The sequence below is a fragment of the Gymnoscopelus microlampas genome, assembly GCF_963454915.1.
Source record: "Gymnoscopelus microlampas genome assembly, chromosome: 17".
Lineage (NCBI taxonomy): Eukaryota > Metazoa > Chordata > Actinopteri > Myctophiformes > Myctophidae > Gymnoscopelus > Gymnoscopelus microlampas.
This window is the reverse complement of record NC_139954.1, coordinates 21,288,278-21,404,870: the sequence shown is the minus strand read 5'-3', so window position 1 is coordinate 21,404,870 and position 116,593 is coordinate 21,288,278. Positions and strand designations below refer to the sequence as shown.

At 41.4% G+C, this 116,593-nt stretch overlaps 9 protein-coding genes across 13 annotated transcripts; 6 read left to right on the top strand and 3 right to left on the bottom strand.

Annotated features, from left to right (window-relative positions):
* Nucleotides 1–26,863: 26,863 nt before the first annotated feature.
* On the top strand, nt 26,864–29,315 carry txndc9 (thioredoxin domain containing 9; the record flags this gene model as incomplete). The annotated part of the gene is made up of 4 exons (XM_084083844.1): nt 26,864–27,028; nt 27,638–27,756; nt 28,040–28,294; nt 28,576–29,315. 4 exons carry the CDS (start codon nt 26,864–26,866, stop codon nt 28,694–28,696), a joined length of 660 nt encoding a protein of 219 aa, XP_083939970.1. The 3' UTR covers nt 28,697–29,315.
* A 53-nt stretch (nt 29,316–29,368) lies between these two features.
* Nucleotides 29,369–31,707, bottom strand: mrpl30 (mitochondrial ribosomal protein L30). Of its 2 annotated transcripts, XM_084083707.1 has the most exons (6): nt 31,672–31,707; nt 31,424–31,515; nt 31,077–31,151; nt 30,443–30,589; nt 30,023–30,096; nt 29,369–29,775 (listed from the first exon to the last, which is right to left on the bottom strand). In XM_084083707.1, exons 2-6 carry the CDS (start codon nt 31,472–31,474, stop codon nt 29,643–29,645), a joined length of 480 nt encoding a protein of 159 aa, XP_083939833.1. In that variant the 5' UTR covers nt 31,475–31,515; nt 31,672–31,707; the 3' UTR covers nt 29,369–29,642. The 2 variants fall into 2 exon arrangements, with proteins under 2 accessions (XP_083939833.1, XP_083939832.1); XM_084083706.1 differs by lacking the exon at nt 31,672–31,707 and having other exon boundaries at nt 31,424–31,665.
* A 498-nt stretch (nt 31,708–32,205) lies between these two features.
* Nucleotides 32,206–37,492, top strand: mitd1 (MIT, microtubule interacting and transport, domain containing 1). 3 transcript variants are annotated; one of them, XM_084084747.1, is made up of 7 exons: nt 32,206–32,491; nt 33,430–33,528; nt 33,659–33,795; nt 35,583–35,669; nt 35,835–35,950; nt 36,439–36,499; nt 36,598–37,492. In XM_084084747.1, the coding sequence occupies exons 1-7, from the start codon at nt 32,347–32,349 to the stop codon at nt 36,691–36,693; spliced, it is 741 nt and encodes a 246-aa protein (XP_083940873.1). In that variant the 5' UTR covers nt 32,206–32,346; the 3' UTR covers nt 36,694–37,492. The 3 variants fall into 3 exon arrangements, with proteins under 3 accessions (XP_083940873.1, XP_083940872.1, XP_083940871.1); XM_084084746.1 differs by having other exon boundaries at nt 33,427–33,528; nt 35,838–35,950; nt 36,598–37,491; XM_084084745.1 differs by having other exon boundaries at nt 33,427–33,528; nt 36,598–37,491.
* Nucleotides 37,493–41,582: 4,090 nt separating this feature from the next.
* Nucleotides 41,583–46,837, top strand: cracdla (cracd like a). Its single transcript, XM_084084451.1, has 9 exons — nt 41,583–41,638; nt 41,956–42,100; nt 42,390–42,525; nt 42,611–42,772; nt 43,497–43,754; nt 43,859–45,047; nt 45,503–46,170; nt 46,277–46,376; nt 46,482–46,837. The coding sequence occupies exons 1-9, from the start codon at nt 41,590–41,592 to the stop codon at nt 46,682–46,684; spliced, it is 2,910 nt and encodes a 969-aa protein (XP_083940577.1). The 5' UTR covers nt 41,583–41,589; the 3' UTR covers nt 46,685–46,837.
* Nucleotides 46,838–49,315: 2,478 nt separating this feature from the next.
* Nucleotides 49,316–53,668, top strand: creg2 (cellular repressor of E1A-stimulated genes 2). The gene is made up of 4 exons (XM_084084748.1): nt 49,316–49,842; nt 51,074–51,243; nt 52,217–52,330; nt 52,449–53,668. Exons 1-4 carry the CDS (start codon nt 49,405–49,407, stop codon nt 52,588–52,590), a joined length of 864 nt encoding a protein of 287 aa, XP_083940874.1. The 5' UTR covers nt 49,316–49,404; the 3' UTR covers nt 52,591–53,668.
* A 556-nt stretch (nt 53,669–54,224) lies between these two features.
* On the top strand, nt 54,225–85,327 carry mgat4a (alpha-1,3-mannosyl-glycoprotein 4-beta-N-acetylglucosaminyltransferase A). Its single transcript, XM_084085284.1, has 16 exons — nt 54,225–55,316; nt 69,604–69,771; nt 70,537–70,677; nt 74,922–75,055; nt 75,170–75,216; nt 75,449–75,562; nt 77,614–77,689; nt 78,457–78,571; nt 78,999–79,129; nt 79,217–79,324; nt 79,467–79,541; nt 80,089–80,207; nt 81,673–81,751; nt 81,982–82,042; nt 82,439–82,551; nt 82,681–85,327. Exons 1-16 carry the CDS (start codon nt 55,223–55,225, stop codon nt 82,705–82,707), a joined length of 1,602 nt encoding a protein of 533 aa, XP_083941410.1. The 5' UTR covers nt 54,225–55,222; the 3' UTR covers nt 82,708–85,327.
* Nucleotides 85,328–85,652: 325 nt separating this feature from the next.
* Nucleotides 85,653–88,293, top strand: coa5 (cytochrome C oxidase assembly factor 5). The gene is made up of 3 exons (XM_084084346.1): nt 85,653–85,865; nt 87,179–87,262; nt 88,010–88,293. The coding sequence occupies exons 1-3, from the start codon at nt 85,764–85,766 to the stop codon at nt 88,049–88,051; spliced, it is 228 nt and encodes a 75-aa protein (XP_083940472.1). The 5' UTR covers nt 85,653–85,763; the 3' UTR covers nt 88,052–88,293.
* Nucleotides 88,294–88,431: 138 nt separating this feature from the next.
* On the bottom strand, nt 88,432–94,276 carry LOC311064501 (inosine-uridine preferring nucleoside hydrolase). Its single transcript, XM_084084345.1, has 7 exons — nt 94,021–94,276; nt 93,212–93,312; nt 92,723–92,910; nt 91,664–91,843; nt 91,069–91,180; nt 90,630–90,766; nt 88,432–90,184 (listed from the first exon to the last, which is right to left on the bottom strand). The coding sequence occupies exons 1-7, from the start codon at nt 94,083–94,085 to the stop codon at nt 89,837–89,839; spliced, it is 1,131 nt and encodes a 376-aa protein (XP_083940471.1). The 5' UTR covers nt 94,086–94,276; the 3' UTR covers nt 88,432–89,836.
* Nucleotides 94,277–94,541: 265 nt separating this feature from the next.
* Nucleotides 94,542–113,956, bottom strand: inpp4aa (inositol polyphosphate-4-phosphatase type I Aa). 2 transcript variants are annotated; one of them, XM_084084556.1, is made up of 24 exons: nt 113,871–113,956; nt 108,886–109,154; nt 108,714–108,758; nt 108,371–108,489; nt 108,130–108,246; nt 107,419–107,498; nt 106,283–106,400; nt 105,477–105,561; nt 105,153–105,300; nt 104,101–104,231; nt 103,877–103,981; nt 103,680–103,788; nt 102,297–102,480; nt 101,187–101,486; nt 100,943–101,093; nt 100,553–100,747; nt 100,003–100,032; nt 99,736–99,908; nt 99,472–99,595; nt 99,082–99,349; nt 97,106–97,203; nt 96,848–96,960; nt 96,600–96,754; nt 94,542–96,450 (listed from the first exon to the last, which is right to left on the bottom strand). In XM_084084556.1, exons 2-24 carry the CDS (start codon nt 108,983–108,985, stop codon nt 96,318–96,320), a joined length of 3,081 nt encoding a protein of 1,026 aa, XP_083940682.1. In that variant the 5' UTR covers nt 108,986–109,154; nt 113,871–113,956; the 3' UTR covers nt 94,542–96,317. The 2 variants fall into 2 exon arrangements, with proteins under 2 accessions (XP_083940682.1, XP_083940681.1); XM_084084555.1 differs by lacking the exon at nt 113,871–113,956 and adding an exon at nt 110,139–110,264.
* Nucleotides 113,957–116,593: the final 2,637 nt, after the last annotated feature.

Below are 116,593 nucleotides of genomic sequence, written 5' to 3'. Positions count from 1 at the left end.
TATTCCGTTTCTATCTCTCTCTCTCTCTCTCTCCAGTTTCCATGTCTCTCTCTCTCCAGTATCCATGTCTCTCTCTCTCTCTCTCTCTCCAGTTTCCATGTCTGTCTCTCTCTCTCTCCAGTTTCCATGTCTCTCTCCCTCTCTCTCTCTCTCTCTCTCTCTCTCTCCAGTTTCCATTACTCTCTCTCTCTCTCTCCAGTTTCCATGTCTGGCCCTGTATTATCGCTAATATATTTATTATTATTATTATTATTATTATTACCCTTATTATTATTATTATTACTATTATTATTATTATTATAGCTATACAGCACAATGTTGAAATTACTCTGTTAAAAAAGTCCTGCATTCACAATGTTACTTGAGTATTGGCTTCAAAATATTCTGTTCTTATTTCCTTTCCTGGATGATGGGAGCTTACAGTTGAGTTGAAGTTACAGTAGTTACCAAAGTAGCCTACTCTTATGTAGAATGGTTCATTTCACAATCATATTATTGGATTGTATATAGGCTATATTCACGTGTTCATCACTTTAATGTTGCAGCTTGTAAAGGTGGGGGTAGTTTTAATTACTTATTATTGAACCCCTTCAAGGAGGGACCCACCAGGGGAGTGGGTCCTCGCTGTCAAGCAGTGGTTCTCAAAGTGGGGTCAGAGGAGTCCTCGGACCCCACTTTGAGAACCACTGCTTGACAAGAGCGTTAATCTAAATGTTATTGCATACTTTTAACAAGCAACTCTTGCATACAAATGTGCTCTGTGGCACAGACTGACAGTAGCTGTAGCTAGTAATATGCATTGAAAATGAGCTGGTACGACGGTCTCAGAATTATTAACATACACTCCTGTTTAAATAAAATATTAACCTTAATGTCATGTATACTACTCATTATAATACTCACTTCAAGTGAGTACACAAAGTGAGAATCATGCATCCCGTCAATTTTCTTATGTCTGTAAGTTAAGTTAAGTGTGACGTGGGGGAAAAAAAGACTACATCAAACTTGTTGTGGGTGAGCATTTGAACAAACAAATCTAAATACTGTACTCTGCAATACACACTGCCCTCTGGTGTTTCAAAGTTATTGTTGCAATGGGTTTCCTCAGTGGAGTGCTAGACCCAAAGTCCAGTATACACATCAAAAGAAGGAATTAAAAAAAAGGTAGCACATCCAAAATATCAATTAAATGGAGGACAAAGTACTCACTACTCACATTTCCACTTTTTTTATTGGCACACACACACACACACACCAATAAATGAACGCTTACGTGTTTCGGCTATGAGCCTTCCTCAGAGCATTCATATCACATAGATTCAACTCACTTTATACAAAAGGTCAGAGTTCACCTACAGCTGAAATCTCAAGACAATGACCATGGTCCAATCACTTGTACGCAAGAACACAGGCAATTACAGGCAATATGAGGCATATATCATAAAGTAACAAAGTAACACATCAAATAAACAAGTGCAGGGGCATCAAAGAAAATAGCATTTAAAGCTATAATCGTCATTAAGTCCATTGGGTGTCATAGTGTTGAGTGTGTATATCTTTATTTGTTACATTGTTACTTTGTTATCTTTATTACTTTATTTTTCATATACACATACTTAAACATGTATATGCAGTGATTGAAATGTTCGTGCGGCAGACTGTGCTACAACAAGTAATGTACAAGTTTTAACATAGTACAAGATAATACTTTGAAAGATGCATGAACAGTGTAGTTTGTATATGCTACCATCTGATAGAGGTGACAGCACTACTGAAATGTTAGAAAATGGTTCTAAATCTGTTGCTTCAAGAGTGTGTTGGAACTACTCTGTATATACTATCAGTAAATTGTGTGCTCTTAATTATTTTTCAATACAGAGGAAAATGCTATACCACTGTCACAGGGCAGCCCGTGCCCTACACACACACACACACACACACACACACACACACACACACACACACACACACACACACACACACACACACACACACACACACACACACACACGCACACACACACACACACACACACACTGATTGAGGACATTGCACACACCTAACTACCCAGCTGCTTCCATTTGACTAACTTTGCAGGCAGTCTTGGAGGACTGTGTGAATGAACATAATAGTGTTACATGTTGATGTTGTTCATATTGTATCATTTGTACCTCACATCAACACAAGTACTAAACATGGGTTTTAACAGCATTTCTGTTTATTGTCAATCGGTCAACCTTTACACCCACCCTAAAACATTTGTTATAGTACTCAGAGTATCCTACAACATTGTCAAGCTGTCACAGCAATATAAATGACTTACGAACAGTATAAGAGCAATAAGCAGTACATTATTTACAATCAAGTGAGTTAAACAAAGGCATGGTATGGCATGAGCCCAGTACAAAGGGTATGTGAATGAGGTTATTAAACACTAGTACAGAGGACAACTATGGCTCTTTTCGACTACAAGAACTAAGTGTACCGTATTGTGCCATGTAACGTGGTGCTCCTTCCATTCCGACATCTCGCCACTCCGACTAGTGGCTTCCGCGTGCGGTTAGGGTTAGGGTTAGGTATAGGGTTGGGTACCGAAATACGGTTCCAAGTAGGAACCGATAAAGAAATGGTCGGTACCGGGTACCCATAACAAATATGTAATTTCGGTTCTGCATATCGGTTCCTAGACGCGCTAAAAGCCGTTCAAACAAAGGCGTTTAGAAGTCCTACACAAACAGCACAATCTGATCAAAAATCCGGTAAAACACCGCTGTATGGAGAAGTATACATCAGTTGCGTCTCTCTGTATGGAGGAGTAGAGCTGCTGCTTCTCTCCAAGCGCACTCAGCCCAGCCACATTCCTCCTCCTCGCACCGTCCTCCCCCCCCCCCAGAGCTGTGAGAATCACAGCTCTAGCAGTGATTCTCAACCATTTTAATTTCAAGGACCCCCAGTTTGACATGCATTAGCCTACGGACCCCCATTTAATGGCATTTCTATCTCTGTTACCCCGATTCATATTGTAAAATCAATGTTAATTTAACTCTGAGAGCGTACAAATGGAACCAAATGGACCCGGGTCCATTTGGTTCCATTTGTACGCTCTCAGAGTTAGAGACCCATAAAGGTCCACTTGGTCCCTAACTATCAATCATTTAGCTGGGGACCCCCTGGAACTCCCTCAAGGACCCCTGGGGGTCCCCGGACCCCACTTTGAGAACCAATGACTTAAAGTATGAAAAGAAGAATGTACTCATTATGCAGAATGTCTCGTTTCACAAGTTTTCAATTGTATAAAATGTATACAAATCTTTTGAAAATAGCCGATCTACAAGTTCACAATGCGACGCATTGTGAGCTTGTAGATCGGCTATTTTCAAATGGCCGAAATGTATATAGGGTTGAAGTGGGTAATCAAAATCTATCTAAGTAAATAGTAACTAAAGTTTTCAAATAAATGTAGTTGAGTAAAAGTATAATATGTTCCTCTGAGATGTAATGGAGTAGAAGTACAAGTACTGAAAATTGGAAATACTCCAGTAAAGTAAAAAATACCTCAAAATTCTACTTAAGTACAGTACTTTAGTAAATGTACTTAGTTACTTTACACCACTGAAGACCGGAAACGCATCTGTGTCATTTTCAGACTTCTTTGGCTATTCAAAAAATAACAGATCTACTAGAGCTTGTAGATATGCTATTTTTTTTGAAAAATCATCAAAATGTGTGGAAATCTTTGAATATATATATTTGTAAGTGAACATTTGTACAATGTTTTGTTCCAGGGACCGCCCCAAAAGCAAAGATTTGAGTTATAAATGTTCACTTTTATTTTTTCCAGATAGATTAGATTGTGTCCAGGTAGCTCAGTCGGTAGAGCTCTCGGTTCGATCCCGGGCATCCTCAACTCAGCGCATGAGTAGCACGTCTTGGGTGCGATAAGTTGTGCGTTAAGTACTGGGAGCTGAGGTTACACGGCTGATACCGACAATAAGCCACCTACCGACCTACTTACATTAACATACATGAATATAGCCATATAATATCAAACAGGGGTTTATCACTGCAATTTCTATTCATGTATTTTAGTTCTCATCCTTATTTATTAGAATCTAGAGCAATAAATGAATGGTATGCCATTTGGTAATGTTCCATTACTTTTTAAACGTATACAGTGAATACTAAACTGATGCTTAACTTAAAAAAATATATATCACAAACTCGGTCAGAAAAATCACAATTAGATTTTTTCTAAAATCGTTCAGCCCTACTATACACTAGTGATGGGTGGGTCAGGTTTTCTTTCATAACCCGCCCGCCTGCCCCACCACAGAGCCCAACCCGCCCAGCAAAAAATATATAAATCAACAACCAGGCCACTCCCGCAAAAACAAAAGTAGCCTACCGACCGGCTTTTCAATACGCTAGCAACGTCAAGTCCGTCCATTCAATCGCTTTAGAGAGAGAGAGAGAGAGAGAGAGAGAGAGAGAGAGAGAGAGAGAGAGAGAGAGAGAGAGAGAGAGAGAGAGAGAGAGAGAGAGAGAGAGAGAGAGAGACGGCGGCGAACCATGTGACCAAATTTGACTGGGAGACAGTCATCTAACATATTGGTTCTCAAAGTGGGGTCCGGGGGGGTCCCCAGCAAAATGTGCTAATATAGCGTCACAACAATTTTATCCTTTTATACTTTGGCTATTCAAAAATAGCAGAATGTTTACGATTTTTTTTTAAATTGTGAACATTTGTGCAAACCTTGGAATATATATATTTTTTAAGACAACATTTTTAACTAATTTAACTAATATTTGCCTCTGGGGGTCCCTGGAACAAAATATTTGAGATGGGGCTCCACGTCCAAATACATATCATTTTGGGGGACCTTGACATGAAAAGGTTTGAGAACCACTGATCTAACATTTTTTCATGTCAAATGAAATCAGAGAATCATAGCAAAATAATGATATATTGGTGATATATTGGTTAATAAGAGTGAGTGAATAGTTTTGAAACTAGAGCTTATAGAACTGAAGTCAAGTTAAAAGTCTTCAGCAGAGAAAAGACCAGTTGAATGGATCTCATTCAGAGATAGTATACTAACAGAGAGAGTGCTATAGTTCTCCACACAACGGTGTCTAACCGAGAGAATCACAGCTGACAAAAGAAAATATTATATATTATCGGAGCTATTATCGGGATGAAGTCATAATTCAAGCAATCGGCCAGATACTCATCAAGCATGACTAATACAAATTATATCACAATATACTAAAGGTCATTTGTACAACGTTTTTTCCAATGTAGGGCACTCAGTTTTTGGAAGCAGAGTTTAAAGAGTGGTTCTCAAACCTTTTCATGGCAAAGACCCCCAAATTGATATATATTTGGCCACTGACACCCCCCTCCCCCCATCTGATTTTTGTTTGTGCCAGGGACCCCCCCAGAAGTGTTAAAAAGCTCCACATTTTTCGATATCTAATCTAAAATCAAAATGACACAGATGCACAGATGCTTTCCCGGTTTTAATGGGTTAAATGGCCTGTCTTGGTTTAAAGCCCACTCACCACGTCAAGGTGCAGGCCGAGAGTGGGGGGGACACCCCCACCACCCCTTTCTGGGGGGGTGGGGATGGAGGGATGGGGGTTGGGGTGGGGGGGGGGGGGGTTGGCATATCAACAATTGGGAAAGGAAAAACATACTCTGGTGAGACAACATGAAACATAAATTACAACCTAGAAGGAAACAGATATCACGTTATATTACAACCTAGAAGCAAACAGATATCACGTTATATTACAACATAGAAGCAAACAGATATCACGTTATATTACAACATAGAAGCAAACAGATATCAGATAGATATCTGTGTGTTCCAGAATGACCCACAACGTTGCAATCTGGTCCGTGCTGATGGAACTTCCTTTCTCTCCCAGATGTCTCAAAATAGAGGGTATAGCGTTCCAAAGCTTGTCTCATCATCAGCTCTCAGTGCTTCTGCCGGAATGTTGTGCTGCAGCTGCAGCCTTCCCATTTCTCAGTAGTTTAAAGGCCTTGTGGAGCTCCTCCTTGGAAGGGACATCACAGGCTATCTGCAGGTCACTTTAAGCTGGCTGGATGTCCGCTGGATTGAGTGGAGCTGGTCTGTTCAACAGCTCCTCAAAATGCTCCACCCATTTAAGTCTCTGTCCTTCCACATCTGGAATTTTCTTCCCTTCTTTATCCTTCACTGGTCTCTCAGGTTTACTGAACTTTCCAGACAGCTTCGTAATAGTGTCATACATACTTCATGTTCCCATGCTGTGCTGCTCCCACTGCCAGAGCCATCCAGAGCCTCTATATAGCTCCTTATCTGCCCTTATACTTCTCCTGACTGTTCGCTTCCGAGTACTCTACTTGGGATTTTGCTTTTCCGGCCTGTGTGTGACTGTTGTTCCTAGCTGCCTTCCTCTGTTTCCTCTCATCTAGCCTTTTCAGGGTCTCTGCTGTCATCCATTCCTTGTGGCTATACTTTGTCACAGCCCCTGTAGCCTGGCCTACCAGGGCCTGTGTTGTGTCTTGTGTACTCTTGTCTGTGTCCGTCACAGGGCCTGTAGGTTGGGGAATTGGGGTGCAATCAGGTGCATTGGGAACAGTGATCAGGTGCTCCCAATGCACCTGATTGCACCCCACTTCCCCAACCTACAGGCCCTGTGGGGGACATAGACAAGAGTACACAAGACACAACACACAACACAGGCCCTGCATGGTAGGCCAGGCTACAGGGGCTGTGACAAAGCATAGCCACAAGGAATGGATGACAGCAGAGACCCTGACAAGGATAGAGGAGAGGAAACAGAGGAAGGCAGCTAGGAATAACAGTCACACACGGGCCAGAAAAGCAAAAGCCCAAGTAGAGTACTCGGAAGCATACAGAGCAGTCAGGAGAAGTATAAGGGCAGATAAGAGGAGCTATATAGAGGCGCTGGATGGCTCTGGCAGTGGGAGCAGCACAGCATGGGAACATGAAGACCCTGTATGACACTATTAGGAAGCTATCTGTGTCCAAGGTGTCCACTGGATGCCATTTCTTTTGAGATGTAGTTGTCTTCATGACCCAGTCAATGGCCAGCAGGAACAGAACACGTGACAATAGGCAGCCTTGCCTAACTCCTGTCCTCACATGGAGGGCATTGGCGAGTTGCTGTCCGTGTACCACCTTGCAGGTCATTCCTTCATAGGAGTTCCTGATGATGTCTGTGATCTTCTCAGGTACCCCTACTGAGTGCCTCAGTAGTTGTCAGATGGTCTACATATCCACACTGCCAAACGCCTTTTCATATAAGATTAAATATATAATAAAATTGACATAGGTGAGTTCCACTCCAACGACTGTTCCAGAATGACCCACAACGTTGCAATCTGGTCTGTGCAGGATCTATTCTTAAGGAAACCAGCTTGATGGCCTTGAGGTGTGGGTCAACAGCATCTTTCAACCCAAATAAAAGCAATCTGTTGAAGGTCTTCCCTGGTATAGACAGCAGTGTTATTTCCCTGTAGTTGAAACAGGAAGCTAGATCTCTCCACCTTCTCATGACTCTTCTCAACACCAACGTGGCTCTTGAAGCAGACCGGGTACTCACCACCCATCTCTTGAAGCAGAGGCAGGTGCACACGCACCCATCTCTTCCAAAACAAGTCAGCAAGATACTGCACTTGCTTCCACCTTCGGTTTGCACATAGGAGTATAATAACATTGACATGGGTGAGTTCCACGTGGCTCTTGAAGCAGACCGGGTACTCACTACCCATCTCTTGAAGCAGAGGCAGGTGCACACGCACCCATCTCTTCCAAAACAAGTCAGCAAGATACTGCACTTGCTTCCACCTTCGGCGTGCACATAGGAGTCTTCTTTTATGTCAACAGTCCAAGTGGCATGATTGGCTGTTTCTTCATTAGCAACAGTGGTTGGGAGTCAACTGCTCAAGATCTGTAGGATCATCTGTTGATGTGGTAAGTGGTCTGTCATTTAATATCGATTCCACTTCACAAAACAATATTTGTAAACATTCATCGTTGACGTTTGCTGCTCCAGACCCATTTTCCTCAGGAACCAAATTTGTTTCTTTCAACCCAATTAAAAGCACTCTGTTGAAGGTCTTCCCTGGTATAGACAGCAGTGTTATTCCCCTGTAGTTGAAACAGGAAGCTAGATCTCTCCACCTTCTCATGACTCTTCTCAACACCGACGTGGCTCTTGAAGCAGACCGGGTACTCACCTCTCATCTCTTGAAGCAGAGGCAGGTGCACACTCACCCATCTCTTCCAAAACAAGTCAGCAAGATACTGCACTTGCTTCCACCTTCGGCGTGCACATAGGAGTATAATAAAATTGACATGGGTGAGTTCCACACCAACGACTGTTCCAGAATGACCCACAATGTTGCAATCTGGTCCATGCAGGATCTATTCTTAAGGAAACGAGCTTGATGGCCTTGAGGTGTGGGTCAACAGCATCTTTCAACCCAATTAAAAGCACTCTGTTGAAGGTCTTCCCTGCTATAGACAGCAGTGTTATTCCCCTGTAGTTGAAACAGGAAAATAGATCTCTCCACCTTCTCTAGTACTTCACCTTCTTGTGTGATGGGGTAACGCTGTCTGTGTTTATTTCGAGGACCTTGCTCTTTCCTCTGTGAATGGTGAGGCCAAGGCGTGTTGAGATGGCTGAGACTATGTTTGTCTTCTCCTGCATTTGATGTTGGGTGTGGGAAATAAGGGCCAGGTCATCAGCGAAGTCATGGTCATCTAACTGTGTTCCCTTCTTTATCCTTCACTGGTCTCTCAGGTTTACTGAACTTTCCAGACAGCTTAATAGTGTCATACATACTTCATGTTCCCATGCTTTGCTGCTCCCACTGCCAGAGCCATCCAGAGCCTCTATGTAGCTCCTCTTATCTGCCCTTATACTTCTCCTGACAGTTCTGTTTGCTTCCGAGTACTCTACTTGGGCTTTTGCTTTTCCGGCCCGTGTGTGACTGTTGTTCCTAGCTGCCTTCCTCTGTTTCCTCTCCTCTAGCCTTTTCAGGGTCTCTGCTATCATCCATTCCTTGTGGCTATACTTTGTCACAGCCCCTGTAGCCTGGCCTACCAGGGCCTGTGTTGTGTCTTGTGTACTCTTGTCTGTGTCCGTCACAGGGCCTGTAGTTTGGGGAATTGGGGTGCAATCAGGTGCATTGGGAACAGTGGCCAGGTGCTCCCAATGCACCTGATTGCACCCCAATTCCCCAACCTACAGGCCCTGTGGGGGACACAGACAAGAGTACACAAGACACAACACACAACACAGGCCCTGCATGGTAGGCCAGGCTACAGGGGCTGTGACAAAGCATAGCCACAAGGAATGGATGACAGCAGAGACCCTGAAAAGGCTAGAGGAGAGGAAACAGAGGAAGGCAGCTAGGAATAACAGTCACACACAGGCCAGAAAAGAAAAAGCCCAAGTAGAGTACTCGGAAGCAAACAGAGCAGTCAGGAGAAGTATAAGGGCAGATAAGAGGAGCTATATAGAGGCGCTGGATGGCTCTGGCAGTGGGAGCAACACAACATGGGAACATGAAGACCCTGTGTGACACTATTAAGAAGCTATCTGTGTCCAAGGTGTCCACTGGATGCCATTTCTTTTGAGATGTAGTTGTCTTCATGACCCAGTCAATGGCCAGCAGGAACAGAAAACGTGACAATAGGCAGCCTTGCCTCACTCCTGTCCTCACATGGAGGGCATTGGCGAGTTGCTGCCCCTGTACCACCCTGCAGGTCATCCCTTCATCGCATTTCCTGATGATGTCAGTGATCTTCTCAGGCACCCCTACTGAGTGTCTCAGTAGTTTTCAGATGGTCTGCCTATCCACACTGTCAAACGCCTTTTCATATAAAATTAAATATAATAAAATTGACAGGTGAGTTCCACTCCAACGACTGTTCCAGAATGACCCACAACGTTGCAATCTGGTCTGTGCAGGATCTATTCTTAAGGAAACCAGCTTGATGGCCTTGAGGTGTGGGTCAACAGCATCTTTCAACCCAAATAAAAGCAATCTGTTGAAGGTCTTCCCTGGTATAGACAGCAGTGTTATTCCCCTGTAGTTGAAACAGGAAGCTAGATCTCCTTTCTTCGGGAGCTTGATGAGGCAACCCTCCTTCCACTCTGATGGAACTTCCTCTCTCTCCCAGATGTCTCAAAATAGAGGGTATAGCGTTCCAAAACTTGTCTCATCATCAGCTCTCAGTGCTTCTGCCGGAATGTTGTCTGGCCCTGCAGCCTTCCCATTTCTCAGTGGTTTAATGGCCTTGTGGAGCTCCTCCTTGGAAGGGACATCACAGGCAATCTGCAGGTCACTTTAAGCTGGCTGGATGTCCGCTGGATTCTTTCTTTCTTTTTCCTTTATTTATTCAGGGAAACCCATTGAGAGCAAGCTCTCTTTTTCAAGGACGCCCTGATAACAAACATTTGAATCACATTACAATGTCACAACTAATTTAACAATAAAGCAAAAAGAAGAAGCATGAAACAACATTAAAATAATCGCAAAAGGCGGTGAATCAGACAATACAGTGAGGACATGGATAACAACACAGAGATTTAAAAATCAGATGCAAATAAACAGTTTTACATGAAACAGGTGCAGTCACTATGTAGTGTGTCCTCAAGAAGCACCCTGATTGTCTCTATTGAGACCAATCGCACCAGTTTCAGAGTGGAGTGGAGCTGGTCTGTTCAAGTGGAGTGGAGCTGGTCTGTTGATTGAGTGGAGCTGGTCTGTTCAACAGCTCCTCAAAATGCATCTAAGTCTCTGTCCTTCCGCATCTGGAATTTTGAGAATTGGGGTGCACCTGATTGCACCCCAATTCCCCAAGGGTTAGGGTTAGGGTTAGAACTCCTCATTGCTCTCATTTGTTGGGGCATAGCACTGGATGTAGTTGTCATCATGTGGTGTGTCTTGGGCAATTAAACCTGATGGCGCCCACCCCTCTCCAGGTTGGAGGCAGTTTAACGTCGTACCCAGGGCGTAATCATGGACCCAGTCACTCATCATCACACTTCCGAAAAAAGGCAATCTCCAACTGTGCCAAAACTACCGTACTATCGGTCTTATTAGCCATCCCAGCAAAGTTCTACTGAAAATAATACTAAATAGGTCAAAACCTCAAGCTGAACTGATAGCTGAAGAACAGGCTGGATTTAGGGCAGGCCGGAGCACCACAGAACAAATATTCAACTTAAGAATCCTCCCGAGCCTATGGAATGGAAATCCACGCTGAAAAAAAAAAATGATGACCAACAACAACAATGGCATCTGCTCAGACATCAAAGTCAATGGACAGCCACTGGACACGGTGTCTAGCTTCAAATACCTCGGCGCAATCCTGTCCGATGAAGGATCCAAACGGGAAGTCCTTGCCAGAATTGCCTAAACAACTGCTGCCCTGGCAAAACTCAAGCCTATGTGGAAAGACAAAAACATCAGTCTGGCATCAAAGGTGAGACTACTGCGCTCACTTGTGATCTCAATCTTTCTATATGCTTGCGAAACTTGGACCCTTACAGCAGAGCTACAGAAGAGAATACAGAACACGGAGATGAGATGCTACAGAAGACTCAAGGGTATCTCCTACACCCAACATGTCACTAACAAGGAAGTCCGGCAAAGGATCAGCCAAGCCATCGGCCCACATGATGACCTGCTTACCACTGTCAAAGCGAAAACTGAGGTGGTACGGACACATCACCAGATCCTCAGGCCTCGCGAAAACAGGCTGTGATGATCCGTGGGCCATGAGCCTCCCATCCAATGAGAGCCCTCTGTGCAGACTTGGCCAACATCAGGGCCACTCCCTGGCTGTGTACGTTGTCTCCCTCGTGGCCCGAGAACAACAACAACAACATCTCCCCTGTGGCTAACCTTTTCTGACCGGAACCGGTCCAACTTGCCTCACTGATTCCCAGGAGTTCCAGATTGTACCTTCTCATCTCGGCTGCCACTTGTGTTGTTTTTTTCGAGCTGGGCGTAAAAGATGTCCTTGTCTTCCTCTGGGGCTACTTCGATAAGGGCATAGACATGCACAATGGTCACTTTGGCATGTCTGGTGTACAACATTGCCGTGATGATGCGTTCGTTCATCGGTGTAGGGAACCAGTAGGGAACCACAAAAGGCAGGTGTATATCGGTAAAGGGGGTTAATTTATGGAATAACTTAGATAAAGAACTAAAAATGTGCAAAACAGCCACTACATTTAAAAAGATCAAACATCAAAAATAAGTTAAATTAAAAATAAAATTAAACAAATATAAAACATTATGATAAAGTATTCCAACAGTTAGTAAAAAGAAAAAACTCCAATGTACAGTAGCCAAAGTTGACTTAACACAGGGATTAATGCATTATTATTGAGGAGTAATGGGTGCATTCATTTGTATACTTACCGAACTTGGCACCAGCGTTGGACATGAATCGTATGTATATGGACAGAATATTAGTAATGTGTATGTGTAATGTGCTTTTTTGACATGGATACGTGTGAGTGTATGTATGTGTATAAGTGTGTAGCCATGATATGGGTGTATTTGCTTTGGTGTGTATGTGTGTGTATGAAAATATGTGTGTGGAGCTAGAACCATATTCTGTGACCAATTAGCCACAGAGTATGGTATGGTGAAGCATCGAAGGTGCATCGGTGTGTAAATATGGACCCATATTCTGTGGTCAAATAGCCATATAGTATGGTGAAACATAGAAACAAATTCTATTAAGTGAAACCTGACATGTTTCCTGTATCTGTTCTTGGACAGTCTCTCCTTTTGAATTATCCAATGCATTCAGTTTCGTTACATCAGTGTTTTAAAACTGATATTTCGTTTTTGTATTGAAACTTTTGTTACTTTTGTTATCTTTGTTACTCTTTGAATAGTGTATGTAAAAGCCAAGTCTTTTGCTTAGATGTTGCTCTGGTGTTGGCCTTGGTGTTGAAGATCGGGGTCAAGAAAGAAAGAAAAGAAAAATGCTCATTAGATTGTTCATAAAATAATAGGATCATAAGTACCACATTCTGATTTTGGATTGTATAGTTACCTTGCCATGATGTAACTCCAACAGTGGGCGAGAAATCAAAAATAGTTGCTCCATTGGTTAGAAATTAGTCCCCCCACCCCCCCTCCCAAAGCGTCCCGTCGCGTCCCGTCCTTTCAAAAGACCTTTTGGACCTTTTGAAATGACCAGGTCCAGGCCTGGATTTACAGAGGCTTATGTCTAAAAACACATTGACTGCAAATTCTCTCTCTCACACACACAAACACACACACACACACACACACACACACACACACACACACACACACACACACACACACACACACACACACACACACACACACACACACACACACACACACACACACACACACACACACACACACACACACACACACACACACACACAAAATAACAGCCACAACACTACCAACATAGTCGTACTACAACCTGAAAAGAACTACTTCGTAGATTCAACATGTAAACAATAACTACACCAACCAACATAGTCATAGATTCAACGTCGGCGTTCCATTTCCACAACCTGAAAAAAAAAAGCTGCATAGCAACATCTTTAACCACATCAGCACACATACGACACAATCACACATACGCCACCAGCAGCGTCCAACAGCATACGCCACATCCAACAAACTGCAGCATGAGCTGCAGCATCCAGCAAAGGTAAAGGAAAAATGATTTCCTACTTTGAGGTGTCTTCAGAGGAAAGCCCCGGCGGACCCAGGTCTTTGGCGGAGACCACCAGTGGAGACCGCCGTGAGGTGACCAGAATACTGATCACTCAGCGATCAACCACAGTGGAGGTCCACCGAAGACCAGGGTCAACAGCGCGGACGAATCCCCCCCATGCGGGCGAATCCATGTATAGAGCGAGATCTCCATCTCTAATCTCGTCTTAGGGCAAAAGAACAGTCTCAGCACAGTCTGTGTCTCCACTCTGAGAAAGAAAGAAACAAAGAAACAAAGAAACAAATATTAATTCAAGTGACCGAGAGCCAGATATACGTGTAGTGTATACACAGCCTAATGCAGGTGTCTTCAACGTTTTCAGGCCAAGGACCCCCTAGCTGAGAGAGAGATGAAGCAGGGACCCCCTCTATATCGTATAAAATTGTGTTTCAGATTCAACATTTTTTGTTTACGGTCTGCTTTTTTCCCTCAACAATTATACCTCTTTGCCAAAAATAGCCGATCTACAAGCTTGTGCAAGCTTGTAGATCTGCTATTTTTGGCCAAAGTTCTCCTCAGAAAAGGGATACTAGGGTTCAAGTGTTGTGAGCTTGTAGATCTGCTGACATTTGTTCAGTCAAACTGAACATGTCAAACTAAAAAGCAAAATTCAAATATGATTATGTTGGAGGGTCCCCAGTTCAAATATGATTGTTTTGGGGGGGTCCCCCGTTCAAATATTATTTTGGGGGTCCCCAGTTCAAATATTATTATTTGGGGGGGTTCCCGGCTCAAATATGATTGGGGGGTGGTCCCCAGTTCAAATATGATTATTTGGGGGGGTCCCCAGTGGGGGGTCCCCAGTTCAAATATGATTATTTTGGGGGGGTCCCCAGTTCAAATATGATTTTGGGGGGTCCTCAGTTCAAATATGATTATTTTGGGGGGCGGTCCCAAATAACATAACATAATAACATTATTCTCTCCGCCAGGAGAGTTTGTTTTCACTTTCTGAAACTGGGACTAACATCGGTCAAGCCTCACGTGACACGTGACAATACGGTGAAATAGTGTGATCCGATTGGCTAGTGACGTATAGCGGCCTATAAAATACATTTGTCACTTTGAAAGAGTCTGTGCCTCTTTCAAAGTGAGGTAAGACAGTTCCAACAATCCTGCATGCAAAGCAGATACTTTAATTAAGCTAAAGCCTCTCTAGATGGGAAGGCCTCGATCCTACAAATGCTTAGTTAACAGCTAAGCGCCCAAGCCAGCGAGCATGATTTCGAGTTGACATGGCTGAGAAATGGACAGATAGGACACTTACACAGACAGGAGGGATAGGACACTTACATAGACAGGACGGATAGGACACTTATACAGACAAGACGGATAGGACACTGATACAGACAGGACGGATCTGACACTTATACAGACAGGATGGATAGGACAGTTAGAACATAAGAATTAGAACATTCCCAACATTCCCAACACAAGTCTGCTGGCGGAGACTTGTGCTCCGAGGAGGTCCGAGGAGCACAAGTCACTTTTTCCGCCAAGAGAGTTTGTTTTCACTTTCCGTCAACCAAGCAAACATTGGTCGAGCCTCACGTGACACTTGACAATACGGTGAAATAGTGCGATCTGATTGGCTAGTGACGTATAGCTAGGTAAGACAGGAATAATCACTAAATGGCTGAGAAATGGCGGAGCATTACAACATGTAGACACACTGGTGTCATCACCTTTAATGCACACTTTTTGTTTTTTTAACTACGAAATATTTTATTTAAATACATATAGGTAATACATAGATACTCTTCTATTTTCTTAATCTTTTATTTCAAGATCTTTTTTATACATTTTAGCATTTTGATAAATGTTTAACAACTTTAACCTTCACGTTTTTTTTAAAAACCATTTTAACCATTTATAACAGGCTATAAATACATGTGTCACTTTGAAAGAGTCTTTGCCTCTTTCAAAGTGAGGTAAGACAAGAATAATCACTAAATGGCTGAAAAATGGCGGATACTGTAACAATTGGATAGGACACTTACACAGACAGGACAGATAAGGGCACTTACACAGACAGGACGGATAGGACACTTACATAGACAGGACGGATAGGACACTTATACAAACAGGACGAATAGGACACTTATACAGACAGGACGGATAGGACACTTATACAGACAGGACGGATCGGACACTTATACAGACAGGACGGATAGGACAGTTAGAACATAAGAATTAGAACATTCCCAACATTCCCAACACAAGTCTTCTGGCGGAGAGTTGTGCTCCGAGAAGCACTTTTTCTAGTATTATACTATTATCATAGGTATACCATTGTAAACTAATTGTACGATTATTGGATTATTATTACATACTAGGTCATTATATATCATATATTATACATTATCTATAGTTTACAACATAACATGCACACGACACTTTTGTACACTTATGGCCCAACACAGAAGACCAAGCCCTGATAGACCGTAAACTGTGGGCTCAGGCCTGTGTCCACAAAGTCAGTAACAGACAACAGTGGGTTCATTTTAGTTCAATGTCTTAATCCTTCCTTGAGTCCAAGTCCTGTACCCTTTTACAATGAGACTGTGGATGAGTGTGGGTAAGTGGTCCAACTAAGGTGGGACTCAGGGTGGTTGGACGCCCCTGCCATGCACAGCCCCCAGTGAACATGGCTCACAAAGTTCACTGGTAAGTGTATTCCATTATAGTTCACAAACCCCTGAGATGATCACAATTTAGGAGGACCCCCTCTGGTGGTCAAAATAAATCATTACACATCTCTCCAGTTGGAACAGTTTTTGGGAAGTGATAGATAGGCCAGTGCACAAGAGCATTTAATTTGCCTTTTTAAACCATCAATAACAATACCTAACCCTAACCTAACCTAACCCTGTTCATTTTCAGAAATGAACACTTGAAAGCTACACTTAAGAGAAAACAACATATCAGGAACACAGGACACTGTCAACCCATTCAATCCGGGAACGTGTCTCTGTCATTTTAGATTGTTTTGGCTATTCAAAAATAGCAGATCTACAAGCTCATCTACAAGCACTATGAGCTTGTAGATGTGCCGTTTAAAAAAATCTTGAACATTTTTGCAAATGCTTCTGGGGATCCGCGGCCAAACACATATCATTTTGTGGTCCTTGACATGAAAACCACTATTATAGCAACATGTTTTTTTTTTAGGATTTATGGAGAATTTCGTAGAATCCCCCAGAAGCAAAGATTTGAGTTAAAAATGTTTGCTTTAAATATAGGGTTAGGGTTATATATATTCAAAGATTTGCAACAATTTCCCATGATTTTTCAAAAGAATATCAGATCTACAAGCTCATAGCACGGCACTTTTGCAAAAATGCAAATCTTTGAATATAATATACGTTTTAAGACTAACATTTTTAACTCCGATCTGTGCTTCTGGGGGTCCCTGGAACAAAATATTTTCAGATGGGGGTCTGCGGCCAAATACATGCATAGCAAAATATGTATTTTTTCAACAAACAAAAAGATATATGTATTCAAAGATTTGCACAGATTTTCACGATTTTTCAAAAACATTGCAGGTAGCGTGGCACTCTGTGCTGCGCTATGAGCTTGTAGACCTGTTATTTTTGAATAGCCAAAGAAATGTAAAAATGACACAGATGCGTTCCCGGTCTTAATGTGTTAACTACAAAAGACCATGTGAGGGTACATTTTTACGCTCATGCACATCAAACTGGGGGTCCTTGAATTTAAAAATAGGTTATAAACCCACTGGTCTATAGCATTGGTTCTCAAAGTGGGGTCCGGGGACCCCCAGGGGTCCTTGAGGGAGTTCCAGGGCGGTCCCCAGCTAAATGATGGATAGTTAGGAACCAAATGGACCCTTATGGTTCTATAACTCTCAGAGTTAAATCAACATCGATTTTACAATATAATTTGGGATCCCGGAGTACTATACTTAAATACAATTCTGAGGCGATGCGACGCGTTGTAAGCTTGTAGATCTGCTATTTTCAAACATTTTAGTTCTTTTACTTTTGGTACTTTAAGTACATTTTGATACCAATACTATACATTGTCTTTATTACAAGCTGCTAGAGCATGCTGTTGAGAATTTATCTGCATTTCTTTTTAATCTGTTTCAGACTTTTCACCAATGGCCTGATGCGGAAATATAATATGTCCGGTGGTGGGCAGCAAAACAAGAGGGCGTTCAAGAATACGAACTTCTTTTCCCTCATCCAGGGTAAATAGAACAATTGGCTGTGCTAGTTCTTTGTTGATGCTTCTTTGTGTTATAAATGTGTGACTAACATGATGACATATATTAACAAAAGATATTATACAAGAGGCCAAGGACAAGGACCCCAAAATGACTTTATCAATTACTCACCCCATGGAAACTTGAAGTCATTGATTATTATTTTTGTCTCATTCATAAGCCAATAATTTGATGAACATTCAATATACCAGAGCTGTTTCGCCAATACACAAGCAGCAAGTTTGACCATTATTAATATTATGTATCAGTCACTCTATCTACCTGATTTGTATGTAAATACACAGAGACAGAGCCTCACCTCGGCAGAAGGGGCCCACGTTGTCCACGCTCTGGCGACACACGCTGCACTGACGTTTCTTCTTGAACGTCTTCTCCTTGAAGACGTGAGGCTCCCCCTTCCCCGCCTGCAACGCACAAACACACACACAAATGTACACTGTTACAACTACAGTACATGATGAGAAGTGCTGAATAAGTCTGTTGTGGCCAAGAATCCATGTTGGACCTGTTTCCAAGAGTTTGACTTGGCAAATGTACAATCTGTGCTGACAGCACTCTCATGGTTTCTACACAGCATCTTAGTTTTTCTTTGACAAGGTGACAAAAAAACGCATGATGTGGACTGACCTAATCTCCTCTCATCAAAAGAGGAATAGAACAAAAAGGGAAAGAAAGGCTCTACAGAAACATAAGGAGAAGTATGCTATTATTATTGTCCTGTGACAGCAGCTCTATGTCTGAGGTGGAACAAGGTGTGCGTGCGCGCTCTTTCTACCTGCCTGCTGTACCTCTGTTCTGGTTGTGTAACTGTCTTCTAGTACTAATCCTTGTGGTTCCCGTCCAGACCACCATAATCCTGCATATTTGTGTGTGTGTGTGTGTGTGTGTGTGTGTGTGTGTGTGCGCGTGCGTGCGTGCGTGCGTGCGTGCGTGCGTGTGTGTGTGTGTATAATAAACTGAGTGTGTGTGTGGGGAGGGATCAGAATGTGTATGATAGTCAAATAAATATGTGTGTGTGCTTGTCTATAGCAAAGTGTACCCACAAGTATAGTAAAGTTCAACAAATTGTTATATCTTGGTTTGGTTCTTGACTCTTACCTGCACCTCTCCATTGTTTCACTCAATATGAGGTGAAAAATAAGTTAAGGAATAAAAAAAAGATAAAAGATAGTTCTGTTCAAAGTAGATCAATTTTAACAAAAATACATGTATTTATATCCTGTTGTACAGTATAAATAATTATGACATTAGTGTTACACTCAAAGCTATTTAAAATATCCAGAAAGATAACAAACATAATGTAAATAAATTGTCAGAACATCATGGGACTACATTACCACATTTATCAAGGTAAGCATAACAGGCTAAATTTGGTCCCTTTAGTATTTTTTTAAAATAGAGAAGCTGGATCTGCATTAAATATTGAGGCTGTTAAATGAATATATGTCTTGTAAAGGTAGTAAAGGTTTTTAAAAAAAGGTTATAAACCCACTGGTCTATAGCATTGGTTCTCAAAGTGGGGTCCGGGGACAGTTAGGAACCAAATGGTTCTGTAACTCTGAGTGTACAAATGGAACCAAATGGACCCATAAGGGTCCATTTGGTTCCATTTGTACACTCTCAGAGTTAAATCAACATTGATTTTACAATATAATTTGGGATCCCGGAGATAGAAATGCTGTTAAATGGGGGTCCGTAGCCTATAATGCATGTCAAACTGGGGGGTCCTTGTAATTAAAATGGTTGAGAATCACTGCTAGAGCCCTAAAAATCTTCTCTTATGGAGGTCCCTGGCATATCTTTTCAAATGGGGGTCTGTGGGCCAATAAGTGTCAATTTGGGGGTCCTTGACATGAAAAGGTTTAAGAACCACTGGTTCATTTAGACACTTCAGCTCAGAAATAACCAGACTGTTAATGAACCATTTACCATTTATTAACCATTCCCATATTAACCATTATCATATATGCAATGATATTGCATTCAAGTTTGGCGGTGTGACTCTGCTCATGTGATATTAAAAGATTCCCTGTGCAAAATGTCACAGATCTTCAATCACAAACCCCCCCAGAGCAGAGCATTACATAACATTGAACCTTCAATGCATAATTAAACTACCACAATCATAGTACAATCCATAGAACACAGTACAATACACAGAATCATAGAACCACAGTACAAACACAGAATCAACCTATAACAATATGAACTAAAAGCCACGGGGAGGAGGCCGGGGAGGTGGAGTGAATTTGAAAACAAACAGCTGTACACCCAGCTTAGACAGCGAAGCACATAGACTGAACAGAGAACAGAGGCTGCTTAAATGAACTGCCAGAGTTGCACTGTGGGTATCAGGGCGTGAGTAATTAGCTTGTAGCGAATGAGAATGACTAGAGGTTGAACGTACTGACTTAAAGGAGTACGACTGTATAACTTGTTAGCGAATGGGGGGGGTCCGGGGAGTGTGAATGAAGTATATCAACATTCTGCCTTCCGTGTCTACATGAACTATCGTTACACTGAATTATATAGAGTCAGACTATAGTGTTGGACCTGGGACTGACCTGTGAGCGGCACAGGAACCATGCTTTCGTAGCGCCATCGGTAGCAGGGTTTGACGGGACAGGGTTTCTGCACTGCTCCATCTGGGAGGAGGGGCACGGCCTGCCGTCCCCCCTGAGGGGCCTGGTCCTGGACCGCCAACCTCCGGCGCCACAGCTTGCCTGGAGGACAGAGAGACATGAAGACACACGTGGAGACAATGAGAGACTGATCAGTACTGTGGTGGACAGTAACGGATAAAAGCGTCTGCTAAATGACTGTAATGTAATGTCATGTAAATGCACTTGAGTGTATTCAAAGATTTGCACACATTTTCTCGATTTTTCAAAAGCACTCTGTGCCGCGCTATGAGCTTGTAGATCCAAAGAAAATAGCCAAAGAAATGTAAAAATCACACAGATGCGTTCCCGGTCTTAATGTGTTAACTCCAAAAGGGTACATTTTTACGCTCATGCATATCAAGCTGGGGGTCCTTGAATTAAAAAAAGAAAGCTTATAAACCCACTAGTCTATAGCATTGGTTCTCAAAGTGGGGTCCGGGGACCCCCAGGGGTCCTTGAGGGAGTTCCAGGGGGTACCCAGCTAAATGATGGATAGTTAGGAACCAAATGGACCCTTACGGTTCTGTAACTCTGAGTGTACAAATGGAACAAACCATAAGGGTCCATTTGGTTCCATTTGTACACTCTCAGAGTTAAATCAACATTGATTTTACAATATAATTTGGGATCCAATTGTCTATACTTTTACTTCTACTCCACTACATCTCAGAGGCAAATATTGTACTTTTACTCCACTACAATTATTTGAAAACTTTAGTTACTAGTTACTTTGCAGATATACATTATTACATTATAAAACATACATTAACCACTTTAGCCCTATTTTATACCTAGACTATTTGAAAATAGTAATAGTAAAACAAAAATAGTAAAATAGACTTTACAGCACTGACTAACACAGCTCAATAAAACATACATATATATATACTGTATTCACTTCACACATATGCTACATTGTTGCTTTTTACAAGTAACATAAAAGTGAAATGACTCGCAATTCAATCAATTATTTTAATTCTAAGCACTTAATTAGCCAAACTCACCTTTTTAACACTCTTTTAACTTAGTTTTAACAAAAAACACTCGGTGGTGTCTTGTGTTTGCTGCTGTGTGTGTGCGTGTGCGTGTGCGTGTGTGTGTGTGTGTGTGTGTGTGTGTGTGTGTGTGTGTGTGTGTGTGTGTGTGTGGGGGGCGGCTGCTCCATTGCCGCGCTTTGCCCCTTTGATGTCGCTGCAAAGCAGGTGGCGCGGTGACGTCATAGTAAGAGCGGGCATTAAATAGCCGACCTACAAGCTCACAATGCGTCGCACCGCAATGCATTGTGAGCTTGTAGATCGGCTATTTTCAATTAGCCGCAATGTACATAGGGTTGAAAGTGGTTAATGTATGTTTTGTAATAATAATCTAAATCTACAAAGTAACTAAAGCTTTTCCAATAATTGTAATGGAGTAAAAGTACAATTATTTGTCTCTGAGATGTAGTGGAGTAGAAGTAAAAGTACTGAAAATTGGAAATACTCCAGTTAAGTACAAAATAAACTCAAAATTGTACTCAAAGTACAGTACTTGAGTACATGTACTCGGTTATTTTACAGTACTGACTATAGGCCTCAATAAAACACATATATTCACTTCACATCAAACAATATGCTTCATACTGAATAGTTGTTGCTTTTTACCAAGTAACATAAACGTGAAAATGACATGCTACGTCATCAATTACTTTAATGTATAAGCACTTATAGACCAATTATTTGTTTACTAACATTGAGCCTGGACGCACAGGTGATTGTTTCACGCAATCAATTCCCAACCTGTTTCGGGGTGCACTGGTTTCAGCACACCCCAACCCCCTCTTGTGTGTGTTGGCTAGTGAGACGCGTCCTAACGAGACCTGATATAATGGGTTTCGTTGCGCGCATACTGGCTGCACGCAGCCAGTATGACGTCGTCTGTTAAGGGGTCTATTAGCCAAACTAACAACACCTGTAGAAAACTCACCTTTTTGGAGACAATTCTCTTGTTTTGGTTTTTTTTTGTAGCTTGCTTCACCTCCCTAATAAACACGGATAACCTACTCATATATAATATTACAGTATGAGTTGTTTAGTTCACTATAGTCTTTTTACAAACTTTAACAAACATTTCGTCGTGTGGCTCGCTCTGCCGCCGTTCGGCCGCCGCTCGCGCTGCTGGCCCTGCTGGTCGCTCTTGCGAAGTACGTAGAAAAGAGAGTGACGTCACCCTTTGATCTTTAACGCAAATCGCGGTCCGCTGTGGGCGTTTCTACGCCGGGTCACAGTACCAGGGGGCGGGGGGCTTTTATTTGACCTTACTTATATATTTTTTTGCTCCAGCAAAAACATTTAGTGTTCAGTCAAAAAAGCAGTGGTGGAAAAAGTACTCACATTTTCTACTTAAATAAAAGTACCAATACTGCAATATAAAAATACTCTGTTACAAGTAAAAGTCCAGAATTAAAAATGTACTTCAGTGAAGTACAAAAGTATTGGCATCAAAATGTACTTAAAGTACCAAAAGTAAAAGTACTAAATATTTGAAAATAGCCTAGGTATAAAATGGGCTAAAGTGGTTAATGTATGTTTCATTATATCATAGTTTGTATCTGAAAAGTAACTAGTAACTAAAGTTTTCAAATAAATGTAGTGGAGTAAAAGTACAATATTTGTATCCGAGATGTAGTGGAGTAGAAGTAAAAGTACTGGTTTCTAAAATATTCCTAATTTTTAAAAATGTCTTCCAAGATTGTTTTGGAAATTGGCTTGTTTTCATCAACCTGGTTGCTTGTTTCTCTCACAAAATATGGCAACGCACACTGGTCAGTGGTCACACCCGGAAGCAGTTGTAAATATTGACTTCTCAGAGCTCCGTTCCGTCAGCAACGATAGGTTTTTGAGCTGGCAACAATAAGGTTTCCGCTTGCCTTCAAAATAAGATCCTGGCATTTAATGTTTTATGAAAGACATACATGCATTTCGAAAAATACATGTATACAGTGGTGGAAAGTAACTAAGTACATGTAATCAATTACTGTACTATGCATTTTGAAAAATACATTTCTACAGTGGTGGAAAACTAAGTATACTACTCCACTACATTTCAGAGGCAGATATTATAGGCTACTTTTACTCCACTACAATTATTTGAAAACTTTAGTTAGTTGTTACTTTGTATATTTTTTAGTCTTTGTGCTTACTGTGATCATCTAAAAACAAACATTAGAGCACAAGACTATGCAATGTTTGGACTGAGCTGGTTTTGCTTTACGTACATCTATCTTTTGATCAATTTGTGGTGTGTGTGTGTGTGTGTGTGTGTGTGTGTGTGTGTGTGTGTGTGTGTGTGTGTGTGTGTGTGTGTGTGTGTGTGTGTGTGTGTGTGTGTGTGTGTGTGTGTACAATATTTGCACTTTATGTTTGCTGTGTTGCACTTTTGAGTGATGTTTGCACTTCAGTATATTGCATGTTATACTTTTTCATACATTTGAGTGATGTTTGCACTTACTTTGGTACATTGCACGTTGTACCCGTTTATAATACATTTGAGTGATGTTTGCACTTGGTACATTGCATGTTGTACCCGTTTATTATATTTGAGTGATGTTTGCATTTAAGTACGTTGCACGCAGTACCGTTTTATACTTTTGAGTGTGGTTTGCACTTCCTAGAACTTCCACATTTTTACAGTTTTGCATGATTTGTGTTTGAATAATGAGTGCTGTTATTAATACACACACATAAAGTGAATTGATCAAATCTGTGACTACTAAACTACCTCTCAGTCCACCTTAAAACAATTGGCAATGTTATATTGGAAACTTATTTATTTATTTCTGTTTTTAATCATTTGTACACTGTTTTATTAGTAAAGAGTAATTAAATGGTCTTTTTTTAGACTTTCAAAGCCTTGTCTGTATTCTTTTATTTGCCACTTTTCTGACCTCTGACCTCACTGGACGGCCCGCCATTTTTTGTTTGAGCCCCGCCTGGCTTAGCGGAGAGTGTGGTATTGTAGAGGTCTCCCTGAACGCGTGCGTATGTTCAAAGTGTTGCCTCGCGGAGCCGTCTCCTGTGCAGCGCCCACTATTGTCTGAAAGCGGCACTTTTTGCCACTTTTCTGACCTCTGACCTCACTGGACGGCCCGCCACTTTTTTTTTGAGCCCCGCCTGGCTTAGCGGAGAGTGTGGTATTGTAGAGGAGGTCTCCCTGAACGCGTGCGTATGTCCAAAGTGTTGCCTCGCGGAGCCGTCTCCTGTCCAGTGTCCAATTTGTATAGGCTATGCATTCCTTTGAACAGCATTTATCCATTTATATAAATTATTAATGTTTTAAATCCCTTTTTGTTACACAGAAACATAATATGTGTTGTATAGAAACATAATATGTCGTTTAAATGCTTAATGTATAGTTTTAATGTGCAAATTAACCGTTTTTCAATGGCTCCTTTTTGCTCTAGAGGGTACTCTTATTCTGAAGAGATCGTCCACCGGAAGTCTTATTGTTGCCACCTTATCGTTGCTGACGGAACACAGCTTAAATTCAAAGTAGATTCAAACGTGTTCCTGTGGGCTGCTTCTTTTGGTCTTGTTTTCATAGACCTGGTTGCTTATTTCTCTCGCAAATGTGGCAACACTAGTCCTCGTCCCACCCTTTGCTACGCAGACCAGACCATTGTGTTGTCTGTTGTTGGTGAGCATCTCTAAGCTAATAGGGGAATTTATAAATGACGGCCGAGTTCTTCATGTGTCATTATTTGTCGCTACATACATCATTGCCTATGTAATTTGCTCTTTTTTTGCGTAGATTGACTTCGTTTTTTTGACAATCATAACTGGCTAGGGCCGCTAGGCTAATGCTAGCGAGCATTACCTAGGCTTGCTAGTCAGTTTGTACTGAGGGTAACCTGGTATTCACATTATTGCCGGTACACATCATTGGAAGTTTTTGTCAAATAGCGTTCATTAGTTGTTTTTAAAACAAAACAAAATAGACAATAGAATAGCCTATTTTCAAAATATACAATAGACGAGTAATAATAAGTAACACCAGTGTTTGCGTTACCATGGGTTCGTCTGTTACTGTAAGCAACTGTGTCTTTAGCCACTACGGAACCTCTCCCTCCGCTGTACGCTGTATAGCTCCGAGATGAGGTCCCTCGTTAGTTACTGCCGTCTGTTTTCGAAATGGTCGCACGTCTTCCACTTTACATGTTTCTTACCCCTTTCTGCACATCGTATCCAAAAAGTAACGCATTTCCGCCACTCTCTCAGATGTTTTAAGTTTTAACGCGCCATAAAAGCTATCCAACGGGTTGAAGAAAGTATTTAATTTGCCTCGGTTTTCATCCAGTTCCATAATATTTTGCATTAGAAGATGCAATTCAACATTTGACCAGTAGGGTAACCAGTAATGTTATCTCTACGGGCGCAACTCTTGCGCAATGTCTTAAAAACCATGTAACCGGATGAAAACCGAGGCAAATTAAATACTTTCTTCAACCCGTTGGATAGCTTTTATGGCGCGTTAAAACTTAAAACATCTGAGAGAGTGGCGGAAATGCTTTACTTTTTGGATACGATATGCAGAAAGGGGTAAGAAACATGTAAAGTGGAAGACGTGCGACCATTTCGAAAACAGACGGCAGTAACTAACGAGGAACCTCATCTCGGAGCTATACAGCGGAGGGAGAGGTTCCGTCGGAGCTACTGTGTCTTGTGTAGTAGCTCATTAGGATGGAGAGATGTTAAAATGTGTGTAGTTTTCACGCTAAATCGACAATAAAAAATGTAGCACCATTCTGAACCATGCTTTCCTCTTGAATGTCAGGTGCGTTTTGATTGATTGATGTACTTTATTTAGTAAGACATGAGAACATCAGTACATGGAAGTACAAATTCACAATACAAGGTCTACTAAACTGGAAGACTCATTAAGCACTGAGCTTGTTTAAGATGAGATCCCCATGCACACAAATCATGATGACATATAAGAGACAGACAGCTATACACACTACTATACAGAATGTCATACAATCAGTTTACAGGTTACTGGTATGAAGAGTGAAAAAAAAAGATGAAATGGCTCAAATTCTACCCTCTTTGTCCACCCAGGTTAAGAGACCGATCGTGATTGAAGGATTCCGAGAGGTTCTAATCATGGAAAGTCAGATCCTAGCCAAGGTGTTGGAGCAGTCTGCAAAGTTGGTAGAGGAGCAGGTGGATGCTCAGCTGAGAGAACTGGAACAATTGGATGATGAGGAATTGGAAAGGCTGAAGGAAAGGCGGCTGGATGCTCTCAAGAAAGCCCAGAAACAGAAACAGGTATCTGAAAGGGCTTACTTATCCATATTCACAATGGTACAAAGTAACACTTTCAGTTCTTTCAATAGTTCAAAAAGTATCTGCACAGTGCACACCTGTTGTTTTTTTTTCTTCCGATGTGCAGCAGAGACAAACATTATATATATGTATACATTATATTACAAAACTTTACTTTAATCATGATGTTTTGATCCTTTCGAACAAAACTGTTCCAATGGGAAATGCTTCAGAGACTGTGTGCATTCCTGGCCACTCTGTTCACTTGTGTGCAAGACTCTAAATGTCTTGTATGCATTGTCCAAAGCGTTATGACCTTCGAGTGTAATTGTCCACTGTGAGGTGTTTTATTGTAGTACCTGATTCATGCAGATTTTTGGCAGTTGCATACTGTTTTTAGACAGTCTAATCTTATGTCTGATTGATATGCGGCTGCTGGCTTGTTCACGCTGTTTCAACAATTACATGGGTGCGCTCCAGGTATGCATTTCATGGGGCTAGAGTTACTCATCATGTCCCATAAAATGCAGTTTTGTCACCAAAAGTGTCCACATTCTGAACAAGAAGACACACTTATTTTACATTACTCATCAGTTTCTTTTTATGTTCAAGGAATATCTGTCTAAAGGCCATGGAGAGTACAGAGAAATCCCTAGCGAGAAAGACTTTTTCGGGGAGGCCAAGGAAAGTAAGAATATGGTCTGTCATTTCTACAGAGACTCCACCTTCAGGTAAGCATCTGGCAAGCATGTTCCTTTTTCTTTCTATTAACAATGTCATAGAGCTCTGGTTCTAGGACCAGGGTGTTTAAATGCTGTTTATAATGAGCAAGTTAACATCAATGAACCAGCGTTTTATCACCACCACGCAGTGCTGTATTTTTACATTGGTTATGATACTCAGTCACATAGGTTTATGCTGCAATAAAAAATAAGAAATTCCATAAAAGAAATGTGGTGAATCGTTTGTTTTTGCAACTGCATTGTCATCCTGTCATTGCACCCATTCCTGCAGATGTAAAATTATTGACAAACACTTGGCTATCCTGGCAAAGAAGCATGTTGAGACCAAATTCATCAAGCTGAATGTGGAGAAAGCCCCCTTCCTTTCAGAGAGGCTGCGGATCAAGGTCATTCCTACCCTGGCCCTACTGATCGATGGTAAAACCAAGGACTATGTTGTTGGATTTTCTGACCTGGGAAATACAGATGAGTTTTCCACAGAGATGTTGGAATGGAGACTTGGATGTGCAGATGTAATTAACTACAGGTAAACATGTATTTTGAACTTTAAAGCATCCTAATTCAATTAACACCTGCAATTAACGTGTCCAGAGAGTGATTGGATTTTAATCAGACTGAGCAAAATTGCATAATGTAGTTGTAAATTCATGAAAGACACATTGAATATCCTTCATATAAGCAACCTTGTGAAAATATGCACATGTACTTTATGTTTGGGTACTAAAACACGTTGATTGCAGATATACAGTCATGGAAATTCTGTGCTACATTAATTCATCTAAATCATGGCATTTCTTTCCTCCCCAGTGGAAGCCGAATGGAGCCTCCGTCGCAGACAAAGAAGCCAGGCTCGAAGTTCACAAAGGTGGAGAAGAAGACAATCCGAGGGAGAGGTCGTGAATCAGATTCTGGTTCTGAAGATGACTAGAAAGCACTGCCAATCTCACACAACGTTTTGGAGACAGGCCCTCACTAGTTTTCAGCCCTTCACTTTCTACTTGTATGAATCAGTACCTCAATTATCAGTCTTCCATGGTTCCAATTAAATAACATTTTTTTTGTATTTGTTTTAATTTAAGCATATCATTGTCCAGCCCTGCATTGTGAATTTTGCAGTGCAGTGTAATTCAGGACAAGTAATCTGAAAGTAAACGTGGCTTCTTATGTCTGATATTAATCAAACTGACTTGTTTTTAGAACTGTATTACAGCCTTAATTATGGAAAAAATCCCAACATCTTGCAGTTATTGTGGTCAAGTTACTGTACCACGGTAATACCTAATTTATGCTCTGTTGTATGATGGCATCTGACCGAAAACAGTATCTATAAGCTCATTGTGATCTTATATATCGGCTATTCTGTCTGCAACACTGTCGTCAGGCTTCAGAGGACCCAACACCCCATCCACTAGTAATTTAAAAAAAAGTATCAGTTCAAGTTCAAACATCCATTGAACACGTTAGTTTTTATACTTTTCTGATGTATTTTTTTGGCTTGGGATGTGTGTGCATACTACACTTAATAAAGTAAGTAACTTAATATTTTCTTTTGCAGTTTTCAGTGCACTTTTGTTAACAGATGCAGCCAAGATTAAAAAGATGGTATTCAAATACATTTATTAATTCAGATACAAAGGAGGGTGCATTTAAAATACTGAATTACTTGTTAACCAACTGGTTTCTAAATTTCCATTGAAGTCAAGTGATGCCTGATTTATCTCAAGGCCCATTGCAATGTCCAACAAAATCTGTCCACAAAGTATAGCTATGGCGAACTTTTATTGTATCTGAAGGTACAAACAGAAACTAAAGCCTGATTTGTACTTTGTTGTGCAACAGTGTTGCTCACCAGAGTATAAATCAAGCATATGGGGCTATGACTCGATCGCCTTGGCTTCAATAGGTTTCAGGAGCCGTCGCACGATCAGTTCTCCATTGCTGTTGATGTATGTTTCAGCCATGTCCTCTTCAGCAGGGAGGCCATAGGGAGTCTTGAGTGGCTGGATGCTGTGTGAAATCAGAAAGAAATGTAGACGGGACAGGAAAATAAGCAGGATTAGTGCCACTAATTAATTTGAAAAATTAAGAATGCTACTGACACCATTTCAATTAATTCAAATTAATGTTTAGCAATATACCTTTCATCTAGGTTAAGAAATATTTGCTTTCCATGTAGGCTACTTTGAATGAGTTACAGGAACATTTGGTACCATCCGTAAAGCTAGCTGTAATTTAGCTTTTAGTGAAATCTTACCTTACTAGATGTTTGACGAATTTCAATTGACTGTTGACTGCAGGTGTGTTTTTGTGAATTACAGGCGTATGTGCCTAAACAAGAAAGCAAAAATGTAGTTAGTTCAAAAGAGACCATGATTGTAAGTCCAACACAATTGGAAAGCAGAACACAAGTTAAGCTCACTCTAATGAACAAATATGGTACCTCTCATGAGTGCTACATTTCCTGGTTTTGGTCATCTACAGACTACCATTAATGCTAGTCACAATTAACACAGGATCACATATGCCTATGTGATACATTTTTAAGGTAGCACCCACTGTCCCTAGCCCTCCATACTTCTGGCATGATTTAAAAGGCATGGTAATCATGGTATAATAAAACACTGACAATTACACTACTGTACAGTCGTAGTTGTGCCATTAGATTAAAGTATACCTTTTCAAGGCGAAGGTCCTTAATCAGCTGCTTCTCCCAGTATGGCCTAGTTTTGACACTTCTGACCCGTGTCACTATGTGGAGTTTATGAGGTTGGTTTGGGTCACCGCCATACATCTCATGATCTTTAGACCTCTCTGCAAAATACTGTAAAGAACAGTAGAGCCCCATTGAACAACACTGCAAGCATAATTAAAACTAAGAAATACAGTTACTGTAATAATATTTTTGTTAAAACAAAGATGTTCCATTTGTTCAACAAAACATTTATTGTTAAAAAAGTTAAAGCTCTATTTCGATAGCAATCATTGATAGAGTTGGTAACGGGTCTATTGTCTCTCCTACATTTTCTGTTCATTATAAAAGCTGGAGAGACGGGGAGATATTGAGAACAAAGCAATGATTGCTATGGTATGGGAATAAAGGTATTAACACCCATTTAAACAAACGAAAAAACACCTTTAATTAGATTTCAGTACTGTTATAACAAGATTATTTCTAATAGACGTGAAGCTTTAATACACTATGCTACTCAATTCAATTCAAAGGAGCTTTTGGCATGAGAAACATACGTTTACATTACCAAAGCAAGTGTATTAAAAACATGGGGAAAGTATATACAGTAGCTACTCACCTCTGGTCGGACCTTTACTTTGGTAAATTTGCATCGGAATGACACTAACCAAGGACATGTAGCCTCCGTCAACATCTGCAAGTATCCACACACAACAATTTGATTGATTGATGTACGTTATTTAGTAAGACATGAGAACATCAGTACATGGAAGTACAAATTCACAATACAAGGTCTACTAAACTGGAAGACTCATTAAGCACTGAGCATGTTTAAGATGAGATCCTCAGATCCCCATGCACACAAATCAGTTATGACGCATAAAATTCATTATAGCACATATATGCTCAGTTTTTGACTGAAATACGGCCAAGTGAGCACATAAAATACCAATTCATGCAACATACCGTAATTGATCCAGGGGAGGCCCAACGTAAACCTCGACAGAAGATTGCCATAGTGTCTTTGTAGGGCCAAGGTTACACAGCCTGCACAGCTCCTGCAACATGCACAGAATAATGAATCAAATGTAATTGTAAAGTATCCAATTCAAAACGAAATACGTTTACATCATCATACTCGTCAGTTGTACAACTACATAAAGAAGATCGTTACATTAACAACTGACAACAAACACGTAACAACAACTACACACGTTTCTGTTTATGTCTCTGGAAGTGGGAGGTGGTTACATTGAAATGATTCCCTTCTTTATAATCCTATTCTACTTAACGTTAATAAAGTAATGGGTTTTTACTAATGGAGACGGTATGAAAAAAACACTCAAAGCCGTTAAATTAAGTGTGATTTGTTTGTATATTTTTCAAAGCATTGTTTAGTCTGAGAGATGAGAGCGTAGACATGTTTTATTTCATGTTTCTTCGGGAGCCGATTTTAAGGCGCACTGACCGAACAGCGTTGCCATGTCTGCTTATTACAAGCGACTTTGGGCTTACTTTTCTCGATTTGCGTCGTTAAAATATTCCAATTTTTTCACATTCGTTCCAGGTTTCTTTTGAAAATAGCAAATCTACAAGCTCACACGGCTATTTTCAAATAGCCAATGTTTTGACTTCGAAGTGCTCATGTGGCCCAGTAGTTGCTTCTTTTAGGCTTGTTTTCCTAGACCTGGTTGCTTATTTCTCTCATAAGATATGGCAACACTGCCATCCAGGAAGTACAAGTCAAAAAGTCACAGCAACAACAGTACAGATTTGTTAGCTTCCATTGGATAGACTTGTTTTTTATTTTTCGGGTTCCTACGTGGCATCATTTCAACATGAACATTCCCGTTTGACAGCCATCGAACAGAACAGGCTGGTTTTGAGTCATGGCCGAGAACCATGTGTCAGGGATGGAGGCATCTGCTGTGTCTGTGCTCAAACGAGCAGTGGAGCTGGACCAGAGCTCTCGCTTCCAAGAGTCCCTGGTCTGTTATCAGGAAGGGATCCAGTTGCTTATGGATGTGTTGAAAGGTGTCCAACACACACGCACACGCACGCACGCACACACACACACACACACACACACACACACACACACACACACACACACACACACACACACACACAGACACAGACACACACACACACAGTGGTGGAAGAAGTACTCAGATATTTTACTTAAGTAAAAGTACCAATACCACAATATAAAAATACTCTGTTGCAAGTAAAACTAAAAGGCCTTTTTTCAAAATGTTACTTGAGTAAAAGTACAAAAGTATTGGTATCAAAATGTACTTAAAGTACCAAAAGTAAAAGTATTAAATGTTTGAAAATAGCCGATCTACAAGCTCGTTGTGAGCTTGTAGATATGCTATTTTCAAATTACCTCAAAATTGTTCTTAAGTACAGTACTTGAGTAAATGTACTTAGTTACTTTACACCTCTGCATACACATACTGTACACATACACATACACATATACACACACACACAGAGGATAGGTGGGTACTAGGGACATCTGGGCACCTTGATGTAAAATTGTCTATTTTGTCCAAAATGTAAAGTATACATGATGTGAACATGCACGGTAGGCCTACATCATTATCAGACTTAATTTCATCCATTACTTCATTCATTCAACTTGTTGTTTATGCCCCAAAATGACTCCATATACAGGTTCTATAGAAATTTGTAGCAATTGTAGAAATATTAGACCATAATTGTCGATTGTTCTAATCATGTATACTTTGCTTTAAAACATTTTCCAAATATTACATTTTTTAAAAACATTTTGGAAAGAATAGCGAATTTAACACCGAGCTGCCCACTCTTCCTTGGTGCCCATCTATCCTGTCTCTCACACACACACACACACACACACACACACACACAGGTTGTTGTTGTATGAAGATGAACATATTGTATGAAGAGATGAACTCACGTTTCATCTGCTACTGTCTACACAGCAGTGAAAGATGACACAAAGAAGGTGCACTACAGACAGAGGATAAAAAGCTACATGGATAGAGCAGAGCAGATCAAAGTTCACGTCAACCAGCTCAAAGAAGGTATTTTTTGAATACTATTGAAGGATGGGATTTGGGGGTCAGATGTGAAGTGATGCACCCTCTATGTTTGTTTCACTCTTTATGTTCTCAGTATTTAACTGCGCTCATTGTGTATTCCCTGTTTTATCAGATGGGAAATACCATGAGCAGATCAGAATTGCAGAGGATGCTACAGGTCACAGTTATGAAGCTCTGTTCAAACCATATATCAGCAGTACTCTAAAAGAAGTCTGGGTGGAAGACCCATACATACGACACATCCACCAGGTAATGCCTAATCTGTTCACTTATCATTTTGTGTTGAGAAGTTATGACACTGATAATATTTATTTTCTTTTTTTCTTGCATACATTAAATTAAATATAGTAATTGGTATATTTGATGGCGTGGTATGTGAATCAAGGATTAAGGTTCAAGGTTTTTACGGCATGGCACTTTAGACCAGACCAGATCAGAATGTTTGAATATTTGTAAATGTAAAATACTACAAAGTAAGAAGGACAGTTGTCCACAGATTAGGACCCTCCGAAGTGGTGTCCGATAATAACTTAATGAGATTATCTAACCCAAAGCCAAAGGAGTATAAGTCTGGATCCTGAGTAGTGTCAAGGTAGAGCTGTCAGAATCTCGATGATAGAAGTCTTGCAGATCGTCCTCTGATGAAAATGTGTCCTGAAAGTTGAGGGTCTAGAAGACAGTTTTGAAGGTCTGCAAAGAGTCTATCCCTAACGTTTTTTTTCTGAGACTGTGGTTCCTTTTATGCTGCTTCTGCTAGAATGCTGTGTCATCCTGGTGATGTCAATGATGAGTCCGCTGTATATCCATAATGGATTTCCAAGGTTAGCCATGCCCAAATATGGAATTCAGTCATTGTCAGACTTCGATGTGTCAGTCAGATCGACAAATCTGTCGGCTCCATATAGGGCACAAAAGGGTGCATGCCCATATATGGGCATATACTGATGACATCAGGGATCTCCATATATACACAATTAGGCATACAAGGGACAAGGACTGACAGATACAGAGATCTCCATATATGGGCATATCAGTCGGATCGGCGGTGCGACGAAGGTGTGAGGGCTGAACCTCTAGTACTGTATATATTCAGTAATAATAATAACTAGAAAAAGTGCTCCTCGGAGCACAAGTCTCCGCCAGCAGACTTGTGTTGTGTCCTATCCGTCTGTATAAGTGTCCTATCCGTCCTGTCTATGTAAGTGTCCTATCCGTCCTGTCTGTGTAAGTGTCCTATCTGTCCTGCCTGTGTAAGTGTCCTATCCAATTGTTACAGTATCCGCCATTTCTCAGCCATTTCGTGATTATTCCTGTCTTACCTCACTTTGAAAGAGGCTAAGACTCTTTCAAAGTGACACATGTATTTATAGGCCGCTATACGTCACTAGCCAATCAGATCACACTATTTCACCGTATTGTCACGTGTCACGTGAGGCTTGACCAATGTTAGCTTGACATGTGGAAAGTGAAAACAATGTCTCCTGGCGGAGACAATGATAAACGTTATTTGTATAGCACCTTTCATGACATGAAATGCAGCTCAAAGTGCTTTACAGAGCAAGAATACAATTACAGAAAAAGTACAACTAATTTAACAATAAAGCAAAAAAAGAAGAAAAAGCATAAAACAACAAAATAATAGGAAAAGGTAGTAAATCCGGCAAAACAGCGAGGACATGAATAACAACACAGAGATTTAAAAATCAGCTAAAAGCGAGAGTGAAGAAATAGGTCTTGAGCTGTGCTTTAAAGCTATCCACAGAGGCTGCCTGTATTAGGGTAATGTTTATTCCACGCCGTCGGCCCGTAGACCTCTTACTTCATAAATGTATATTTTTCTTTCAAGACCGCAAGTCCAGTCTTAGCGCTCCACGCTCGAACGTAAGAGCACTAAGGCTTCACTCTATCTTTTCCTATGAACCCAGTAGGCTAAATGGCACAGGCACATTTGTCTGTACCATAAAATCCATCAGACTGATCCAGCTATAATTGCGTTGAGGAGATTCTGACATACCTGCAACCCTCTCCTCTCACAGTTATACAACTTCTTGCGGTTCTGTGAGATGCTGCTAAAAGCGCCTTGTAAAGTGAAAAGGATCCACCTCCTCACCTCTCAGGATGAAGTAGGCTGTTTTATTTATATCAATCATCAACTTTGTAGTATGTTCTTAAGTCATATAGATAAAGACAGCGGCAAAAGCCTAATTTATCATTTGTCATATGATAAGGTTATGTGTTTGCAAATTGTGTCATACATTTTCTAGTACTGACATTTTATTACTTGTCAGCAGGTGGATAGTACACAACAGACCAGTGCTCTGGAAGATATTAAACAGTCTCTCCAGACCCAGGGAGTGTCTCTGGACCTGCAGTACTCGTCCACCATCCATGACAGGGAGATCAGGTATGGCTCCCTGCTGCTACTCGGCAGCATTCAAACCAAGATCACTGACATAGTGGTTTCATTTTTAAATTCTGTTCGTCCATTTTGGGGGATATAAATCCGTCGGTATTTGAAACCCATTAAACTGTATGATTTAGTAAGTAGGTGTTTTAAGAGCAACCTTAATTATCATCCATACTGTGTCTTATTATATTCATGACAAGTTCTTATAGTCAGCAGCTGTTTTAAGTATTCATTGTAAATTATAATACACATGATTATAAGGTTGAACTTGTCTTGAACTTATAGTCCCCCACAAGTTCAAGTCGCTTAAGGATAAAAATGCATTCCAGATCCAGACTACTATGCAGCCACAACACATTGGAATGCCCTGAAAGGTTTAACTTCCCCATTAAGGTTTAAGGCTGACCTAAAAAGTATTTAATTGTAGGTTGGTTGTTCCTGCAAGCTGTATGGATTAGTAACCTGATCCTTTTAACATCCCATAGGTTTGACAATGGCTGGATCATCAAAATAGGAAGAGGACTTGATTACTTCAAGAGACCTAAAGTAAGCCATCACATTTAAAACAATGCTAAAATTAAAATGAATGGCAACTTTCGACTTTGTACTGGCTGCAACCGTTTTCGTTCTGCTCCCCCATACAGGGTCGTTTCTCCATTGGATATTGTGACTACGACCTGAGGCAGTGCCAGGAGACCACTGTAGACATTTTTCACACTAAACATACAAAGACACTATGAGATGTAGGAATCTAGAATGTCTTATCTCTGTCTTAATTGGGATGTACCACAGCAACCCCCAGCTGTCAATTTTTTATTCTATGTGCCTTAAATTAATAGCTTTGACTTTCTGATAACTGCTTGGGTGATAAATGTTGGGAACATAACATGCATTTGATATATTTGTGTATAAATCTTTTTGTGAACTGTATGAGAAATGATTAACTGCTACTTGCATTTTTTACTTCAGTTTAATGTTTAGCTCATGTTGGATCAATATGGTCCTTTTATTATGAACTTATTTTTTTCCAATTGTCATTTGTATTTAAAATCCTGTATTTTCCACATACAGTAAATCAAATTCTCGTCTCAAAGATGATCTGTTAATGCATGGGGTGCAGCTGTATGGATTAGCACTGGCCTTCTGTCCAAAGCAGTGGAATGGACAATTCACCACCTGGTGGAAATGTGCTCGCTCGTTTGTCAACATCTATTACTGTAAACTATTTTGAACAACTGTACAAAAATAAACAAACCAAAAAAAGGTACAGTAAAGTGGTAGCATTTTATAATAACTATACACCATTAAGTATTAATTAAGCATTAGTAAATACTTAATTCATCATGAATGTATCATTTGTAAAGCATTATTCATACATTACTAAGCATTAGTAAACACAGTTTACATAAACGTTTCAACTATACACTATTAAGCAGTTAAGTATTTCTATATCACTGCTTATTTGCTTTATAAGGCACTAACCATGTCTAAATCTGTTAATACACGTTTTATAAACACTTATTCATACTGAAACAAGTGATTTATGTGTAAGTATTTTGTGTGAGCCCATCTAAAGTCAGGACTATCTATGCCTTTATAAAGCATTTATTTATAAATTAGATAGAAGCAGTGATATACAGTAAAACATGCTTAACTAATCCTAAATAGTGTATTGTTGAAATGTTTATAGAGCGTTTACTAATACTTAGTAATGTATGAATAATGCTTTACAAATTATAGTAATGTATGAATAATGCTTTACAAATAATGACTTCATGATGAATTAAGTATTTACTAATGCTTAATAGTGTATAGGTATTATAAAGTGCTACCAAACATGGGTTACGCCGTGGCTCTGCAAGTAGCTAGCCATCTATGACGAGGTCTGTGTTTGGGCGCCTGCCTCTCTGTCCAGAGCTAATCTTGCAAACCGATTGCCGTCAAATTGTCTATGCACGCTGCTAGTAGGCCACTAATTATTTTTCACATAATTATACTTTTTGTAAATATTTAACTTTCATTTTATAATGGAAGTCAATGGGGCTATTATCGCGCTGAAACCTGAATGTGGAGTTATACATCTATAGATTCGTCATAATACTTTTGCCTTTTTATGAATAAAACATCCCTATATTTGCCCTAATTTATAATATGATGTAATATATTTAACATATTTGCTTGCATGTGCTCAGTCAGACAGGGTAGTGATCAGATTATCTATCTAGTATTCGCCCTTAATCTCGATATGCACTGTCCTCATCTGGGATCAGAATCGGAAGAGATTCTAATCCAACAGAAACAGCATACACTGAACTATTCTGATCATACATCTCCATTACTACCCTTATACGAAAGGTGCTGCGGACCTATACATTAGGCACAATTATTGCATGATAGCCCATAAATACACACAGACAGGTTTAGTGCACAGTAGCATCATAAGATATGGTATCAGTTAAAATCACATTAAGGCAAAAATTCTCCTTAAATCCCCATACCCTACCTGTGCTGTAGTTTACTTCATATTCAATAGCTAACACCAAGGCCATGTGACATTTAACTGATAGGGCATTCAAATTTAGCCTACTAGAGTTGAGACTGCAGAAATGGTGATCTATTTTGTGACGGATGTGTGATGTTGGGATCAGTCCAGATGTCAAAGATGAGTTTTTATAATATATTGATGCAATAACTCTTGACAGCATGGTACAACGCCCCTGTGATATAATTACAATATACCATGACTGTCGTGAGTTATTGCTTAATTATAACATTTAAAAAAACAAGCTCTCTGCGGAAGTAGCCTAATGAAAATATCAGATCCACAAGCTCACAACTGCGACGCGCTGTGAGCTTGTAGATCTGCTATTTTCACTAGTTTGGGTCACAGAGAGACATCAAATTTCTCTTTTGGGTCTTGAGTTAAAAAGTTAGGGAAGCACTAGTCTCACGTAGCCAGACAACTATTCCACATCTCCGAATGCTATATAGTCTGGAACTACAACTATTTTAAAATATCTTTATATTTGATTTTTTAATTTTAATTTTTGCTAAGCAGCAAGCTAAATATACTTAGATGATTTTGATTTATATTAGGATAAATTTGCGCAACTGTAAAGACAAAACGGAAGTGGGGAGGAGGAAACCTGCCTACTGATGATGTCACTGGTAGGTGGGTTTCTGAACTGTCAACAGCCCTCCTCTGAGACACAGAGTAGACAAAAATGGTGCCATATTATAATGAGACCAATTATATGAAGTTAGGTTGAAAATGTCTGAAGTCGTCCTTTAAACTACCTCTTGTTAAATCTAATACTCAGAGTACCGTCATGACTGCATATGGTTGAATAAGATGAATAATGACGATATAGGTCATACGTCACACCCTTCTTTTTACCATCTCATTGTACCTCCCCATTTTCCTCATGAAATCATTCCATTCTGATGAAGTCGATATGTACACAGAATTAAATAATGATATGTTAATTTGAAGTCTAATGCTGCCTGCATGTCCGTGTTCATTTAAATATGTTAAGTTATGTTTGCTTTGCAAATCAGGAGGCAGATGTCTGCTGGGACACTGATCATGATTTCTATTTTTATCTCTTACTTCCTTTTTTTGTTTTGTTTCTCACAGTCTTGCAGCTTTTCAACCCTAGTCTAGTCTGGTTGTGTCTCAGCAGTAATGCCTGTCCTCTTTACAACTGGAGCTTTATTTTTTCCCTCTACTCTCATTTCTGGGCCTAAAATCAGGTTAGCGTTTCATAAGGAGCTTAGCGCAATGGGCCACAGTGTACCACTAATGTAATGGACTCTCTCTCTCTCTCTCTCTCTCTCTCTCTCTCTCTCTCTCTCTCTCTCTCTCTCTCTCTCTCTCTCTCTCTCCTCCTCTCTTCTCTTCTCTCTCCCTCTCCCTCCCTCTCTCTCACGAGTCTCATACTGTCCTCTATTTGTGCATTTGTTCAACCTGCCATGGAGTGACCTTCTCCCTGTCAGATTTTTCACTCTCCTTCTACCTTCCTTGGCCCCCTACAGTGCCTCTCTGTCTCCGCTTCCATCTGCAGATGTTGACAACAGACGCACCAAGGTTTAAAGATAGTCCTCTCCTCTGGACAAGAGAACTCCTCGGTTTTGACGAAGAGAGAGGACGGCAGTGAGACTCTGATATACATTTGGTAAGTACAACAAAGAACCTATTTTCCATAATGTACTTGTGTGTCAATATTTGCATATAACACAGCAAATGTTCAGTATATCCCGATAGACTGAATAATACATACTATCTAGTTCACATTGTTCTGCTCCAATATCAGCAGATTTCTGTGTTGCAGTGGCACTGGAAGTTGATTAAGATTATGTTGTGGATTATAGAGCTGTGAAATCTTACAAGGATCTCTCTGCAATGTTAATAATCCAGGAGATTATCTCCTGTTTTAGTCGGTGGTGCTATACTTTTTAGTTATTACAGGGTGAAGCCCCAACTCTGCAAAGCAGGCTGTCTTTTGGGGCCATGATTGTGGGTGGTAGTTCCATTGCTCAAATGTATACCTGCAACACAAGACAGTTAAAAAAAAAGAAGTAATATTTTATTGTCACTGAGTTACAGTATTTATACAGTATGTTTTTTTTAATAGTAATAGCAGGCTAGATGAGAGCAGAGGTGTGCATTGGACTTTGCATGTTTCTTCATAGCCTCACATACTGTATCTTGTATTATCAGCAGCCGATCCATGCCAAACAGTATCGAGTTCTGTTGACAGCACAGAGAATGTGCTGCTCAGGGCTGCTGACATGGCACTGACCCTAGGAGATAGATGAAACTATACCTTCTATCAGGGGACTATATTATATTTATGTCACAGATAGACTTAAGCGTATGCTGGAAAACAATGAATGAAAGTACATTTATACAGAAAATTATGTTTGCATATTCCATGCAGAACCTCATCTCAGGGTGTTGTAAAAAGTGAGTTAAGTACCAAATACACTGCTCTGCATCTTGCTCCCAATAAGCTTTACTTGTGCAGTGTTTCAACCCAGTTCTGGTGTTTGTCAGGTGAGCATTGCATAAGTAACACTTACTGCCAGCATGATTCTTACTTTGTACAAAACTCAATGATACATCAGGAAAGCTAGACGGCTCAGTGATCTTGTAACTATTTAGGTATTGTACATACATGTTAAACTGAAACGTAATATAAATTGTGAAAACGTTTTCTTTAACTGATTTGACTTGTTTCTCACACCGTATGGCTTTTACTGTCTTAATATCAACCTGTTGTAAGCACCTCCATGTGCTGAGAAGAGTGTCCTCGCCACACCTTCCTAGTTAAGGCTAAGCTTTGTCACATTGCTGATAATGGCAATAAACCTTTGAGCTCAGGTGGAGACAAGTGTTAGCAGGTAATGCAATGAAACAGGTGCATGAAGTGGAAATGCATGTGCCCCAATGGCCAGAGAATACGTCACAGGACATTCATGCGATGTAGATAAGATGATTGCACGTGACAACAGCATCTACAAAACTCTATGTACTTTGGGGGTAATACTGTGACTGTTGAGCCTCATTTTCATTGGGTCTGTCTGACTTCCCTGTCTGCCCTCCTGTCTTTGCTTCAGTTCAGTTGATCAGAGTTATGGAGTCTTTCTCAAAAGAGACAGAGGAATACACTGAAGACATTCCAGGTGAGATTCTCTGCAATTTACTTAGAACAATAAAGTATACATTGATGTATAGGCAAGGCAAGTTTAGTTGTATAGAGCAAGAGAAGTTAAACACCTATATCTCCTTAATAGGAAACCCCTATTCAGGACACAGAGAAAGAAAACACAATATAGTAGGACATTTGAATACAAAATATGCAGAACATAGTTATCACACCCAGAGTTCAGTGTTAAATTACGCAAGGTGACAAAACATACCTCAGATATGTGACATTTAGGATACAATAGAGTATATCAATTAGTTGTGTATACAGTATGTGTGATTTTTGGGCTGTCAGGGAAGAAGAAGTCCAAGCTGAAGACTCTGAAAACACGCCTCTTTGGGAAAACAAAGAAAGTAGATGGAGGGAGAAGCACCAAGCTCAGCCAGTCAGCCAGCGACATCACACCAGAAGAGGGACTCGGCTCAGAGGAAGATCTAGCGTGAGTGTGTGCGGTAGTGCACATATGAGTTAATTATGTTGCACAGTGTTTCTTTTAATCAGAATATTTATTATATAATATTATATATAATTATATTATTATTTGCACATACAAGGAATTTGAGTTGGTATTGGTGAGGGCATTGCCCAGCAGACAAGTAGCAACAGGCAACAAAGTTATTGCTCACTTGATCCTTGTGTTTCAACTGAATTCATATCCCTGTACCGCTGTGCTGGTTTTTCCTCTCCTCCGATGGTTTCCTATCCGCCCCTTTGTCATTCTCCCTCAGGTGTTCCCAGGGCATGCTGGGATCCCGAGCCCTGTCACATGATAGCATCTTCATGGCTGATGATGTCTTGCCAGGTCCTCAACTGGCAAACGCCCAGTCCCAAGAGAACGTTCACAGCAATATCAAAGCCCTGCAGGTAGCTCTTGGTTCTACAGGATGTTGTTTGGCAACAGAGACTTTTATCTACGTAATAATACGACACCTTGCTCTGCTTTCCGTAGATGAAGCTTCAGCAGCAGAAACTGCATTTGGGCCCACCCCCTGCAATTGTGCCAATCAAACATCCACAGGACTTGGGTAGCCGTTCGGAGGATGGCGGTCTTCCTCACAGCCCTTCCAAGATGTCAGTGGGTGACATCACTACCACAGGGACCTCCAGCAAGGTGATTTATCAACGTCTATACTTAATAAACTGTATCGCTCTTTTTTCCCTCTACATCAAATCCCTTTGCTGGAAATACATGCTACATGCTCAAAATGCGTAGCAAAACAACGCATTGTGAGCTTGTACATCTGTTATTTTCGGCATGTTCCCCCCAGAACTTGATTCTTGATTCTTGAATAGGGATGTAGGGGTCAAGTGGTCAACAGATAGGCACTTTCTTATCACTATTAGAGGATTAGAGGTCAGGTTTATCTAATGTTGGGTTGGTGGGTCATTATTTTTCATGGTGGGTCATTGTTTTTCTGGATTCATTTAAATTCATGGATTCATTGGATTCATTCATGCTGCAGTTTCATAAGGTTAGTGTAAGGGTTAATCCATTAAGACCTGAAGCCGATTCTACAAATGCCTTCTAAATCACTGTTCTAAATCCTAAGAGTTTTCTGAAAAACGTATGTTGCTATATATAGCTAAAATCTAAAATGACACAGATTCTTCCCTGGTTTTAATGGGTTAAGGGAGGCATCTATTATTTTAGGGCTAGGGTAAGCAATAGGGTTAGATTTTAAAATCTATATATAAACATGTCCTTTCTGCTAAGCAACAAGTTAGATAGGCTGTGACTGATTTGGTTTCCAGTAGGATTGTTTTATGTGACAGCAAATGTGCGTGCGTGCGTGCGTGCGTGCGTGATTCATTTTTATTTTTCGTTTTCTTCTCAGGTTACATCCCAGACTACCTCTTGCCTGCTCTCACCCATCCCTAAAGCCACATTGATTAAATCTGTGCCCGTCACTACATCTCACTCCATGCCTCTCTCTGCCATCCCCACTGCCACAACTATCAGAGCTGCCCCTTCAATGGACTTCAGTAGTCCAGCTCAGTTCACCCCTTGCCTGGATACCTCTGCAGCACGTCATCGTATGTCTGTCAAACCCAGACACCAGAGGGCCAGTGCAAAAGGGAAGAGGCTTACAGCAGTGAGTGAATTGTTCTCTTTTACACACAAACGTACACATGCGAGGAAGGACATGCAAACACACCTCACCCATTTTCTTTCCTCTGTGTATCTGTTTTTGATCAGACTGACTCCAGACCTCTGAACAACGCTCATCATCATTCGGTGTCTGAGAAGGAGGAACAACAACAATTGACTGCTCACGATGAGATAACACAGTCGCACTCTGACCCTATAACGCAGTTGCACTCTGACCCTGCCCAGATGCCTGGGACAGAGAAAGAGCCAATTAACATCAGTACTTCATCTCAATGTCCACCTTTAAAATCCATAGAGCCTTTGTCCCTCACACCCAGGCCCGCTGACACACAAGCAGCCCCGAAATCCCTGCCCCATCGGCTGACCCAACAGGACCATACTGTGCCTGGGGGAGCTGTCACTGCCAGAGTGACCACCCAGTTACTTGGAGCCAAACCCCACAGACCTGCTGATGCACTAGCCAGCCAACAGTCACGGTCATCATCTGTTCATCCAGACAAGCAAGAGCAAAGTGTGGTCCCTGGAGATTTTGAGACACAGGCCCCTTCTAATGGCCCTGTCTCATGCCCTACCGATCAACTCTCCACTGGCTTGGCCTCCATGGGGGCTTCCAGGTCTTCCTCTGCTCGGCAGCAGGTTCAAAGTCAGAGAGAGGCGCTATCCACCGCGGGAGTGCAGCGGCCAGTCCCAGGCTCTGGGTCGTTTCGCTTCTCTGGCATTGCTGCCAAAGGCCAAGACGGAGAGAGACCCAGATCAGGAAGTTTCTTGGGGGTGGTGGAACAGAAACGAGGGTCCACTGCTGTGGGAACACCTTGGCAAGGGGAAGCTCTGTGCAAAGGGCCAATTTTGCAGGACAGAAAAGACAACTTAAAGAAAGGTGAACCAGTCATGCCGTCGAAGCAGACAGCCGCTGTAGAGAAAGAGGAGGTCAAGGCCAGAGAGGAGGCTGTAGAAAATGCACTGGAAACAAAAGAGGACCCAGAGGGTGAAGGAAAGACAGCATTTGGTGTTAAGCTCCGCTCCACCTCTCTGTCTTTGAAATTTCGGTCAGATGTGGCCTCAACGCCTTCTGACTCCAGAGTTAAACGTTTTAGTGCAGAGATGGGCTCACTAGCCCCCACAAACATGCCATACAACCGTCCCACAAAGTCGGTGTTGTCTGAGCAGCATTATGGCAACAGCAAAGCAAGAGAGAACTTAGGAGATAATGATAGCCCTGCATCTGCAAAGCTGTCCACAAATAACCCTTGTGCCCCTGGGTCCCTTAGACAAACAGGTGAGTCTGAACACAGCAGTAAACCTACAGTATATTGCTCTTATACTTTGCATGAAATTTGCCTGAATTTCTGTCTTATCTAACCGCCCATGCCCCCCCCCCCCCCCCCCCCCCCCCACACACACACACACACACACACACACACACACACACACACACACACACACACACACACACACACACACACACACACACATCTTTCATTCTACCATGTGCTATAGCTTTAGAACAGAATTATAACAACAAAGGTTTCAGTTACTGCAGAATTGAACTTTGATCAAGTAGTTATCAGATAGCAATACAGTGTCTGTGAGGAGATAACCTTCACACGAAGTAGAATAATCGCTCTAGAGTGATAAAGTTTACCAATCCCAGGGGACCTTTGTGCTCATTAAAACACCACCCAGAATGGCTATTGCACTGCATGTGTCTAACTCACTCGTTTTATTCTTTAGATGGAATACAGACCCAGTCTAGTTTCTCAACCCTTCCAGTAAAATGTATCCAAACCCCTACTGCTGACCCTCACATGACTCCTGCTGTAACTTCAGAAGCTCAGACTATCTTCTCAAAGCCCAAGGAGGCAGAAAAGGTCCTTCTGGCTCATCAGGATCCCGAGACTGCTCCTCAGGTATCATGGATGAGCATGGCCATGGAAAAGACCAGGAGCTTTCAGCAGCTCTTGACAAGCAGACTGCCCAGAGATTTCACAAGCATGCAGGACACATCGCGACCACAAACACAAGCGCAGCCAACAAGTCAAGCTCAGACTGTGATTCAGTCACAGGCACCAAACATCACACAAGTACAGACAACAACTGTAAAAGAACATAGTTCACCACAACTACAGGCAGGCCTTGCACAATCTGCCCTCTCCTCAAGCCAACCTGCCACCCAGCCGAGATCTTCAACATCAGCTCAGGCCTTGGTTTCTAGCTATACCCCTTCAACAACACCAGCTCCAATTCCAGCTTCAGGAAGAGGAGAAAGAACCACTGTATTTCAGGGAAAAGGAGAAGGATCTTCCCTATCAGAGAGGCGGCCAGATTGGGCAGTGTCCGTGGGTGAACGGGCAGCCTTCCTCCAGAAACAGACAGAGTTGACTACTCCATTTGGAAACAAGGTACTTCGCCACGATGTTAAATGCTATTTAGCAAAATAGTAAATATGTGTGATTCCTGCTACATAATAAAATAGCGTCACTTCAGATTATCTTCTTACCTGTACAGGTGGAACTGAGGAAAACCCAGACAGAAGTATCTCTTCCCATACCTATAACCACAACTTCAAATAAAGATCCAGAGGGAAAGCCAGGAGTGAGACTTCAAGGTGCGTAGATATGGACAGCTTAAGATGCTTGTAAAGGGAAATGGTAGAAATTGGTGTTCAGAGTGCTCAGGTGATGAAACATAACAAAGAGAGGGTTTCTTTCAGAGTCAAGCCCTGCCAAAGTTCCAAGGAGGCGGGCTGATCACGAGGACAAATGGCTGGGAAAACATATCCCATCGTCTTCATCGCCATCATCGTCACCTACTCTGTCATCTCCCCTGCAGTCCTTGTCAAACAGCGGACAGCCTTCCTGGATGGATCTTGCTAAGAGAAAGTCAATGGCTTGGAGTGATAAGTCCATGGACTAACAATAAATATAAGGGTTCCAGATGTTTTGTGCTTGTGCTTCTAAGGGTCTATACAGTATGTATATATTTTTTTGAAAAAGCCTTTCTTTATTTTAAACAGAGACCACCCAAAATTAACTACATAAAGTATTATACAATGAATATTTATGTTTTGGTAGGTGATTCAACATCTGAGTGCTGTTTTAGGTAATTGTTGAACAATAAAATTCCTAATATTATATCTTGTATCTTGTATCAGTGCTTCAAAATCCCTATCCCATTGATGGCCATCAACCACTAGGCTGATGGCCTAGTGCTTAAGTCGCAGGTTCGATTTCCGAGCCCGATTATATTTGCTGCGTGTCACTCCCCGTCTCTCGCTCCCTGTTTCCTGTCATTCTCAACTGTACTATCAAATAAAGGCAGAAAAGCCCAACACATATCTGGGGAAAAAAAGAAAAAAGAAACGTGGAAATGACTAAGATGCTAAAAATACAGTTCAATCTCCAAACTAGATCAAAGAATGTCTGTGAAGGATATTTATTCTGGCTAAGAATATACTGGTTAAATTACATGGTCTGTGTTCTGATGAATTTGCTTTAGTGGCAAGTAATACTTGTAACGCTGATTTAAACAACTGTAACTTATGGTGATGTAATGAAAGAGCATTCAGCTTGCCTTGCTGTGAGAACGGGTGGAAAAAACTATGAGAGGAAACTATACTGTAGATTGTACTGTAGACTGTGAGTGAAACATTATTTTAACCCAAGTTAAACACCTTTAGAATTTATCTTTTGACTATACTATATACCAGGGGTTAGCAAGTACGTTTGGCCTTGGGTCAAGTCATTAGATGATGGGCCAGAACACAATCAAAGGCTAATTTAAGATCTGGGACATACCGTCTTATACAATAATCAATATATGAATTGCTACTTATTGCTATATGTTACTAGAATAAGATTTGTGTGTTTTAACTGCATACTGATAGAACTGGGTGTGTAATCAAACGCCACAGGTGCAGATAGGAATACTTGGAGTAATGTCCTTGAATGAGGACGTTTAGTAGATTAAAAAAAGAAGGGAAAAAAACCTGGAGATACAGAATGAATGAAGATGAACAAGCTATTTCATTGAATAGGAGCTCAAGGTCTGTTCTTAGATATGGAGAAAAACTTTATTCAACACATGCCTCTGTGAAGCACTCCCAACATGGACAAATATTCTTAAGGTGGGGGTAGATTCTCTATTTAATAGAGTGCTTCTCAAACTTTTTAATTAAAAGGATCTCCAATTTGGTTTGCAAATGTAGGTCACAGACCCCCATAACTGAGAGTGTACAAATGGAAACAAGTGCTCATTTGGTTCCATTTATACACTTTCTGAGTTACAGACCTTTTAAGGGTCCATTTAGATCCAAACTACAATTTTGTGTCAATCGTGGGGTGCAGGACACGGATAAGCTGGGGGGTTGAAGTATACTTTTCACATTTGTGGCAGAAGTGAAAGTGATAATATTTTTTATAAAGATTACAATTGAGACAAGCAACAGCATGTGGTCTGTGCACAGATGGCTGAACCACCACAGGCACCCTCATTTCAACTCTTTTGTCCGTTAAAGATGATCAACAAGGCAGTGAGAAAAATTACTTTGCCATGTGTTATGCAACAAAACTCAAGATAAATGTGTGTGGCAAAGTAAGCTGATCCCTTACACCTTCATCCTATCAAATTAATTTGAAGCAGGTGCACTAAACAGATACAAATGTAAAATTAGCAGACACTCTTATCCAGAGCGATTTACAAAGTGCAAGGTCTGAGTAAATGGCATGAACCCACCCCATCAGGGGTTCACGGGGGTGTACTGACCCCTGGGGGACTCTGGTCAATAGAATAATGGAGGGATGAGAGTGAACCTCTCCAAGAAAGATGGCATGTCTGACCAGTCAAATTAATAAATTCCTCATTTATTCACTGGAGTTCAGAGAACCTTTCAGAGGCCCTGAGAAGAAAGACTGTTGATGCCCATGTGTCTGGGAGGGGTTTCAGAGCCATTCATAATATATTTGACCATTCCTCTATCTGAAAAACTTACAACAATTATAAATGGAGAAAGTTTCAGACCACTGTCTACATTGTCCTCTTAGCTCACAAGCTCATTGCACAACTCATATCATATTTTTAATAGTTACCAGAAGAATATTGTGGAATTATAAAACAACAACACCATAGTTGGTATATGGCCTTAATGGAGTTGTAAAACATAATTTAAGTTAGATGAGATCAAGGGTATCATATATGTATTTGATCGAGTCTGACTTACTTTCGTATCTAGATAATACGGTATGCAAATGTAAAAATTGATCAAATACTATGATAGTCTATTAGCCTTGATCCAAGGATAGGCTTTTCACATTCTGAATACATCTGCCATTCCCCTTGCAGTAATAAACACAGAAAAACATATAAAACAGAGAAACAATGGTCAGTTGGGGGAAATTATTACGTAAGATTTTGAAATGATTATTCCTTAATTTCTCAATACGTGAACTATTTTATTTCCAGTGCATTGAATTGCAGTTCCTTGGCGTGCCTGGGGGTGGCTCTGTAGTTTTCTCTCTACTTTTTTAAGTAACCTACAGTCTATGGTTATGAGAGCAAGAACACACGTGAGACTGTAAACAACAGCGAGGGGACGAGGGGAGAACGTCTGTACATTTCATTATCCTTGCACAACCTCGATGGAGTCCCGAAGGCTCCCAGATTACTTTCTCCTGGCAATTCTTGCCAGCTGCCTGTGTCTTTGTCAGAGCTACACCCTTAGGAACTCCGTTTCTTGGGCTGTCTCCTCAAACGATGTTGTGGTGGAGGGAGAACTGGACGTTATGTCAGAGGAGGTCGCACCTGCTCTGCTTGAGGACGGCGGTGGGTTATGGAAACAGGCATATCCGTCCAACGTCCTGACAGATGGTTCTGAAAACCCAAAAGAATTGGGTCAGCAATCGGCAAACGAGGATGTAGCTCCTCTGTCATCTCGACTGTTTTCATATCGGATGGAAGAAATCAAAAAGTCTGCTAATATAAATCCTCCCCCACACCAGGAGACAGCCAGGACTGCTAGGTATATAGCTCATTATAGCGACTGGGGACATCTTGCCACCATCTCAACACAAGACGAGGTAGTAAAACCTTTCAGCACTCACAGTTCGATTCTTAAGATAGTCATGTGTTACGTATGGCTTTGGACAGACAGTGAAACATTAACTAAATAAAGCCAGGAACCAGCCACAAAGAGTTAGACCTACAAAATGACAAAGATGTTAACTGAACTCTCCCAAGTAATATTGTAACACTTGCTGCCCCATTCTTTCTGATTCTAATTGAAATGCACAGGATGGAATTGCATTGAAGTTTTCCAGCTTTCCCTTAACAATACACTGACACACTCTTCCTGTAGCCTACTACATTGTTATCCTAAAATAATGGTGCATTTATAGGCACCTTTATCAAAAGCGCCTTACAATGTGCATTACATTCATCCATTCACACACTCATTCACACACACCGATGGGAGGAAACCATGCAAAGCACCAACCTGCTCATTGGGAGCAGTTAGTGGTTCAGTGTCTTGCTCAAGGACACTTAAAGGACGACTTCACCACTTTTCAACATATCTTTATATAATAGGTCCTCACTAATGCTCATGATAAAATGGTACAATTTTTTTCTAATCAGTCTGTGTCTCAGAGGAGGGCTCTAGACAGTTCAGAAACACGTCTACCAGTGACATCATCGATGGGGAATCCAAGCTAATAGAAACTGCAGGCTTTGTATTCCTGGAAAGTTGCAATGCAATAATAGATCCCATTGTTCTCGCCTTAATACAAATCTGAATACATTTTTTAAAATCTTTTTGGAAAAAAAAATCCTGCCTAACGATGATGTCACTGGTAGACGGGTTTCTGGACTGTCCACAGCCCTCCTATGAGACACAGACCAAGTAGAATTTTTTTTAAACATTTTATCATGAGCATTAGTGAGGACCTATTATATGAAGATAGGTTGAAAAGTGGTGAAGTCGTCCTTTAAACACTAACAACCCAGGGGGAGCTGGGAATCTAACCTGGAACCTTCCGATTCCCTAAGCGGCCGTTCTACCCCCCATGCCACTGACTAGGGTATTACCAATACATTTTTATCCTAACAAAGTATACTACCACTACATGTTATCCTAACATGATATCATTGATATGTTAGGTTAAGAATGTAGTGGTTGTACAAGAAGAGTGTGTATTGTTAAGGGAAATATGCATTATTGATGATGATGATGATGATCTATTGTGCATGATGAATTCACATGCTGCTTCTTATATGGACACTTATGTAACAAGATCCCCTCTTTATGCACAGATCAAAGGTCTCCCTTTTGGCAACATCTTCTCAGTCAGTGATGGACCAAATGACAACAGTACTGGAGTAATCTATTTCTATGTTACACCAATGGATTTCTCTGTCTCGGACCTTAAAAGTATGCCTTATGCTTCTCTCACATTCTCAGAAGCTGAGGGAAACTTCTGCAGGTATGTACACACAAAATATACACTCACTGGCCACTGTACGCCTGTCCAACGTCACGTTAGCGTACATTTCTACTCAGCCAACTACTGTACATGGTAGCAAGCAACTCAATGCATTTAGCCATGCACACATGGTCAAGATTATCTGATGCAGTTTAACCCAAGCATCAGAATGAGGATGAAAGGTGTTGAATGTGGCATGGTTTGCATGCATTTTCATGCACAACCATCTCTAGGGTTTACAGAGAATGGTGCAAATAAGAAAACAAAATCCAGCAAGTGGCAGTTCTGCGGGCAAAAAATGCCTTGTTGATGCCAGAGGTCAGAGGAGAATGGCCAGACTGGTTCAAGCTAATATAGTAAGGCAACAGTAACTCATATAACCACTCGTCACAACCGAGGTATGCAGAAGGGCATCTCTCAAAGCACAACACGTCAAACCTTGAGGCAGATGGGCTACGGCAGCAGAAGACCACACCAAGTGCCATGTCTGTCAGCTAAGAACAGGAAACTGAGGCTACAATTTGCACAGGCTCACCAAAATTGGACAATAGAAGATTGGAAAAACGTTGCTTGGTCTGATGAGTCTCGATTTCTGCTGTGACATTCGGATGGTAGGGTCAGAATTTGGCATGTATAGTAGAATGGAATGGAGAATGGATATATCCTGCCTTGTATCAACAATTCAGGCCATGTTCAAGGTCACTTAAATCACCTTTCTTCCCCATTCTGATGCTCTGTTGAACTGCAGCAGACCATGTGTGCATGCCTAAATGCATTCAGTTGCTGCCATGTAATTGGCTGATTAGAAATTGTGATCATGTGCATTTGGACAGGGGTTCCTAGTAAATTGACTGGTGAGTGTGTATATAATATATACAGTATATATGTTTTTTTTCCATCAACTTGATTGCTTTCCTCAGACATGCTAAACGTGTGTGAGTTGCCACGATAACATGAGTTTGTCTATTTCAAGGCAAATGGTATATGATCCTGAGGATCCCAGATGTGCTCGACTTACATTAACAGGCAAAATGGTGGAAGTGGGCCCAGAGGAGCAGGAGTTTGCAAAGGAGGCTATGTTCTCAAGGTGACTTGGCGTTAGTACATGTTTATGTAGTACATGAATGTTGCTTTCTCCATTGTTACAATAATAAGAAATAATTGTGTCCTTGCAAAACTACACAATGCTCCTCTTGTCTTTTTAGACATCCTGTTATGAAAAAATGGCCAGTGGGACACAAGTGGTTCTTCATGAAGCTGGAGTTGATCCAGGTGTGGCTACAAGATTGGGTGGGTGGAGTGTCACTCATTCCACTGGAAGACTATTTCAAAGCCACTCCATTCTAAGATCATCATTGGGGCGACAGCGGCTCAGGAGGTAGAGCATGGTTGCCTCCACCGTTGGTGTGTGAAGGCGTACTGCTTAGAACACGTAATTCGTGTTCTGCCGTTGCGGTGGGTGTGAATGGATGAGTGTGAATTACATTGTAAAACACATTCGAGTAACGGAAAGACTAGAACAAAGCACTGTATAAATGCAGTCCATTTACCATTTATTTACCATCCCTCGCCATGCAATTATTTCAGACAAAATCAGCCCAGTTGTCCACCTAAAAGATGTCTTCTCTGAGGAGATTCCCTAACCCTTGAAATGCTAGAAATATGCTCAAATGTCTACTGAATGACATTTTTGTTTTAACAGGTGTTTATGAAAACCATTCACAGCCACTTTGCTTTTTACAATGGCAATGTCATGGAGAAACTATTTTAATAACTTTTCTGTGTTTCAAGCTTATTGAATTGTCATGGTGGACATGGGTATATGAACATGCATTCATATTTTCTTTTTTCTTTCTTTTTTTTCTTTTTCTTTTTAGAAATGAATGTTTGCTGACAATGAATGTGCAAATGTTTATATGATTAAAGGTTTCTTCATAGTAATTGGTTCAAATTCAGTGTTTAAACATGTATCACTAATTTAGTTTTAATTTTAGTTTTTTTTTTTTATTATCAGAGAGTAGGCTAATGCTTCTCCTTTACTAATTAGTCCAAGGTCAGCTCATAATTACCTCATAGCCACTTTCTTGAAATAGCGCACCACAGTTATGGTCACGTTTCATTAATGTCTTTGCACACCCAGTGTTTATAGATCATAATTATCAGATTGATCACCCATATAAGCTACAAATACACACTTGATGCTGATTCCTGAGGGCAGTTACTGTGTGCTGTGAATTGATGTGAAGCCCCCAAACTGTTGTGCAGTACACTGACTACACATACAAATGTGAAAGCAGTATGAGAGCAGTATTTCAAATGTGAATATGAACAGCTACTGTAAATTGAAGAGTGTAATGAAATAATTTTGTTGTGATTTGGAACTATATAAATAAATGTCGTTTTGACTTCTACTTCATTGACGTTTCATATGCGTATGCCTAACGTTTCTTTAATCTAATTTAACAGAGTAAATCATTTAAGACGTAGGCATATGGCTGAAAATAGAGTTTACCGGTTTGTCTGGATATGTGGTTTCGTGCGTGCGATGGGTTTGTGATGCAATCATAATAGGATGCAATTTTACTGTAGTTTGATGACATCAACTCTAGCATGAACGCAAGATGGCGCGCTTTATATGTTTAGGGTAAAAACGTCTCACCTTGGGACATTTTAACGTTGTCTTCAGATAACTGACGTTACGTAACTAACTGGTTTGAAGTTGAACACTGGGACAATTATAATTGCAGGATGAAATATGCTGTCATACTTAAGTCACAGTCACCATACAAAATGACAAATGACTTTGCAAGCAGAGAGAGAGGGCACGTACGTTTTGTCAACTCTGGTAACCAGAAGGTGGAGTTAATGCATAGACATATCGAACCTTATTGCTACACTCCTCCCGAGTGGGTGAAAATCGAGCGCACCACTCTGATGACCAATGGCAGGGATTGACTCACTAAAACGACTTTTGACTCAGAGACACAGTGAGGTTTGAGGAAGCTTCCTTCCTTGGCCAGGATTTACAACAACAACAACACACAATGAATGCGCGGCAGTTAGATGCCATCAAAACTGGTGTGTGTGTGTTACTTTTTTAACTTGAAGTCGACGGGCTCTAAAAAGTGAAACGACACCCCGCACAGAGCAGCTAACGGAGTGTGTGGCAACGGTTGCTGTTTTGGTTAAGCGGCAGGTGACGGGCGGGCGGAGTAGGACTGGTTGGTTGAGTTTCAGCTTGGCTTGGCTGGCCTCGGAAGCGTGCCGTGCCAGAGGCTGCTGCTGGGCTTAACTTTACCCGTGTTTACCTTGCTAATGTTCCCTGCGATATTTAAACGTGACAGTATGCTAGCTAAAACTTGCTTGTTATGTGAATAACACCCGGCCTGTGTAGCTAGCAGCGGGTTTCTCCTGTTTAGCTGGTAGGTACCAGTTCAGCGTGAGACGAGGTGTCGCATGTGGAGTGAGTCCTCCTCCGTCAATAATCATATACAACCACCGCGGATAATTCATCATCTGACATTTAAAATGCTACTCAACCTGTAACTAATATGACATGATGGCTTCTATGGATGGATTGTACCATTAGCTAGCCAACGAGCACAGTCTCTGCCCCCTCGCTGAGCAGCTCGATCTTCTCGGGAAAGACGGTTAAAACGCGTCAAAGTGTTGAGGAGGAGACTGCATCGTGACCGACCCATCTACAGGAGGAGCTCGTAGCAACAGTCATCTGGATTAGCTCCAGCGGAGACGTCCATCCTGAGGAGAAGTCGTCATCATAATAATCCCTATCAATCTCCGTTCATTCTGTCTGCCACCGGCCGGGGTCCTTTAACCAGTCACCGGGGTGTTTTCACCACCAGTCACCGGGGGGTGTTTTCACTGGCCACCATATGCCTGCACCTCCGCCTGGCCTGACACCCTGAAGGTAGAGAGAGACAGCGGGGCTCGGCAGCCCCGGGGAACCCGCTGAAATGAGATGAGGCTCAGAAATGGAACTGTTGCCACTGCGATTATTTTCTTTACGTCGTTTCTAAGCCTGTCCTGGTACACAGCCTGGCAGAATGGGAAAGGTAGGCAAAACACATCACCACCATTATTTTATCATTGACTTAAAATACATGGTATTTGTATGTGGCATTATATAAAGGCAACCAACTTCGACTATTATTGCACTGCGTTCTTATTTGACAGCCGATCTGTAACGCCTGTCAGTTTGACAGACTGAGTGACATGGGTTAATTGTCATTTCAACATCATGTCACGGGACACCAGCCACCAATGTGACTTCTTCCTCGACCCCTTCCACTCAGTGTTTTGTCGTTAACTGGTAACGTCATCTATATAACGACTTTTTGCCTGTTGGCATTGGCAATAGCCTACATATTTTAAATTAGGTATTGCCACTGACGTTTTCAGTTTTTTTGTAGTATTATGATGGATTTAGTAGATCGTAACCTGTTGTCTGTTTTGACAGCTCATTGCTCAATGCTCAGCGTTCTATAGTTTTCAGTTTCGATTTGTCAAATCAATTGAATGAAATTGAACATGCTCCGGTCTCTGTAGAGCATTAGCCTAACGTTTGGATCATGTGCACATTCTCCACGACATTTTCCAATTTCTAGGACAACCAACATGGGCACATATCCCAATTACTCCATGTCTTGTCAAACATCCAGCCACGGACCTATTGTACAGTGGCCCATAGAGTGTTGCTGGGCAGTACTCTATAGGTTAAGTGCCTATAGTACTAGGGTTTAACCAAGTCCGGTGTAGGGAGGGCTATGGGCTTTAGTGACTTGCTATCAGTAGAGTGTAAATAATTGCAGCCCTTAGATAAATTCCAAGGCAAGGCTTCATGTAGTGATTACCTTGCTCCTTATCAGCTCAATGCTTCTCCTCTAAAGGAGAACCACCCCAGTGATGGGCATGGGCACAAGAGCAGACCAATAGTGTTCCATGGAGTGTGATAAGAGAAGGGCACAAGGGAGGTTTGTTTTCTGCACCTGTTGATACCAGTTGATAAACTGTTATGGGTAGAGTTATATAGCCTTTAGAGATTACTCAGCGAAAGTCTGTTATCGTTTCCAACTTCCGTTAAACTGACACAAGCATTGCATGAAGTATAGCACTGATGTAAAACATGTATTTATTTCAAATCCAAACATTATGAACATTGAACTATGAACACTTTTTTTTCCCTCAACCACAGATTGCTTAGCTGGCCATAGAATTCATAGACATATATTTTAGGACAGGCACTTTTTGCAGATTATTTCAGAATGTGCAAGGCATTCTTTATACTCTGAATAGTGAATAGTGATGGTCTGGTATTTGTAACATGATTTCACTGTTCTGTCCATTCTGCTATAGCTAGCCTACTGTTTCCATAATATAGGACCAAGAAGGGCTGCCCATAGGTTTCTGGTGCTTGCCTAGTTTGCCTTGGACTTGATATTTTGAAACATATCCAGTGAAATAATAAGCCCTATTTCATAATTCAAGCTCACAGTGAGATAAGAAGACACTGAAGACAGGTCATTTTCAAAAATGTTTTATAATTTTTGAAAGGTCTTATGAGCACAAAATAGGGACACCAGGATGTGTACACATAATTATTAATGTTGTTTCAGGGTGGACAGAGTGTCAGTTATAATGAGAAGCCCCTTTTGGCCTAACTAATAGTGAATACTAGTCTATCAATTTCTACTTTTCTAGCATAAACGCCAAGCATTGTGTGAGGCCTATTTACACAAATGGCTTTAGTTCTCAATCTCAACTTTCTTCTCTGTGTGCATGATGTAGCTGTTTATACTGGTAAAGTATTTACTGTGAAAGGATCATATATAAAACTAGAAAAAGTGCTCCTCGGAACACAGGTCTCCCCCAGGTCAGGTAGGTTATTGTGGGCCTGCAATGTTCGAAGAGATAATGTGTACCGATTTGTGTGATGTTTAGACAAAATCTGTAGGAGTAATATAAAAAAAAAAGTTTTGCAAAAATCGGTCTCCTGGTGGCGCTATCACAGGACAATGTGATAAGGGCATGACTATAGAGATAATGTATACCGTTTTGTGTTTGGACAAAATCTGTAGGAGTAAAATCAAGAAATGTGTTTTGCAAAAAATCAGCCTCCTGGTGGCACTACAAAAGTCCAATGTAAAAAATGCAGCGCAGAGGTTTTTCCTGGGCCTCTAGGGAGTGTGCATGCAAAGTTTCACACGATCAATCCAGTTATAGGTTAAAACGCGAATCGGCCAGTTATAGCGCCACCATAAGGCCGATTTGAAAAATGTAGGGTGGCATTTCTTCCTTCAAAGTTTCAAGGCAATCCCACACTGTATACATGATTTGAGGCATTTTGTTCAAAAAAAGACCACTCCTGCAAACTTTTGAAGCCAATCTTAGCCAATCAGGAACGAATATGAAAAATCCGACAGATTGTGTGTGTGTGTGTGCGCGCGCATGTTTTGCAAAAATCGGCCTCCTGGTGGCGCTATAACAGGCTGATCTGAAAAATCCGGGCCAGAGTTTCTTCTCTGGCATCCAGGGAGTGTGCACAGTTTCCCTGCAATTGGGCCAACGGTGCCAGAGATTAGCTGTTCACAGACGGACGGACGGATGGAAAGGGTGCAAAACATAGTATCGGCCTGGCGGAGACAATTATGTGTGTTTGTATAAAACAGATTGACATTTTACACACTCCTTCACGAAAGGTCTTCAATAAGAAAAATAAAATATACACACTTAGTTTTATTGTTATCTCAAGACTCTTAAAACTGTATTTTAATCTCAGGTTAAATACAATTCTGATCAAACTTTGATTGATTGATTTCTTTATTGATCATGAAATAAAATCATATATGTCACATACATACATCTGTAACAAACATCTGACCCATCATAATCAACAGGATAACGTCTTTTAATCTTTAAAGCTCCATCCTTTTTTCCTCTCTCTGACTTTGCATCTCTTAATGCTCTCCCGTGTGGGTGGATTGAGTCTTAGCCTCAGGCATTGAGTCGCTATTAAAATGAAATGGTTGAACACTGTAGATAGAAAGTGTGCATCTGCTTGTGTGCTTGCATTTTCTACCGTTCATACTGTTAAACCTACTGTACTGTGTGTTTTGCTATCACTCTGGTTAATCTGCTGCATGCTGAGGTCACCCCTGCTTGTCCTGTTTCTTGTCACTTGACTGCTGGGAATGAGAGCCGTGCCAGTCAGCTGTCCAAACACTACCCGTTGCACTTTTCTGTTAGTTTACAGCCCACCCCAAACACACAGGCACACTGAGGTACTATAGTTTCCACAGTATCTCTGTGACCGCCAATGTTCTTTTGTTTGGTAGACACTCCAACAAACACGTTCAAGGACTTAAGATGGCTTGATGGTGTTTTGAAGGGATGGGACCCAACATCATCAGGGCTTTATGTTACAGTAGGTCTCAGAGTGTCAATGGTAACCCGGGGCACACAATACACATCCCTTTTTTGCAGGTTTAGTTCCAGCCATCTCTCCCTTAAACACCTTCCTTCCTTTTCCTCAAACTAGGGCCATGTCTTCCCTCATCGGGTCATTCCATCAGGTCATTCCAACACAATGGGCCTAAAATAGCCCGGGAAGGGAGCGATTATGGCTAGGGAGCGAGTGTGTAGGAGGCAGATAAAGAGGGCAGCTGCGCCCCCGCCCTTGGAGAAATTAAAGAGAACATTTGAATGGGATTGAGCCCTGCATTTTGGGGATTTTTTTTTTCTGCTCTTGGTGCGTGTGCTGTCTATTATACAGTCAGGGTCGGAAATATTTGGACAGTGACACAATTTTCATAATTTTGGCCCTGTACGCTACCACAATGGATTTGAAATGAAACACTCGAGATGCAATTGAAGTGCAGAATTTCAGCTTTAATTTGAGGGTATTTACAACAAAATTGAAAGAAGGGTTTAGGAATTGCAACAATTTTCAAACATAATCCCCTCATTTTAAAGGACCTTAAGTAATTGGACAAATGAATATAATCATAAACAAAATGTTCATTCTTAATACTTTGTTGAAAAGCCTTTGCAGGCGATGACTGCCTGAAGTCTAGAACCCATGGACATCACCAAACGCTGGGTTTCCTCCTTTTTGATGCTTTCCCAGGCCTTGACTGCAGCTGTCTTCAGTTGTTGTTTGTTTGCAGGTCTTTCTGCCTTAAGACGGAAGACATCAGCGGTTGATGACCGCAGGATCATTGCCATGGTAAAGAAGAACCCCTTCACAACATCTACTGAGGTGAGACAGACTCTCCAGGAAGTAGGCGTACAATTATCCAAGTCTACCATAAAGAGAAGACTTCACGAGAGCAAATACAGAGGGTTCACCACAAGGTGCAAACCATTCATAAGCCTCAAGAATAGAAAGGCTAGATTAGAGTTTGCCAAAACACATCTAAAAAAGCCAGCCCAGTTCTGGAACAGCATTCTTTGGACAGATGAAACTAAGATCAACCTGTACCAGAATGATGGGAAGAGAAAAGTATGGAGAAGGCTTTTTTAGATGTGTTTTGGCAAACTCTAATCTAGCCTTTCTATTCTTGAGGCTTATGAATGGTTTGCACCTTGTGGTGAACCCTCTGTATTTGCTCTCGTGAAGTCTTCTCTTTATGGTAGACTTGGATAATGGTACGCCTACTTCCTGGAGAGTCTGTCTCACCTCAGTAGATGTTGTGAAGGGGTTCTTCTTTACCATGGCAATGATCCTGCGGTCATCAACCGCTGATGTCTTCCGTCTTAAGGCAGAAAGACCTGCAAACAAACAACAACTGAAGACAGCTGAAGGCCTGGGAAAGCATCAAAAAGGAGGAAACCCAGCGTTTGGTGATGTCCATGGGTTCTAGACTTCAGGCAGTCATCGCCTGCAAAGGCTTTTCAACAAAGTATTAAGAATGAACATTTTGTTTATGATTATATTCATTTGTCCAATTACTTAAGGTCCTTTAAAATGAGGGGATTATGTTTGAAAATTGTTGCAATTCCTAAACCCTTCTTTCAATTTTGTTGTAAATACCCTCAAATTAAAGCTGAAATTCTGCACTTCAATTGCATCTCGAGTGTTTCATTTCAAATCCATTGTGGTAGCGTACAGGGCCAAAATTATGAAAATTGTGTCACTGTCCAAATATTTCCGACCCTGACTGTATCTTCCTGAAGCTGAGATATAGATGGCAGCCTGCCAGACATATGCTAAGTGTCCCAGAGGGAATGGAAGAAAGACAGGAGACAGGTCAAGGAACCGGATTTCAGAAGAGAGAGAATCGGATGGGATTGAGAGACAGAAGGAGAGAGAGAAAGAACAGGAGGGATGGGAGGAGAGCGCTGACACATGCCTTGGCTGAGATACTGGGCAAAGTGTTTGGCATTGCGTTCCTTGCCTAGACACACACACACACACACACACACATTTCCCTTTATCCCAGACAGCCCTGTTGCCAGGCTGCAGGAACAGGAACAGGCGCCCCAGCCCCGGTGGCTCGTTAGCGAGTTAACAATCATGGTCCTCCTCTCCCTCCTCATGCTTCTCTTCACTTCCTCTATCCCACACTGCTGCTCATTCAGTTATGCTCCAGCTCTATTTCTGCACAGAATTCCCCACAGTGCACACAAATTCCTCCTCTGTGTTAGCGAACAGAACAAGGCCATTGTTAAGCTCTTAACTGTTCCCCGTTGGTTAAGTCCAGGCCCAATGCACAGTAAGCTCTTGTGACCAGGGATGGGTGTGATTGTATAATGCGTGCATCCGTCCACGGTTGTGTGTACGTCAGGGTTTCCGCATGCACGCCTTTGTGAATGCCCGCATGCGTTATTACTGCTATGATTTGGCATTCAATATAATGCTGTCTTTATGACAAGGCTCCTTTTTAAAACGACATTTCTGTAAAACAATTTCCCACTCCTAGGAAAACCCCATGAAAACCAGGGGGGGGAGGGTTTGCAAAACATAGCTGGAAAAACAACATGTAAATTGGGCTTTAGGGAGCCACATTGCCAACCTGTTGGCCCCTTGCCATAACTTTAGGACAGTTAAATGCAACCACTGCATGCAAACATACGTACATAATGTCTATTATTGACCAGCTTGATCCATAATACTCCTCAAGCTGTGTGTCCCTTTACTCAAAACACAAGTGGTATTCCTGACATGGGGAATATACAGCTGTACTGGAGGAAGTGGAATTAATAATAATAATAATAATGATAAACTGTATTCTTATAGCACCTTTCATGACATCAAATGCATGCAGCCCAAAGTACTTTACATAAAAAAGAGATCAACAAAAGAAAAATAACACAATATTAAACAAGATTAAAAACAATAAGATCAAAAACATGATCAAGAACAAATTAAAAGGAGACAAGATCAAAATGAAAACAATACAAGAAAATAGCAAGATTAAGCGGGCAGGCAGGACCATGCTGTCATCTCAACGCTGTCAGGCCCACTCGCTCTGGCACCCAGAGACAGTGGCGTGCTACTGCAGGGAGCTTCTCAGGCTTAGAACAGAGGAGGGCAGCAAGGTAGAGGTTTTAAGGAACAGGGAGCTGAACGAAGGAGTGGGGGTGGGGGTGATTTATGAGTCTGGTTTGGATAGCTGCCAATATTGGTCAACCTCGCCTCTTTGGAAGAGATGGTCGGAGTCAGAGGTGGTCAAAAAGACATAAGAGAGAATCGTGTTTGTGCACGTGTACTGTGAGATTTCTCTCTGGATTGGCAGTTAGGGAGTATCAGCTCGCCTACGCTACGCCTGGATCCATGTGTCTCCCTTCAGGAAAATACCACCCAAAATCAATACTGTGTGTGTGTGTGTGTGTGTGTGTGTGTGTGTGTGTGTGTGTGTGTGTGTGTGTGTGTGTGTGTGTGTGTGTGTGTGTGTGTGTGTGTGTGTGTGTGTGTGTGTGTGTGTGTGTGTGTGTGTGTGTGTGTGTGGCTCACATAAGATCATTTCGACTTGGATTCTTTTAATGCAGGTGTCTTTTCCCTATGTTAGATTAATATTGTATTTTCCCCTTGTTGTTTTTGTTGAATATGAAATAAGATAACAACATAAGTTGTTCTGATCTAGGCCTAGGGACTGTACAGTTGTGTTAGTTTCACATTCACGCATTAAACCAGACAAAAATGTCTGGTTTAATGCTGCATTTTTGTTTAACTTCTGAGAATTGCGTCTATCAGTCATACTACTGTATGCCAAACCAGTTTGATCACTTCTGTCAATCTCCAGTTTGTGCTGTGGAACATCTGCCCTAGTTAAACATAATAGCCTGTAAACGCTTTGTCTTCCTCTGTGCAGCTGCAGTGTGTACCGAGGAGACCACGTGGGTGGCAGGTGCACCACTACAGGGGGTTCATCCACACACACACACACACACACACACACACACACACACACACACACACACACACACACACACACACACACACACACACACACACACACACACACACACACACACACACACACACACACACACACACACACACACACACACACACACACACACACACACTAGTTGCATACCAATTAATTTGATTCACCTCAGTATAACAAAAGGTCTACTACATGTAATCAAAGTTTAAAGGTAGGGTAAGTGATATTTTTTGGTTAAAACAAAAAGTATTTTGTTAAAAGATTAAAATACTATATTCTGATAGTAATCATTGCTATAGAGTGTTTTTTCAGTAACAGATGTCTCCCTGTCTCTCCAGCTCTTTAATAAACAGAAAATACATTTTTCGGTAGGTGTCAAAATCTCAGTCAATCAGGAGAAAGTACCCATTTTTAAGCTTAATTTGTATAGTGTTCCAGTTCCAATTTTGTCTGCTCATTTCTTAGTGTCATCACTTCCAATTTCACTTGTTTAATCTATATCCTGATTGAGTTCTCTGTCCTGGTTGGATAAAATTGGAAATGAAACTGAAACTGAAACGAAAATGCGTTTTCTGTTTAATAAAGAGCTGGAGAGACAAGGAGACTCCTTTTACTGAACAAACACTCTATAGCAATGAGTACTATCAGAATATAGAGCTATTTAACACTTATTTTAACCAAAGAAAATCACTTACCCTACCTTTAAGTGACCCGGGGCAAGGTTTTAAGAAATTATTATATGGCTGTTGTCATTGACTGGCATTGACCATATTCGTTGGATATAATAATCATCCCTGTATGCATAGAACTATGTTACCTTTTCTTTTCTTTTTACTGAAATTGCCTTTGTAAGCAATATGAGTTATCTTTCAAAAATCAATTCTCCTAATGCAAGTTTTGGCCCATTGCCTGATTCTCCATCTGAACAGGCCAAAGAGAAAGGGTGGAGGTGGAGTCAATGTACTAAAGATTAAAAGTGAACTTCAGATGATAATTGTGGTACAAACACATTTAATCTTGTCATACATGTATAAACACTTTCAATGAGCTCATGAACTGTCATAGATAGAAAAAATGCTAGCTGTGTTACAGAATTATCTCTAATAGAGAGTGACCTAAGGGGAAAGTCCTCAAGGTTCACATGCCTCGGCTCGGACATCCAATTCTGATCAGGGATTAACCCATTCAATCTGGGAACGCATGTCTGTAATTTTAGATTTCTTTGGCTATTCAAAAATAGCAGATATACGAGCTCATAGCATGAGCTTGTAGATCTGTTATTTTTGAAAAATCGTGAAAACACTGTGCCGCGCTATGAGCTTGTATATCTTCTATTTTTTGAATAACTAAAGAAATCTTAAAAATGACACAGATGCGTTCCCGACCTTAATGGATTAAGAGTTAAAAGTGAAAAGTTGCCGACGAAGTGAAATATTGCTTTAGTGTGGAGTGGAGTGGACATGCTGTAAGTCTCACTGTGACTCACTCATAGCAGCTCAAACTGCACAAGTCTCCTCATCAGCACTCAATGAGAGACACACAGTCAGCACATCATTGAGGAAGCAGGAGCCATGCAGGAGGTCACTGGGATCAGGGCTGTCATGAATACACATTTAAGTTGACTACTAATTGTCACACAAATAATTGCAATTAACGATTTAATTGTGTTTTTGGCGGGAAATGATTATGACGATTATCTCAAATAATTGTGATTATCTAATCTAATGTATCGACAGGGATGTTGCTTTTGATGACGTGATAAGCTGAAGTGGCTCCAATCTATTCTCCTGGGAGAGTGACATTTATTGTAAAACTATCGTCACAGTATTACATCCTCTCTTTTTTCCCCCCTCTCATTTCTTCACCTGCCAAAGATTTAAAATACTTTAAATCGTTGAATCACCCATATCTCTGCTGTTAGCATTGCCTTGTTGTTGTAATCAGACCAGCCTCCAACTTAACCCATTCAATCCGGGAACGCATCCGTGTCATTTTAGATTTTAGCTACAACCATTATTTTATACTTTTGGCTTTTCAAATATAGCAGCTATGCCACGAGGCACGAGTGCCACGCTATGAGCTATTTTGAGCTTTTAAGCGAACATTTGTAACTAAAATCTTTGCTTCTGGGGGTCCCTGGAACTAAATATTTTTAGATGGGGCCGGGGTCGGCGGCCAAATACATTGCATTTTGGGGGTCCTTGACATGAAAAAGTTTGAGCACCACTGATATTGCAACATATGTTTTTCAGAAAACAGTTAGGATTTATAAGACATTTGTAGATGTGTTCCTAGATTGAATGGGTCACTCTAGCTGCTTGTATCCTCTCATCTAGAGTAAGGGGATGAGTGATGATGACAATAAGCTCAGGTTTGTTCATCAGGCAAAATCTGTGAAATCTTAATCTACAGAATGTGGCGATATAAGAAATATCCTCTTATAAAGTGCTTGAGCTCTGTTGATTGAAAGCTATTGGTGGTTGAGAAGAAGATACAAACGTCAACATCAGATGCCATGTCAGCGTTACCAAGTTGGCAGAAGGGAAATGATTTACAGGCAGGCAATCACATCCATCTTTTACTGGAAGACTCAGGCATTGTGTGCGTGTGTGTGTGTGTGTGTGTGTGTGTGTGTGTGTGTGTGTGTGTGTGTATTCATGTATTCAACCATGCACATTCACCAACGAAACTCCACAGTGCGCATGCCCACGCCTGTCCCTTCTCGCTCATCTCATTAATAAATCAGATGAATGTAGTAAAGGAGCCATGGATGACGGTTCATGGCAGCTTGTCACAGGAGATAGACGGCTGGAGAGCAAAAGGACTGCCCGGAAAATGTGAATCATGGGAGAGGGGGTAGAAAAGGGTGAATGACAGGCATTCAAAATGGATGGCCACCTAAATGGAAGACTTAAGGATGTGGGACAGGGAACAGGGAAAGAAAACAACAACATAGGACTGGAGGAGGGTGGGAATATGTGAAGAGCATAGGCTAGGTGCACTAGGAGGTAGAACGAGGAGAGGATGTCACTGCTTTGAGGTGGTGCCCACTTACCCCTCCCCCTCCTGCTCTGGAGGAATGGAAGCGACTGAATTATATTTGTCTATGCTTTGGCCGTATTTGTGCCAGATGTCACTTAACCATTTAAGCCCTAATTTAAAAAATAGCGTAAAAAAGCTATTCTACTATTCTACTAAGCTATTCTAGTCACATTGCGACAAGTTGTGAGCTTGCAGATCTTCTTTTGAAGATTTGGGGGTGGAAAAGTGTAATGTTTGAACGTTTTTGAAGTTTCTTGACAGCAGGTCAAGGCAGGAAATAATGAGATAGAGAGACGTGTTACTTACCACATGTAGGCCTAATTGAATAATAGGTTTAGGGGATTTGTCTCATTATCCAATTGGCCTCTCACCATTCATCCCAGATCTCTTTCAGGCAGCTTTGATAAGCAAATACCCGTGATGCAGCATGTGCACTGTGCAGTAAGGCGCGTGTGTGTTTTTATTTGACTGTCAAGGAGCCACAATTTATTGAGGAACAGCAATTCAGCAATGGTTGTACAGGCTTGAATATCAGCAATTTGGAGTGACATTTAACAAAAATGTCAAGAGACGAGTGTAAACGCTGCCAAACACTGGGCCATAAACAGTGAGTGTAGGCTGTACCCAAGGGGGAAGAGGGAGTCATTTGACAATGTCACTTATTCTCAAGAGAACGGGAGAATTTCATGCTACGTCTATGACGCTCACCAGAATAAAAAAAAGAAGGTTAATAGACACCTAGTGCAATTTTGGTCTTTGTTCTCGGCGCCTGTGATGTGAGCTCTGTGTATGCATTGTGCAGGTGTGGTTTCATCTTTGCAGGACAAGCATCCTGTAGCAATCAAAGGCTGATTCACAGATGAAAGGCTTAGGGTTTGGGCTAGTTCTAGCTGACCTTTTAACAGGGCCGGAACCAAGATGACAGCATCTGTCTGTGTGTCTTCTAGAGATCAGCCGCCAGATGCAACAGTGTGCTGCTGATGAGAAAGAGGAGCCAGGGCAGAGTTGGATGGACAATGGCTGAATCGGGAGAGAGTGATAGATGGAGAGTGAGATAAATGGACTGTGGGCTTTGTTTGTCTTAGAAAAGGACTCTGAAAAAGGGTACCTAATCTACCTGCCAAGAACAGGATCAGACAGAGACTGACACGTGCACAAAAAAAAGAGAAGAATCCCACGCCCTTCCCATGTGGTCTGTGTGTGCCACTGCCACCTGAAACTAATCTGTCATATCTCAACTTCCATGGGCATTGTACAAGGGCATTGGATCTTTTTTATCCTAATCCTTCCTTTAAGACAGTGGTCCACAAACTGTGGGTCATGGGAGACATTTTTTGGTTCAGCAGCATTTGAATGGCAATGCAATTACATGAGCCAAGTAGTGAAAATACATAGTAGTTAAAGGTAGGGTAAGTGATTTTCTTTGGTCAAAATAAGTGTTCAATAGCTCTATATTCTTATAGTACTCATTGCTATAGAGTGTTTGTTCAGGAACAGGAGTCTCCATGTGTCTCCAGCTCTTCAATAAACAGAAAATGCAATTTCAAGTCGGGATACCAATTTGATCCAAAAAATATCACTTACCCTACCTTTTAAGTACAAGTAGTACTCTTAAACATACCGCATTAAGTAAATCCTTTGTTGATGATAATTACTTACTGGTATGTGTTACATTAAAGTCACACTCCAGAATTTACTTTAATGAATACATTTGTATTTGAACCAATCTGTATGGTGGAGTATGTTAATACAATTTAATTAGCACATCTGCAGTGGTTGGAGGTGGTCTCTCTACTCTTCTATTGAGACATTTTATAATAGACCCTGGTGTCAAGTAGCCCTACCTGAATCTCAACTGGCCAAGCGGGGATTCCTTCACGGATGAGTGGTAGATAGATATTTGGTCTCACATGCTAAGATCCGGATTCAAATCCCGGGTGTTGCAGTTGCAATTGCCCCTGTTCGCCAGGACAGGACATAAACCTTACAGATTGCAGCTTTAACTTATATGCTTTTAAGAGCGGCCTTTGGTGTGCCTTGAAAACGTTATCTTAGCCTCCGTTTCTTGATCTAAAGGGACATATGCAAGCTGCCTGTCTTCTTATAAAGTTCCTCATTTGAGATCTTATTTGGCCAAAAGATGTTGCAGATTTTACGTAAGCAGCTATTTTGGAAGACGTCAACCTTTCTCATATCCTGTGTTGTTACTCTCCAGAACTCAGAGCCACACAGCAGGACATCCTTAACATTGCTGTTGTAGAGCCTGGGCTTAGTTTTGAGGCTATATTGTTTGGACTTCCAGATGTTGGGAAGTTGGCTGAAAGCACCTCTTACTTTGTTGAGACACATCTTGATGTCTTTTTGTGTCCCACTTTCACTGCTTAGGCTATAAGGCTTCCAAGGTATGTAAAGTCTTCAACACAACGCCTCTCCATCGATGGTGATGGGAGGTGCTGTTGGGGTATTGATGCACATCACCTGGGTATTTTTCTGGTTGATGTATAGAGCAGTTCGCTTTGCATAATTGCTTAGCCGGTCAGACTTTTCCTGGAGGTGGCTACGAGTGGATGACATGACTGCCAGGTCGTCTGCAAAGTCAAGGTCTTCCATAAAAGTGAACAGCAACAACTTGTGTGATGTGACAATAACAATGAGTTTGAGTTTGCCTGAAGAAAACGTTGATTTTTGTCCTGAGTGCACTGACTCACTTTCTTTAAGTTTTTATTATTAAAATGAATATCAGCAGTCATACAATTAATTACCATGAATAAATACTACATGGAGTTGGATCATGACGAGCATATTTCGGGGTCATGGCTGAAAATGTTTTTGTGCACCCAGGCTGCCCTAAGTTGTATGTTGTATGTACAGTATGTGAGTGAGTGGAGGCAAACAGAAGATCTACAGTACACGCACATTTTTCATCATTAATCTCCAAATTATACAAGGAAACCGGGCAGCACCTCAACCCACCAACAGACCACAACTCCTCCTAGCTCTACAGACATCTCCCTTCAACCTTTGTTCTGAAGCCCAACCACCCACACCCTGATAAGACTTTACTAAGAACTGGCCTTCTCATAGCTTTGTAAGAAACAAACAGGCCACACGTTGGCGTGGCCTGGATGTACTGTAGCTTGCCTTGTGAAAGTATTCTTGTATCACCACCAGACAAGATGATACAATGATCCAGTCATGATTTCAATATGATACAGACATGAATAGAGAACTGAGGAAGTGCGGCGTGGGTCCATAATTATCAGAAACTGAAAACAGGTGGCCATTGGAGAGGGTGCAATTGTAGGTCAACACATTCAAGTTCCTTCCTTGTAGGAACTTACAGGCTGACATCCAAGTATGACAAACAGGTGAACTTCAGAAAGATCAGGGTCCAATTGGACCCTGATGAAGGCTCTTGAGCCGAAACGCGTTGGTCACATGTGTTTTTTAACTTTGCCATGCTAAAAGCTATGATAAAATAAAGGCCATGATAAAATAAAGGCTTTTTAAAATTCAACTGAGCGGAGTGCCTTGGATCTTTCTTAAGTTCACCTGTTTGTCATACTTGGATGTCAGCCTACTACTACACGGGAAGGAACTTAAATGTGTTGACCTATGATGATACAGCAAACACAGAGGAGGGAGCGCACACCTGGGTTGATGGGGTGCTGGCGGCGGGAGGTAACAGTGTTGACAAAGGATGAGGCCGCACAGCTTAGCCACGATGCAAAAAGTTTATTAAAATCGTTTTGACAGTGACGTCTTCCTCAGGGTTTTGACCTATGATACAAACATGGTTTAAAATTGCCACACCCTATTTCACATAGGATGTGGCATTGTGGCTTTTGCAGGCTTAGGGTTGCAGCAAGCACTCATACCCAAGCATTTGTGTTGTGTCTTCTGACAACAGAGAAGCTGGTAGCATACCAGCGGGAGTTCCATGCCCTGAAAGAGCGCCTCCGTGTGGCTGAACACAGGACGTTGCAGCGCTCCTCCGAGCTCAACAACATTCTGGAGCAATTCAGACGCGCCATCGCGGAGACGAATGGCAGCAAAGATGCCCTCACCAACTTCTCGGGTAAACCCACTCATGCGTTGTGCACACAAACAAAGACTCATAGACGTCAACAGAGCTTCCCTAGAGTGTTTAAAAAGAAAACCCTGAAAGCTATTTGTATTTGTGTCCTTAATGTAATCCTTAATGGGCCATTCTGTGGAATTTGGAGTGTTTCTTATTCCTTGCCATCTAATGGATTCTACCCTTACACACACACACACACACACACACACACACACACACGCTACTGCCCTGTGGAAATAACTGTTCCTCTATAGGTTAAAGTAGATCACTACCCTTCACTATGCTCTTAGCATGTTAGCAAATCATTTACGCTTTGTCAAGTCTCTTTGATTAGATTCAAGGCACTTACTGTGAAAGAGAAATTCTTGTACTTATAGTCTCGAACAGTGTGACAACAACAAAATATGAGAATATCACAAAGTCATAATAAGAAAATAAATGTGAAACAGCAGTGCTTGTAGCATATGTAGCAGCTTCAATAAATAAAATTGCATCTACTGTACACGTATAGATTTCATGACTGTACACGTATACAGTAGATCTCATGACTTCTTCAAAGCAACAGCCCTAGTTCTGCTTTTAGATCTATAGATTGTCTTGAATGGAAATGAAATTAAGAAGTGTAACTGACAAAGCCGGTTTCTGTTTGTTCACATTTCAGATGAGACACAGAAACTGCTGAAGGAACTAGCTTGTCGATTGTCTTGAATGAAATTAAGAAGTGTAACTGACAAAGCTGGTTTCTGTTTGTTCACATTTCAGATGAGACACAGAAACTGCTGAAGGAACTAGCTAGTCGAAAACCTCTACAGGTGCCAAATATCTACCACCACCTGCCTCATCTACTCAACAATGAAGGCAGCCTGCACCCTGCTGTACAAGTTGGCTTGGGACGCACCGGAGGTGAGGAAAACACACATACATGATATGCACACTGTCATGGCACAAGGAAACACAGGTTTGAAGTTCAGAAATGTTGTTGTTTCCCCCAAAGGTTATAGGGCCCTTTTTTAAATGAGGTCTACAAAACTACTGAAACATAAGGCTCACAAAATAAGATGTAAAGTGACATATCTGACAAAAAAGTGTACACTGAATGTGGACGCATCATCCAGAAAACCTCATCAAAGGTGCTGATAAACAAATTCTACTGATTTTGTTTAGTCATTTTAACCACTTTTTCCCTTGCGTCCCAGTTTTGGACATACATAACAGGTGAAAAATTATAAAGATTTTCATGAAGAAAGAAAATAGTAGATACAAGCTCACAACGTGATGCGATGCATTATGAGCTTGTAGATCAGCTATTTCTGGGGGGAGTTTTTTCTTTAAACATTTTTGAAAATAGGGCTTAAGTGGTTAAGTGACTGCAAATGAAATTATCTGAAATTATCATGTGGCAATGAATTTGGTAATCATGTGGGTTAGTGTGTGTGAGACCTTAAACCTTCAGTTGTGTGATTGTGGTCAAGAGCACCACACAGTAGAAATTGCAAGCGTTGAAAACCACAAAAGGTCTCTGGTTCACAATTCCCTCTATTAAGACTTTGATTTCTGCACATATATAATTGTAGATAAGGAGGAGCCAGCCCCGGGAGTGAGAATTTGCGTTCAGTGGGTGAATTGGTGGTCAGGAAAACTCAAAGGGCAGTTTCTCATTCCTTGTGACAATGTCTGAGGGGAAGAACAGAGGCCCAAGACAAATTAGCAGGACAGGAAGAAAGAAGCAGAAGATAGGGGGAACAAACAGAAGTTTGTGTCCGTGGCCGACTGCGGCCTCCCTCATCTCATCAAAGCCCAGTGATCCATGAGTACAAGTTATTCCCAGAAGAGGTGAGAGAAAAAGCCAGGTCTATCTCTGCCATCTCGCCTCTCTTCTGCCAGTCTGCTTGGTCTTATGGGGGACGGGTAGGTACCTGTTACCTGCAGACAGACTTTTTTTTGTCTAGAGATCCACTGATAAGCTTTCACTCTGGATATCCTATGGCACAGTGCCTGTTGCCTTGTTGTACTGCATTGTCGTGACTGAGTAGTGAGTGTTTTTGTGACGATGTGTCTACACAGCAAGTGAGGATTTTACTGTGCACTGTATGTATCTGAGGTTGATTAGCACAGTGCTAAAATAAGTTGATGTAGCACAGTGCTAAAAGAGAAGAGATATACTGTAGATATAGAGATATAGATATAGTCTGGAATTTTGGTCATTGTGATATTGTGTATTGTTATAATAGTTTCCCAAAATGTACTTGTGTGTAAATATATATTTATATTTACACACAATATTTCAATGGTCATCCCCAAAATATTACCCAGTCCTACAGTATGATTGAGGCAGTTTATCTCCAGACTGTGGAGTTGGCTGAACTGCCCAGAGACCCAACAGACAGATGGTCCTCCAGACATGCTTGATAAAACATTGCCGACTTTAGCCGCAAGGCCTGAAATTACACCTTCATTCTCTGTGTATGGCTATCCTCCTGTCTGGGTTCATTCTCTCTTTCTCCCTCTCTCTCTCGCACTCTCTCTCGTTATCATGCTCATATTTTTTTCCTTCACTCTGCCTGGTTTCTCTGCAGGTCTAAGCATATCTGACATTGAGATATTTATAGTAGTGCAAATTAGGACATCTTCCTACTTACATTAGATTGAGTTAAGGATTGTGGGTAAAAACGGAGCACAGTGGCTGAAGGAAAGATTACCAGTCTGCACCAGACTGTCCTCGGGCCATGACATTATTATCAACCGATAATAATCCATATAAGCATGTCTGCGTGTTTCTCAACTTTTCTCCCTCGACCCTGTGTAGCCCTTTTTGCCTGGCCCTGTGTAGCCCTTTAGCCTGCTTTCGTGATATTTGCTGTACGTTTTTTGTGAAGGACGTTGTTTGTATGATTTTATATGAAGTTTTCAGAAATATTCCATTGTTGACTGAGTGGAACTCAATGCCGTAAAACATGTCAGTCCATCCATCAACAGTGGATCAGATATCACAAAGTCTAATCTTACTCTGATTATACTTCTTCTTACTTCCCTAAACATTAAACCCCTCACTCTCAAACGTCCCGCCCTTGTATTAAAAATAGGACCCTTTCACTGCTGCGGTTGAGCAATTAGGGTCACATTTGAAGTTTTGTTGTTGTTGTTTGTTTTTTTATGTGGACATTTTTGGACCCCACCAAACGGTACACTAGCGCCCACTGGGGTTGCTCCGATCAGGTTTTTTGGGACCGATCACCAATTTGTTTTCTCTCACATTCGGCCAATACCGATCTTGTGCGTAAGGGGAAAAGTCTAATATCCCCAAAATTATTATATGTCAAAACTGTTCCTCTGTGTGTGTGGGGGGAGGGGTGCATGTCTAGTCCTGTCACAAAGATGCAAAGCGATATTATAATATATATCTGATGCAGTGCAGCTCGGTCATAGAAGATCTGTTTCTCCGGATTGGGTAAATTGCTGATCACCGATCGAGTCGGTGACCAATCGATCGGAGCACCTCTACCGCCCACTCCCATTTCTTTGTTAGGGATGTGAAATCCCAGTCCCCTTTCACCTGTCTGTCTGAGAGGCTCAAGTTCAGACAGAGAAATGTAGATAGTTTGTTGTTTTTTCCCTCTCTTTCCTGAATGACATGAAAGGCTGGGTGGCTGAAAGGGCAGACCGATAAAGCGAGTTGGGGAGGAGGGGTTAGTCTGAGAGTGTGTCCTCTTCCTCGCATGCGTTCTCACTCACTCACTGTCTCCCACCCTCCCTTATTCTGTCACTCTCTGTCTCTTTCCCTTCCTCCCACACTCGCCTTTCATCCTCGACCTACTTTCTCGCGGTGGTGGTGGGTGTTGCTCTGCGGTGCGGGGCCCTCACAGTGCCAAGCAACATAAAGCGAAAAAAAGGGGGACAGATTCTCCACGCTGCATGGATCACTCTGGAGAATTGCATCCCTTTCTCTCACGATCCACTCTCACCATTCCACCCCCCCTCCCACACACAAGTTTGTTTTGTGCTTTTTTGAGGCCCCCCATCGTCTCAGATCAACCCATTGTGTGCTGCTGCTCTACATATTTTCCCCCTTTTAACCCTGGTCACACACACACACACACACACACACACACACACACACACACACACACACACCCACCCACCCACCCACACCCACACACAGAGAGAGACCTGCACACAAAACATGCATGGAATCACATTTTGCACAAAAGCTGAAAAGCTGCATTTTTCTTCTTTTTCTACCACAAAGCATCAACAATTTATTACATGTTGTACAGTATATAAAATATGTTTTCCTAGGATGACCCTAGAATTTAAATAATGTGAAGTATCTGTACATGCCATTTGCCTTGCATGAAAACATGAGAACACTAGATAAGAGGGAAATGCAGTGAAGTAATCTAATGCTGCCATCTTTCTCCTTTTTTTTGCTGTCCAGCCAGAGGAGAACAGAACGATTCAGTGTCAGATAAACTCCCTCAGTAACTTACTTATCTTCCCTCTTGTTGTTCACACCCCAGTGTATGGCCGCTTGACTCACTCACTCATCCATTCTCTCTTACTCTTTTTCTCTCCCGCTCTCACTCACATACTCTGTCTCCCATTCTTCCCAGTGAAAGTGCCGCTTGTCTCCTAGTGGGTCAAATGGAGTGATAATATGTCTTGGAGCTGTCTAGGCTGGCTGTGTGACACTAGCAGCTCTTTCCCTTGCTAATTGTTGTTTCTCTCGTTCACATTGTCCTCAGTTGAACTTGACCCCTGCTCCTCAGTGTAAGCCGTGTATCACTAGTTCACTAGTATGGATCAGTTGGGTATGGATAACCTGGACCACCTATTGACCCCTCTCACACACACACACACACACACACACACACACACACACACACACACACACACACACACACACACACACACACACACACACACACACACACACACACACACTCACTCTAAAAATCTCATATTTTCAGGGGTGGCTTTTATATAGTCCTGTTGCTGTTAATAATGCCAGTAAAACTCTGAGCCGGGAGCCACCGCCAACGCTTAACCTCAAACAGGAAGCACAGTATCTTTTAAGGAGGTAGTTGGATGATCTCTGTGACTGCCGGTGCTCGTTCTCACCCTGCTCCTTCCTCCCCTTCAATCCCCAGTCTCCATGGTGATGGGAATCCCCACGGTGAAGCGGAAGGTGAAGTCATATCTGTCTGAGACGCTGCGCTCACTCATCGACAAGCTGTCACCCGAGGAGAAACTCGACTGTGTTATTATCGTTTTTGTAGGAGAGGTGAGTTGATGCATTCACATGCAGTGTATGTCAAACACTGTTGTATCTTCACAAACAAATGTATCATCATACTAATAGCGGTGTGTTTGTGCGCCTGTGCTCTTGTCCCTGCAGACTGACGTAGAATATGTTCACAGTGTGGTGGCCGGTCTAGAGAAAGAGTGAGTCATTTCCTGACACACAAAACACACAAACAACATGAAACAGAACCCCCCCCCCCCCCCCAAAAAAAAAAATCCTATCCTTTTTATGATGTGACCGATTCCTGTCTCGGTCCCTCCGGCTTGCAGAGGGGCCGAGACAGTTGAGTTCCAGAGCAATGTGCATGTCTGTGTTCCTCTGTTGACGTCACCGCCATCCTTTCGCCCCCACCTACCGACCCTTTTTCTTCAGGTTCTCTATAGAGTTGAGCTCCGGTCTGCTGGAGGTGATCTCTCCTCCGGCCACCTATTACCCTGAACTCACCAACCTCAAAGAGACGTTTGGAGACTCCAGAGAGAGAGTCAGGTGAGAAATTACATGGGGCCGGACACAATCCAAGTGTTTGGCACCTTACGAACTGGAACTGAGCCATGGACAGGAGAGTCACCAGGGATAGGAAGTCATTATTGAAGTGTGTGTGTGTGTGTGTGTGTGTGTGTGTGTGTGTGTGTGTGTGTGTGTGTGTGTGTGTGTGTGTGTGTGTGTGTGTGTGTGTGTGTGTGTGTGTGTGTGTTGTGTGTGTGTGTGTGTGTGTGTGTGTGTGTGTTTTGGGGGGAGGGGGGGTCTGGCAGGCAGGGTGGGAAGCCCAGATGGGACAGATGAGATGGAGGAGGACTAAGCAAAGGGGGTTACAAAACAGAGGAAGGATGAGTCAGGAGGGAAGAGGGAGGTAGTGATGGAGAAAGAGCTTAGGCCGCCTGAGTGCTTAGTATTCCACAGGCGTTTAACAAAGTCAGCTCAAGGGCATCCACATTACCACTCTTGCTCTCTCTGTCCCTCTCTCTCTCTCTCTCTGTATTGCTCTCTATGTCTTTCTGTCTCTTTATCTCTCTCCCTATCTCTCTGTAGCTCTCTGCCTTTCTCCTCTGTGGTTATCTTCTGTTTAGCATCGGCTAACAACCGTCCTCATTAGAAATCTGTTTATGGTGCAGTTTGTGTCGGCCACTGATAATAGTATCGGCCCAGAAGCCTGCATGCAGTGTGTTTCTGTGTGGGTGTGTGCATGAGAGAAGCTGGCACTACTGAGGATAAACGGTTATTACATTGTTCAACGTGGGCCATGGTGTTCAAGCATATATATATATATTTGTATTTTTTACTTTCATGGAATATTAATAAGAAACTTCCAACCATCCAAATACTAAATCTGTGGGTGTGCGTGTGGGTGTGCGTGTGGGTGTGGGTTTGGGTGTGCGTGCGTTAAATTCTCACTATACTGAAACTGCAGCACCACCCAACCACCTGTATGTGGGCGGGCGGGCACGCACACACACAGTGCATAGCACTTGTCTGAATGTATCATACTGTGCCAGAAAGATAGTGAGTAGGACGTGTGTGCCCAGGGGGCAGCTTTCACACCTGCCCCCTGGTAGCACCATACACACCTGTGCCCCTCTAGGCCTACCGTTAGCCATGAGTCACACTGCAGTGGGAAGGAGAGAGGTTATTGAGATGGAATGTAGGGTGACATTCTATAGGAGAATGCTCAGGACTGCACGTTTAAAAGTTCATATACTATATATGAGTGTGTGTGTATATATATATATATATATATATATATATATATATATATATATAGAGAGAGAGAGAGAGAGAGAGAGAGAGAGAGAGAGAGAGAGAGAGAGAGAGAGAGAGAGAGAGAGAGAGAGAGAGAGAGAGAGAGAGAGAGAGAGAGAGAGAGAGAGAGAGAGAGAGAGAGAGAGAGAGAGAGAGAGAGAGAGAGAGAGAGAGAGAGAGAGAGAGAGAGAGAGAGAGAGAGAGAGAGAGAGAGAGAGAGGTGTGTGTATGTATATATATATATATATATATATATATATATATATATATATATATATATATATAATTTATATATATATATATATATATATATATATATATATATATATATATATATATAATTTGTATGTGTATTTAATTATACTACATGTTAGACCTGGACAGTTTATTGATATACAGTAGTAACAATATCATAATATGAGCCTCTCATATGTTAAGGTATTATTAATGTAATACTGTGTGACATAGCCTAAATCTTGTATTTTCCTTGTCTTAAAGGCTAGAATAAAATGATTAAAAAAAAAAAAAATCTTCTGAACTTAGACTTTACTAGTTGAATCAAATATCAAATATCACTAGCACAAATAGTTTTCTCCAAAATATTGTAGGCCATATTAGACCTGTGTACATATTTATTTATAATATTTATTACATCACATGACTGTACTACTTTAAAAGCAATAAAAGAGAGATATTACAATGTCAAAAATACCACACGATATCTACAGCAGTCTCCTATCACAATATCGATATAATATTGATCTATTGCCCAGCCTTAGTGTGATCTCTGCTTCATTTAGATGGCGGACCAAACAGAACCTGGACTATTCCTTCCTCATGATGTATGCAGTCAGCAAAGGGGTATATTACGTCCAGGTAGGTCCCTGGAAATTTGGAATACATAGAATGTCACTGACATAAGTCTTCCCATTGCAATCTTTGCAGGGCTGGGGACAGAGTGCACATCATGACAGCTTGTTACCGCTGGTGCACACTGTCAGTTTGCAGCATGCCGTGCCCAATTTAGACTGTACTGCTCTGAACTTCAAAAGAGATCATTTCTAAATTGTCCATTGTACTGTACTGTACATGTGTGGGTGGTGGTGGTGTTGCAAAGTCTTCCACCAGAGCTGGGAAGTTGTGACTCCTTCTCAGAGCATAGCCAATTTCACTCACTCTTGGGCTAATCCTCTTAAGACTCAAGAGAGCTCATCTGTCTTTTTGGCTCATCTCGGCTCTAAATTTGCCTTATACGGCTTGTTTTCTCTCGCCAGTTATAGAGTTTAAAAGCCAAACTGTAAGGAACACCAGTCTGTGTATTGGTCCAGTTATGGGTACCATCTTTCTCTGTAGTCTTAAGGTCCTTACACACCGGGGCGATTTTTTTCATGCGAACAAAAAAGTTTTTTTTTAAAACCTTATAAAGTCAATGCAAGCTTACATGGAGGGAAAAGCGAAAAAGCGTCTTTTAATTATTCGGAACGAGTCCGAATTTTGCGTATATTTGCATATTCGCCGGTGGGTAACCGCCTTTATGATGCATGTGTCCCCACGACTCCCCAGACTCCCCACCCTCCCCACCCCCGAAACACTACTCTTCGCTTGATCCATTGATGTATTAGCTTCATACTCTTCATATACAGTTGGAGGATGATATTGTGGCCAAGCCCAACTACTTTGCGACTATGAAGAACTTTGCCCTGCAGCTGTCCTCTGAGGACTGGATGATCTTGGAGTTCTCTCAGCTGGGCTTCATTGGTATGTCATCAGCACCATAAATCCAGATTTTCCTACTGTTGATAAAAATGTTTTGTTGGCGTCCAGCAGAAACATGCACCTCAAACTTTGCTCCATCATACAGTATATGTTGCAATCGAATTCTCATGGGGGGAGGGGGATATTTTCATTATCTTAGGTACGAGGCAAAGCACATCAAGTCTGTTAGAATATTTCAAGAATGCATTGATTTCGACAAAAAAAATCCACCAGGCTTTCTCTGTGTTTCAGAGACACAAGCCTATTGACTCCTATTTCCCTTATAGTATTTACAGCAGAGTTGCTTGAGATATACATTGCTTTTCATGGTTTTGATAAGCTCTCACCTAATTATTCAGTGACTCATGCAGGCTCCAGTGCAGGATCAATGAACCTGATCCAAACCATCCCTTTTCCCTATGTCCTGTAGGAAAGATGTTTCAAGCTCCGGACCTCAACCTCATAGTCGAGTTCATCTTCATGTTCTATAAGGAGAAGCCAATTGATTGGTTGCTGGACCACATTCTTTGGGTGAAAGTCTGCAATCCTGAGAAAGATGCCGTATGTATGCATATTCTCTGTGATGGTTGGTATTTCTTTGGTTTTCTTGATGTATTACATCATTCTACTGTTCCCTTCATTATACAGAAGCACTGTGAGCGTCAGAAGTCCAGCTTACGTGTGCGGTTTAGGCCCTCACTGTTTCAACATGTGGGACTCCATTCCTCTCTCGCTGGAAAGATCCAAAAACTCACAGTGAGTCTCACCCAGCTGACTATTAACCCCCTTTGAACCTGCTTGTTTCAACATTTTGAGCCACATTTGAGTGAGCTCATTTCATCCCCGTTGTTTGGGTTGTGTCGCTGTGATCATTCACTTCCTGTTATCATTTGTTCAGGACAAAGACTTCCTGAAACCGCTGCTCCACAAGATCCATGTCAACCCGCCGGCTGAAGTGTCCACCTCAATGAAGGTATTGCCTCAGGAAATACAGTACACACTTTATGGAAGCAGCTGCAGTTCCAAAAACATTTTTTTTGTTTTGTTTTAATTGCATTTGATTGATTGATTGAATACTTTATTAACAGTTTGCAAAAAGTACAGATGTACAGTTATACAATAATGCTAAAAGGTTAACATGAAAGCCCTAAGGGCTTGTTTCCATTGTGGTCCTGTTCAATTCATCAACATATAAAGACATACAATACTATTCAAGAAATCATCAATACTAGGAGCAGTAAAAGTATATTTACAGAAAAACAGTTGGGGTAATTTATTTTGGCAAGCTAGAAGACTTGTCTTGGTCCAGTTGCACATTGCAGACAGGTGCTCTTTTATGGCGGTATTGAAGGAGGGTAGGGAGTCACACTTTTTGATGGCTGGTGGTAGGTCATTCCACATTTTGGAGGCATAATAGTAGAAAAAGTAGTAAACAAAAGTGAGACAAATGCAGTAGTAATAATATATTGTAATCAGTGATTGATAATAGACAAGTGAAAAATAAATGTTTATCGTTGCAGGTGTACCAAGGCCACACGCTGGAGAAGACATACCTAGGTGAAGATTTCTTCTGGGCCATCACTCCTACAGCAACTGACTATGTTCTCTTCAAATTTGACAGACCTGTTAGCATAGAGAGGTGAGTGTGTAGGAAGCAATGTGTTGGCATGCTCACTGCGAATGTGCACTCTCGCATATAATTTGTGTAATATGAGAATGGGAGGCCTCACCAAACAAATGTTAATGCACGCGCACACACACAAGCTGCACAGTCCTCTCTTCTCTCCATCTCTCCATCTTTCTCTCCTCTCGCTGATTCAGGGTCAGCTTCAGCGTGCGTGTCTCTGGGGATCAGGGTGGGCTAATGAGAGAGTTCTAAAATAGGCACTCTCAGAGCAGCCTCCTACTCGCTGCAGTGTCAGAAGGAAGACAGCGAAGATATAAAAAAAAAGGGAGCTCATAGAGGGGAATTCATGAAAACCAGGCTGGATACAAAGTGAGGTGCAGCATAAGAGGAGACACTGTTAACCACTATCAACCTGGCGTCCATAATTTTTTTTAGGCATGTCATTTTAGGCAAAAATGTTATTTTTTTTTCCAAAGAAATGTAAAAATAGCAGATTGACAAACCCATAACGCATTGCATCATGATGCTTTGTGGGCTTATAGCGTGACACCATCGTTCAATGAAGATAAAATGGGGCTTAAGTGGTTAGCGTTTGCTCACATGGAGAAAGCTTCTCATGAACAAGAGCATGGCGACAGTTAATAAAAGACAGAGAGACACTGAGACTCTAGTGGGTTCACTCATTCTGTCGCTCAGGAATTCACTATCTGCTAGCTGCTCCAGTTTCTGACCTCAAGTGTTTGTGTATGGCCTCAAATGCCACTGGCAGAGTCTAACAGTGTAGATACAGATTAGAGACAACTAGACCATACCCGGTCGGCGCAGCGCATCCGTGGGGGGATATGCGCACATGATCTGGCAACCCGGGAGGCAGTTTGTCCCATAGCTGGGCAGCCCCGTAACCATGGCGACAGTGTTTGACACAAAAACGCTAATAAGAAGCTGAGATTTGATGAAATTGAAAAACGGGCTTCACAGTTGCGTTCAGATGGTAATGGTCAATGGCTGTGTGCAAAATCAGAGCAATTGGTCCAGCCAGTGAGGAGAACCGGGTATCTTCACTCACGTACTCACCACCACTACAGAGGTTACTAGAATTATAGTAGGATAGTAGGATAGCTCATCAGCCGTTAGAAAACCCATGTTTCGTATTTTCTTTCTGTCTTTCTTTTGGGGGCTATTTAATTTCATTACCGTTTGTACATTTTTTTTTTATCATTTTGAAATATGTGTCTCTTTCCATCAGCAACAGACTGAAGAACTGATAATTAACTTCTACCCTTAACGATCTGACTGTTGGCATTATAAAATTTTGATAATGCTAACAGATTGTTAAGGGTAGTAGTCAGTCAGCTGCACTCCCATTTGTCTGTACTGTATGTAGCCTTTTACATGCAGGCCAAAGAGTGACGATACATATTCATGTGATTTCCACTGGACGTGAATATGAAGTTGAGTTGCCTAATGTGCTTGGCAGGTTCCTGTTCCGCAGTGGGAACCAAGAGCACCCAGGGGACAGGATAGAGAACACCACTGTGGAAATTCTTCCCTTCTTGGTGAGGAAACCCAACTAAGTGAATTCAATGCTGTGGTGCACCAAACGTTGTGTCTGATTGGACGAATTTAGCCCCCCCCCTCCCCATCTCTCATATTGACTAACTATTGACAAGATCAAGAGCATGACTTAACTGTAGTCATTGCAGAGGCAAGGCATTCTTGTACACATGCCATGCTCCATTATACAGTATTCACAGCTGTTTGTCTCTATCTTTGTGCATTTATTTAGGATGCTGGGCTGCAGACCAAAGAGAAATACAAGCGAACTGAGGACCGTTTTTACAGAATCGGTGGGTTAACCAATACAATCTTTTGATCATTCATGATTATATTGACACAGCTTGAGATCCCATAGATGCTCACACACTCTAAATCGGGGGATCAGATTTCACATTCGTGTTAGTTCTGCCTCTCACATTGAAATGCTTTGTACAAAACAGCTTGTCTTCTGTTTTCCATTGCAACCTTTCCTCCCGTTTTCTGTTTTGTTTTTTTCACCTCCTTTTTGTATTTTTGTCTTTCTACTGTTCTGCTCAATCTTTCACTCTCTAGTCTCTTCGTCTTTCTCGCACTTGCTTCTTGCTGCTTAATTTTTTGATACTTTTGTATTGGGACAGATAATTGGGACAGATCATTTTTGTGACCTTGACACTCAGTGTCCGTTGTGTGTGTATGTGTGTGCACAGGTCAGTTTGAGAAGGGTGTGGCAGAAGGGGCAGTAGATCCCGCCTTTAATCCTGTGGTTGCACTGCGGCTCTCCGTTGTCAAAGACTCGGCTGTGTGGGCCATCCTCAGCGAGGTAAGCCAATCACGCACTGCACCAGGAATCTGGTCTCCAGTCATGCTGACCACCAATTTGGTACTAGTCACATGTTATGTCCTTGATACATCCAGTAATGCAGGTGTGTGCTGTGCTTCCTCCTTGCAGATCCACATAAAGAGGATAGCGGGATAACCAGCTGTGGGGGGTCCACATCAATCATGGCCCCTGGGGACCTAAAATCTCCTAGAATGCTAACGCAGGCCTTCTGGTGCCTAGCAACCAGAAGTGACATCATTACAGCCCACCAGAGTCTCTTTTGTTTTTCTTTCTCATGTCCGGCTATGGTGTTTCTGTCCATCCAACTGTACCCTCTTATTTCGTTTTTCTTATCGTTCTCCTTTTCCTGCTGCTCCCATTTGTGCTCCCAATTCATTGGTGTGAATGTGACTACTACTGTACAGAGAACAACAGCAAGGTGTCATGAAGAAATAGTTTCCAGTCTGGCTGTGTGTGTTGCTCAGCAGCGTTGGACATAATCAAGAGACACTTGGATGAATGTGGACAATTTCTCACATCTGCGGAGAGCCAGTCCACGCTGCCCTGTCTGCGGCTGTATGCTGCCACCTCTGGGAAAGCTGGGGCGTTGCACGTGTGCCACGACAAAGCTCCTCGAAGATGGAGAAAGTTGTCATCACTAATGGCCAGTTGCTTTCTGTTCTTTACACTGCTGTACAAGCATTGGCGAAACGGCAATGACAACTTTGACAAACGAAATGATGCTGTTCATTCCCATGGCACACTTGTCCATGAAGAATATAATATACCAGATGTCTTGAAGACAAGATGTAGAATTAGCCTACAGTACAACACAAAATAGATCCCAGGTTTCTGTGTAATGACCCTACCCCATTAAGAAACTTAGAAATACAAGAAAACCATATCTATCTCACTTCCTGTCTGACAGGGTGTTGTGCTTATGACCTCAATGTCCATTTATAGTAAACCAATCAGACATTGCCTTGGGCATCATTCACCTGAAGGGATATATTATATTGATATATTATTACAACTATGACGATCTATGAAGGTGATTTAATTTATTTGAAATAAATTTTTAATTTGTACAAGAGGTAAGAAAAATATATTTTTTATTCTATGGAGAGATGTTTATGCTAGTGAAGTGTCTGTTTTTTTTGTATGTAGGTGTTTTTCCTCCCCTAAAAACTGCCTTTATCCTGTTTTTGTTTTTTTGTTTTTCTCCATTTCATTTTTCACTTTACAGCTACTTGGCCACTGTGTTGTCTGGTGGTTCAAATAGCTCAGTTCTAACTGCTGTACCAGTTTTCTGTCCCCCTGCCCCCCTGTCCCCCAGCCAAACATAGTAACTAAGAATGCATTGTCATACACGAAAGCTACATGGTCGCAGTTGCAAGTTGATCAGTCCTTTTTGGAAATTTGTAAAATTAAATATGTGCCTTACATCCAGGTCCTTTGGAATTGCCTTGGGCAGCATTGTTTGCAATCATTCCCCTCCCTCTTTTGCCTTCACACCCACACCCATGGCCTGAGTGCAATGATGATGATCACTGGTAATACTCATTCATTATCCACCTAATATGTCTGGTGGGGGCAGAAACTAGCTGTGTGTCATTCTGATGTAGATCACTCGACACCAAAAGGTGTATTAGTTTAACCTTCTGTCAGGACACAGGAGGGTTATACACCGTATGTATAACATTACCTACTGAAACCGCATGGTTTGCACTGATTGTTTTTTTCTTCCTGTGTCTCTTTTTTGTTGGTATTGTCCCATGCACATTATCCTACTTTTATTTTACATCGGTGGTCCATTCAACTTTGTGGTTATGATTGGACTCGATTTGACTACTTTACTTTGTTGTGCCAACATGTGCCATTTCATTGTAGACTTGTTTGTAGGTCGACAGATTTTACCACGAGGCAGCCTCAATGAGTGTAAATATATGAAAAAGCAATGAACATTGTCCAGTTGTTTCTTTCTCGCACTATGCCTCACGCCATAATTTTATCAAACTGTTTTATGTGAATACATGTTTATTATACAGTACAGCCATGTTTGGAGGAGAACCTTTTCCTTTTTTTTTATTAGTTCATACTCATCTTGGATGTGAGTGGTTTGTGCAGGGGTCTAGAGGAAGTGCCTTGAGAGTGAACATTTAGTAGAGGGGTTGATTAGAAATGTGCAAAATGTTTCAAAAGCAAGTTCTCATCATTTGTGCTAGTTTATAAACATCTATTTTTCATAACCAATTCTAATTTGCTTCAAAGCTGGCCCCTCTACCCCTGATCAAATCATCAATGCTTGTATTAATTAATCTGAAGTGGCTCCCTCTCTGTATCCTCTCTTGTCTTCGCCTAGTTTTGTCTGTTGGCATCACTGCAGACTGGAGAAGAAGAGATGAAACCACTTATGGGTGGACCGGGTTGTTTTGAAAGGGAAATGAGATTTCTGTACAAAAAGTAGCTTGCACCTTGTACTGCTTTCTTGCAGAGACAGGGAAGGACTGTGAGACTGTTTGTAAAAGCAATATACATGGATGTAGTGGGCTCCCTGAGATCCCCTTTAGTGTGGATAAAAGATCGGAGACGAAGACACTCTGCCCTTGCCTTACAACCCTCACGCCCATAAATTCATGTGCCTTCATCACGTACATGTGTATGTCTGCCGTTCTGATTTTTGACACGTTTTCATGGTCATCTTTGAAATAAATTAAGTTAATAAAATCATGCCCATTTATGTTATGTCTTGGTTCTATTCACCCAATCACTTCACCACCACTTCATCAGATAATTTAATATTAAATTGATTGTGAAATACAAAGGAGGAAAATACTGTGGTATTTTGCTATGGTTTTAGTGTCTTCTAGCTGTGAACATAATTATAAAGATTATTTCATTATTAAAACAAATTGACCATATGGAGTTTTATGTTGGTACGGTTGGACTTTCAATACAAAAATGGAATTGCAAGTTGCATTCACATGTCCACAAAAAAGAAGCTCAAGAAAACAGTAACATGCACTACTATGCAGAAAGAAAAAGAACTACATGTAATCCCAGCATGCATTGTATTCAGTTATTGTCCTTCCGCAATCCCATCATGCCCTGCACAAACATGGCCGCTCAGTGCTGTTATAACATTTCTGTTTGACTTCAATACTAATAATTTAATATTGATTTTCAGTAACGTTCATATAAATGTAGACACGATGCCGAAATACTACGAGGACAAAGAGGAAGACCACAGGGCTTGTGCTGGTGTTCGAGAGGACTTCAGAGCATGTCTCCTTCAACATGACTGTGTCCTGAAGGTAACAGCAGAAGAACCACAGCGTCTCTTGCCAAAAAGATCTAGATGTACAAGTTTGTTTATCATTCTCTTTGGCGAGCCTTTGCGCGAGTATGTAATGAGTAGGCTACTTTCCAATTCCCTTATTGACAAATTTCACAAATGTAAAGAACAACTTATTTGAACATGAAGTCAAGCTTTATGAAACGGGTAACAGGCTAGGAGGGCACCAAGGAAGAGTGGGCTGGGCACCTCGGTGTTAAATTGGCAATTTTTTTCAAAATGTTTTAAAAAATAGAATATTTAGATTAAAAAAAAAAAGTGTACATGATTAGAAGAACATGCTTTAACATTCGACAATTATGGTCTAATGTTTCTACAATTGCTACAAAATCTGTAGCCTAGTCATGTTCCTTTTGCCAATTCGGAACAAGGAAAGGCTGCTTTCAGCTTTGGTGCACCTGAGTCTTGGAACCTCCTACAACAAGAGCTTAAATTGAACTCCCTAGTATCTATTGGTCATTTTAGGAATCTTAAGACCCCTTAACAGACGACGTCACACTGATAAGAACCAGTATGCGTGCAACCAGTATGCGCTAAATGAAACCCATTCTATCAGGTCTCGCCAGGACGTGCCACACTAGCCAACACACAAGAGGGGGTTGGGGTGTGCTGAAACTAGCGCACCCCGAAACAACAGGTTGGAAATTGATTGCGTGAAACAATCACCTGCGCATCCAGTCTCAATGTTAGTAAACAATGAATTGGTCTATAATAACCGTGTCATTCCTGATATGCAACTGTTTTAACTGATTGATGTTAACATGCAATTGTTTTAACTGTTTGTGTCAACTTTATTGTTTTTTCTTGTTACTCTTATGTTAATTATATGTATGTAATCTCGGCATCATTGTAAATGAGGGTCTCCCTCAATTGATCTCTCCGAGAATATTAAATAAAGGTTGAATGAATTTTGGGGCATCAACAAGAAGTTGAAGGATAAATGTATGTCTGATAATGATGTACCGTGCATGTTCACATCATGTATATTTAACATTATTAAGAACATTTCTCAAATATTTGTATTTCTTAACATTTTGGTAAAAATAAATAGCCAATTTTACTGCGAGGTGCCCAGTTGTCCCTAGTGCCCACCTATCCTGTATCCATTAAAAGTATTTCAACCTTCCAAAACGCCAAAGCTATTAATTCAAAGTGACAATATGTGTAGGATGTTTGTTCGTCCCCCTCTTGACATGTAAAGCTATACGTCCATGACTAAGGTTTTGGGGAAATGTAACCCGATGCAATGTTTTATTAATCTCATTTTGCCAGGAGGGGAAACTGCCCAGTGAGTGTTTGAAGGAAGGTCATTGCAAAGCCCTGCAGACCTCGTTCTTTGAGTGCAAGAGGTCAATGGTAAGACAATAGTTGGTGTTACTTACTTAGCCTACTTTACTTATGATGCAGTCACTACGAGTAGATACCCGGCCTACCAAATGTAAAAGCTGATGGGGAAATTTGAGGAGAAGAGAACGTTGTACAAATCTGAGGTTACAATCAAATTGGGCAACAGCGAGTCAGCGATTTACATAGGCAGAGCCTTGAGAATAGCAATTAACATTATATTCATGTAAAGTTTTCATTTAGTTGCTTTTCCAGGACATGGGAACTTAAGTTTATACGTTTTATGTGGTGTTTGTAATGGCCATTCAGTTTTGTGAAACATATGAAATTGACATAAAACAGGGAAATGCGAGTCCCATAAAGTCATGGAAATATGTTGAGACTGCTATAATAAAATTGGTGAAATTCGTTGCTGCATCAAGACAATGGAATTTGTATAATTGATGATCGACAATTAGGCTCAGTCAAAGCTGTAATTAACAGTGGAATGTCCTTGTGCAGAAATGTTATGTAATGTCCCTTATTGGGTGCGGAGTGGTGTTAAAGGATGTTGTTTTAGCAGTCCTTTAATCCTTTCCTTGTATCTTGCAGAAAGAACCTACATATTACCTTGATAATCACTGGGTATTGAAATGTACTTCATGAATAAGCAGGGCTTAAGCAATGTCAGTATACGATGCAATTTCTGTTTTATTTTGCGATGCAGATATACTGTGACTCATGCTGTAACTAACCTACAGTATCTTGTTCTATCTACAGCTGGACACAAGGTCAAGGTTCCGTGGAAGGAAAGATTATTGATGAACGATATGGGACTTTGTGAACGCAAAGACAGTCAATGGACTGACTGAGCTCTGGACGGATGAAATGTAAATAACTAAATTAATTGAACCTATATTGGACTGGTAATGTGTGATTTGTGGAGGGACATCAAGGCTCCCCAGTTTCTCTGGATGATCCCATGTAGGAATAACTGCAAACCAAAATATTTTGTCATCTGTTATGGATGACTGGGAAATAATAATAAAATAAACGTGTAATAATATCTTGTAAAACCTCAAATAGATTTTTTTTATGGTGCTGTTATGTATGTATGTTATTTCTGATCTGACTGACACTGTATACATTAGTTCTACACACACAATAATGTGCTATTGACGGCAAGCCGGTCATTGTTGAGAAATAAACCCAGACAGGGCATTTAAACCCTGACGCGAAGCGGAGGGATTTAATTGGCTGTCCGTTCAGTGCAACACGGTTGCCTCGGAAAACGTGTTGAACAAATAGAATCAATTTCGCGATTCAAATGTTTTCAAAAACATTCTTGAGAGCAATTTTTCAGCGGTCTCTTATTGAGCCCACCGGCCATTATCGAGAAATAAAACACAGCTGAATTCAGTGATTGACCAATCAGAATCAAGCATTCAACCACGCTGTGTAATAAACAGATAAGAGGGGAGTTTGTGTCATAGAGCAAGTTGTACTTATAACAAACACCAGGCTTACATACAGTGGCGTCTTGGTTCTATAACATTAAGCTAGTCGGACCATAAGGCCAAGGGTGAATTCAATAGCATCTTCATGTAATGTTTGTCACAAGACAACTCCTTACACTGTGTAGTACACATGATACCAATTGTGTTGTCTTTGCTTACTGTAAATCGCTCTGGATTAAGAGCATCTACTAAATGCCTAAATTGTTAGACAGTAAGGCCTTACCTAACGTGAAAATAAATTATCCCACCCCCGGCTGAATGTAAATAGCTTAACTAATTTGATATAGTGGACTGTTAAGACCACCGTTTGTGCAGCTGCAATTTAAAGACAAGCATTTGTTCTTTAATTTGCCAGAAACTTGGTAGTACCTGACCTGTGAACGGACATCAAGTTTCTCAGGATGATCCCATGCTACCAATGAGCAAAGCTGGGTATCTGCCATGTAGGGGAATCCCATTGGAGAATGATTGTCTTCAAGAGATTACAACGGTTTTATTTGTCACTTGGGTACAAGTAGCGAAATGTTGGTGGGACAAGGGACATGTTCCTGAGAGACTTTGTTAAAACAATAATACAATTACAAGATAACACAAATTGCAAGTTTTGTTATGGATAATAAAAACATGTATATCTTGTATAACCTCAAGTATAATTTTATGCTGTTATATACAGTATGTTACATCTGACTGTTTTGCTATACAGTACTACTTCTAGGGTCATACAAGTTACAACTGAGGTATGTTTATACAAAGGTTATTCATCTTCAATTGTGCTTTAATGAGTCGCTTATAACAAAACAAACTTGAAAAAAAAAAAGGTTTTATCTTGAAAGTGCTTAAGTTAGTTCTAGTTTCACAGTAGCCTACCTGTCATTAATATAGGCCTAGTTAGTACAGTACCATTCCATATGGATAATGGTCCCAATTGTCAGCATGAATTACAGCTCTTTAACTCTGGAAGCTTGACCAAAGACATGTTATGATTTTTACCCAGATATTCTGTCAAAATATATGATCGGTCATGGAACATGGAGGACAAAACGGACATCATGACCCTTTATGTACCTCAGTGTAATACTATGCACAGCTATTATTTCAAAGCGTCCATCATCATCTTCATGAACTTTTCCAAGTCCACCTTCTTCATGATGTGGGCTTTGTGAGTCTTCTTCAGTAAGTCCTGAGTATCCACTATCATCATGCCTCGAGTGTATGTCCCCGTCAGTTCCACACTGACTGGATAATGGTCACTCTCAATGATGAATGAGTCATCAACAGCAGCGGCCATTGCATACGAGTCACATGAAACGAAGCCTGTCCCGAAGACAAACTCCTTCTGGGAGCGCTCACTGAAGGAAGCCTCGATGCTATGTTGGAAGACTCGTGCCATGAAGCGGGCCTTGTTTGTGTCCTGGGCCAGCCAGGCGTCACAGAATTCCTACGGTTAATAAGTGGAAACATCAACCAAGTGTACACTGGGTGATCTGGACAAAATCTAATATCACAATATGTTTGAACGAATACCTCAACATTGATACTGTGCGGAATACTATCGGTGCTTTCACAAAATATTTACACAGTGAGATGTTTGATAAATAATCACCAGTAATGCCTTTAACTAATTGGGTAAAGGCAAATATTGGAACAGCTACAACAGTCAAGTAAATTCAGATTATAATGACAGCAATGCAGCCTTTAAAAACAGGAAATGAAAATATCTAGTCTCATATCACAATATAATTTTGTTATATTTCCCAGCCCTAGTGCCAACCCTAACCCTGCATTGCTCATAGTCTAATCTTCATTGGGGCTTAATGACACTTATGAATGCTATGAGTTGAGTGCCAGGTTTAATAATTTATGTTAATATATTTTTCACTCACCCAGGACAGTTTGCTGTAACAGGTGAACTCCCAGCAGGCCAAGTAGGTGGGACACTGGTAGTCATTCAGTACAATGTATGCAGCTTCTGGATCAGCAGCAAAATTGAACTCGCCACACGGAGTGCAGTTTCCTCGTGCTGGTATAACGTGGTATAACATGAACACAAGGTCACTGATTGTAAAACGTAACTCCATTATATTTTTTTGTAGTTGTACAAGAAGCCCATTTGAGTTTTTTTCTTATTGTAATTGTGGAATATGTAATGACATATGTCACAACTACATAAATTGTGCCTATAAATTTAATTACATATATGTATAGACAATGTGGGATTCCCAGATATAAAATTGCAATCAATTAAGGCCTTTAAAATGTTATTCAGTGGCAGAATTGGGCATCTAAAACAAAGTAATGGCGGAACTTAGTAGTTTTCCTTACATTCAGTGTTGCCTCCCATGATGTAGAGGCCTTTGAGTTTGCTAGGTAGGGATGGATCCATCCTAACAGCCAGAGCCAGGTTGGTGAGTGGTGCCGTTGCAACCAAAGCCACCTGAGAAAGATACGTATTATACTGCAGTTGTGATTGTATGCTCAACGCTCTCCGCCTAAACAAGACATTGCAGTGATGTTTTTTGGGGGGTAAATCTCTTAATGTTTCCGCCGTTTTAGTGTGGTCTTCAGTCTACTTCAATGAATATTTTTGTTGTTGTTTCATTTCCCCCCAGCTGTTGTGAGCGGAGCGGCGCATATTATGTGCTGTGTAATGCAACAATAGTACTTTTGGCACAGAAAGGCGAACGATATCAATAACATGGTTGTTTAAAACAGAATACAGCGCGTTTACAGTACGTCCCTCTTCTCCTCCATAAATGAATGCTCTGAACATGTCGGTCATGATGAGTAATATGTGTAATGGTCTTTGTCTCTGTATTTATGTGCTACACTAGGTGTAATGTTGTTTAGTGTGCAATGCACTTGAACAACAACGCTGTTTGCCCAAACAAGTTTCCCTACAGGGACAATAAAATCTCACCTCTCCAGGGTTTTCATCAACAATCCTGATCAAGGCAGAAACTGCACTCTCCTTCTGTACCAAGTCCAGACCAGGGGCGTTGGGGTCTGGAGCGTCTCCCAGTCCATCCATCCCATGGAAGTGACCTGCACTAATGCCCTTCCCGAGGACAGGCTTAGCAGCACCTTTGAATACTGGAATCTTGCACAATGGAAACAAAGAATAGTACACATGGTTCAAAGAAAGCACCAGAAACCCTGAATTCTTTTTAGCCAACTCAAGCAAAATCCAACCTCACAGCTCACTATATGGTTTGTCTCTCGAGACAGACTGTTGGCTCACACAATTTTCAAATGCTTCCGCCTAATAGTATGTATGTATTGCAGAACCACTGAAAAATGCAAAGAAATTAAAGTGGATGTCCCGCCTCCCCCCAATTTTGACCTTCGCAGTCAATACCATCAAATTAGTCTAAGCCTGTCTGGCTTGCTGGTTAGCAGAAATAGAAATTCTAAAATATATTTTAAAATATAATTTCATGAATGGAAATGACAGATGACAGCTATACATATTGAAACTTTTACGAGGTGCAGTTACAGACAAGCATTCTTAGATTGTGGAAGAGTTGTCTGGCTTGATAGACTATGGTGGGACAGGACATCATGCAACAATAACGTAGCAGTTGGTTCACTCTGCTGAACAAGCATTGTAGTGGTCAGTGTTTTTCCATTACTATAGTAACATCGGTCATCTGCCACTGCCAAAATTGGGTTTTCAGTTGGCTGAGGTTACACTGGTTTTCCAAAACAACCTCTCCTCATGTGCCTGAGGGAACAAAAACATTATTGTATTGAGCTTACCAGCTCTCTAAATAGCACCCCTACGCATCATATGATGACAGGTTTCAATCCATCACATACTCCAATCAATCAATGCAAATTAGTATTGTCTTCATGTCAAAGCCACTGGTCACAGACAGCAACCCTGTTTATAAAATGCTCTGGGATGTCCGTAAACTCATTATTGGTGTGACAAAGTAACAAAGCCCCTGACTCAAACAAAAAACAAACCACGCCATACCTCTAATTTATTACAGGCTTGCAGGACACGCAGGACATTCTTACAGACGTTTTCCACTGTGGTGTTTCCATGGACACAGGTGATGCCCAGCAGCTCCACGTTGGGGGCAGCCAGCGCTAGCATGATGCCCTGAGCATCGTCCACCCCACAATCAACATCTAGCAGCAGCTTCTTACTCATAGTGATCCCTGAGGAACACAAACATGTATCCAACAGGTAATCCAAAACTCAGGATTAAAGTTGAAGTGGCCACAGTCACACTGACCAATGTCAATAAATCTGTTTGGTTAACTTAGCCAATGAGTAAGCGGAGCAAATGTATAACTGTACACATACTGTATAACATACAGTATATAAATGTTACAGAATGCTTTAAATGGTAGGCATATGTCAAGCAATGATTGACAATAGTCATCTAACTGTGTAAACTATGCACTGTCTGGTCCCAGTCTGAAACAAAGGCACTATGTTTCATTAAAAATGTCTTACCTTTAACTGAGTATTGTGAAAAGGGTGAATTGTGCTGTGTAGAGGCTGGTGCTCCTTGTCTGAGAGACTGGGTCAAATGCTTATCACATGTGAACCTGAACCTTTGTGCAGGGCAAGCAAGGGGCAAAGGGGAAATTGAGGGGGAGGAGTTAAGAAGACAAATGAGAGAAGATCACCTGCAGGAAAATGGAAGAATCACTATAGTGTGTACTTTTTGTAAAATATTTGTTTGCAGTTATTTTGTCTGTAACTAGATTATAATAATAATAATAACAATAATGTACTATTGTTATTGTTATTATACCAAATAAAAAATATGGGAACACTCCACAATCAGAGCTGTAATGTACACAGTAGCTAGCAGGTTGTAATGTATTATAAGTATTTATAACGCCTTTAAAGGCTTAATTATATATTGTAGACATGGGATACCAAAAAACGAATCTGCCCAAATATCCCCACCCAACACAACAGTGGTCCCCAGGTTGATTCAAGGCCAGTCCACACCAATGCAACTCCTTGCAACTGCCATATGGTTGCAGTTCTGCAGTATAGTTGCATGTTGCAAGGAGTTGCATTGGTGTGGAGTGGCTTTAAGTCAGGGTGGTGCTCCCTTGGTTCACAAAAGTTTAAAACCCCTGATGTAGTTCATTTAATAGCCAAAGTTTTTGTGAAGGAGTTAAAAAAAACGGAATTACAGTTAAAAAATAAACATCTCCACTGTTACTTGCCGGGTAATGAATGGTGAAATGGAACGTTAATGAATCGTAATTCATGTGTTTTAACATCATGTGTTGTGTTTCTCTCACCTTGCCGCCTTATTGGTGCAACAAAAGACAGCACCGGTTCCAAGACGTCTGATTGCCACCGCCATACAAACACTCCAAAGTAATAAACAGACTAGCCTTGGATCAAGACTATCACAGATTTGATCGAGTCTGACTCTGACTTTTACTTCGTGGATATGCAAATGTTAAAATCGATCAAATACATCTATGTTAAACAGTCTTGATCCGAGGTTATAAACCTTTAACGCTATGTTATAAACAGCCATGCTTACGCAATGTCGCCATATTCTTAAAGGGACAGTTTGAGTTCACATTTTCGAGCTGTGTGCTAATACAGACACGTCACTCGGCATATGGTTAATTCCTCTGCCTACACATACGTCATGTCCTAGTATGAGCGAATGGGGAAGGGGCTCAACGTCACGTGATGCCTTTGTAAAGTGTATAATTGTCCTTGTGCTGTTAATATCGCCTCAGCAAATTAATAATTCATTTTGAGTTGAAAAGCCTTTATTTCTTTTATTTTTCTGTTGCATGTGGCCTTGTGGGTGCACTCCCCGGGGTCCCTCGCCGCCCTTTTAAACTGCAAATGTAATCTGTTTAGAAAAGTTCATACAGTACATATACATAACATATTAACACTACCATATGACAGCATTTGGCAACATATTCCGTACATCAGCATAAATAATTATAAGCAAAATAAATTTCAAAATAAAATCCACTGTCTCTTTATGTATTGTACAATAAAGATACACTGGCCTGTTGTTTGGTAAACTGACCAGTGAGGTGTCCTGCATGGTACAACAATACAATACATTTCACTTTAATTTAATTTACAAACGTCTCTGCAGTGCTCATGTACTTTCAAGTGTAACAGTATCAGTTGTATCAACATGCAAGTTGCATTAATTTACTCACTGTCCAATCTTGATAAAACATTTCCACATTGAGTCAGTTGCACCCATTTTCAACATATGTTCATCATATAGGCTAATTGGTCCTCACTAATTCTCATTATAATTTGGTACGATTTTTGTCTACTCAGTCTGTGTCTCAGAGGAGCGGCTCTCAGCTCACAGTTCAGAAACTACCAGTGAAATAAATCATTGATGGAGAATCCAAGCTAACAGAAACTGCAGGCTTTCTGAACAGTCCAAAGCCCTCCTCTGAGACTCAGACCGAGTAGACGAAAATGGTACCATATTATAATGGGCATTAGTGAGGACCAATTATATGAAGATAGGCTGTGAAAAATGGCTGTGAAATTACTATAATGTTGCATATAACAAGTCTTGAATATTAGTGGATGTGTTAAATTACAGGATAATGTGATGCATCACATATGAACTCCCTGAAGGAAAACCCATCTTCATGAACCATTGTTCCCACGACTAAGCTGCAATGCTGTGCAATATGAAACATCCATACTTACAGGATGGCATCAGAATGACCCCTGAAATCACATTAGAAGAAAGGATATATTCTCATTCAAATGTCATAAAGTATTGTCTGATTTGTGATAGTTTTTAAGTTTCTTTTTCTTTTGTGTCTGTGCTTATTGGAAAGAGAGAGAGAGAGAGAGATGGGCTAATAGTGATCTTGAATGTAGAAATGTAGAACCAAATTAAAATAAAATAAGAGACAGTGGGGAAAATATATGATGAACTGAAACTTGTAAAACAAGCCCAAATACATGCTCTGAGTAAGATATTTGTCCCTTGATGACAGAGTTTAGGTCCACAGAACTGCTGTATCGAGCAAAGGCATTTCATTTGCCGCAGCCGAACACCTGCTGCATAGCCTACAGTAGATTTACAGTAGATTTCAAATAAAGGCAGCTGCTCTAATCAATACATTTATAAAACCACTGGACAGTGACTATAGACATGTTATGGTTTGTCATGTCATTATCCTTATAAGAGGACCAGACATGTGACATCATATCCTAGGTGTGTCGTTGTGTGTGAGATAAGTGGGGAAAACGTTGTGGAGTGGTTGTACGCTTGCAGTTGCTACTAGCTACTGACACAATGAAGTACAGTGTTATTTTGTATCGATTTTCCCTGTGTAGTGGTTATCATCATAACATACTAAGAAAACGCTGTGTTGCTAGTGAGAGGGAGACTCCTATAAAATGTTCTACAGAAGCACTGGCACTTCGACATTAACCTTATAAACAGTGGCTATACAGTAAGCACATCATTAAACAAAGGGCTGTTCCAGTTTGTGTTATTTGTTCATGTGGTGTCATCCTCATTATCTTTCTTGTCCTTTGCTCTGTCGGCTTCTTCGTGTGACAGACAGAAGAGTCCCAGTTAGGTCTCTACTTTCCCGTATGTCCCCTCTGGAGGGCGGTAGTGCTTAGGAAAGGCTTTCAGTTGCAGAGAATTAAAGGCGTATTTACGGCATCCAACATTCTTCATGGTGTTCTCCCTCCTGCAGCCTTCACTGTAGGGTAAGAGGGTGCAAATAACACGGATGAATTACTTACAGTGCTTTGACATAGCTTCATCATAACAACATTCCCATTGGCTTTGTCACGGTAACAACACTGTCCTGTCTAACTTTGAGTGAGTTTGACATGATATATAGCTGACCTGCGCATGCAGTCCAGGGCCTGCAAGAAGACCTGTGGGGCCAGTGCATGTTCAGCCTGAAGGATTTGGCATTGCTCCAGAGTCAGAGACATGGCGGTGCGGTCCTTTGCACTCTTGCAGCTGGTGAAACGCACCCCGTTCAGACGACGGCATGCCTAGGATGTGGGGAAAAGAAGAGCAGAAGATAATGAAGAATTGATAAAATTGCCAATGAAAAGCATAGGAGATGCACAAACAAGAGTGTCTACCTCTGCTGCCTGCCATAGAATCTCCACATTCTTGCTCTTCTTGGCATTGACATTCTGGCTCAGTAGCTTAAGCAGCTCAGGCAGACTGGTCGTGCTCCGGCAGCGAGGGAGGCCTGTGAAGACGAAGCAAATGGAAGATCAAATGAGAGTTATAAGCAGGGGGAGATATGGCCATGGACATGGCCATAACACCAAATAATACAAATGTATTACTTGGTGATCATGGCCATGTGAAAGTATGTTAAGAGATTTACTCACTATCCTCTGGTAGGACCTCTTTAAACTGGTCGTAGTATGAGGATAGCCGAGCCATGCTTTCCATATTGATCACTTCTTGCAGTGATGTGTCTCCAAACCTGGGGACACATAGAAACATTATAGTGGAAAACAATTCACGGACATTACAGCTTATTGTATTGAAAAAGTCTTTCTGCACATAACTTAAGTACAGTTAGTTTTATGAAATGTCATCATCATCCTACTGCATAAGAAGGCACTGGCTGCATTTAATTTCCCATAATCTAATAAGCAAGCTTGGAGAAATGCACATGATACGGTGAAGCACGATGGATGAATTTGACTGTTATTACTGAAAATCTATTCATATAAATCATGAAGTGATGGGGCTTCAGTTGCCATAGCAATTTCTCCTTGAATGAGATTAATTCACCAAAAGCTTACACTACTAGATCACTCCAATCCTCATTCAAGGCTTCTCACCACTTGCTTCTATCCTCAGCCCTCTAACTAGGGTTGGGCAATAAACTGGAAAATATATCGAAACCGAGATTTAAAAGCAGGTATTTAAAAAATATACAGTATATATTTTAAATGTCTTATATATCAACTAATAGACAGGAGGAAGACTCTGATAGAAGTTTTATAATCGACTAAGTCTGATTAACCACCTAAGTCCTGTATTATACTTAGTTGTACAATGGCGGCGAGCAAAAATAGCGATATAACAAAATAGTGAAAATAGCCGATCTATACAAGCTCACAACGTGTCGCATTATGATGTGTTCACTATTTCCTTCTTTTTAAATACTCATTGATTAACTGTAATTGTAATCAAATCAAATAACCGTGATACTGATTTGAAGTCATATAACCCAGCCCTACCTCTAACACTCCGCTTTTCCATTATATTCCTATCAGATTTGAATTTACAATTCAATGCACTGTATGACATTTTTGTTTTCTAGTCTAGTGACTATTTCCGAGAGACTGTAATGTACCTAAGCGTAAGAGTAAAATTCAGTCTATTTGTGGTGTCAGTAAGAGAGTCCTGGAACAAGTTAGCTTGTACAGGCGAACATTTAGTAAAAATCACACCCTGTGTGAAGAGAGTGGTGCCTTTGATGAGCCCCGTATTGATGTTGTCATCAATGTTTGTTTATTGGACATACATACATACATACATACGGACGGACACACGGACAAAGTCAGATATAGGAGTGGTTGGCACCACTCAAAAAGAGGCAAACAATTGGCGAAAATAGCAGATCTACTAGAACCTCACAATGTGACGCCAATTCTTGGCAGAGACATTTTCAGTAGAGGGAAAAAAGGATGGGGGCAAAGACAGCCCTATGAGGGACCCCGATCAACAAAGTATATAGGGCTCAAGTGGTTGATAGCGTTAAAGGTTAGGCATTGTGTAATAGTAGTTAAGGTTCGGCATTGTTTAATAGTGGTTAAGGTTAGGCATTGTTTAATAGTGGTTAAGGTTAAGCATTGTTTAATAGTGGTTAAGGTTAGGCATTGTGTAATAGTGGTTAAGGTTCGGCATTGTTTAATAGTGGTTAAGGTTAGGCATTGTTTAATAGTGGTTAAGGTTAAGCATTGTGTAATAGTGGTTAAGGTTAGGCATTATGTAATAGTGGTTAAGGTTAAGCATTGATTAATAGTGGCTAGTTTAGGTATTATTTCATAGTGATTAAGTTTAGGCTGTTAATAGCTGTTAAGGTTAGGCATTGTTTAATATTTAAGTTTAGGAACCATTCCCTAGTATAGTGGTTATGGTTAGGCTAAGTTAGTTTAACGGTTTAATATTTGGGATACAGTAATGGTTGAGACAACATGAGCCGTATGGTCCACATTTGAACCTGTACATAACGTCATATTCCTGAACATTTGCAGAAGTCAGGTTTCTTTGGCACATAACATTTCACATGACTTCTCAATGCTCCCACTCTATCCTGTGTATACAGAATGTAATTTTGGTCACTCACTTCTCAGCCAAGGTCTGCTGTTCATTGATGCCCACATTAAACATTATAGGCTGCACGCGCAGCAGCATCCCATTCTGGATCTCCCGTGGCAACGTATCAAACAGCGCACCCGGCATTGGAACCCTTACGTTGAAGCCGTCCCTGTTGCCTGTGATGACTGGCAGCATGTCTGGGCCAAAGACTGAAGTGGCTTGCGTCACTTTAAAGGTGACATTCCTCAGGTCCATCACTCCCACACACATATCCTCCAACATGGCCAGTTCCTCCCCTTTAGAGAGATAGGTTGACAAACAGTTGAGCCGCCACTACTGCCACACACGTAGCCAACATAAACGCACACATTCACATCCTTGAAGTGAAAATCATACACCATACAATTATTTTTTTTACCATAGGTGCTGAGCAGGCCTTCGTACTGCACCAGCAGGCCGATAGTGTAGAGCTGCCTGAGGAAGCCGTTGTCACTGAGAGAGTTCCTCAGTTTGATGACAAAGCCACAGATCAGAGCCGCCAGCTGAAATCATCAAGTCTCATTACTACCCAAACACTAAAATGCCTGCACCTGTATGGTTGTACGCTATGCTATGTATGAATGATGGCATAGCTACTGCACTTGGGAAGCATTTGTGTATCCAACACGAAAGGCTGACTGACCGTCTGACAGAAAACCACGTCACGGCGGTACTGCAGAGTGATCCTCATGGCGATGGTGGGAGCGCTATCCTGCATCAGCAGAAACACCATGGCCTTCTTGGCTTTGTCACTCATCAGAGACGCACAGTCTGTCAGTGTGGCGAGCAGAGGGTACAGCGCCTCGCTCCATTCACCTGGAAATATGATCTCAGGGTTAAAAACTAAGCTCTTTTTAGCACAAGAAAGATTTTTATGTAGAAACATAAGTAGCTTATATATATCTCTTACCTGGTGAAGTCTTTTCTACCTCTTGGCTACCTAGAGTTGAAAGAAAGTAATGAATATACGTATATATATATATTTAGATTGTAACAGCAGAGCTCCATCTCTTCTTTTAAACTACCAATGAACCACTCACACGCTACCCTACTGCAGTTTAGATGACTTAGAAGAAAGAAAAATATTTTTTTTTGTCCCAATTGAGTCATTTGCCAATTCCCTCACATGTACTGCAGAATTGTTGCTGCCAACCCCCACTGTTGTCTTGGGGAAGGAATAGACAACCATTTGCCTGAATTCATGGAGGCACTGGAGTTGCCAGCCGCTCCTTTTCACCTGACAGAGAAGAGATCCAGGTAGAGCGTAACGTGTGTGGAGGTTCACGCCCCCCAGTTCCCCTCCCTGCTGAACAGGCGCCCCGATCAACCAGTAGGAGTTGCTAGAGCAGCGATAAGGGCTTCCCACCCATGAACCCTTCCAACTAAATTATGTTCTTAGGAGCGTCTCCCTAATGCCCTGTTTAGAGAACAAATTCAAGTGAGTATGAGAATGAACCTACAATTCTCTCCTACAGGGTGAGGTAGGCATGCAGGACTCTGATGAAACAAAGATGATAATGATGATGATGATAAAGATGATGATGATGATGATGATGACGACGATGATGATGATGGTGGTGGTGTTGATGCTGATAGGAAACCCTTCTCTTTATGTTCAGGATGTATCCAGAAAGCTTCCCGGTTTCTATGGATACCTCATGAGATTAACATAGATATTTACAAACCAATTATGAAACGATTGTACTTTATTGTGTGTAGTGTATGCGTGCACGTGTGCGTGCGCATGCGTGCGTGCGTGCGTGCGCACGTGCGTGCGTGTGTGCGTGCGCGTGCGTGTGCGTGTTTGTGTGTGTGTGAGTGAGTGAGTGAGTGCGTGCGTGTGTGTGTACCTTTCTTGGTAGCACTACTTGGCTCGTCATTAGCAAGTGAAAAGACATCATCAGAGCTGCTGTCACTCTGGAGTGTGTCCTTTTGGAGCAATCGGTCCACCTTCTGAATCACACACTCCAGACTCTTATCAACGTTCATCCAAACCTTCTCCTACACACACATAACGCACACATTAAATTAAAAAGCATATCTAACATTACATAGACTTTTAAGAGACTGATATGAACAGCCGACAGCGCTTACCCATTCTTCTTCGTTCCAGTCAGTATGTAAGGAGGTGCGCTTGCTTCTTCTCCCCTCGCCTCCCTCTGGGTGTGCTCCATGACGAGACGGAGAGATGGCAGGGCGAGACGGCGAGGTTGGATGGCGGGACGGAGAGCGGGAGGGCGAGCGAGAGGAGGGCGAGCGAGAGGAGGGCGATAGGGAGGTCGAGGAGGGCGACGGGGTACTTTGCAGACCAATGAACTCTGGCCGAGCTGCAGACAGGGCCAGGATGGCTGAGGACAGGAGCTTGGAGTCACACACCGTCACCAGCTGCCGAGTCTAAAGTGCAAGGAAGGGGGCCAGACAGAGACAGGTGAGAGAAGAGGGTTTGTGGTGGTTGATTTCATCATTTGGGAATGTATGGATGGTAAATGGACAATAACAATAGCAACATTGACAATAGCAATAAAGTTATAGGAATTAGTTTGAACAAGAGAGAGAATGTATAGAATTGAATTAAAGGGACATTGGAGCTTGCAAACGGTAGCATTAATACATTTGAGGTTGTGATATATCATCATAATTATATCAGTTATGGCGTTTAATGCTCAACACTAAGCGTCTGAATACGTATCACACACACACACTATGATTTCATATCACACACACACACTATGATTTCATCATGATATGCCACAGCCTCTCGTCTACTATTATGTTATTGCTCCATTTGTAATGGACATGATGTTTTGCCCAGGGACTATAGATGGAAATTAGCTAGTAGCAAAATCTGGTATGAAGCATATTTTCTCTCGCTCGAGAATAATGTATCCTATACATGGTCCCTGATACAAATAAACAAATACATTAAATAAATGACTTTTTCATTTTCATTCTTTTTTTGGAACATTATATTTCTTCGATTTTTCCAAATAATAGAATAGACATACAGTAATTGTAATACAAAATGAGCACATCATCCGTCACCACAACCCCCCTCCCCACTACTGGTATCTAAAGACATTTCTTCTTAAGTAGAAGAGGCAGAGGAGAAAAAAGCTTCAGATATAAAGGACATGCACCACAATAGTAAAAATAATAGCAAGGCATACTGAGGGCCCAATTCCTTTGAGCCCTGTGTTATAGTACCTTCTCTTTGAGGATGGCCAGGGTTCTCTCAAGAGCGTTGGCTGAGCGCTCCTTGGCTGCACGTGACAGACGCTCAGCGTAGTAACACACCTGGGTCTTCAGAGTGTTAATTTGACCAATCAGCTCCTTCGCTCTCACAATGTCCTGAGGCAGGTACGCCGGTGCCTTAGAGCCGGAGCCAGAACTGTGGAGAACACGCATGCGTATCACTTAAGATAAAGGTGTTTAGGTGGGCGAAAGTCAGCAGGACTGGTACTCTGTACCGGTGAGTACTGGTCAAATTAAAGCACTATCTGCAACAACAATGTCGTTCTTGAGAGTAAGTACATCTACAGGCGCCGTAATGTTTGTATAATGTATAATAGCTTGTCTCCTGCGCATGTAGACAGCAGCATTATAAAATGCAGAACGTAACTGCACAACAGCTGCTAACAAGGTCATTAATGCCTGTAATTTGTGATCCACGTTGAATTAATCACTGGCAGTCAAGACCTAATCAGGAAGCGAAAGTGGATGTGTGCCTCATGAAAAGGTCTCCGCTACTGCCCGTATAAAGTGCAGTGCCACAGTTTTCAAAATTAAAGTCAACAGTGTTTTCAAAAGTCTCCACTTTCGAAGGTCACATGTGATATGGATTAATATGGATGATAGGTGCAAAGGGTATGTTTTCAAACACATTTTCTAGTGTACATACATGTAGACTAAGTAAAACAATCACATGGTACATGGCAATGACACAAAACACGTACACAACCTCATGCGTCGCAGAGCATTGCGTATAATCTCACCTTTCCTCCTCATAAGCTCTGATCAAGTAAGGGTGAGAAAAACAGATGAAGAACATGTTTGTTATCTAATTATGAAGCCGTATGTCCTCCATTAAACACAGAGGCACGTGGTGTTATACAGCAGTGGTTCTCAACCTGTAGTTGAGAACATGATTTTTTCTTTTTTTTGGGTGGGGGGGGGGGGGGGTCCCCAGATGACAGTGAAGTGACAATTTAAGGACTTTTAAGAAGTTTTTACTACCTAAAAACTTTAATGAAATGAAAAAAGACCATTACTGTATCAAAAGAAATCAACAAACTATTCTATAAAAACTGGTCAAACATTGGCCAAATTGTCAAATAATATAAGAAAGAGGCAAGAATTGTGAAAATAGCAGATCTACAAGCTCACACCACCTCACAACATGAGGCGCTGTGAGCTTGTAGATCTGCTATTTTCACAATATTTATCTGTGGAACCGAGTCAAACTAAATGCAATGCCTCAACTCCTACAATTCCAAGTGCTTGTCAGGGTGGGGGGTCCCCAGTTCAAATAGATTATTTTTGGGGGTCGCGGCCTGAAAAGGTTAAGAACCACTGTTATACAGTACTTACTGCTTCTTGGCCTCTTCCAGCTTGTGGATCAATTTCCGGAGGCCGCAGGTTTTAAAGCCTTGATGGTGTGCTGCGGGGGCACCAATGGTCACTACGTCATACGTCCAATCTGAGAGAGAGAATATTTCATAGGGTAACGCTAACTCAAGATTTTCTGTGTCCATGAGCACAGGCAGAGATGAGCGTAGATCACCTACCATAGCCAGACTCCCCCTGTACTCTCATTCTCTGGACGTGTAAGTTAGTGGGGATAAATTCCAACTTTTTCTCTGCTTTCAAGGTACTAGATTTAAATGAGGGGCCTGGAAGGGAAATTAAGAAAGAGAGATCATTTTTCATACAGTGCAGAGACAGACAAGGTGATGTTCAAATGATGTTTGTGGATGTTATGATACTGGTGTTCATATATGGTTCTTCTGACCCTTGTATTCATGCAGGTCACTGATGGTCTCCTGGTAGGTGAGGATGATAGTCTGGTACTGAGTGATGATCTCCCTCCTCAGGTTCTCCCAACATGGGGAAAGCTCACCCAGCTCTTCGAACTCACACACCCTGTTTCACACAAACACACACACACACGCACACGCACACGCACACGCACACGCACACGCACACGCACACGCACACGCACACGCACACACACACACACACACACACACACACACACACACAGACAGACACAGAACACAATATATCTTTGAATACATAAATTCAAGCTATAGAGGGCAAGCAGGTTGAAGAGCTGTGAGTTTGGCACTAAAGCCTTATGGTCCGGGCCTCTGTTCAACAAAGGTGGTAGTATGTTGTTGTTTAAATACCTTACGTTTTATTGCTATCTTGAAATGGTGTTTCAGTGTGGAAGAACATACAGTAAGGCTGCATTATGGAGAGACTATTTCTAGCCACTCGGTCTGTTAGTCTATTTTCAAGTGCAAACGTAAAGCAGGTCGCAGTTAATCACAGATCACGTGCCTGGTGTCCATTTATGTGATACTGCACGATGTATGTTGTTCTGGCACTGGTTTCCATTTAACCACTTTCAACCTGGCGTCCCTATTTTGGGCATGTCATTATAGGCTGCATTTCTCTTTTTCTTCTACATTTTCCAAAAACAACGAAAAGAGCCACAAGCTCACAATGCATCATGGTGCGATGTGGTGTGAGCTTTTGAATCGTCTATTTTATAAAATATATATGACAAAGTATATAGGGCTCATGTGGTTAAAATGGACCATAAAGGACTCTCTTAACCCATTGAAACCAGGAAAGAATCTGTGTCATTTTAGTTTTTTGCATTGGCTATTAAGCAGATATCGAAACATTTTGAAAGTGTGAGAACTACTGATTTAGAAGGCATTTGTAGAATAGGGTTCAACGGGGTTCATCGGCTTAATGGGTTCATCTTAACCAGGCCATGACTCTGACTCCGGCTTGCATAATATGCACACACACTTGAATAAAGATGCATGCTACCTGACGGCATCTTCTTCCAGCAGCAGTTTAACAAATTGCCGAGGGATGTGCAGGGAGAGAACGCTCTCCGCCATCTGCTCTAGGATCCGCAGGTGGTTGCCGTCCGTAGTGGGGAAGCGATACATCCGTGACATAATGCCTCCAAACACTGAACCGTAAACCAACAAAAGAATTGCATTAATTAATTTCACCCACTCCTTTACACATGGTGTAAACTTGTGACAATAAAGTTGAACTTGAACTGGCTGCTGGTAATGCTAGGTAATGTTTATTTATTTTTGACAGAAAAGAGAACAGAGGCTAATCTTTTATTCATACACTCACCTGCCTTCAGCAGTGGGTCTTTACATAGAGAGGCAGACTTCGACCTGATTGATTCAGTCAGGCTCTCGTCAACTGGTAGCACCATCTGATTACACCACCACGCAAACACACACACGTGCACCCACACATTCATATTTGTGACAGGATGTGATTGAATGTGTCGCAAGAAGGCAAATGCGTAAATCAAGAAATGTTGAATAATCCACTTTCTGTTCCATTTCGACAAACAGCAGTTTTGGTATCACAAAGTACTTGTCCTTAAACTGCTCTACTGCTGTGAGAGGTATGAGATATAACAGGTATGAGCTTATTTATTTGAGCTTTAACAATATTCAAATAAGCATATCGTCTTCAACGATTATCTGATTTTAATGGATGACACATCATTTGAAAGCTTATCTGCACTTTCATAATCTGTAAAAAGAAACTGGAAAATGCTGTGCCCTACTTGCATCACACTCTATCACCCCCTGTCACATTTGCCTATGGTTATCTGTCCTACTTTTTTATGCAAAGCGGTGAACAGGAAGAGCTAGTTGGGTGAAAGTAACTTCCCTAATCCCTATAGATCTGTCAGGATTAGGCAAGTGATAACAATACACTCATGTCCTGACTATCCTTGAGCACAAAACAAGCCAAATCAAGCCAAATCCCAACACACAAACACACTTAAAAAATTGGTTCTGTACTGTTGTCACTATGTAAAATTGAAATAATGGAGAGTAGATATATGCAATACACTATATCCAGTATGTCTACCACAATTCCTCAGAATGGAGATGGAGAACTTTTTCCTGTTCACTCACCCGTCCATTAACAGTGTCTCCCCTCTGTAACCTAGCGACAGGAGTCCTCTGGTCCCGCCTCTCCTCTATCTGCCAAGCAATGATGGTGACATTGCCGACACGCTCGTTCTCCGCTGACCTGACACACAGCGACATCGAGTACTGTCAGTCAACGTCCCAGAATCGCCGGCTTCAAAATGCCTCCTCAGCAATTATTTAGCCAAACACAGTGCTCTGTCTTATCACTGGTAGAGGATAAATGACCACAATCACACACAAACAAAACTTCAACCGTTCTTCAGCGGTTCTTTGGGGTGGTTGAGGTACTACTGTATGTAGTGCTGCTGCCCTACAAAGAACCTGTTCAGCCCCTGTATGGTTCTTTAGAGCAGTGGTTTTCAACCCTTTTCATATCAGGGCCCATTATTTATTCTGCATTTGAGCCACAGACCACCATTTGATGAGATTTAGCAGACCCTAGACTTAGAATATTTTGTTATTGTTGTATACGATTTTGTCCACAATTCCATGCTGTATTGATGTTGATACCATAGGAGAAATAACAGGCAAACTTTGATCAAAATAACAATTCTTTAATTAAGTAATGCAGATGTTTAACAATAATTTAACTCTTGAGAGCGTAAAATTAAACCAAATGTCCATTTGGTTTCATTTTAGGCTCTCAAAAGTTAAAGATCTATAAGGGTCCATTTGGTTACCAACTCTCCATCATTTAGCTGAGGACCACCTGGAACCCACCCAAGGACCACTGGTGGTCCCCGGACCACTGGTTGAAAACCAATGCTTTAGAGCACTGGCTCTCAACGTCAAGTCCGGGGACCACCAGGGGCCCAAATGGACCCTAACAGGTCTTGAGAGTTAAATTAACGCAGAGGATTTTACAGAGTAGATTGGGGTCCAAGATATAGCAAATTGTATCAAATGGGGGTCTGTGGTCTTGAACTGAAAATAAAAAGGTTAGTGGTTTAGGCACCACTATGGTGTTATAAACTCTAACACCTTTAAGATAGGTGCTACTGTATATACTGTACTGTAGTACCAAAATAGGTCCCTTATGATTACGAGCCAAAGAACCAATTTTAGTGCTATTTAGCACCATTTCTGTTTGGTATGTAAATGTGCATAGTGTTTGTTACCTCAGAGCCAGGTGTAGTCTGTGGTGTTTGTCTTGTAGAACTTCCTTCACAGGAAACATAGCTGAACCTAACATGTACATCTGACACACACAAACACACACACACACACACACACACACACACACACACACACACACACACACACACACACACACACACACACACACACACACACGACACGACACAACACATGAAAATAACAAGCAATGGCAGTAAAGGTTACAGACAGAAAGAACATGTGCTAATATCTTTTGAATATTCATTTATTCCGCCACAAGTGAGTTCTGCACACAGTCATGTTAGGAATACGTGTCATGTATTTAACTCATCAAATGAGGCATGCTTCAAACACATTTTCTCTACTGACTGCTTTATTGCAAATGGGTGTGTTTGTGTGGCGTTTGCTGAAGTTTTGTTAATAGGATTAATTCAATTAAACTCTACATATAAAATGCTGTACAGTATATCCATGTATCGTGGGTGAGAGTACGCAGGCATGTGACATGAGTCACGAGTCATGAGTCATTTCCTGGGGCTTTCTTTGCACGACTTTCTGTTTCAGCCTACCGGCCATGTGCTCAAGTGTTTCATAATGGTCTATTATTGTGTCTCCCAATTATGGTGGGAGATAAGAAAGACACGTACATTGGCACTTCTTTACTGTTATATTTAATCGACACAAAGTCTATGGTAGTTGTGAGAAGTGCTCACCGTGCCCTGAGAACGGTCCTTCACATCATATACAGACAGCTTAATCTGAGTCTGCTGAGTGATCAGAGAGTCCTGGAAGAAAGCTATGCTGCTCAGGAAGATAGGGTTACTGGTACCCTAGATAAGTAGATAGAGACAGAGAGAGAGGGGAACATGTTCAAAGTACAGCAAAAATGGGATTTTCTATTATTTGAATGATGGGAGACGATAATGAAGTATAGCACGATGATGCTTTTTGTACCTCAATGATCTCTGTTTGAGCGTGCTTGGTCCAGAAGGCCTGAGGCGGAGTGGTACAGCTGACTGCTACAAAGCTTGTAGGTTTATGGTCCAGTGCTGGGGTGACCAGCTCACTGCAGGCTGGGGAAGATCATAAACAGGAGGAGATTACAAATGATGACATTTTCAAACAGGCTAGTCCCTAATCCTAATGTAGCTCTTGGGACCTACTGTATACTGTAAAATGCTAATGTAAAAGCATTTATCTATGTAGCTTAGTGCTTGATAAACATGTAGACAAGCTGTGATTCTGTCAAGTTGAATAAGTAAATCGATTTTTTGAGGACTCTAGTCTCATGACTTACCCAAACTAAACTCCAGCACAGGTTCATCGGGGTCCTGGCTATTGCCTGACAGAAACAGAAGAGAGAAGACGGAGAAAGAGAAATAGAGAAACAAAGTGGTTAATTTTGCAGCTCTGCCCCTTTAACATAAAAAAAGCAAATAGGTTACCATGGTAGCAGGTTACTTAGTTACCTGAGAGAGTCAGCCCCATCATCTCAGCTGAGAGATCAAAGGTGTTGGCCCGGTAGACCGACCAGGGCCGATGGCGGGGGCTGCGTTCCTTCCCTGACATGGTGGTTAGAAGTCAGGGCTTAGGATGGGGTTCAGGACAGACAGGTTCAAGGTAAATGGTTCAGGTGGAATTGGGACACACAGCCCACACTGTTCTTTGTGTGGGTTCCTTGTCTTTACGTGTTTAGCTTTGTTGTATGTTGTTACAGTATCAGTAGTCACAGGTGAATCTGTGGACACAGATAGGACAACAACAAAAGGAATAGTTATTGCCTGTGCAGAAACAGATGCAGTGTGGACATTTCCGTCTTGCTGATATTGCTACGTTGGTGGCATTTCAATGGATAGAGTACAAAAGTGAAACCAGTGCATGTGAAAGCCAAATTGTTACACTATACCACGTTTTGCATTTGATTAAACCTGGGCTATCCACATGCTTATAGAGATGATGGATTAATATCTACCCAAACATATATTTGTCATGGTGGTGGGATGTAATTTTGACTGTGAATAGGGGATTTCTTTATGCCACTTATTCTGTTCCCTCCGACAAAGTGCTAACAGGCAGTGGGAACAGGGTCTGTATTTGTCAAGTGTGACTTTTCTCAGACAGATGGGGGTGTGAAGACACATATGGAGCAGAGAAGTCAGATCTCACATCTTATTGTCTACTGAAAATTACTGTGCATAACCGTGAAAATCTGAATGTACTTTGAAAATAGCAGTCTGCCTAGAGACAGCCAATGCGTGTACACAACTGCTAAATATTACACAAACAACAATATAAGTATATATGGTGTGCACACACACACGCACGTGCACACACACACACGCACGCACGCACGCACACAGCTCTCATATCCATTATCCATGTTGGGTATGCAACCTAAATAAAGCAGGTAACACAAATGCCATAGTGCATGGCCTCTGCGTATCACAATATTGCAGCAAGAAAGTAGCTATTTCTGCACCAAGAAGCCCACGTTGTAAGCCTTCTCTCTACCCCAAACACACAAGGGAAACAGCTAATGTCTCACCTTCTTCCTCCCCTTGCTCAGATTTGTTGAATCCCCTACAGGATCTCCCAGGATCCTTCTCTTTACTTTTTATAAATATATAAACAGCAAAGATTTATTTTGTCTGTCTATCTGTCTGTCTGTCTGTCTGTCTATCTGTCTGTCTGTCTGTCTGTCTCTCTCTCTCTCGTTACATACCTCTTAGTCTTCTTCACTCTGCGGACTCTCTGTATCATTGAACTACAACAGACGATCAGTGGTTTCCTGGTGATAATTTCACATACTGTGTGCTGATTTCAGAAAACTGAAAGAAAGCAGCACAGTACTGTCAAAGAGGAAGTAAAAATGCCTATAAACAACAAATGGTTATCGTCTCCATAACAGAATAGTGATAGTGATACTTTGGCAGCCTCTGAACCTGACAAGCTAGCACCATCGCAAGTGACGGTGTCAGCATCCAGGCATTGCAGCCAAGCACACAATCACTACCAGATAGCTTGAACTAAATGCACAGTAGGCCTATACCTGTGGCTGTGAGCATTAATACAAACTCAGAATGAATGGCATGGTGTCAAAAAAGAAGAGGAAAATATGAAAGATTAAAAGGGAGCAGCGCGTGTTCTCATGAAGACTAACCTGACCTGAGACTGCCTTTCCGAGCCAACCTTTGCATATCCTGTGTGGTGGCATGTCGCCAATGCTTAGCTTGACACAATTTGTGCATTGCAGGCCAAGTGTGTCACATGCACAGGAACACACACACACACACACACACACACACACACACACACACACACACACACACACACACACACACACACACACACACACACACACACACACACACACACACACACACACACACACACACACACACACACACACACACACACACACACACACACACACACACAGGAACTCAAATACACTGCACTGATATACTATTCACCATAAAAATAGAATTTTACATCTGACAGGGGAGAAGAGGCACCTCTGTGTTAAAGTGTTTGCACATGTTTGTGTACTGGCCATATTGTGTGTCTTCATGTGTGCTGTATGTGTGGCTATTTGACATTGTGCGAGGCACATTGATAAAGAGCCAACTGTGCGTATATGGCTGAGCATTCATGTGTAAGGAAGGACTTCAGCAATGGAGGTCTATTTTTACACGTGAGGCTGTTTTGACGTCACACACCATGTTTGGACATATGATAATATTGTAACATCCATATAAACACAGCCGTGGACACAATTCCATAGACATGTAGTATTTGTGAATGCTTCACAGGTACACATGACAGATATGTGCACACCTCCAGGAAGAGGTTTCACACATAGCACTTGTTGCCAGTTTAATCTCTATCTTGGCAGCTTCAAATTGGACCAAACAAGACAGGACAATACTGTGTGATGCTCTGCCTCATTAGGCCGCGTGTGGTGTGTTATTGTCAGTGGGGAACCGATAATAACATGCTGTAATCTCTGCTGCCTAGGGCAGCATGGGAAACTCTCTAGGAATCCTGCAGTGGCTCTAATGTGAAGTTACAGGGAGCCACTCAACATTGTCATTACATCTATTGAACATCCATCACATATCCCTGCTGGCAGGGAAGGCGCTGAGTCAAGACACCCAGTGAGAGCGCTGTGCATGATGGGGCAATAGTAGATAGAGGTGCTGAGGCAGGGAATTGATAGAGCTCTGAGGTGGCCCTTCAGGCATCTGTGCAAGAAACAATGGTAGCCAGCCCCATGGGGCGGCATGGCCTGGAGAGGAGAGGAAAGTAACCCAGTTTGGAAGGCTTGTGTTGTAAACCAGGCCCCCTGCATACATTGTCATCAACGGCTACACTGCAGTGTATCTCTGCTCTCCTTATTGCCTGCTCTCTCCTTTTCCCGCACTGTATAAATCATAATGTATGCGCCCCATAACTCACTTCTCTCTCTCTCTATCACATTTGTCCTCTCCCAGATTTCTCAGTGTTATTGTTCATCGCCAGTCTTTCTCTTCCGCTCTTCTGCTTTGTCATCCACTGACGTCATTATGTATCTACATTTCTTTCCTCTTGCAGCTGTCTTCCTGTTCGCTATCCCCCTACAACCCCTCTGCTCTGCTCCATTTCCCCGTCTATTGATCCTGTAACGGTGCAGAGCTGAGTTTACTGCCTCCCCTGTCCCTCGAGTCTGATCTATCAGACTGCTAGAGCGGGAGACTCATAGTTTGATGAAACCATGGATACCAAGTCAGTGATTGATTAACGGGTTGATTGGTTTCCCAGGAATGATCAGTCGGTGACTATAATTGATCGGACCTGAGGAGACACACACACACACACACACACACACACACACACACACACACACACACACACACACACACACACACACACACACACACACACACACACACACACACACACACACACACACACACACACACACACATCACAAACAATCGGTCACGACAAGAGTAAAATCTCCTGTTACCCTGACAACTGGGAGACTGTCAGACTCAGCAACAGAAAGCATAACATTTGATGATAATGATGCTAAGGGGTCACTCTGGGAGGGGAATGCTGGGGTGCAGGGGGAGACAAGGGGGAATCTGTAATATTGTACTATAAAATGCAAAGATACATTTAAAAAGTTCTCTCTCTCTCTCTCTCTCTCTCTCTCTCTCTCTCTCTCTCTCTCTCTCACTCTCTCCACACACAGTTCATAACCAGATATTTCACTATATACCTGGAGAGAAGCTGCATGTGCTTATGTTATTATTTGTGTTATATGCTGAGGCCAGTGGTTCTTCACATGTAAATCTTAAGACGTATATTAATTCAAACACACACTTCCACACAAAAAAGAGGGGCCGATGAATCAAGTAAGGAAGACTGTGCTTAATTTAGTTCCTCATCCTGCCACAGCATGGAGTAAAAAAAAACACGGTCCTTCAACAGATAAGTCTAATCCTCTGTACACTTCAACAGAGCAGGAGCAGCTGGTAAGCTTAGGCAGTGGAATGGTCCATTGCTTGATAAGCAGCACGGCCAAACCATAGTATACTATATCAGGGGTCTTCAACAGGGGGTCCGGGACCCCTATGGGGTTCTCAGAATTACTACAGCGGGGACGGCCAAGTCTTTGTGTGATATGATTTTGTTTTTTTAACATTAACCACTTGAACAATAGCATCCCTTTTCTGAGGAGAACTTTAGCCAAAAATAGCAGATCTACAAGCTCACAAACAATGCCTCGTGCTGCGAGGCGTTGTGAGCTTGTAGATCGTCTATTTTTGGCACAGAGGTATAGGTGTAGAGGGAAAAAAGAGCAGACCACCAAGTAAAAAAGAAAAAAGTTTAATCTGAAACCCAATTCTATACACTATAGAAGGGGTCCCTGCTTCATTTCTCTCTCTCAGCTAGGGGGTCCTTGGCCTGAAAAACGTTGAAGACCCCTGTACTATATGAAATAAATATAGATGGTGGTAGGCCTGGGTGGTCCAGCCTGTTTACCAGAACATGGACAATGGACATGATGACAATATACAATTGCATAAAGGTTGGGCATGCGGAGACTGCATGAGGCAATCTATTTCTGGTCACAAGCAAGGGCTACAGTCAGATCAAATCATTCTGCATCACTTTCAGTAGGCCTACAAGCTTATTTATGCGATGACACTCAGACAATAACAAATATTGCGTCATGATCTGCTCATGCTGGCTATTGCTAGGACAGCAGTCCTATTACAAATTCACGAATCATGAACATCTTAACGTAGAGGCTGGCTAAGCTACTTAAAACGAAGAGCTATAAATTGGTATTTTAAATATTGCTAAAGAAAATGACATCGCAATGGAAACCTGCTGCGGAATAACATCTAGTAAACACAAGATTAAGAGATGACATGAATTAATACGTTCAAAGAAAAACACTCACAGTTTGAGTCTTGACATATTCCATCGCAATAACAGAACTATAAATACTGGGTCAGGTTTCTGGTCATATTGATGCGCATCTCATCGCTGCCTCTTCGACGGCACAGTAAAGACCAGTGGTCGTTGCCATGTCCGCTTATTATAAGCGACTTTGGGCTTCTTTTTTGGTAAAGTCGCTTGTAAATAGTGGTAGTTGCGGGTTGCGGTTGGGCTTGTTTCTAAAGTGTGGTTGCAATTTTGTTTAAACCGTTGGTTCTCAAACATTTTCATGGCAAGCACCCCCATATTAATATGTATTTGTCCACAGACCCCCCCATCTGAAAGTGCCAGGGATTTTTGTTGTAAAATTGTTCCAAAATTCATTTTTTTCCCTCCAAGATATTTTTTTCTTTTTTTGAAAATAGCGGATCTACAACTACGACGCCTTGCGAGCTTGTAGATTGGCTATTTTCAAATAGCCGTAGCCTTGTCGCTTCTTTTGGGCTTGTTTTCATAGACCGGGTTGCTTATGTCTCTCGCAGAATCTGGCAACAGTGGTAAAGACTCGCCCTGTGGCCCACGGTGACACATCTAGACGGAATGATTCAGTAGCACCGCCTTCTCTCTCCAGTGGGAGGCGCGCTTGGTCTGGTTTGCAGCCAGCAAAATCAGGTGCCATAATCTCTTAGCCATTTTAATGGAATGGATAACCTAAAATGCTCTGGATGCCTTTGGTCTTAGCCATATGTACGGAATCTAATAAAATAGCATTTTATTTTGTTTGTTAATATGCACTCAATCAAACATGACAGCCTTAATTATACTAAGATCCCCAGATCCTTGTAGCCTAAGTAAAAGAAAGAAAACAAAAACAAATAATGAATAGCCTATATAATACATTAAAATAGTCTAATCCGAGAATTGATGAACGGTTGTAGCCTAAAAAAGATCTGTCACTGTGTGATATGGACCCTACAGACAGCATAGGGAATGTGTTAATTTTTAACAGGGAGGATGATGCCTGGCCCAAATTTTACCGACCCTGCTGAAAAATGTAAGTGCACGTGCCACGCACGCTCTCTTTGCCACTATGGGATGGAGAGAGGGGGGGGGGGGGATATATGGCAACAACTTAAAAGAGAGGATAGCACTTAAGCTTATGCTGGAAAACACTTATTTCCAAAGTGGTCTCATGGAAATAAACAAGGCCTATTTATTACAAAAATAAATAGCACAGCTATTAGTCCTCCCTTAAATGTTAATCATTAACACTCCCCACAAAGGCTTTTGTTTTAAAATGTCAGTTGTTTGGTGAGGGCAGGTTGTTCCATAAGATACGGAGATCCCAAGAAGCACATTTTTCTATAGCTAGGCCTACTGCTATTTTACCTTTAATAGGAGCACTGGATGACACTACTTATGTTTTGCTCAAATGGAGGATGGGATGGCATCACCCTGTGGTCATGTATATGCATGTTTGTCAATAAAAACATCAATCAGGCCTAGATGTAAAAGTAGTCATCCAAATAATTACTTGAGTAAGGAATAGTATAAAAGTATATGAAAAAAACTACTAAAGGACTGAGTTAAAAAGGGTATAATTATATAGTGCTTGTCTCAAGAATTAAATAAACACAACATGCATTAATAAAATAAGAATAAATGCGTACAAATAAAAAGCAGAATGTGGCCAAATTATGAGAAAATTATTTTACAATGATTGTTAAAAGGATAACATAAAAAGCCTTGGGGGTTTGTTCGCATTGTGGTCCTGTGTATTCAATTCATCAATAATTCAGTGACACATTTGTCCCAAAATGTAAAGGAGTAAAAGTATAATTATTTTCCTTCACAAATATACTTGAGTGAAAGTGAAAAGTAGACTTTGTAGCCTATGTTGCATTCAAACTGCTGTAGCCCACTCTTGCGAGTAGAATTTATTCAAAAGGTTAGGCTAATTAAGTAGGATCACTCACTGAATTCTTGCTGAATTGAATACACAGGACTGCAATAGAAATAAGCCCTATAGGGCTTTTTGTATTATCCTTTTAACAATCACTGTAAAATCGTATACCTCTGGACTATTTGCAAACTGTTAATAAAGTATACAATCAATCAAAAATCACTCAATCAAAGCCTATTGTAGGTGGTGTTCACACTAATTACCAACCTATAGTTAATGTGTGGTGGTGAGAGCTCTGTGACTCAAGTCTGTCACTTTCATAAACATTACATGTGATTCTCTATAATAAGTAGGCTAGGCTATATACTGTAGAGCCTTATATTGAAACTATATTGTAATACACACTACACAGCAGCCTACTACAGGCCGGCTAGCCAGGCGCCGAAACTGCGAGGTGTCTGCTTTCCCAAGCCCTCGTCCCACCCTTTTATTTGATCCAAATGAGGGCCAATAGGAACAGCGCCCTGACTGCGCCCAGCCCCTATCGGAATGCGTGGACGCGCAACAGGCACACACACGCACGCACGCACGCACGCACGCACGCACGCACGCACGCACACACACACACACACACACACACACACACACACACACACACACACACACACACACACACACACACACACACACACACACACACACACACACACACACACACACACACGCACACACACACACGCGCGCGCGCGCACAGGTACAGTGTTGCCATGTCTGCTTATTATAAGCGACTTTGGGCTTGCTTCTGTAAAAGTCGCTTGTAAATATTGGTAGTTGGAAGTTGC

Coding starts and splice junctions, on each gene's coding strand:
- mrpl30 (XM_084083707.1), bottom strand. CDS start 31,474: ATGGCAATCTTCTGTCGAGGTTTACGTTGGGCCTCCCCTGGATCAATT. Junction 30,097..30,442: donor AGGACCTTCGCCTTGAAAAG/GTATACTTTAAT, acceptor TTTCTTGTTTAG/GCACATACGCCTGTAATTCA. Junction 29,776..30,022: donor TTCGTCAAACATCTAGTAAG/GTAAGATTTCAC, acceptor GATTTCACACAG/CATCCAGCCACTCAAGACTC.
- mitd1 (XM_084084745.1), top strand. CDS start 32,347: ATGGCCGAGAACCATGTGTCAGGGATGGAGGCATCTGCTGTGTCTGTG. Junction 33,796..35,582: donor ACATACGACACATCCACCAG/GTAATGCCTAAT, acceptor CTCCTCTCACAG/TTATACAACTTCTTGCGGTT. Junction 35,670..35,834: donor TCCTCACCTCTCAGGATGAA/GTAGGCTGTTTT, acceptor ATTACTTGTCAG/CAGGTGGATAGTACACAACA.
- cracdla (XM_084084451.1), top strand. CDS start 41,590: ATGGAGTCTTTCTCAAAAGAGACAGAGGAATACACTGAAGACATTCCA. Junction 43,755..43,858: donor AAGGGAAGAGGCTTACAGCA/GTGAGTGAATTG, acceptor GTTTTTGATCAG/ACTGACTCCAGACCTCTGAA. Junction 45,048..45,502: donor TGGGTCCCTTAGACAAACAG/GTGAGTCTGAAC, acceptor TTTATTCTTTAG/ATGGAATACAGACCCAGTCT.
- creg2 (XM_084084748.1), top strand. CDS start 49,405: ATGGAGTCCCGAAGGCTCCCAGATTACTTTCTCCTGGCAATTCTTGCC. Junction 49,843..51,073: donor CCATCTCAACACAAGACGAG/GTAGTAAAACCT, acceptor CTTTATGCACAG/ATCAAAGGTCTCCCTTTTGG. Junction 52,331..52,448: donor AAGGAGGCTATGTTCTCAAG/GTGACTTGGCGT, acceptor TTGTCTTTTTAG/ACATCCTGTTATGAAAAAAT.
- mgat4a (XM_084085284.1), top strand. CDS start 55,223: ATGAGGCTCAGAAATGGAACTGTTGCCACTGCGATTATTTTCTTTACG. Junction 75,217..75,448: donor GTGGCCGGTCTAGAGAAAGA/GTGAGTCATTTC, acceptor CTTTTTCTTCAG/GTTCTCTATAGAGTTGAGCT. Junction 79,542..80,088: donor AAGTGTCCACCTCAATGAAG/GTATTGCCTCAG, acceptor TTATCGTTGCAG/GTGTACCAAGGCCACACGCT.
- coa5 (XM_084084346.1), top strand. CDS start 85,764: ATGCCGAAATACTACGAGGACAAAGAGGAAGACCACAGGGCTTGTGCT. Junction 85,866..87,178: donor AACATGACTGTGTCCTGAAG/GTAACAGCAGAA, acceptor TCATTTTGCCAG/GAGGGGAAACTGCCCAGTGA. Junction 87,263..88,009: donor TTGAGTGCAAGAGGTCAATG/GTAAGACAATAG, acceptor TTCTATCTACAG/CTGGACACAAGGTCAAGGTT.
- LOC311064501 (XM_084084345.1), bottom strand. CDS start 94,085: ATGGCGGTGGCAATCAGACGTCTTGGAACCGGTGCTGTCTTTTGTTGC. Junction 93,313..94,020: donor TGCACCAATAAGGCGGCAAG/GTGAGAGAAACA, acceptor CCCTGCACAAAG/GTTCAGGTTCACATGTGATA. Junction 90,767..91,068: donor CATGGGAGGCAACACTGAAT/GTAAGGAAAACT, acceptor ACGTTATACCAG/CACGAGGAAACTGCACTCCG.
- inpp4aa (XM_084084556.1), bottom strand. CDS start 108,985: ATGTCAGGGAAGGAACGCAGCCCCCGCCATCGGCCCTGGTCGGTCTAC. Junction 100,033..100,552: donor TCACCCTGTAGGAGAGAATT/GTAGGTTCATTC, acceptor TTTCAACTCTAG/GTAGCCAAGAGGTAGAAAAG. Junction 99,596..99,735: donor ACGTGGTTTTCTGTCAGACG/GTCAGTCAGCCT, acceptor TGATGATTTCAG/CTGGCGGCTCTGATCTGTGG.